Genomic DNA, 144,179 nt, shown 5'->3' with positions numbered 1-144,179 from the left:
TCACTTCTTGCATGTTTGGTTGTTAAACGTAGTTTGCGGACCAAACAGAGTTGTCTGTGATTCTTCCTATTGTAAAGTCATGCAATGGGTAACCTCCTGTCGCCCATCTATCATGTGATGTGCAAACAGCAGTGACTGAATGCTACCCCAGATAGTCGTGCAGTGTGAAAAGAACAGTGATCTGACGACTCTGAAAATAGCCAGGACTATGTACAAACATTTTTTTTCAGCACACAATACATTAACCAAATTGTTTTTTTTTGTATGTTTGTTTGTGTCACAAAAAGTTCTTTCATGACTATCAGTGTGAATGCTTTAACATGTGAGATGAATGCGTTTGACGTCAAACACATTTGCATAATTTCTAAAGACAAAGTCAAAATAGCAATGAATTATTTATGAAATAAAACTAAAATGAGACATTTAACAAAAAGTCATTTGCACTGGCACAAACACACGCCTTTAGTGACACGAGACCAAACCATACAAATTAATTGGTGTCACATATAAAACATACCCAGGCATTCTAAATGACATTGCTGTTCAGCACTAGTGGATTCATAGTAAACTAAATGCTCTCAAAAAAACATTTGCCTTCACAGCAACTAACAATATATATATATCAGTGCTTCCCACACATAGACTTTACTTGGGCGGGCCGCCCACGTATACTTGGGTGGGCGTTATTATATTCGGAGACACATTTTTGCTTTTATTATTTTTATCCTCTTATACTTTTATATCCGCGCAAGATAATGAAACCATCTGCGATTGATTAACTAGTCGTTTCGTACATGCTCGTTATATGTGCGTCAGAACATTTTACTCCGGCTAACATTCCCACAGGCGCTGAATTTTGCAAAGTCACAAGGCGGCGCTGCTGCATGTTATACAAGCTCAGGCAACAGCACTTCAGGCTGCTTCAAAGTGATTCTCAATCAATGAAAAGCGCAGATTTATGCCACGCGATTGCTAATGAACTCAAGTTGATGAATTATTACAATGTCTACTTTATGGCCTTTATATAAAATATTTTAGACGATTGTAAGAATCTGAAGGATCAGCCTGCAATAGTACAGACATTTCAAAATAAGAGTACCTGTGTATTTCGGGCTTGTTTATAATTAAAAGTCACACGCTAAGTTTTTTCTTTTTATTTTGGGCATTATTGGTATTTTGGTTACACAAATTGTATTTAGCTTGATTTCCATTTAATTCATAGTAAATTATGGTAGTCTCCCCCACAGGAAGACAAGACTAAGAACTTTACTTGACACATATATTATTCATTATATAAATTTTACTAGTAAAATCTGTGTCCCATTCACTGAGAGAGACACTATATGACAGCAAGGAAAACATAGAAAAAGGTGAACCATTTAAATGCTGTAATTTTGCATAATTTACAAAGCATAATAATGCATAATATTAGTATGTAATTAAATGTAATATGCTATGTAATTAAAATTAATTTCAATAGATAAAAATACTGTTAAAAATCACACATTATTTGTTTGTCACATGTAGTAGACCATTTTGTGCCGTGGGTAATAGGAGGATTTTTCACCCGGCTACCACCGCAAGTATATTTCAAACATGTGGGAAGCACTGATATATATATATATATATATATATATATAAACCCTTTTCCACTTCCTGTAACTATAGTTCTATATGGTTCTTCATCTCAGCAACAGAGAGAACAGGAGACTATGGGACTGGCAGGATCTCAGTAGAGGGAATAATCAAGGGCCATCAAATGCTCAGAGATGAAAGGCTGAGAAATGCGGGAGAGAGAAAGAAAAAAGTCCTTTGACAAGGAAAGCAAGGGAAATCATGTCTTGTTGCCCTGCCAGCGTAATGGCATGGGTGTGTAACTCATCAGTATCACTGGAATCCTCCAATGGAATTTTCTACAGTAGGAGGCAATCAATAAAGGCAATATGATATTTGATTTGTTTGGCATCCATCACTGTCCACAACTACAGTACATAAACCATGCAAATAATAAACTGGCGTCCATTTAAAAGGCAAGTACACTGCTGATAGGTTTGCAGGAGTTCAGAAGACAATGCAACACAAATGACTGGACAGAGATTAAACTTTGAAATTAACCTGAAAGAAAATGTATGCATGAACAGTATTGGTAACAAAAAATTTATAAAATGTAAAAAGTGGTAAAAACCACAAGGTTTTCCTTTGCTGTGAATAAAAGATTTTTTCAGTATTAGTCACACAGTCTTACCACACAGCAGGAGCTCATCATTTCAAAGTTCAGTTCTGTCCATATCTTCTGGAAATGTCACACCTCTGTTCTTGGCTCTAGAACGGACAAGATGAGCCTACATCAGTAATAGTCAACATCTCTTCTGAGGCATTTCTTAAAAGGGTCATCTATAAGACCTGCATGTAATGAAACAGACTCTAATAAAATAAGGCCTAGGCATAATTATCATGTCAAATGTTAACATTTAAGCACATCATATCTATATAAAACTTAACACAACACCTGCAGTTGTAAAGCAGAACAAATGCATGAATTTCATCACGCTTTCAGAAATGTGATGAAAATGTACAAACTTTTTAAGTTAGCAGCTAAAAGAAATAAAGATAACAATACTGCATTTTTTCAGCAACCCTTGTTTACAAATCAAAGGATGTGTGAAATAAACATTCAACTGAAAACAAAAATGATCATCAAGCAAAAGTAAAAAAGCAATAACACTACAATACAAATGTTTTTGTGAAGTAGGAGGGAGGGAGGGAGGGAGGGAGGGAGGCTGGGTGTGGGCCATGCAGTATTGATTCGGAGAGGAGGGGGTCCTTGGCGTGAAAAAGGTTGGGAACCACTGGCCTACACTGTTCCTGGGAGGAACTTTCCAGAAGTCTGAACCCCTTCTGTTGCGTTAACGAATGAAAGATGCTATGGTCAGTAATTTAATCGTTTATGGTTATGTGACCCAGGGTGGCAAGTCTTCGCGATTCATTTTAAATGTAGATATGGTGGGAGAGTTGGAGTTAACGTATAAACAGAATAATTCAATTTGTTTTGTTTTGTTGTGATATATTACACACATTTTTGTCATGCATTTCTTATTATAAGATTTAAAAAGTTTCATAGGTAAGTCGTGCCGTGGTAAGATTCCATGTTGAGTTAATGATGAAATTACATGGTCTTTCATTGCTCTCTTTGCCAAGTGCCTTCCAAACAGCTTCATAATGCTCACGCGATCTCACAAAAGGTTTGTTCGAAGATGCATCGGTGCTGTGCAGACCGATCGGCTTATGACATCAAAGTACCGCGAGAGCAATTCAAAACATAAGGAATCGTTTGCTCTCCGAACGCTCTCGTGGTATCTGCGCAGAGCCGATACATCTCAAACAAGCCTAAAAGTTTCTGGCTACTGGAGATGAAGGCAAATCCCTGTAATTCAATGAATTCTAAACAGAGATGATTATGTGCGTTCTCACTGCACGAATCGGTTCTTTGGAACAGTTCATTTAATTAATCGAATATTATTAGGCTTGTTCGATTAGATGCAGCGCTGCACAGACCGATTGGCGGCTGACTTGAAGCAGTGCATGCCGGTAAGAAATTTTGTCCAACTTGAAACAGCGCCGACGCCATGCGACTGTGACGTATGGCTTCAAAGTACCGCGAGAGCGATTCGAGATCAGCCACCTAAGTCAGCCAGCGCAGTTTCTCAAGAGGAGCTGCACGAGTTCTGATGACGACACAGCTGTTTCATGACTGGCCGGATTCACCGCATGACAACGTTCACGTGTGTTTCGTGTTTATTGTCATGCCTTTAGTTTCACTAATGCTCACAAATCTGTATTTTTATAAGAGTTAAAGGTGCTAAAGAGGATGTTTTGTTTTATACATTTTTGCAATATTACTTGAAACTGTCTTTACTAACTGATAAAAGACTATTTATTAGGTGCACTGAAAGGAATAATTTTAATATACATCATCTGTGCATGAGGTAGGGCCTTAAAAACATCAGCCAATCATTTACGCGATCATGACGTAAACGATTGGCCCTCTGGCTTGTCAATCACTGCCGTGACGTTCCTTGTGAGAGACGTGCGCAGCTGCGCGCTCCAGTAACTTTTCACACTCTACAGGCGCCGCATGCAATGTTTTTGTCAGGAGACAGGAGTAACAACTGCAGATTATGAGTAACCTGCGGTGAGTCCGACATAATGAATCCAATAACACGACACAGCGAATGCCGGTGGTAAACACTCGTGTTCCAATACTTGTGCACGAGCATCACTACGGGAATCAGAAAGTGTCCGACTTCACGTCTCCGTTTTCAGCTCCACCCCGCCTGCACGCGGCTACTCTCGTCGATTGGTTACATCCAGCCACAGTACATGTCGAACACAGCTATTTACATCATTACGTAACGCGGCATCACTTGGACCCTGTCATCCGTGGCATATATATGGCACTAAAATATTTTAAACGTCCCAAAAAAAAAAAAAGGCACTGCTGTTTATTTATTTTAACTAGTTGAGTGGATTATACACTCAAGAACAGCTCGGACCAATTCACTGAATTCAGTTTAACTGATGACAGAATTGGTTACACTGGTTTTGTGAACCGGTTCAACAGATTAAATAAAAGATCTGATAAGAACGTAGACTATTGCTTATAGTGGAATATTGGTGCATAATATTTAACATTAGCTATGGATGAATGTCACGTGATTGGGCCTACTTAAAGGGATGTTTATCTGCTTACCCCCAGCGCATCCAAGATGTAGGTGACTTTGTTTCTTCAGTAGAACACAAATGATGATTTTTAATTGCAACCGCTGCCGTCTGTCAGTCAGATAATGCTAGTGGATGGGAACTTCTACTATAAGAGTAAATAAAACTTGCATCGCAAATCCAAATTAAACCCTGCGGCTCGTGACGACACATTGATGTCCTAAGACACGAAACGATCGGTTTGTGCGAGAAACCGAACGGTATTTATATAATTTTTACCTCTAAAACACCACTATGTCCAACTGCGTTCAACATTCGGTTAGTGGTCTGATTGTGCTCTGACAACGGCAGTGATGTCTAGCACTCGTTGAAGTATCCATGGGTTTCAAAGACGTCACTTCAGCTATGCCCGCCGCCATATTTGTGTCCGGTCACAGCAGCGCGCTCTGTTTAAGTCTATGGTGACAGCAGCTACAACTACCAGAGAAAGGCCAACAAAACACTCTCAGAAGGTTCACAACAAATTTACAATATGTCTGGGATATGTGGTGCTGTTAGCCATTTCAACAGTCGTCAGAACTACAAATTTATTTGATCCCAAAGGAGTTAGATTGGCAGAATTATTGGCTTCATACAGAAAGGACCACACCACTGGCAGCCAAACAGCAACGCACAACATTAATAACTGCTGGGACTGTCATTTACATAACATTATAACGAGAAGACTATTGTAATAAAATGTTGTGAATTCTCTATGTTGTTGTTTCAGCATGTTGTTGTGGGAAGAGGGTGTCTACTTGAGTTAAACATTGATTAGCCTGCATAACTTGTTCAAACTTGTTCAGTTGTGCATTTGCGTCATTTTGTGCAGATAAAACTTGTAATATTAATTTTATGAAGTATAAATATCTGATTATTCTCATAAAGGATGTGTTTCGTTGAGGTAAATAACCCACAGAGCTGATGATCATATAGCTTCAGCGCGGGCGCTCAAAAAGTGAGGCAAAACATTAATATGATTGGGACTGTCTTCTTATAAATTATAGTATAATCGTATATACTTGTAACATGACGTTGTGAATTATTTGGGCTTATTTGCTGTGTTTCGGAGTTCCATGACGTTACTTCAAGTTCATATATGCGTGATTTTGTGCAAATACTAGTTGTAGTATTATTTTCATTTTGTATAAATATCTGAATTATTTTATATAGGATGTGTTCTGTTGAGTTAATTAACTTTCAGTCTATGAGTTTTTATTCTCTTCAACTTCAGCGTGCGCAGCTAAAACAGCAATGATTAAGTCATTAAAATGTTTACAGTAATATTAAAACGTTCATATTTTTTAAAAAAAATGAATGCATTATTTTTAATAACTAGCTCTTATATTGTTCTCGTATTATATTCAGCAACACATGTTTGATTAATAAGGATCACGAACAATAACAGATTTTTTTTCTCAAATCATCTCATTTTGATAACAGTATTATTTGAGCTGCATGCGCTGAATGAACACCCGTAAAATGAAGCACTTTGCTAGAAGGTTAATTAACTCAAAGGAACATCCTATATAGGGTAATTCATATATATTTATACAAGATAGACATAAAATTACAATATTTGCACAAAATCATGCACGCATGTACTTGAGCTAAGTAATGTAGTTAGCTTGTGTCGTGAATTTGTTCATCCTGTAATAACACGACGAAACACAGCAACTAGAATTCACAATATTTTAATACAATATTGTATACAATTATAATGTTATGTAAATGACAGTCCCAGCAGTTATTAATGTTGTGCATTGCTGTTTGGCTGCCAGTGGTGTGGTCCTTTCTGAAGGAAGCCAATAATTCCGCCGATCTAACTCCTTTGGGATCAAATAAATTTGTAGTTCTGACGACTGTTGAAATGGCTAACAGCACCACATATCCCAGACATATTGTAAATTTGTTGTGAACCTTCTGAGAGTGTTTTGTTGGCCTTCCTCTGGTAGTTGTAGCTACTTTCACCATAGACTTAAACAGAGCGTGCAGCTGTGACCAGACACAAATATGGCGGCGATAAAATACAGTGACGTCACATGAAACCCATGGATACGCACAAGACATCGCTGCCGTTGTCAGAGCGCGATCAGACCTCACTAAGCGAACGCAGTTGGACATAGTGGTGTTTTAGAGGTAAAAAATAATATAAATACTGTTAGGTTTCTCGCACAAGCCGACTGTTTCGTGTCTTAGGACATCATTGTGTCATCATGAGCCGCAGGGTTTAATTTAGATTTGTCTATGCAAGTTTTATCAAAGACTATAGAATAACACAAGACGTGTCACTCGTATTGTTTTGAATGAGATAAAGTGTAACGCGCAATATGGCGGAATAAGTCCCGCCTTCTAAATAAGAGCCAATCGCCGTCTGGTAAAGTCATCGCGTCACTCCAGCGGCCGTTAGAAGCACCGCTTTCTATAGAAACAGTCAGACGCGCGCCTCCGAAATGAGGCACAAGAGAAGCGCATTTAGATCTGCGCATGCGCATTAGCTTGATCCAGCATAAAAATACAGGTTTTTTTGTCATGATTCGAATATGAGACAGTTGTCAGATTTCATTGGTGATTTCAAATATGAAATTTAATCGAAAGCTTGGCAAACAGCTTTGGAGCTGCATGATGCCCAGGATGCCCGAGAGGCGTTTCAAAGATGGCCGCCGAGTGAAATGACTTGTCTTAGAGGGACTTTGGTTTTATTTACTCTTATAGTAGAAGTTTCCATCCACTAGCATTATTTGACTGACAGACGGCAACGGTTTGAGTTAAAAATCATAATTTCTGTTCTACTGAAGAAACAAAGTCAACTACATTTTGGATGCGCTGGGGGTAAGCAGGAACATCAAATTTTCATTTTTTTGTGTGAACTAACTGTTATCCCTTTAAGATACAAATTGTGCTTTCTATAAGCCCTATTCGGACGGGATAACTTTTACATGGAGAGGTGGTGGGGTAAAGTATTTAACAGAGCTTCTCAGTGATTTAGTCTCGTCGGAATGTGCCATCTCAGTAATGGTCTGGAAAAATTACCTCAGGTAATAGCTAATCCCGTCTGAATGTCTGTGGTGCTGATGTTTTATTATCCAAACGCTTCTCCTCGTGTGTTTTCGACCTACCTGAGCTACTGTTTGCACACCAATCTTCAGCATGCTTTCATTTATTTCAATATTGATGGTATCCGACGAAAAAATTAAATTATAAAATTTGAGCCAAATCGGCAATATATATTTATACAACAGTTCGACGGCACAAGTGTGTAAAGCGGAGGTCGGCAACCCGCGGCTCTTTAGCGCTCCCCTAGTGGCTCCCTGGAGCTTTTTCAAAAATGTATGAAAATGGAAAAATATTTTTTGTTTTCATATGGTTTCTGTAGGAGGACAAACATGACACATTCTTAACGTTCCCTTTCAGTCGGTCACGTTCGACGTACGTCAGTAGTGACCGACGAATTGGGATATCGCTTAGAGAGCCCTATCATCTTCGTGTAAACTAAAACAAGCCAATGGAATTGGCGTGCGATATTTGCATAATGCGCACCGCCCCCGACAGGTGTATATAAATAGGAAGCAGATGCAATCGCACTCTGTCTTTCGCTTCGGAGCCATTCACTGGTGTCCTATTTAGAAGACTCCTTTCTTCGTGTGTTTTTCTCACTAAAACACTGCCTCAGAAGAGGATCTGCAGCGAGCTTTGGTGCTGGTGAAGAGGGCACGTGCAGCGAGGTCGCGAGTGTCTGAGGAGCCGAGCTATAAGCTCTAAACTGCTGTTTTCACAGCAACACAAAAAAGAGTGTGTGTGAGGCAGCGATTTGGGCCGGTTCCTCGGTGTGTCAGGGAGTGGTGTACCTGACACATCGCGTCGCTCCCTGGGTGCTTCAGCACGAGTGAGTTGACTTCCCCTTCTAAAAGAGCTTTACAGACGAACCCTGACAGTATGTCATTTCGTCTGTGCGTTACTGGGTGCGGTCGTTCCCTGGTCCCTGCTGATGGGCACAATCGCTGCATCTCGTGTTTGGGCGTTCAGCACGCTGAAGCAGCGTTTGTGGATGGTTCATGTTCCCATTGCGGGAACATGACCATCGCGGTGCTGAGGTCGAGGCTCTCCCTTCCTGAAGTCTCAGGAAGCGGGAGTCCCCCTCTCCTATGCCGCGTACGACCGTTTTTTCCGGCCCCGGGAACCGGAATGACGGTACGGCGCTGTATAGGGAGGGCGACCTGAGGATAACGGTCAGGGCTCCCCCGTCGGCGGAAACGCTCCGCGGGCCCCCTGCCCCCTCATCAGCACCGCAACCCATCCTGCCGCCGTTGGTTTCCGCTGGGCCCTCTTCGGACTGTCCAGCCGTTACCTTTGGTGCGCCGGCGGAGGATCAGATGTCGATCGCTGCGTCGGAAGGCGAGTTTGAGTGTTCGGGGGAGGAAGATCCGGACGCGCTGCCACCCGTTGCCCGAATCGGATCCCGAACTCTCGGCTGTGCTCTCCCGGGCCGCCTTGTGTGTCGGGCTCGAGTGGAACCCTCCACCCTGTCCCGGCCCATCGCGGCTGGATGATTGGTATTTGGGGGCGGGTCGCGCTGGCCAGCCCCAGCGTCCCGCCCCAATGCCTTTCTTCCCGGAGGTGCACGATGAGGTGACCAGGTCTTGGCAGACACCGTATAGTGTTCGTTCGAGGCCTGGCCCCCCGTCCGCCTTCACCTCCCTGGACGGCGGGGCAGCCAGGGGGTACGCGAGGATCCCGCCAGTCGAGCGGTCTGTTGCGATGCAACTGTGTCCAACGGCCGCTGGCTGGCGTGGTGAGCCGCGTCTCCCGTCCCGGGCCTGTAAATTCTCAGCCGGTCTGACTGAGAAAGCTTACAGTTCCTGTGGGCAGGCTGCCTCTGCCCTGCATGCGATGGCGCTTTTGCAGGTCTACCAGGCAAGCGCTGTCGGAAATGCCCCAGGCAGGTCCTGACCAACAGCTGCTGGGGGAGCTGCGCGCTGCCACCGACCTCGCCCTCCGAGCGACGAAGGTGACAGCACGCGCTGTTGGTCATGCGATGTCTACCTTGGTAGTCCAGCAACGCCATCTCTGGCTGACCCTGGCGGACATGCGGGATGCCGACAAGCAGAGGTTCCTAAATTCCCCCGTGTCCCCGGTCGGCCTATTCGGCGACGCGGTGGAGAGCTTCGCCCATCAGTTCTCCGCTGCACAGAAGCAGGCTGAGGCTATCAGTCACGTTATGCCACGGCGGTCCGCTGCTGCCTCCACCCAGCCGCCCGTGGCTCAGCCTCAGCCCGCTCGTCGCCGAGGGCACCCGCCTGCATCGTCCTCCGCCCCTGCTAAGACGGCAAAGCAGCAGCCTACACCAGCCAGACAGCAGGGTGCCGGTCGCGGGCGTGGTGCCCAGCCCGTCTCCGCTAAGCCCGGTGGTAAGCGTAAGAGCAAAACACGGCACTGAGACGGGCAACCTGGAGGGGAAGGATCTTGCTCTTCGGGAGAGGTTTCCACCTTCTCTCCCACCCCGGAGGAGGGCCGGGGGGAATTTGTGTTTGTCTGTCTACCGCCGCTGGCTCTCCGGAGTCCAGCGGTACCCACTTTTTCACAAAAAGAGGCAGTTTCCTCAAACTCCAGGTCACAACAAGGGGTGTCTGTCAGTGTGCCAGGCTCCGCCTCGCCGCTGACAGCTCCCCCATTCGCCAGCAGGTGGCAGTGTGATGGTGCAGACCGCGTCCCGTGCGCGGTCTCCCATGCACACTGCTGCCTCGCAGAGTCTGACCCCACTCCGGGCCGCCCCCAAGCTGTCCGGGTCGGGTCCCTCTCTGCCTTGCTGCCCCACCCCCGGTGCGTCTGTGGTGCCTTTGGTCCTGCTGGCTCAGTGTCTGGAAGTGTGGAGCACGCTCCCCAGCCTGTCCAGTTGGCTCATTCGTACTATCAGACTCGGCTATGCGATTCAGTTCGCCCGGCGTCCCCCGGTCTTCAGGGCTGTCCACTTCACTCCGGTGTCGTTGGACAGTGCTCCTGTTCTCCGGGTGGAGATTGCTGTCCTCCTGGCGAAGGGTACAATCAAGCCGGTCCCTCCAGCCGATATGAAGTCGGGGTTTCACAGCCCCTACTTCATTGTACCATAAAAGGGCGGTGGGCTACGGCCAATCCTGGACCGTCCCCAGGATTGGTTTGCAGCAATAGACCTGAAGGACGCATACTTTCATGTCTCGATTCTGCCTCGACGCAGACCCTTCCTAGGTCGGTCTGCGTTCGAGGGTCGGGCATGTCAGTACAAAGTCCTACTCCGACATGGTTGTAGCTCCCAACCGGTTGGGTCTACAGGTCAACTGGGACAAGAGCAAACTCGCCCCCGGGTAGAGGATCTCTTGTTTCGGTCTCGAGCTAGACTCGGTCGCACGGACTGCGCGTCTCACCGAGTGCGCGTCCAGTCGGTGTTGAACTGCCTGAGCTCGCTCAAGTGCAGGACAGCGGCTCCACTGAAAGATTTTCAGAGGCTCCTGGGGCATATGGCATCTGCAGCCGCGGTAACGCCGCTCGGATTGCTTCATATGAGACCGCTTCAACACTGGCTCCGCGGCCGGGTCCCGAGATGGGCGTGGCAGTGCGGCACGCTCCGTGTCCCCGTGACACCGAGCTGCCGTCGCACCCTTATCCGGTGGTTGGACCCTTCGTTTCTGTGGGCCGGAGTACCCCTCGAACGAGTGTCCAGGCACGCTGTGGTCTCCACAGATGTCTCTGCCACGGGATGGGGGGCCACGTACAACGGGCATGCAGTGACAGGTCTTTGGACGGGGCCTCAGCTGCATTGGCATACCAATTGCCTCGAGTTGCTAGCGGTTCGTCTTGCGCTGGCCCGCTTCAAGGAGCTGTTGTCAGGCAAGCACGTTCTAGTCCGCTCACTAAGCATTGCGGCCGTTGCGTACACCTACCGTCAAGGTGGTCTACGCTTCCGTCGCATGTTGCAACTCGCCCGCCATCTCTTGTTGTGGAGTCAGAAGGATCTGAGGTCCCTTCGGGCCACTCGTGTCTCAGGTGTGCTCAACCGTGCAGCCGACGAGCTGTCACGGCAGCATCTACTTGCGGGCGAGTGGCGGCTCCACCCCAGGCGGTCCAGCTGATTTGGCAGCGGTTCGGCGAGGCCCAGGTAGTCCTGTTTGCCTCCCCGGAAACTGCCCTCCGCCAGTGGTTTTATTCCCTGACCGGCGGCACGCTCGGCACGGATGCCCTGGCACACAGCTGGCCCCCGGGTTTGCGCAAACATGCGCTTCCCCCAGTGAGCCTTCTCGCACTATTCATGTGCAAGGTCAGGGAGGACGGGGAGCAGGTTCTGTTAGTGGCTCCGTACTGGCCCACTCGGACCTGATTCTCAGACCTCATTCTCCTCGTGACAGCACCTCCCTGGCCGATTCCTCTGAGGAAGGACACCCTGACTCAGAGACGGGGCACCCTGTGGCACCCGCCTCCCGATCTGTGGAACCTCCACGTGTGGTCCCTGGACGGGATGCGGAGGTTCTGAGTGATCTCCCGCAAGCGGTCGTAGACACCATCACTTCCGCTAGAGCTCCTTCTACTAGGAATCTCTACGCGCTGAAGTGGAACCTGTTCGTCGAATGGTGCGCCTCTCGCCGAGAGGACCCCCGATCATGTTCGGTCGGATCCGTGCTTTCCTTTCTGCAAGATGGGTTGGAGCGAAGGCTGTCTCCCTCCACCCTCAAGGTGTATGTTGCCGCCATTGCCGCACATCACCATGCAGTTGAGGGTAAGTCCCTGGGGAAACACGATCTGATCGTCAGATTCCTGAGGGGGGCCAGGAGACTGAATCCTCCTCGCCCTTCCTCCGTACCCTCTTGGGATTTGACCCTGGTTCTCACAGCTCTCCGGGGTCATCCCTTCGAACCTTTGCAATCAGTCGACCTGAAACTAATGTCTCTTAAGACGGTTCTTCTGGTTGCATTGGCTTCCCTGAAGAGGGTAGGGGATCTGCATGCATTTTCGGTCGACGAAACGTGCCTAGAATTCGGGCCCGGTGCTTCTCACGTCATCCTGAGACCCCGGCCTGGATACGTGCCCAAGGTTCCTACCACTCCCTTCAGAGATCAGGTAGTGAACCTGCAAGCGCTGCCCTCGGAGGAGGCAGACCCAGCCCTAGCTTTGCTCTGTCCCGTCCGCGCTCTGCGCGTTTACGTGGACAGAACGCGAAGCTTTAGGACCTCAGATCAGCTCTTCATCTGTTACGGAGGCCAGCAGAAGGAAAGGCTGTCTCCAAGCAGAGGATGGCCCACTGGATAGTGGATGCCATCGCCTTGGCGTACGAATCCCAGGGCGTGCCTTGCCCGCTCGGGTTGAGAGCCCACTCCACCAGAGGGGTGGCCTCTTCCTGGGCGCTGGCTCATGGCGCCTCGCTGACAGATATCTGTAGAGCTGCGGGCTGGGCGACACCTAACACGTTCGCTAGGTTTTATAGCCTACGTGTAGAGCCGGTATCCTCGCGTGTACTCGCATCCACTAGTCGGTAGACGTGTTGTACCCACTCTAAGTGTCGGCTTGCAATGCCATTCCCGCCTCTGGCCGGATACGTGCATACTTTCACTCCAGTCGCGTTCCCCGCTTGGCGAACCCTGTCGAGTTCCTCCGCCTCCCCCTTCGGCTCGGACATTGCGGAGTGTCTGATGCCAGGCCTACATCCGTCGCTGACGCTGTCTGTTGGCTGGGGCCCATATGTCGTGACCCCTCTACGTGAGCGGTCCCATATGTGTATTTTCCACGGTTTAAAACTCCCTACGGGCCGAGTCCGTGTCTTTCCCTTAGCAGAGCCAGCTCTGCTGTCACCTGTCAGATGAGTCTCCCCCTAACCAGGTGGAGCCATCCCAGGGACTCCATATGCGTACTGCCCCGGGGCCAGTCCATATGTGTATTCCCACGTAAACTCCTCCCCCGTTGGGTAGGTAGTGGTCTCCGCAGCGTCCCTTCGGGTTCGCTTTCCCAGTGTGTCTAGTTTACTTAGTGGGTAGTGGTAGACAGCAGTAGACTCTCTCGGTGTAAGCTCGCCCCCTTCACCGCCAGCCGGTGCTATGGGCGGCTGAGCTTGCGCTGGGCACTGGAAGGGGTTTCGTAACTGTGGCGCTTTAGTTGGGATCCCAATTCGTCGGTCACTACTGACGTACGTCGAACGTGACCGACTGAAAGGGAACGTCTCGGTTACGTATGTAACCCTCGTTCCCTGAAGGAGGGAACGGAGACGTACGTCCCGTCGCCACAGTTTCTGTACCCTCGCTGTAGTGCGGACACCAGTTGTCTCCTCAGCGAAAAACAGAGTGCAATTGCATCTGCTTCCTATTTATATACACCTGTCGGGGGCGGTGCGCATTATGCAAATATCGCACGCCAATTCCATTGGCTTGTTTTAGTTTACACGAAGATGATAGGGCTCTCTAAGCGATATCCCAATTCGTCGGTCACTACTGACGTACGTCTCCGTTCCCTCCTTCAGGGAACGAGGGTTACATACGTAACCGAGACGTTTTCCAATGCTGTAAAAATGTGTATAATATTAAATTTCAACATTTCTGTTTTCAAGATTTGCGTCATAGCCTGCGACATGCGTTTCAGTGCGGCGCCGTGCGGCACGAGGGTATGCATCGACGTCACTTTCCCGCCGAAAGCGCGCTCCCTCAGCTGGACTGAGTGGCAGAAGAACTTGTTGCGTGACTGGATTTAATAGGGGAAACTGAGAAAACGCGAGTAAAACAAACTAATTACACTAAAGGTTGGACTCGAAAGTGTTTCTTACAACTTGTCAGATAAACCTAATCCATGGATATTGACATGCAGCCTGGAGTCGTGTTTCAAAATCCAACAATTTGACACAAAATGATAACTGCAAATCAATGTTTCTCTGCCTGGAGTCCAGCTGTTTCTGTGAATTGCAGTGATCCATTTGCTTCTTTTTTCTGTAGCTTTCAGCAGTTTTTAAATATATACCTCAGGAATACCTCATTATGTATTTGTAGTAGGGCTGTCAATCGATTAAAAATTTTAATCTAATTAATTACATACTCTGTGATTAATTAATCTAAATTAATCGCATACATATTTTTTGCTGTGAAAGTATTAAATATTTAAATTCAAATGAATCAATGCATGGTTTTTCCTGGGTCAAAAATGGTCTTCGGTGGTGACAGACATGGTCATCCACACAAACAGTAAAAAGTGCCCTACCCAGGTGATCTGCGAGCCTGATACCGACAATAAAGTACCCGTCACTCTCACTGTAATTCTTTCTTGCCCTCTTTGCAAAAAAAAAAAAATAATTAGATTTTATAGCTTTGTAAGAGAAGATGCTTTTTTGCTAAACCTGAAAAGTATTAAAAAGTAGCATTTAGAAGTTATATTAACTAATAATATAATTTTCTACCATATACAATTGAATGCACCTAGCTAACAACAACTTGCTTTGTTCTGGTTTCACCTCACTCCAGTCTAAACTAACTGATTTTATAGGTAGGCCTAATTTACTACACATTGACATTTAAATAACCTAAAAAAAATATAGTGGATTATTAAGGCTAATTTTATTACCCACTCTTGCTAAATGGGGTAAGCACACTTATGTTCTCATTTCAGAGTTGTTCGAGTAAATGATTCATTATAGACCGTGTGGACAGATCAGTTGTTGTCATGATTCATTAAAATGAATCTGTTCAAATGAGTCATTAGGTCGCGAATCGGACATTAGCGGACATTGACGCATTGCGTGCGAATCGCCACTGTTAGGACATCGCAAGAGATTTGTCAACACAGAAAACACTTCACCACTGGATAGGATTTTCTTTTTGTTTACTGAAAGTGTGGGTTATGTCAGCTGCATGTTCAGGGCGCCTGTCAGAGAAGATGAGGTGACGTTTGTTTGAGCACTATTATTCACACCCAGCGGTTATTCAGGAAAAACATTCTCCGAATGCGCCTCGTGAAACATGGATTCGGTCTTACGAACTTTAAGCATTGTATCAGTTGATTTAGATTATTATGTGTGAGGTAGAGAGCAAAGACAGTGCTTACAATGAAGACAAAGAGCTCGCGCGCACATGGCTCCAGGTTCAAAGGTCAATAAGGGATGGATTAATCTGCGTTATTTTTTTAACGCGTTATTTTTTATCAGATTAATTAATCGAAATTAACGTGTTATTTTGACAGCCCTAATTTGTAGCCTATTAAGTCATTTTGATAGTAGGCTAATATAGCTAATATACACTTACAGCCTGTGTTGCCTTCATATAAGGCTTTTAATTTTTGTGCGGCTACAGACAGATTTGTTTTTTGTTTGTTTTTTTGGTCTAATATGGCTCTTTGAACATTTTGGATTGCCGACCCCTGGTAAACAAATAAAAACAACAACTGGGTGTTTTTAAAACCCTCTTTTGTGCAGAACTACTTCCTTCCGCCGCGGATTCAAATCTCAAATTGACAGTCTGACCAAGCGATGTCCATAATATTATAGAGGGTATGCATCGACGTCACTTTCCCGCCGAAAACGCGCTCCCTCAGCTGGACTGAGTGGCAAAAGAACCTGCTGACCTGCTGCGTGACTGGATTTAATAGGGGAAACTGCGAAAACGCGAGTAAAACAAACGAATTACACTAAAGGTTGGAATTGAATGTGTTCCTTACAACTGTTCCCTGACACTTATGTGTGCCTGATTTGACGCCGTGAAATAACGTTACATAAAGCAAATCTGCCTGTGAATATTTTATATAACTACAATATAGGCAGGTTTAAATCCGCGTAATCACTTATATCAATGTTATATCGTCATGTTGTTCAGCCTTAAAACATATGAAGAGTTTGGTTCCAAAACGCGATAAACGCCATTTTCAAAAAAATTGAGTTTCCGCCAAAATCAGTATAGTATCTGGTCTGTATTGAAAAGTCATTTATCATTTTTGCGCAAAATGTGATATCCGTCATGTTATTCTGTCATGTTTTCTCCCTTTCTTTCCAAAACGCGACAAACGCCAGTCTCCTTTTTCTGCAGAACGTGATATATCCGCTCAACCAATCACAGCGCACCATTCCACCCACTGTAAACATTGAAGGCTTTTTTAAAAAGCCGTTTTAATACCAATGTACTCTGCAAATGTGTTTATTTAACCGTGCGGTGGCGCCAGATACTCGTTAATCGGTGATGACAAATAATTTATAACATTAACAAGATGATCCGTTGAATTCATTTTGGGAGCAACGGCTGAATGTATTTTTAGTAAAATGCCTGTATATAAAATAAATATTGGCAAAGTTTAGACTCTGTCATATATGTGAATTAACTTGCTTTGTTGTGTATTTTCAATCGGTCTTTGTCAGGTGACGTCACACTCGTGAAAACCGAAGTGCATTATGGGTGTCGCCGCCATTTGTGAGGTATCCAAACAATCTCTGTATCAGTGCAGAGTTGTTTCTTCTTTGGCTTCTTTTCATTGTAAAAATGGCACACTTTTGTTGTGTGAAAAGCTACAATAATATGTCCCACGATAGAAAATGTCAAAAACTTTACTACGAGATTAGATTTAGTCGGTTTCCTACTTGAAAAAAGGCTGTACGGAGAGTATGTAGAGGCAGTAACAGAGGCGCCGGATCGCATGGGTTGCCGCGGTGAGACGCAAAACATCACTTTCGTCAAGATATCTCCATTCACGTATGCTACATTTTCTACATTTTCACAAAGGTGAGTTAGAGATTTCTGTTTTCTAAAGTAGCAAACGTTATAGCAACGCATTGTTTTGGATTGTGCTATGAAACAATAGTCAATTTAAACTGAATCCCTTTACTTGAATATGTCTAGGCCTAAATTTTTTTTTTTATTCTTAATTTTGCTAAGGCATTTTTATTTTATATACTTAAGGTACGACATTTTTGCTCTGTATCCATATGCTGATTCTAATTTTCTGACTACTTTTTACAGCGGTGGTCTTATGTTATGTAGCTAAAAACCTTTTGATTTCATTGCAGATCAGCCTGCTTAAAGATTATGGAGACTGACCCAACTGGACACCATCCCTCCCTACATTAAGGCCACATCAGCATTAAACACAGGCTGTGTCTCAATCAGCTCCCTAGTTCAGTAGTTAGGGCACTGATCAGGAGAGCTCAGAGATGATTGAGATGCACACACAGACACTAAGTAATAGTTTCCAATAAATATGCAATAAATTAACGTTTAAGAATTTTAAGCAGCGACGATTGTCAACTTACAACATTTTTCACAGTCGATCAAAATAGGCAAGTATTGTTTGATGGCTGTGAATGTCCAATGTAGTGTGATTAACAAGGCTATTGAATACGGATGTCCGAATGTGCGAATATAAAACCAACTTTACCCAAGTCAGTCAGCTGACACTATGGTCCATCAGGCTGGAGAAAGTGATCATCTTCACACTGAGAAGATGCAGGAGGCTGGAGGAGATGGTGATCTGCATGTGCAGAAGTAAACCGACTTGATATGTGCAGGATGTCTGATGTTTGTTTTGGAGATGATGATGTTAATGTGCTATACGTGTCTGCCAAACCTGGGAACCTTTATGGCGTTATTACAAATTTTTTTTTTTTTTGGTGCCTCTGATTCCAGACGCAGCAAATACAAATTTCAAATGCTTCTGTGAACCTTAATGTACCTCAGATTTGATCTGCCTGCACAACACTTCTCATGTTTCCCCTGAGACAGTATACAGAACATTCAATGAAACTTTCATATCTATATGCAAACCTGAAGCTTTCAGCTGTATGGGCAGACAGAGATGATTTGCACAGAAATATGTCTCCTTTGTTTAAATACAGAGTAGCAGAGAATATTGACCGTTTTGAGATTTTCACAGAGAAACCATCCAATCTGACAGCGCATGTTTGAATCTTTTGTAGAATTGTAGTGTAAAAATGTACTTATGCTTTATCCAGTCTTGCATGAACAATAAAGCATGTATAATTACATTTTTCATGGTGATTTGAAGATTTATTTTATGAGTTCACAGGTATATGCACTTATAGTATTAACAGGATAATTAATAATATACACAATCTGTAAACCAGATATTTAACTTGCACGTCATATCTTTGTTTTTATTATTATGAAGGCCTTTGAAAAAAGAAAAAAAGACCCATAATGTCACAGAGGTAGATGGAGGACAATAATTTACAAATTATTTTGGCTCTAAAAGGTATACTATATCAGAATGTACTATAATAAAATACGATTAAATTCTACATACATCTCTGATGATGCCTTGTTTATTGGAACAATGTTTATCGTGTTAAATACTGGTTTATGTACTTAATGCAATAAAGAAAAAAAATGCATGAAAAAGGGGTAGTATTAGTTCAAAATTCTTCCTGATGACAACACTAAACCATCCTTAATCAGGCACTTATGATATACAGTTAACACGAGATCATCATCATTATCGTTTACTACTGTGTTATCGCAGTCCTTCCTTCAGAATATAAATAAATCCTGCACCCAGCCATTAGTGAAATGTTGTGGGTTTCGAGATATTTATAGTTTTTAAATTGTTCACGTATATGCGTTTATACCATAAACAAGATAGTTTACAATATTTAAGTATGATGATTTAGGTAGCAATGCGGGGTTAGCAGCAGTCCAACTTACTGCAGTCAGTTCGTACTGATCTGTTATGAATGGATGACGATTTCTCCAAATAACGGTCCCTGGCATCTTTGGTGAGTTTATCGCGATATGACATTTTAACATTTTTCTTGTGCTTCTTCATTTTTGCGAGTTATTTGCTTGTTATCTCAACTCGCGTAATCTCTTTCATTATCACAGTCAGCAGGGATACCACAAATATGGCGCCGCGGTGACGTCACACACAACAAAATCACGTGTCTGACAAAGACCGATTTGAAAAATAACTTTTATATTGATGGATTAATTGCATTTTGGAAAAAAAAATGTCATGGATTTATTGCATTTTGGGAAAAAAATAATACGTTTTTATAATAAACTTTTTAAAATAAAAATGTAGATTTGAATTTTTAATGTTTTTATAACCAAAAGATGCTATGTGAAAGTTTGAAACAGAAAATAGTGGTTTTCATCTTGCCACTTTCTTGGTAAAGAAAACACCTTTTTACTCAAATTAATCAAAATGGACTTATTGCGTTTTGGAACCAAACTCTTCATATATAGTTTTATAGTAACGTTATAGTTTTTGTCAGTGTTTATTTTAAAAGAAATAGTATATAAGATGCAGAATATAGGATGGAAAATTTTTAATTGATGAGTTGTAAACATAATGATTTTACCTCAAAATGATAACTGCAAATCCATGTTTCTCTGCTGGAGTCATTGTTTCTGTGAATTGCAGTGATCCATTTGCTTTTTTCTGCAGTTTTTTTTTTTTTTAATATATACCTCAGGTTTTGTGTCAAAGCTATTTGTTCAGTCAATCACAAAGCTCTTTCCCGTTTTGGATGTGTTTTGTGTTTTTCGCGGCATTCACGCTGACAACCAATGCTGCCGATCAGTCGTTTGCCACTTAGCAGGCCGCAGTCATAACGGTCGACGGAGGAAAACAACGTCCTTTGCAAAAGTTCCTTTCAATTTAAAAGTCTCTTGTGATTCACTGACTTATTCACCTGTAAAATATTGCTGCCATCTAATGGCGTATTAATGTAACTTTCACTCAATCCATATTACGCACTAATGGAAAATAAATAAAACACAATAAAATAAATGCTACTCCTCGTATCTCTATATTTTCAAAATTTTGTTTCATTTTATTAAAAAAAATAAAATAAAGTAAACAGCAACAATAATATAGGTCACCCTTTACGCCTGTATGTGGGTTTTACAAATATTTAACGAATGAAAAGGATTTTAAAGAGCTTGTCAAAACCTCTTAACTCCATTGAATCCTCAAACTGTCAGTCAAACCTCATGATCTAGTCTATGCAATGCAAAAGTAAATAAAGATGTTTTCTTTACTCAAAAATCACCATGTTTATAAAGTTTAATGTTTTATTGTATTTGAAGAGTGGAGAAGAGTCTTCGTCTGATTTGTCCTGTCTAGCTGTAGCCAATATGCTATGCTATATAAAGGATGTAAGTTAATTATTATCAAATTTAACATAGCACAATTCGACTTGCTCTGGAACAAGTAATAGATTAATAAGACCAACGATTGCCCGTTTTATGTACTCAAAATGAATTATGTCTCATGTTTAACCACTATAAAAGCCAGCGGCAAATCCCCGAAGCACTGGCCGAGATGTAGCTGTTCTCGGCAGTTACACAAGCACTGAACGGCCGCTGACGCCCTAGAGCTCGCATCTCAGAAAACGTCAAAACAAATTGTAAAATAGGCGCTATGATTAAATAAATTCATAAATTCAATTCAATTAAATAATTCACATATTTCAGGTCTGAATAACTACGTTCTTGTCTAAAAAACTATTAAAACTACAGTTTGTGGTACAACAAGTAGTACTCTCAAAAATCACGGTGGATTTCATCGGCCACCATGACGGTCACTTCAAGCGCGGAGTGATACAAACGGTGGAAATTTAGGAGTGCTGTTATCACTGAAATATCGCACGGCTATCAGCCAATCAGATTCGAGAACCAGACAGAACTGTTTTATATTTATATATATATATATATATATATATATATATATATATATATATATATATATATATATATATATATGTATCTGGTAAGAGTAAGATGCTTGTCTAGATTTCTCTGCTGACTTGTGCAAGTTTGTTATAAACAGCCACTTATATAAACTCGTGAAGTTTACTTAAATAAGGTTTTTATGATAAATGAATATTATACAAATAATAAATTAAAAGACGTATACGTCATACATGATGGACACAAGCATAGCACATGACCCTCTGCAATGCCCACGTCTACAAAACACACACTCCTACCTCTGTAATAAACACAGTCGGCGCTTCTCAATACTCAAATTGATGCTTCCTCATTTCCTTGCTCCCTCATTTCCTTGCTCCTACGTCCTCCAGCCTGTGACCCGGAAACCGATCAAAGTTAGCCATCTTGAAGGACATCTCAATTCTCTAATTGCATGCGAGGAATGAGTGAGGAAGTTTCCTGAGGAGCTGTTGCTGCTTCTCAATACTTAAATTGATGCTTCCTCATTTCCTCGCTCCTACATCCTCGAGTCTGTTACCCGAAAACCGATCGAACTCAGCCATCTTGAAGGACATCTTAATTCTCTAATTGCACCACGAGGAGGCAAGGAACAAGGAGTGAGGAAGCTTCCCGAGGAGTCATGAGTGAGGATACACAGGAAGTCTACCCTTTGCGGAAGTCTTTCTCATCAAGAAACCTGATGCACGTATACATTCTCCTCCCCATCACATCTGTCAACAATAATTTATATCTATGCTTTACTTTTGCAGTTTATATAAACTTTACATTTCACATATTTCAATGGGGCAAGGAAACAAGAATGCACCGATAAGAAATGAGAAGCACCCAGAGATGTTAGTCCCGTCCAAAATGAAATCACAATTGTCAAGTGATGAAAAAAAAACTAAAACAAAGTTTGGAAAACTAGTCCCGTCCGAATAGAGCTTATGAACTTGATTTATGTGTCAAATGATCTGCTGCTCCCTTAAGTAAAAATGTCTAATTCTAAAACTTTTAAATAAAATCAATATTAACTACTGTGTGATGTCCAAATCTTATCATTTTGTAGACACTTGCATTTATTTCTCAGAATGATTTCATCAGGATTCATCTATATAGGTAACTCACTCTTCAATCAGCTCATCATCAACCTCCAGAGGGCTCGGTGGAGATTGATTTAGGATATGTTTGCAAGGGGAGTTGGAGAGTGTCTCCTGCCACAGTTGATAATGACGGTATCTGTAGCCAATAGCGCCAGGCACAGTAATCTCTTATTCAGAACACAGAGAAAGCAATGTAGCCTCATGCTCTTGAAGACTGAGAAAGCTATTTACAGCTCAAGGTAGATAGTGTATCAGCTGGCACATAATAAATGACCTGCTCAGTGAATATGATCACATTAGAATATATTCCTGCCTCATAAACTGGTGACAGCGAATTGCTGAAAAACACAGGCGCAATTTAGGCAATACCTGTGTTCAGTGCAGCAATCGTTAGTGATTTAATTAGATGCAATAAGTGATGACTGAATGATAATGAACTAGCTGTCTGCTTCTTGGAAGAACAGGGGCACGTTCAAGCTCAAACCGGTGTGCAACGTTTTGCTACGGTTTCCGGGTTGAGCGACATGTGAGCGACGGTGTGCAACAGGGTTTGAGATACGTTTTCTCTTGTTTGGTGGGTGTGTCAAAAATGTCAGCCCAATATATATAAACCATGCTGTATTAAAGAGACAGCTCGAACAATGGGTATTAATGTAACATAAAAGTACTATACATATTTATATATTTAACTATTGTATTTTGGTGTGAAACTTTCATAAACTTTTCTACTCTCCTCTGATTATATAATGGTAAATATTACAATATCATAGCACAACAATAGTGATCATCAATAATGATAAGCCTAATACAATAAAAATAAAATAAATAAAACAATAAAAATAATAAGGTCATATAAATCATAACACAGTCTCGGAGGTAAGAAGTGGATCTGAAATGTTTGTCTTTTCATCCTGAAATGTGAGGCAAATGTTGGATCACAATAATTAGGAACCACAGTTTCCACAAATCCCTTCACTCACTTGGGATGTTCTCTTTTATTCTGGACGGCAGGGCAGTGACTGTAATATTGAGCATATTTTGCAGTGTTAAATACGTATTTATAACGATTTCATCAGGCTCCGAAAATTCTTCAAAAAGAACACAAAGAATGGCCTTCTCAGCTGCCATAGTTGCAACTCATCATCAGAAAGGGGTGTTCAACGCACACCTTTTCCGTTTTTCAACGTTTTGTCGGGGCTGGTGTTGTCATCTCATGGCACCACTGGTGATGGGGGGGGGCCTTATTGTACATATTTGTTTATTTTAAAGTGGCTCTATGTAAGAATGACAGTTAGTGGTTGAAATGGGTACTGCAGTTCAAATTCAAAATATTGTTCGCCCCGCCCCCTCCTCCTCAGGATCAACGCTCTTGCGGGTTGCCAGTTTGAAGACACGCAACAGGAGCGACATTGGAAGGCGAAGTGACTTACACACTGTAAGATAATTAGTTGATTTATTGATTTATGATGAGTTGATATCACGTTTTAATATGCTCCCGTTCATAGAGATTTTAGATGGATGCTGGGGCTTTTTAGGTCGGGTAGAATCTGCAATCTCTGACCCAGTTTGTTCGCTGGCTTTCATGGCTGCAATTCGCTGCATGTGTTTTCCACCAACTGGCAACCCAGGGTGGAGAAATACTATTAGCAACGTGCGGTCTTGCACAGATGGAAACAAAAACAGAAATTCTGACACAGAATGCAAATTTCAAAGTAAAATAACTGGCTGTAGCAATGGTTTTCAGAGAAACAAGTATGTGAATTAAAAATGTTTAATAAATATCTGCAAACATATTATGGTATTTTTATGCTTTGGTACAGCCAAAAACCTACATAGAGCTCCTTTAATTTATTTATTTTTAACTCTATGGGCCCAAAAACGTCTACTTTGACCCGCCTTCAAAAACTGTAGCTGTAGGTGAGGCTTGGAAGAGTTTAGTTCATATTGTTGACATATCAAGAAGATACAAGAAAATCCACTTTGCATACACTTACAGAGGACTCAGGATCGAATTGAAACAGTAAAACCGACGCCATTGTTACTGTTCTTTGCACTGACACAGCTCTTAGCACTGCTGAGGAAGCACCTGAGTTGAAATTAAGATGGGCATTTTGTTTTTTTGATGCACACTGCAAGCGGTAGACCAATCGGAGCAGAATAGGCTCTCAGAAGGGAGAGACTGAATCCTTTACGGAACCGTTTCAGACACTGTGAGAAAAGGTGATGCTATATTATGAGAAAATTATGTTTTTTGTTTGTTTGTTTTTTTACCTTAGATGCATGTAAACCTGTTGTAAGACCTCCAAAACAAAATTAGGAACCTTTAAAATAGCATTATATGGGCACTTTAACATTTTCAGGGGTAAAACAGGATATTCAATGAGACAAAATATAAGAGGAATGTATTGGGTCAGCCAAAAAGCAAAGTCATGCAGAGCACATTATTACATTTTGATAAAAGACAAAAAAATTAATTATTTTTCATAACATGCACTAGTGAATCGACCAGGAACATGCTATAGTATGTAAATTGGGTTAATTTTGATATCATGTTGTCTTTAACACTTCATATCCCATGTGTCAAGGAATTATTAGCAGGGTAATAAGATGATGTCCCTCAGAGTGTGGTATCACATGTCTTTATACATTAGTCAACATCTACCATGTACTTCTGAGTCTCTCCTTCTGCCAAATACTCTCCCGGTTTATGCTGAGATTGTGAATATGCACATCAATCAGCTTATAGTTTGAAGTCTATGCTCATCCCAAAGCTAGATCCACTGATTAAAATTAAAGACTGATAAATAAATAAGAAGCTGAAGAGAGTAATCCCCACTGTGCATCAGATGAGTAAACATCTTAAAGAAGGAACTTGGAAACACGTCATCTCACAGGAAGATCTTTGAATGTTTGTAAGATTGACATGAAATCTGTGCAGACAGATTCACTTTGAAGAACTAGTGAGAATTATTTGTTACTAACATGGACTGTGTATATGGAACAAGATACAAAAAAAAATACACAAAGAATACCCATATACATCGGCATTTTTTTTTTTACCTTTGCTGTTGTTGTTGTTTTGGGTTTTTTTTTTTCTAGAAAAACAGCAATCAAAACTCGTTTTCTGGCAATTACACTTCAGTCCACACTGCAATTACACAAAATGTATGAAAACAAAGGAATTATTATAATAATGTAATCTCCTCTAATGTTTTGTATAGATTAAACCTTTATATTGTCACTATGAAACTGTTGATATATCAAAACAAACACAGTTTGCCTTCCACACCAACAACACAGGTGACACAAGTCTTAAAGGGATAGTTCATCCAAAAATGAAAATTTGATGTTTATCTGCTTACCCCCAGTGCATCCAAGATGTAGGTGACTTTTTTTATTCAGTCAAACGCAAATTATGATTTTTAACTGCAACCGCTGCCGTCTGTCAGCAGTAGATGGGAACTTCAACTATAACATTAAATAAAACTTGCATAGACAAATCAAAATTAAAACCTGTGGCTCGTGACGGCACATTGATGTCCTAAGACACGAAACGATCGGTTTGTGCGAGAAACCTAACATTATTTATATAATTTTTACCTCTAATACACCACTATGTCCAACTTCGTTCAGCTTCCTGTTAGTGAGGTCAAAAAACGCGTTGTGATGACGGAAGTGATGTCTCGCCCATATACTTCAATGAGCGCGAGACATCACTTCCGTTGTCAGAGCGCGATCAGACCTTACTAGCCGGAAGCTGAACGCAGTTGGACATAGTGGTGTATTAGAGGTAAAAATGATATAAATACTGTTCGGTTTCTCGCACAAACCGATTGTTTCGTGTCTTAGGACATCAATGTGCCGTCACGAGCCACAGGGTTTAATTTGGATTTGTCTATGGAATTTTTTTTACTCTTATTGTTCAAGTTCCCAATCACTGCTATTATTTGACTGACAGACGGCAGCGGTTGCAGTTAAAAATCATAATTTGCGTTCGACTGAAGAAAAAAAGTAATCTACATCTTGGATGCCCTGGGGGTAAGCAGATAAACATCAAATTTTCATTTTTGGGTGAAGTATCCCTTTAAGTCTGACTGAAAAAAAACAAATTGTAGCTTCTAGTCATCAATTTGGAGGTGACACCACCTGCATTCCATTGGTTATTCATTTGCAATTTGATTTTTAACTCCAGACAGGCAAACAATACTATTTTCAACCACCCTGTTTTCCTGTATTTCAGTTTGCATCATTTTTATTTAGCCTTTGTGAAGACAGATTTCCAGTGTTCATGTCACAGAGCTCCAACTGTTCTCTATTGTTCTGGTCTGTTAATTAAACACATTTTAATTACACTATTTCAAAGCAATCATTTTTTAGAACAGCTGCCATGGCCAGTCAGTCAATCGCACAGTGCAGACAGATGAAGACTGGAGAGTTAAATACACGTCAGGCAATAAAGGTAGCACAGAGAGGCCTATTATCCCTGCTTCTCTTCACTCTCTCCACAAGAATCTTCAGGACAGCAAGGGTATCGCCCGCAGCGAATGCTGTCACATGCTCAAACAGCAGCTCCTTAACTTCCACTAATAACCAAAGTCAAGGGAAACACTTTGCTCTTCTTGTCTGGATTTTCATATGTGCTAATGTCTCTGTGAGAAAGGGAAGAAAGACTCGGCCAATGTGTTTGTAATTGATAAGAATATGATAAATCTAATATGACAGGCCAATAAGACAAAGGCATATTTTTCATTTGATTTTAATTCAGGAGAAGGGATAACATTAATCATATGTACCCATAATTCTGTTGGAGTATAGATTTTACATGTCAGTGTTAGTTTGATCATCCCCATGTTTTACATGTTTTTTCCCCCTTATGAGAGTAAGAAGATTTAATAAAATTAAATAAATAAATAAAAAAGCAAGCAATTCCTGTTTTAAGGCATTGGTGCTCCCTTCATGAGTTCAGACAAGCTGAAGGATCCTTCCAAAACTGTGGGTCTTTTTCTGACATCCCTGTAGGGGGAAAAAAGTATATTTATCCAAAGGTGCTGCACAGCCTGAATGGAGAGAGACTGTACAGTAGTTATACTTATTCAATTATTCCTTACCAGCTTGGATGTAAGTCTTTCCAATTATCTTAGAGCACGGGGAGGGTACAGGTCATTTCTCTACAGGGATCTGTATGGGTCAGAGCTAAGCTCTGAGACATGAATAGGGATGAAAGAGGATACAAATGAAGCTTTAATGAACTGAATGATACACAATAGACGGCTGACTGGATATCTCCCATTTATTTTCTATGATGGGGTATAACAAATGTCCCTTGCAGACAGTACATGTCAGCTACTCATTTGAGGTGAAATTAAAGTTTATAAGACAGGGGTATTAGGACAAGACATAAAATGTTTGGCTTCAGCTGGTTTTGGTCACACAGAATCTGAGAGTGACTTTCTCTGAATATGTATTGTGAGTTATTAGCCAATTAGCCAAGCACTAAAGGCATTAGCATTCAGGAGTCCTCACCACTGTCAGATTCACGAGCTCCCTCAGCCTCTCCTCACTGCCACACCACCCTGCTGTTCCGCGCCTCAAACCACAGCCTAAGGCCATTATTACCCATACCACCCTAAAGCAGCCACTGACAAGCCTGTTTGAGGTACTGCGATTTCAGTTCCCCCACAGTGCTCCATGTTGTCATTTCCAGGCTGCTCCATTCTGAATAGCAGGAGTTCTTCTCCTTCATCTCCATGAGAACTTGATGTCTTTTTCAGTGACCTCATCATTATTAATCATGCTTTTAATTGTTCTCCACTGATGCAACATAAAAAAAAAAATTGAGGTCAGTATACACTTAAAAAAAAAAAAAAAGTTTTTGAAAGAATTCTCACTAAGGCTACATTTATTTAATAAAAAATAGTAATAGTAATATTGTGAAATGGTGATGATACACGGGGCAACTTTTTGAGCAATATTGTCGAGCAATGTTGCTTGAGCACTTACCCATTGAGAATGAGCCTGAGAATCAGCCTGTCAGTGCTCCGACCATACGCCGCACACTGCATCAAATTGTACTGCATGCCTGAGGGTAAAGGTGATGGACTGGCCAAGCATGTCTCCAGACCTGAACCCTATTGAGCATATGTGGGGCATCCTCAATCAGAAGTTGGAGGAGCACAAGGTCTCTAACATCCACCAGCTCCATGATGTCATCATGGAGGAGTGGAAGAGGACTCCAGTGGCAACCTGTGAACCTTTGGACATTTTCACTTAGGGGTGTACTCACTTTTGTGGCCAGCGGTTTAGACCTTCATGGCTGTGTGTTGAGTTATTTTGAGGGGACAGCAAATTTACACTGTTATACATGCTGTACACTCACTACTTTACATTGTAGCAAAGTGTCATTTCTTCAGTGTTGTCACATAAAAAGATATAATAAAATATTTACAAAAATGTGAGGGGTGTACTCACTTCTGTGAGATAACTGTATATCTTTTTACTGTTAAGTTATCATATGTCAACCCAAAACAGGGAATTTACCTCATTTAATGCTTAAAATACCAACAGCTGTCCAATTTAATGTGCGTATAGGCTGTAATTTAGCCGTTGAATTGTTTCAGTTAAATACTAAAAAGACATGTGTTGTTTAAAGGATTAGTTCACTTTCGAATGAAAATTCCCCCAAGCTTTACTCACCCTCAGGCCATCCTAGGTGTAAATGACTTTCTTCTTTTTGATGAACACTGTCAGAAAAGTATTATTAAATATCCTGACGCATCCAATCTTTATAATGGCAGTGAACGGGATCAACGAGTATGAGTTGAAGATGCCTCCATCCACATCCATCCATCATAAACATTCTTCACACAGCTCCAGGGGGTTAATAAAGACCTTCTGAAGCGAAGCGATGCGTTTGAGTAAAAAAAATATACATATTTAACAAGTTATGCAAAATAGCTTCCGCCAGACCGCCTTCTGTACTCAAGTTACGAAGATTGAGTTCATCAGAAAGAAGAAAGTCATACACACCTAGGATAGCTAGAGGGTGAGTAAAGCTTGGGTTATTTTCACTTGAAAGTGAACTAATCCTTTAAACTCTGTAGTGGTGTAGGCTGTAGATGGTCTGTGAAAGTAGCTTTTGATGCGATCGACCTGGGTTCGAATACGCCTTTTGTCAAACTCACTCTTAGCCCTTTTCCTATCACAAATCAGATCGAAAGACATTTATATTTAATAAAAACAAATAAAATATTTGAAAAGTTGAAATAAAGTGCCTAACAAGTGTTTATAATGAAGTATTTATTGGGTTGGCAATAGATTTGCTCCTCTCTGATTGGTTGCTGCCAACTGTGCATTGCCCTAATTAGATGCCCTGTGTCTCACCAGGTTGCCAGTTGATGGCAACATTTCCCAGCAACATTGCTCAAAAAAGTTGCCCTGTGTATAATCACCTTAAGAATTTAAAATAACTGTTTTCTATTTTAATATATTTTAAAATGTAACACATTTATTTAAATGTAATTTATAAAAGTATCCATTACTCCAGTCTTCAGTGTCACATGATCCTTTAGAAATCATTCTAATATTCTGATTTGGTAATAAGACACATTTCTTATTATTAGGGAAACACTTTGCTTTTTCGAGTGACTCATTGAGTGAATAACTCAACCAACCAAAAATACAGGCAAAACAGCAGTTCTGAATGAATGAATGCAGATTTTGAATGAATCAGTGTTTTTGAAAGAAAGAAAGAATCAGTTGAGTGAATTATTCAAATGACTGACTCACCAGCACTGAATCCCCACCACTAATGCATATGTTGTCTGTATGGAACACACACAGACAACCAGAGTGATACAAACACTGAAAAGCTCCTGTGTGTTTGGACTGTATATCACCACATATAGATGTTTCTCATTAATGTGATAATCCTATCAGCAAATGTCTTCTTACCTGCTTCATACTTTTCACACTCACACTCTCTTTCCCAGTAAACAAACTTGGCACACATGGAGAAGATTGAACATTAAAGCTTATCTCTGATTTGTCTGAAATTGTGTCACAGGGAATGACTGAACTGTTGTTGGTGGGACAATTTCTTTCATGTAGGCCTATATGTTTATCAATAGACTGTCTGGTGGATCAAACAGGTACAAGGATGCATCACTAAGAAACTTACCAAACACAGCTTGGAATAAGCATATAATTTACATGGAATAAGAAGAGGTGTGATGTACATGCAACAGAAATACAATTTCACTGCTACCATTAATGGCACAGCTCATCAGTACGATCTACATTGGCATTCTAAAGTCTGTGAGTGAGATACGCTGAGACACGGTCTTACTCATGCAGGCTTGAAACAAACTCTGCAGTGTGCCTGTGCCAGCAGTCCCTATCCAGTGTGATCAAAGCAGGACCCTACTCTCATTCCCCATGGCCTCTTTAAAAGATTGTGCACAAAGACAATGGCAAGCACACTCCACAAGCAGAGTTATTTCCCCCACGCACCAAAACACACACACAGCCTCCAAGGCAGCTGAACAGATAATTACTTCAAAAACTATGACAGCCATCAAAATGCATTCCCAAACATAAAGTAACTTTAACCACATAGCATGGTTGAGTTTTGGTGAAGGAGTTACTTTATGTTACTTTATATTACCAACATGTAAAGCCACCACACCACCTTATAGACCCCTTTCACAGACTGTGATGATGTGTTTTAACGGTCATCAATATCGTAAATCCTGCAAAGTTTTTTATATTTTCATTTTTAAAAAACGTATGTACATTTATAACACTATACTTAGAATTATATTACCTGTTAGTTAATGCTGCTGTGAGGGTGTTTCTAATACAGCAGCTATGGGAGTGACAGTAAAAATTACATCTTTCTCTCTTCTGACTGCCGTTATCAATCGCTTTCTTTTTTTTCTTTTCTTTTTTTTTTTGAAAGTTGTGAAAACACTATTGTGGAGCAATGGTGCAAATGGAAACACAAAAAATATATTTAATGTATTCTCTCATTCACCGCTATAGAATTTTACCCAAATATGACGACTTCCGCTTCTGAGAAACCCAGAAATGTGAAAAGGTTCTATTGTTTTTCCCACACATTCTAATGAATCAATAAGGAAATCATCTGATTTTAATGAGAAAACATTATTTAAAGGTCCAATATGTACAATTTCCTGTCCGCTAGAGGTCGCTAGAGGCCTATTCAAAACAAAGGCATGGCTTGATGACGCCAAGTTTGAGCACAGAATCTTGGGACATGTGGTCTTCACCTCAACGGCCGGTGGAAAAGAATAGGGTAGGGACTCGGGAAGAAATCATGTTCATGGATGTGATTATTAATGTTACTGTATTATGAAGCAGAGCAGGGCTGAGTGTTGTGGGAGCTGAACGAGGCTGCTGGAGCGATTGCGCAACACATGCTGCGAGCAGCAGGACTTTTATTATGCCACAGTCACCGGGGCTGCTTCCGCTTTTCCGGTCATGAGTATGAGGTAACGCAGCTCTGTTTATCATATTAGATACATTTGAGTGTGTTGAAAATGACTTTATAACGTTACTCTGTGCGTTCGCTCGGCGGCTGCTGTGAGACACTGTTACACACTGCAGTAAGATAGATCGATATTAGAATATCATATTAAATGCTGGATGGCTTGTGTTGATAAATGGCATGCAATTAATTTTAAAACATATTGTATGATAGAGAAAATTCTGTATTACTGTTATTAAAAAATAAAGCTGCATCTGATTATCCTATGTTAGCTACTTCACAAAATAGTGTTTTTCTCTGAGGCATGGTAAAGCATGGTACTCGCAAAAAAATCAAGAAAATTAGATTTAAACAATAAGACCAAACGTGTTGAGCTATAAAACAACAATTAGTTTCCTGTCTATAAATATATCAAAACAGTTGTTCCCTTGTCTATTAAAACGTGTAATATATTAAAGCGTCTTTGGTGTTTCCATGGTTTCTACAAAATAAAACCGGAAACAGTGGGTAACACGGATATGACGCAATTGACAGGCGACTCCTCACATGTCCCAGAGCCTTGGTTAAAATTGTAATTTTCTCACGACTTACAAATAGTTGCAAACATTCGGGATATTGTAAGTACTCAAGTGAACAAAATATATTACACTGGCCTAGTGGTTTTTGGTTCCCTTTCGATACTTCACTCGTACTGCGTATGGGGAAAGGTCTCCCTTTTTCCCCGCTGCTGAAGCCTTTTTCAATAACGCAGTGTAACTGCACCGTCATTGGTTCACTCATAGACAAGTTGTTGAACCAATGACGGCGCGGCATAGCTGCGCGGCCTATGGCGACAAAGCGCGCGAATATTCCCGCCGAAATGGGCGGGGTTAAGGGCTATATAAGCAGGCGTTTCGCCATAGGATTTCAGTGTTTTCTCCTTCAGCGACGACCTCATCATCTCCTCGCTGATCTCCGCCTGAAGCCGAGAAGCTCGCCGCCTTCCTGACTGCTCTCGCCGCCGTCTGAAGAGGCTCCCGCAGCGGACTCGCCTGGACTCGCCGGACTGAGGACAGCGCCGGCGCCCTCTCCGACTGCAGCGTCAGCGCCGTCGCCGAGTCGCCGCCTCCCGCTTCCCGCTCCCGGCCGCTTCCTGTGTGTCCCCTGCCGCCATCCGGCGTGCCGTCTTGAGAGCTTCACCGCGGCTTAACGCCGCTCTAAAAGAGCATATTTCAGCGGTTTTCACCGCTTCTAGAGCTTCCGCGGCCCTCGCCGCTCTAAAAGAGCCACCCAAGTGCCGTTTTCACGGCAACGGCGTCTTCTCAGATGCCCCGCCACTCGTGTGGCACGTGCAGGGCCCCCCTGCACGACGGTGATGGTCACAGCGAGTGCGTCGCTTGCCTGGGCAAGCCCCATGCAGACGACGCGCTCGCTGGGGACTCATGCCCGCACTGCGAGTGCATGAGTCTCAGTTCCCTGCGCTCGCGGGTCGCCTTCTTCACAGAGGGTGTTCTCGCCGCTCGCGCCCTCCCGTCTCCTTCCTCCCGCGAGCCGGCTAGGAAGAGACAGCGGGGCAGAGCGACCCAGCGCCAGGAGATAGGCGAGCTCACGCCGGCCCAGCTCCCGCGTGCCTCGCCCTCTCCTCCGAGGGAACCCTCTCCCGTCCTGTTCTCTCGGCCTGAGCAGCGTCCCTCTGCGGAAGCGAGTGACCTCGTCTCATTCGGTGGAACAGACGACGAGCAGGACGACTCCATGTCTCTTGCGGCTTCCGAAGCAGAAGTGTGGGCTGGCGAATCGGACGATCCCGCCCCCCCGCCTACCTTGGAGCCCATTGAACATGGCCAGGGCATGGATGCCGAGCTTTTCCGCATCCTATCCAGAGCCGTAGAAGAGCTGGACCTCGACTGGGCCCCACCTGAGGAGCCGTCGCGCAGTCGCCTTGACGAGTGGTTCCTGCCTGGCCGCCGCCAAGCCCCTCGCCAGCGAGCAGCGCCCTTTTTTCCCGAGGTCCACGAGGAGCTGACGAAGTCGTGGCGCGCTCCGTACTCCGCCCGCCTTCATACCACGCACCGCTCCGCCCTCACTGCCGTCGACGGCGCCGAGGAAAAGGGATACGAGCACCTGCCACCCCTTGACGAAGCAGTGGCTGCTCACCTCTGCCCTCCCGCGGCTGTGGGATGGAAAGCTAAGAGGTCACTCCCTTCCAAGCCCTGCCGGACTACTTCCACCTTAGCTGGTCGAGCTTACACTTCGGCAGGACAGGCCGCTTCTGCGCTACACTCCATGGCCATATTCCAAGTCTTCCAGGCCAAACTCCTCCGCTCTGTGGACGAGTCTGGGATTGACGCGCCGGCTTTCAAGGACCTTCGCAGCGCTACTGACCTTGCCCTGCGAGCCACGAAGGCTACGGCTCAGGCCATCGGCCGTTCCATGGCCAGCCTGGTAGTGTTGGAGCGCCACCTGTGGCTTAACTTGACGGAGATCAAGGACAATGACAAGACGGCCTTCTTAGACGCCCCGGTCTCTCCCTCTGGTCTCTTCGGCCCTGCAGTGGATGGCTTCACTGAACGCTTCACAGCGGCACAGAAATCGTCTCAGGCCATGAGACATTTCCTGCCCAAGCGCTCCAGCTCTGCTTCCAGCCGCCCCAGGACTGCGTCGGCTCAGCAGCACAAGCCCGCTCCACCTGCAGCACCGCAGTCAGCGCCACCTAAGGAGCAACGCCAGCGCTCGCGCTCTGCCAAGCGCCATCCCTACCCGAGACGCCAGGGACCCCGGCCCAAGATTGTGCTGGACCCGGTGCCTCCGAAGTCATCCTGATCTGCCAGGAAGGAAGAGGATGGGGAATCGTCCCGTCGCGACCGGACCACCCCAAAAGCTCCCACGAACATTTTCCCCTCCGCCTCGTTTAAATCCGGGCGTGGGAAACATGTTTCAAGTGACAACTGGGCCCACAACTGTTGCGCCCACTCCAAACGCCGTTTTCACGGCGAACAAATTTTTATATCATCTAAAAGGGAGCAAATTTCCTCTTCCGCTACTCTCGGTGTACAACCCCCTCAGCGGCGGTCTGTCACACGATATCATTCAACCCCTTGCCACTCGGGCCGAGGCTTGGCAGGCCATCCCCGATGTGTCAGATTGGGTCATGGGGATCGTAACTCAGGGTTACTCGCTCCAGTTTGCACGCCGGCCCCCTCGCTTCGGCGGGGTGCTTCAAACTTTGGTCAATCCGGACGACGCCCATGTCCTCCGAGCCGAAGTCATGACGTTGCTAAGAAAAGGAGCTGTGGAAATAGTTCCCCCCGCGAAAAGCGAGTCAGGCTTCTACAGCCGCTATTTTCTGGTCCCCAAGAAAGATGGTGGTCTCAGACCCATCCTGGATCTCAGACTTTTGAATCATTCCCTCATGAGACGGAAGTTCAAAATGCTGACACTGAAACAGATCCTCGTGCACATCTGCCCCGAGGACTGGTTCTGCTCGCTGGACCTGAAGGATGCGTATTTTCACATCCAGATAGCCCCTCGTCACAGACGATTCTTGAGATTCGCATACGAGGGAGTGGCATACCAATATACGGTCCTGCCCTTCGGGCTGTCTCTGGCTCCTCGCACTTTCACCAAGTGCATGGATGTGGCACTTTCCCCTCTCAGACAGGCGGGAATCCGAGTCCTGAATTATCTCGACGACTGGCTCATTCTAGCCCGTTCGCGAGTCGAGCTGGAACACCACAGATCCGTGCTCCTCAGCCATTTACAATGCCTGGGTCTCAGGGTCAACGCAACCAAGAGCTTGCTGTGCCCCACTCAACGAATATCGTTTCTGGGAGCAGTTTTCGACTCAGTCCATATGACGGCAGTAGTCTCGCCAGAGCGCGCTCTGACGATTCAGCAGCTCACAGCCTCAGTCAAGAACAGAGCCTGCCTCCCTCTGAAGTTTTTTCAGAGGCTGCTAGGGCTAATGGCTTCCGCCTCTCCGGTACTACAGCTCGGCCTTCTTCGGATGCGGCCTCTTCAGTACTGGTTGAAGTTCCGGGTTCCTCCCAGCGCTTGGCGGCACGGCCGCCTTCGCCTCAAGGTCAATCAGGCCTGTCTTCTAGCCCTGAAACCTTGGACGAACCCTGTATGGTTCAAGCGCGGAGTGCCCTTACAGGCGGTCTCACGAAGGACGGTGCTAGCAACAGACGCCTCCAACTCGGGTTGGGGCGCTGTGTGCGACGGCAGACCGGCCTTCGGCTCATGGAGCCAAGAGGAAAGCCTTCTGCACATCAACTGTCTAGAGATGCTAGCAGTGATGAAGGCCCTTCAGTTCTTTCAGGCTCATTTGACAGGGCGTCACGTTCTAGTCCAATCGGACAGTATGACAGTGGTGTCATATTTAAACCACCAGGGCGGTCTCTCGTCCAGCCGCTTATGCGCTCTGGCGAAACGTCTACTGGAATGGGCTCTTCCGAGGCTTCAGTCGCTCAGAGCGACTCATGTTCCTGGCAGGAACAATCTGGGTGCAGATATGCTGTCACGGAGCAACGTCCCCTCCGACGAGTGGACGCTCCATCCCCAGGTTGTCCTCAGGATTTGGGAGCTCTTCGGGAAGGCAAAGATAGACCTCTTCGCCTCAGAAGACAACTCTCATTGCCCAACATTTTTCTCGAAGGAGGTCGACGCTCTGGCCCATTCATGGCCCAGCACGCTCCTTTACGCTTTTCCTCCGATCGCCCTGATCCCTCAGGTCATCAGGCGCATCAGAGAAGACCAACACAGAGTCCTTCTAGTGGCCCCACTCTGGAGGAACCAGATTTGGTCCTCGGAGCTGTTCAAGCTCTCTCTGAGAGCCCCGTGGCCGATCCCCCTGAGACGGGACCTCCTCTCTCAGGCGAACAGGGCAATCTGGCACCCACAGCCGAAGCTCTGGGCTCTGCACCTCTGGTCCCTCGATGGGAGCCTACTAACCTCCCCAGGGACGTCCTAAATACCATTTCTCAGGCTAGAGCGCCGTCCACAAGACGCCTCTACGACCAGAAATGGTCGGTCTTTGCTGACTGGTGTTCGTCACGCAACATAGACCCAATGGAGAGTGACGTATCTTCTATACTGTCTTTCCTCCAAGAACGCTTGGAAATGGGGCGCACCCCTTCCACGCTCAAGGTTTACGTAGCAGCCATTGCAGCGTTCCATGCTCCTATTGCTGGCCAATCAGTGGGACGAAACAGACTTGTCATCCGTTTCCTGAGGGGCGCTAGGCGATTGAATCCTCCTCGCCCCCTCACCGTTCCCTCCTGGGACCTGTCTTTGGTCCTCAGGGCCTTAAAAGGAGCCCCATTTGAACCAATGGGCTCAGTCGACCTCAGGCCATTGACGCTAAAAACCGCCTTGCTGTTAGCACTGGCCTCGGTTAAGCGTGTTGGCGATTTGCAGGCCCTCTCTGTGAGCCCTGCATGCCTCGAATTCGGGCCTGGAGACTCTAAGGTCGTTCTGAAACCCAGGCATGGCTACGTCCCTAAGGTGCTCTCAACGCCGTTTAGAGCTCAGGTCATCTCGCTCTCTGCTCTGCCCCCTTCGACGGAAGAGCAAGGGCTGGAGTTACTCTGCCCTGTCAGGGCATTGAGGACCTACATAGAGCGATCGCAGTCTTTCAGACAGTCAGATCAGCTCTTTGTCTGTTTTGGAGGCCGCACCAAAGGATCTCCGGTCTCAAAACAGCGCATTTCTCGTTGGATAGTGGACGCTATTACGCTGTGCTACTCCTCACTGGGAGCCAAATGCCCCATAGGAGTCAGAGCCCACTCCACTAGAGGGATGGCCTCCTCATGGGCTTGGTCCAACGGAGTTTCCATCCAAGACATCTGTGTGGCGGCCGGCTGGTCTTCGCCGTCCACCTTTGTCAGGTTTTACCATCTCGATGTCCCGACCTTACAGGCTCGAGTCCTTTCAGTGTGATTAGCGGCCTCAGATGAGCTCCGCCTCACGCTATCATGGAAATAAATTTCCTCTAAGTGTAACGCAAGGGTTCGGTAAGGGCTTGCCCTCTCGCTTGTCTTTTTGGCCCCCTCTCAGGTGTCCAAACTTCAAGCTATATCGTTCCCAGCCGTGGCACGGCGTGGTTGAATTCGTTCCCCATACGCAGTACGAGTGAAGTATCGAAAGGGAACGTACTCGGTTACTAACGTAACCTCGGTTCCCTGAGATACGGAACGAGTACTGCGATACTTGCCGTGCCACGAGGCTGCGGCTCAGGGTCGTCGCTTCAGTCGAATGACACTGAAATCCTATGGCGAAACGCCTGCTTATATAGCCCTTAACCCCGCCCATTTCGGCGGGAATATTCGTGTGCTTTGTCGCCATAGGCCGCGCAGCTATGCCGCGCCGTCATTGGTTCAACAACTTGTCTATGAGTGAACCAATGACGGTGCAGTTACACTGCGTTATTGAAAAAGGCTTCAGCAGCGGGGAAAAAGGGAGACCTTTCCCCATACGCAGTACTCGTTCCGTATCTCAGGGAACCGAGGTTACGTTAGTAACCGAGTACGTTATTTTACTGCAAAATTCTTACATATTGCACCTTTAACGAGTCTCACTGTACATTCTTACAACAATGCATGTACTGTAAATGGTTATTTGTTTTAAAGTTATTTAGTTAAGATATAAGTTAAATGTTGGTTAAATTACCACTTGATTCAACAATATATATAACTTAATTCCTATGCAAACTTTCATGCTAATAAAAAGCCATAAAATTTGCTCTGTTTAGCATTTAAACTGTCATTCTTTCAAAGATCTCCAAGAGTCTGAAATGGATGCTTCACAACTTATTAAGAGAAATAACGCTGACTGCGTATGGACTTTGAATTGTAATACAGTATAGTGCAGTATAACAACAGCCTCTTATATTGTAATATATATTGTATATTTAAATCAATTTCTGCTAAATAATAATCTCAGATAAATGTTCATGTTGATATATTTCCTGGATAATTATGTACATTTGTGTTAATTTCAACCTGATCTCACAGGAAACTGTAATTATGATTTCATATGAATTCGTCCTGCCTGACAAGACCATGAACATTACAGATAACTATTAATTTACATGCATATATCCTAAAAATTACTCCTGTATACACTTAACATCGGGTGATTTTATGTTTTGACTCAGTCAAGGATGCTCTCTGTCAGTTGGGAATAGCATTATGGTCGCTCGAACACTGCTTGTGCCTTTAGTAGTCTTGAACAATCCTGTCGTATGTATAGATCAGTGAGCTAGGCTATTTTTGATTGGCCATTGGGCTATTTTTGTAACACAGACCTGGAAACCCTGCACCCAGCTTACCTGCACACCAACACTTGCCAGTATCACACTCACTTCCTGTTAAGCCTTGGGGATTTCAGCTACTTTCGACTTGAATATCGCTGTAATGAGACAATCAGTTTCTAATTGAACTATTTGTGTCTCAGCAATTATTACACCAATTAGTCTACTTCCAAACACTTCCAGCAAATATCACTTCCACATCCATACCTACACCCCACTTTTAATTAAGACCTTGTTGGGTGCTATCAAGTTTCAGCACATTAATCTGCCTGCATTACCATGTTTAACAAGAGTTTCATGTCAGCAGATTACCTTGATTGGATAGAAGAAAAACAGCATCATGACTAAATTTGCTTTCCCCTAAAGCAATGTTCTGTGAGTTACATTTATTTGTTTATTTATTTTAATGAGGGGTAAATTGCACAAATTGTATTTTTTTTTTTAGGCAGTAGCGCTGTAATTTATCACAACAGACACTTAAATAATAAATCAATAAGAGGCAGTCTTATGTTTGCTTAGTCAGTATGTTCAAATGAGGAGGCAGAGGCTTTTCATTTTCTGTCTCTGCATTTCCGCTCTGTCTCTTTTTCCGTGTTGCTTTCCAATTGCATTCAATTGATGGTGGGTAATTGATTTCGACAGCACACTCATCTCTACTTTACACCTTGGTCTTTAACATATCAAAAGCTTTATTGGTGCATCTCAAAATCTTCTTCATTACTGCCATACAAAGTAAAAGCTATTTGTCTGTCCTTTTGTGTTTGCCAACCTTGGCCTCCTCGTTGGTGTTGTTGGATTGTCTTTATCAGGTCGGTATTGTAGAACTTTGTCATGCTGAAGGAATTAAGTCATTCAGGCGATGAATCATGTGCATCATTTCATAAGGTAAGAGTCAGACCCTGCTTGCCAGTTCAGTCTAGTCCCTGATCTCAGGTCAGCACGAAAAACCCAATAGATCTGTATTGTTTCAGCTTGGTTGCATCTGTACTGGCCGAATTACGACAGTAGCTCTTACAAGGTTCACTGGCATTCTCTTGTATTATCTGGCCCTGGGCGATGTGCACACACTCACATAGACACACATACACACACATGTACAAAGAGAAGTAAACAAATGTTGATTTGTGTTCAAAGGCAAACAGAGAGAAACAAAGATACGGCGCACAAACGCTCGACTTCACATATCGCATTTTGCAAGGCTTATGAAGACAATCCTCATGGGCACAAACAATGCACAGTGGTTTACCTCTTACAGACATGGACGCACACACACATATGACTCTCGCTCTCCCCCCCGACTCCTCTTCGCTGTCTCATTAGTAAGTACAGTGCCCCATGTGTTATCTTGTCGGGCTGGCAGGACTGGGTTCTTGTCATGTTATTCCTGCATAATCTGTGGCTGTAGACATTTGCAGTTCTGCACTGATTAAAGCTGGCCAGTAGGAAACCACTGCAATCCTCTTATGGCTCTCACATTTCAGCGGGGCAAATCAGGCACGCTCCAAGCCCAACAACTCAAACCAATTTCTGCACTTACTGGAAACCTTACTTCCCTACTCTACTTTTTCTCTGCCATTTGCCACATCTCACATTTTTAAAGTCAGTGTGAAAAACATAAGGCTTTGGGCTTGGAATAGAGAAGAAGAGGAGACCTTTGATATCAGACCTTTGATATGACATGGCAGATGTTTATTTATTAAAAAATACATTCAAAATGCAATTCATTCATACATATAATGACTTTTTATACAGCTTTTTTTTCATACTCTGTGATGAACGTTTTCAATTTTTGCATTTCTGCAATTCTTTTTTTTTTTTTCAAACATTTTGAAAAGCCAAAGGTGTCAGGTTACTAGCCTACAACTCCTAATATACACATAATAATAATAAAATAATGAAATTCTTTAAAAGACAACTTTAGCATAATAGTATATAATTTTATAAGATTATTAAAAAAAAATGAAAGAAAAGTCACATGGCCCAACCACTGATTTGATGGCGCAAAAAGTGGGTATGCGCTATATGCGGCGCATAGTGGCGCCGCACCATGGGGGCGCCAAAGCGATGGTTAATTTTTTTCTTTTTTTTTTTAAATAATAAAAGTTATATAAATGTATATAAAAGTTATATATAAAAAAAGTTATATAAATTTTAGAGGACTAACAGGCTAGAGTAGGCGCCGGTGCCCTCGTAATATCGCGAGTGGGCGGGGCGCAGCGCTGAGTGAGCAGCAGTAACGTTAGTGAGTTGTAATTGAAACTCGAAAACATGGATAAAGCAAAAAAGGAGATGACATGTCAAGGGATGCGACAGCAGCTAAATAAGTGGATGGTGAAAGGCAACAGGTAGGATTTAAAATGTGACGTCTATGCTTGGAGGCTTGCAAATACGTTATTCATGTTAACAGACTAGCTAGCATTTGCTAATACTGGGAATGTAGCAGACAGAATGTAGCTAGCTTAGAATATGCAAAACCGAGGTTGCTGAGCTGAAAACTGAAAAAATATAAGGTAGCATGTACAATAAATGACAAGAATCTGGAAAACAACTTTAATATCTCTGGTTTACCGTGGAATCATGCATATATTTGCTACCAAACTTGGAGGCTTGCAAATATTAATGTTGACTGACAATTGTTTACTAATTTACTGCAAAATAATGTTGCTGATATCTACATTTAGATTTTGGTTAAACCCTTTGGTACCAATCCCATTCATGACACATCTCAATTTTATTAAAGTAAAATGACAACCTGCAGGATTGGGTAAGTTACGCACAGAAACTCTGAAACTCCTCCTGTCCGCAAAACCCGATTAAATCAATCAGTGAGTTGGTGGAACGATCTAATGCTGTACAAATCGAGCGATCGACTGTCTCTTTCATGTTCCCCATTTAGAAAATCTGATGCATGTAACTGCACTCTGATGTGCTTGATGCTTCGTGAATTTTTTTTTTTTTTTTACGTTGTCTCTGAGCAGCTTTGTCCGAAAAGTGGTTATTGTTTTCAGAGAAACGAAGCGTCACATTCTTTCCAGTCAAGTGAATACTTTGCGTGTCAGAATGTTTGAATCCAGACCACCATGGAAGTTCAAATCCATTTACTAAACATTTTAAATATATAAACCTGTAGCCTATACTACATCATCATATGTTCTGTCATATAAACAGTATTTACAATAAAATAACAACAATTTACTTGCCTCAAACAACTCAGTAGGCTATGCATGCATTAGTATTATTATTATAAATATTGTTTTTTTTATCTATTTCATCTATTGCCAAATTTAATATGTGAATTATATTATTGAAATAAGCACATTTAGCGTCGTCAGGCTGTTTGTGCTTAATGGATAAAACAGCGGAATTGCGCATTCAAGTTTATGGGTGCTGTAAATTTTACCTGCCACAAGATGGCACTGTTTTCGACACTCTTGATGCTTTGAAACCATAAACCTTTCCCAAAACCTTTAGAGAAAAGCTTCATTTCTTCAACTCTGCTCAATAGTTTTAGGCCATTTTGCAAATGTTTCAGTCGAATTTAGCTGTTTTAGAGAGCCTTTGCTCATTTTGAGCCTGTTTTTAAACATTAACTATTTGTAACATCATTTTTTCATATGTGGAAAAAAACGAAACTAAACTAGCCAATCAGATTTCTTTTCACCCATATCCACCACGCCCACCTATAGATGCACATACACACGTTTGACTTTACAACACACAAACGCACACCTTTATGTATTCTCATTCTCTCTTTCTCTCTTAATATGTCGAGTGTACGCAGATAGATTTTAATAATCAATTTAAAAATTATGCAAAAAATAAAAACGGCATTAATTAGCGCCCTCTCAAGGTACGCACAGTGCGTACAGCCGTACAGCTGCAGGCGCAACTGGCATGCACAATAATAACTAGAAGCTGGAAAACTTACTTATGCAATAAGGCTGGTTTATCATGGAAAACAAATTGTTTTTTTTTTTTTATATATATATATATGTGTACATATATACCATATAATTATGGTAGGCTTACAGTGGCTGTCTTATATATTTAAAATAAACATTTATTATTTCAAACCCATACATGATGATGTCCGGCACACTTATTTATTTAGAAGTGGGGGTGGGGGGGCGCCAACATTTTTTGATGCATACCCCTCTAACACTGGATAGTTGCGCCCCTTTGATATCAATGATTTTGTCTGAGCTATGAATAAAAAATGTTAGGCTAGGCTAGTCTAAAATAATAGAATTAATATTTTCTCATTTTATTTATCGTATCTTATCATTTAAGTGTAGATTGAGTAAAGCTGTTAAAAGTTATTTATTTATTTTTTTTGGCTGATTCAATTTTAGGCTACTCCGCCTTAACGGCCTAACAATGCTCGTCAATGTAAAAATTATCAAGATGGCCAATCAAATCAAAGAAGGTGGGTCTTAATGTCATTTTTCTGTCAACTTGTTACAACGCAACGAGAGTTCGTGGAAAGATGCAAGCAGATGTAAGTAGGCCTATTATACAACTGTTTTATGATATAATTAGAAATGTTCAGCGACAGAGAATAATATACTCTCTACTATCTAGTGATGCAATGCAAACTCAAATGTTTATGAAATATCGCTGTTCTGAAATGAAAATGTGATCATAATTCATGTAAAAATGGGCCAATATAAAAAAATGAGATCAACACTGGTAATTTTAGCTGAAATCATTTTATTTTTAACAGTAAATTGACACTGTTGTCTTTAGTGTGCCACTATAAATTTATTTCATTAAATAGAAAGTTCAACAAATATTTAATTAAAAAATGCAATTAAAAATGAACTGATCATGTTGTATGTTGCACAGGTATGTGTTTCTGTGCATTGTCTTTTGTGTGCATGTATGTGTGTACGCTTGTCAAATATCTGTCAAACGTTAGAACATCTTTGACAAAATAAATAAATAAATAAATAAAAAATTACTTTAACATTTCCTGTAGCTATAAGTCTTAACATTGTACTGTACTGACATCTTCCTTTCTTTCCCTTTCTCTTCTCTCTTCTTATCTATCTGTTTCCTTCCTTTGCTTGTCCTCCTGCCAAACCATCTGGAATGCATTTATTTTTTTTAAAGACTTAAGATTTTGTATGGATACATCTAGGCCTAGAAACCTATTTTTACCCTCAATTTTTGTGTAAAAGTGTGTGAGTATATGCAGCCCATTTTAACTGAAAACTGTGGCCCATTTTAGCTTAACCAGCCATTTCAAACTAAAATGACATTTTTCACAAAAATTAAACTTTTTTTATTTGAAAGAGCATGCCAAAACATTGTTCATAAACATTTACTTTGTTGGTAAGCTTACTTATAATTGCTTTAGTACCCTTATTAGTGATAAATGAAATGTATATGTCACTTTCCTTAAAATTTCTCTGATAAGCTTCATGTAACACTCTGCCCTGCCCCCCTTAAAAAACTCAGACCAGTCATAACTATTGTTACATGTCAACAAGTGTTGAAGCAACAATACAAGATCAGTTATTGTGATTGGCTGTAAAAATTTAAAGAGATTACACTACAACCTTTGGTCCATTTTACCTGATAGCCCATTTTAGCTGACTTCACCCCTATTATTATTATCATTATCATTATTAATTAAATAATAAATCTCCCCCAAGCACAAAAGTGAAACTCCACCTATGACTCCACTCTTCCACCAAAGCTTTGGTGATTCTCGAACACATCTGGGGGAACATATGGTTACATGTGGTTTGCCATTGCAAGGACGATCAGCTGTCCTTCCTGTCTCCATGTAACACTTTCAATTCACACTGCACCGACAGATGCAATCCAACGGCGACAGTCACCAGATTACAGCATGCCACTTCTTAGACATTCTAATTCCAATTCAACATGTTCAATCAGCGAAAACGAGCTCCAACAAACACCAACAGACTCCAACAGGGGTAACACAGCGGCTCCGACAAAACCCAACAAAGGGTCTGTTGTTGTCTGTCAGCGTCTGTTTGTGCGGTGTGAATTGGCCTTTGAATTACGGACATTGCAGTTTATTGCTCTGGCCATATCTGCTGTCCACATGCCTCCCTGCTGCAGGACTAAGGCATGTTTAATTGGATTTTACAAAATTATCTTTAAAATACAGTATCCTGAAAAAGGGATTAAGATGTTCATCGACCCAGGAAAGTGTTTGGACTGAAACACTTCCCACAACCAGCCCTTCCTCATGGATCAGAATCATAACAGCACAATCCAGAAGGGCTGAATAGCATTGCATTTGGGAATCCAGCACTCATGCCTTACAGCATGTCTCAAAGTAGAGTATATAAATGAATGCTATTATAACTGGATGAATCATTTCTTCATCAGGAGTGTTCATTCAGCTTGGCAGTTGGAAGCCAAAACCTCAGTGGGAGTAAAGCATTACGAAAAATTTCTCTGAACCCTTTATATAAAACTAAGGATGGAATAAACTGCTCACAACAGCGACAAACATCATTGTAAAATGCAGCAGTTGTATATTCTTTGATGCCAGCTCTCCCTAAGTGTGAAATATTAAGCCTGTGAAGCATTCAGACATGTTATACACTGAGAGTATTTAGATTCACTGGAGAGGCGAACAAAACAGAGAGTCTTTTACTGCAGAGGGCCTGCAATTCACAAGCATCTAACAAGTGTGAAGAGTCATAGAGAATCAATGGAATATGGATCGCGAGCAGTGTATGAGGGCTACGGCGGTATATCGATATGAAGTGCTTCTTTCTCTTTATGGCTCAGGATAGACTTTTAAGAGATCTGCAACATCAAAGGAGGAAAACAAGCCATCACAAGTAATGTAGATCAACAGTCTTTGAAACAGCAAAACATCAAAATCTGTGAAAAGATGAAAGTACAAGCAAAAATTGTGGTAAACATGAGCAAATTGATGAGAAATATATATGGCAGCTTTCTTTTCCATTGTTCGGTGATCTCTTTCAGGGACTTGGAGAGGGGGCAATTTCACAGAAAAAAGCGTGCACTGTAAAAAAATTTGGAGTAGGATTTACTTGAAAAAAGCTTGGAAATTTTTTTCACTCAGAAAAGGCTAGTAAATTTACAAACAATTGCCAAGTAAAAGCCTAAACATGATTATTAGTAGCTTTAATTAGACAATTTTAAGTTAAGTTTACTTGGGAATTCCCAGTAAATTTTATTGACTCTTTGTTTGTAAATTTTACTTAAGTAATGCTTATAAATATATTAGGATTTATTGCATTTCTTTTACTTAAGAGTCCTAGTTATCTTTCTTAGTTATTCTGAGTAACCTTTACTTCAAATGTTATTTAAACATTACTTAATATAATTTGTGATGTATTACTACGGATGTTTTCAGTAAAAACAACACTAACAAACATTTTCCTTGAGTACTTTTATTTGAATTAAACTCTTCAAAAAACAGATTAAACAAAGGCAATGATAAAACAAATGGACAAAAATTAATGGACACATTCATTAAGATTAACTGCTGTTGGCCAAAAACATGGCCAAAGTGGTTCTGCATCTTTATCCTATCACAGATGTTTCAATGTGTTTAACAGAGCACAACAATTTAACGTGAGATGCTTAAATGTGATCTTACATACAACACTTACTTATACATTACACTGCATTACAATGTTTCTTTGAAACAGTACAGTATAGTACAAACTTAATTTAAAATAAACCTTTTTAGAGACTTGCTGAACAAATGAGCAAATACAAAAAGTGTAAGTGTCAAACAAAATGGCCAATTAGCAGACTTTTTGCAGATACTTTTGATGAAATCCAAGAGTTTCTGAACCACACATTAGCAGCAACGTCATTGAACTTTTCGACATCCAGAAAGGTAATTGAAAACATTGTTAAAATAGTCAATGTGACTGCAGTGGTTCAACCTCTATGTTATGAAGCAACGAGAGTACTTTTTGTGTGCAAAAACAAACAAATAACCACTTTATTCAACAATTTAAACCACAAAAAGTATTCTTATCACTTCATAACATTAAGATTGAACCACAGTAGCGACGTTGACTATTTTAAAAAATATTTAACTACCTTTCTGAACATCAAACAATGCAATGACATTTCTGCCAATGTGTGGATCAGATACCCTTAGATTTCATCAGAAATAATCTTCATTTGTGTTCCAAAGATAAACGAAGGTCTAGCGGGTGTGGAACGACATGAGGGTGAGTAATTAATGAGAGAAATTTCATTTTGGGGTGAACTAACCCTTTAAAGCACCCAGCCCAGCTTTGGGGGATAGTTTAAAGGGTAAGTTCACCCAAATATGAAATTTCTCTCATTAAGTACTCACCCTCATGTCATTCCACACCCATAAAACCTTGTTCATCTTCCGAGGATTTCTGAAGCACACATAGGCAGCAATGTCATTGCACCTTTTGGGGTCTGGAAAAAAAGTAAAAACATCGTAAAAATAGTCAACATGATTGCAGTGGTTCATCCTTCATGTTATGAAGCAACAAGAATACTTTTTGTACACAAAACAAAACAAAAATAAAGACTTAAATCAACAATTTGAACCATTGTCATAGGTAGTGACAATGCAGGCTTCCATGTTTACATCCATATGCCGACTCAGTATTGGCCGAAGCTGAGCAGCACAACACATGGGTTTGATGCTGACGCAGGAGGCGGCTAATAAAATGAGCCGGCATTCAGACGTAAACATGGAAACCTGCACTGAGTTCACTAGGTATGAAACGGTTCAAATTGTTGAATGAATATGTTTTGGTTTTGTGCACAAAAAGTATACCTCTCTTCAAAATATTACGGTTGAACCACTGTAGTCACAATGACTATTTTAACTATGTATTTACTATTTATCCAGACCTTAAAAGGTCCATTGACATTGCTGCCAATGTGTGGTTCAGAAAGCTTAAACAGCACCTTTAATCAGAGTAAAACAGCACCTTAGTTCCCACAATGACGATAACGATATCAGCTATGTTGGCATATTCCTCTCCTACAGTGCTGCCCAGTTCAATGATCTCCGTTACATGACTGGTGAAGCAATCTTTAATCATGTCTCTGCTGACATCCTGTCAAATACACAAATAAATGCAAAGTGTTTACAATACTGTACAGTTGAATGTTCTCTTTAATTTTATGTGATAAGTGCCACACACAGATTTCGTCTCATCATCATTAAATCTGTTATTACATGAAGAAAGAGGGAAAGAGGGACTATGACAGACTAAATCCAGAAGAACTGTATCTGCAAGTCGATTAAAAAATACCTGCAAAGCTACAGTACTGTAAAAGGTTTTAGGCACTTGTGTAAAAATTCTGTAAAGTGAGGATGCCTTTAAAATGCTTTCATAAATTGATTTTCATTTATCTTCTATTGATTAAATCAATATTTGGTGTGATCGCCCTTTGCACTTTAAACAGTTTTTGGCCCAGTACACTTGATATTGTTTTTCCGATAGCTTTGCATGTATTTTTTATTTTTATTTTATTTTTTTTACATTTTGCAGACATTGCCACAGTTTTTCTTAATTTTCGCATTTTATTCTCAACTTCATTTCTTTCTTCATGTTATAATAGACAGACTCAATAATGGTGAGACCAGATCTTCTGTGGAGCACCAACTGTTGTCAGACTGCCTGTGCATACAAAAATCTCACTGGATTATTAAAAATAATGGCAAAATTAATGTTTAGGAATGTAAACTGATATTTCATGACAAACTAGAGCACAAAGATATAAAAAGAAATAAACATTTTTGGGGATGAAAATACTAATGTGCCTTAGACTTCTGCAGTACTGTACATATGCTAAGTCAAAACGAAATTTGAATTCTCCTGTTAATGTACCTGGTAGGCTTCAATGAGCTCCTCAGATGATTCTTCCAGCGAATAACAGCATCTTGCTTATCTTCAACTTGCTGTTAAAAACAAAAGTAAAATGCAGCGAACATTAACAGTGTACACTTCCATCTACATACAACTATATACATGTCCTGGCAGAGTGCATACTGCAAGCTTAATCAGTGTTGCATAGGCTGTAAGAAGTATTGCCAACTTACCTTGCATGAGCTTTAACGGTGAGTGCAATCTGTGGAACATATGTTAGAAATGTTAATGTCAGAAATAGATTTCTTTTAATAAAATTTGAATAAATATACTTGTTTTAAAATTTGAACAGTTAATTTATTTTGGAACAACTGCATTCAAGTAAGTAGCCTATCAACAATAAATTTTCAATCATCTGGTAGAGTTAAAGGGATAGTTCACCCAAAAATGAAAATTCTTTCATCATTTACTCACCCTCAAGATGTTCCAAACCTGTATGAATTTCTTTCTTCTGCTAAACACATAAGATATTTTGAATATTTTTGATAACCAAACAGTTGATGGACCCCATTAACTTCTGTAGTATTTATTTTTTATTTTTTTCATACTATGGAAGTCAATGGAGACCAGCAACTGTTTGGTTAACGTTACCCATATTCTTCAAAATATCTTCTTTTTTGTTCAGCAGAAGAAAGACATGTATGCAGGTTTGGCACAACTTGAGGGTGAAGAAATTTTTATTTTTGGGTGAACTAACGTTATCCCTTTAAGGCTGCCTGAACACATACACTAGAAAATGTATCACTATTGTATAGCTTCAATAGGGAGTAAGTTATAATCTTTGTTTTACTTGATTAATATGCATCAAATGCTTACCGATTTTATAAATAAGACAAAGCAGTGTAGTTGATGTGGATTTATGGGGTATTAGTGGTTTTCTACATCGCGTTTAAAGTTAATGGGCACCCATCTCAGGGCTCGGGTATAATCCTAGGTTCGTAAATTTGACTTTCGATGCTGTACATGTCCAGTTTCTAATTAGAAAACTTGTATTTATAATTCAGATAGCACATGAGGGCACAATTATTTATTCACACAGATGAATAAACAGACGCCCTTCTATTGGCATATGTCGCGACGCATCGCACCGCTCTCGTCCGGCAAAGTTTATTTTAAACTTCACTGTAACGTTACATTAAACTTCTCCGTAGATTACATGTAAAATACAAGACAGATGCCGTTTGCTAATAACGGATATTTGTGCTAATCGGTTCTTTAGCAAACTCAACTCTGTCGACGACTATAACAGTTAATGCGTTAACTCTTTAACCACCAGAACTGCAGACAGCTTAATTGCAAAATACTTCTCTGGAAACATAACTAAATAAACAAATATTTTATAACTTACCGTGTAAAAATCAAATCGTCCTTCCAGGAAATTTTCCGTTGCTTTCCTCTTCCTCTGCGCGCCACTTCGGGGACCAAGAGCGCATGCGCACAGATTGCCTGGCTTCGTGGAGTAAGTTTTACTTGCTTTTGTCATTTTTTGCATTAGTTCATTATAGTTCATATACTAAGTAAATATTACTTGGGGGGTTCCATTTCAATTTACTTATGTATTTAAGCACAATAAAATAAAACTAAAACTTAAGTAGTTTATTGAATTAAACATGACATTCTGAAGTAAAAAGACAAAATAGGATTTGTTTGTAAAATATACTTAAATTATGTTATCTGTATTTACAAGTTCAAAAAATCATTTTTTACAGTGTGTTCATTTTTTTTTGCCGGAACAGATAAATGTGAATATGGTACGATTTTATGACGTTGTTTTTTTAAATGAATCACCGCAGTTCTGATTTGACATTTGCACTCCATTGACTCCAAAATAACGTACCACCAACATTACACCTAAACCTACCCGATAGTGTTAACAAAAGCAAATGTGACATAAAAAGCATCCGTAATCATACCGTTTTAGCTTGTTTAAATCTCTCTTTGAGCTATTTTACTGTGACTTGCTTTTCACGGGATTCGTACCAAAGGCTTCCTCGTCCTAAATACAACTCCGTATCAGCTGAGCTACCGAGAAAGCTTGTTATGTCAGGAAAGTGAAACATATAAGAGAGGCTGTGCTGAAAAATATAAGAGAGGCACGACGCAATGCAAAGCCTTTTTATGAAACGGTTACCACACAATACAAATATTAAAGCCAAAAAAATATGTATCAATGCAACTTTCATGAAGTAAAATCACTAAAAGCCTTCCTTCTGCTGGAAAAAAAATAGTCCCTAATCATGAACAGCAACAGAAGTTGCATTAATATGCCATTAGATGGCGGCAAAGACTGTCTTTATGAGTGTGTCAGTCAGTAGCGAAGACTTTTATATTGAAAAGACTGAATTGTTGTGAACACAGAACAAAACGCAACTGACAAATGCTTTGACTAGTGCTGTCAGTCATGGGAAAACCCCTTAACTGTTAAAAGGACAAGATATTGGACATTTAAACAGATTTTTTATTATGAACATAGGACTGACCTGAAGGAAAAAGCTAAATCTAAATGCAGGTAATAAACTCGCTCACTCAATCTTTTTCTCACAATACTCTTCTACATAATACAGTAAGCTTCAAGCGTCTGTTTACGTTGCTATGAGTGGTTGCCAAGTGTGTTGTGTAATGATACACAGAACCGTTAAGTGAAGCGGTCATAGCCGTGTTTTATCGTGAATAAAACGCAGCTATTGAAAAATCAGAATCAAGGACAGGAACTAACCGTTTTATAATAGTATATAAATAATATTAAAATTACACTTGTAAAGCTCAGCAGATTTTTTACACTGAGTGGAAAGTTGTCAGCCATATTATTCATTTTTAAACATATCGCAGGTTTATAGTTATCAGTATCAGAAAACATAAACAACCACATTAAACTAATAGTGGACAAAGGAACTAAATGAAACTCAGGGCTTAAATATGTCGGGAAAGTCATCAAGATGAACAGAAACAGATGTTTCTGGCAAGCAAAACAGGAACAGAACACAATGAAAACGAAACCAAAACAGACTATAAACTTTACAATTGAGGCAACCCATGCTTTTTTTTTCCCCATCTGTTGAACATCTTTGCTACTCTGAACTGTTTTATTCTGAGATGATATATGCTCCTCTAGCCTTTGAAAGCTGACACACTTCTTCGCTACAATGTCTATTGGTCAGACCGCTGGAGGACAGGAGCCCCCAGGGCAAAGAACATGGCGAATGGCTCTCATTATGATTGGAATCCAGATCTATAAAGTGGGGCTCCAGATGCCTCTCTGTTATTTTCAGGCCCTCTGGCAACAGCTTCCAAACGTTGGAACATATTCAATTATATTCATCACACAGTTGACAAATATAGAACAGATTTGTATTATTTAAATGCAACCTGGGAGAAGGCAAAAAAGACTGCGAGCGATAAAAATTACAGAGAAAATATGCAAATTGTGTAAGAAGATTAAGAAGATGAGCAGGGGCTGGTGAACGCAGAGCAGAGGGCTTATGACGAGAGCAGGGAGGGATGATGTAGGAGAAGATCAGAAAGACACGAGGAAAGAATGTGGGAGAAGAGAGAAACTTGGAAGAAGGCGAGATTGGATGGGAGCAGGACGCTGAAAGGGAAAAAATGAAAATGAACTGAATACAAACAGCAATGAATAAAGAAAACAAAAAGTGGAGAGAAAACGGTTCTGGGAAGACAAAGCCTTACAAAACTGCAGGCTGTTGTTTAAGGAGTCAGATGTTGCTACAAGGAAAAGAAAGAGAAGACTGGGTAAAAACAATGATTTCTTCAACTTGTCCAACTTGTACTTTTTAGTACAATCACAATATATCTGCCTATACATCTGACTTTTTGTTTAGGAAGAGGGTCTCTAAGCAGGGGATCCTCATATTTGGAGGTCCTGGCATCACAAAAAAATCCCAATAACTCCAAAACCTCTTCCCAATCAAATACAAGTTCTGCCATGAAACTCTAGATGTCGCAGGCTGATAGGTCCTTAACTCTGCTTGCAATCACCTTGGCCACATCCAAAATCACATGCTTTCTTGAGTAGGTCTTTTTTTTGAATAAGTAATTACTTCACGACTGCTAAAAAGTATGTTCTATGTAGTGTGAGTATGTGTAGTATGAATGCAATCTGGATGTACTACTTACATTCTCCATGCTGTCATGATCATGTGACCTATCAGCGTCAGTTACGTCGTTTCACTGCTGTTTCACAACTCCTCTCCCGTGGCCTCAAGGGATAGTAAAGTGTCCATCTTATGCACACTTCAGAATCTCGCCAGTAGTAGTATCCAGGTACTGTTTGCTTACTCTTTTATGAGTACTATGAATTCAGACATACTTCCTTTGTCACATACTGTTTTCCGCCTACTATATAATAGGGAAGTATGCAAATTCCGATGCAGCCAGTGTTCTCTAAAGAGCAGTGATGATTGGTTCCTGCTGTATCAGCAGCCGATGAGCTTGCTACTCAACTTTCAAATACTTGGTCAGCGTCTGCGTAGCAGTTTGCGGCGTGCTTTAAGAAACCCTCCACCTTCCCCAGGACCACTTCCACCAGATCTGCTATGGGTAATTCATGCTATTGTACAGAAGAAGCATGACTTGCTCACAGCAACGTGTCGTGTATGTATTGGTCCATACATGCTTTGCAGCAGCAGCAGAAATAATGAACTGCAATAGAAATAGCAGTAGCAGCAGCAGGTCTATTCCACCAAGACCAAACATATTAACATTGTCTTATCTGTTACCATCCATTTCTGCAGCTCTTTCAAAGTATATTTGTCATCCATTTTTTGCACTTTACTGTTTCAGCTTCATATCACATTTTATGAAACCATCTGTTTCTCCTATTGTTTGTGTTTGTGAAGAAATAAATAGCAGTTTGTAAGGCAATGTCTTACTGAAGCTGCTATCTTGTTGAAGCAAAGCATCTCATTCAGGCATAAAGTTTCATTACGGCTATGCCTCCAACATATCAGTGTAACAGATCAGATGAGATGATAACAGTTCAAAGAAGTGTGATATGGGGAAAACAGAAGAACAGAGGATAATCTGAAAGGCAAAGGCTGTGAAAAATAAATAAATATTCATCAAGGATCAGTACAACTAATTATCAAGTACAGTCTGAGATATTCCCATATATAGCTCTATTAAAAGTGATAGCTATTTTTAATACCTCACATAATATGTCCCTGCTACCTTACTGATAGATTATTGAAATAGTAGATGTCCACACAAATTACATCTGTCTAAATGTAGTTTTATGCTTTATAAAAAGAGTCAGGGAAATGGCCCAGGTTGCAATTGCTTACAGAAGCTTTAACTCAAACAGCCTAAAAAACTTGTCCAGGTTATATTTCACAAGAAAATCTAAAGGGGAAAAAAAAAGGAGAAAAAAAAATTGTATTACGCATTAAGTAATTGACTATTACTATTATGTGACATGAACTAACAATGAAAAATATTTCTAAACCATTTATTAATTGCAGTTAAGGGTTATCTTAACACTTACTAATACATGATTAAAATAAAAAGTTGTTAATGTTAGTTAATGCATTAACTAACAATGGAACCTTACTGTAAAGTGTTACCGTATGTTATAAACATTTATGTTTTACATTGTAATATTATGCCTATAACAATAAGGCAAATCCTAGCCTGATTCATATTACTGTAAAAAAATAAATAAATAAATAAAAATTGAAAATGTTTCACATCATGGTATTTGTTGTACTGCTTTTAATTTTTGCTAAATGAAAAAAAGAAAACGATTCCCATTACTGCATTATATAGTAATACTGTATTTCTTCTTTTTTCTTCTAATTTTGGGCTAAAAATGTGGTGTTATTTATCAACTGGTGTTAGGCTGTTTACCTCTTGGTGTTATTTACCCAGCCAAACCAAGGTGTTTGTGAAGTTTGTGTGGATAAAAAGCATCTTGTTCACCCCAGGTGAACGTCTTTCCCATGCAGCCTTGAATGAAGCGCCAGTCTGTGAGAATCAAGAAGAAAGAACCTTTGATTTCATGATGTGCACACCTTCATACTGTGTCTGAAATAACATTTTCTTCTACACTGCTCTGTTTGGTCTATCATTAAACCTGCAGTATTACTGTGACAGCATAGACTACGTTTTGTCTCTGCCACAGTATATCAAGCATGATGTAGATGTGGTGGCTCTTTAGTCAGAGTGTATTTAATATTCTTGCTATATTACTCTCCATGGTAATACATTATTGACTACAGCGTAAGGCTGCACACTACAGGTCATGGCCTGTAAGTTGATCAAAGCGAGATTTTCGGTCTCTGGAGTTTCACGAGTCACATTTTCTCTTTTTCAAATGTCCTCTTTGAATATAAATCAATTTAGTTTTTACTGCAAATAACAAATTCCAGCAGAAGAAACATTTTGTATACTCACAAAGAGTGATAGTGTGAAATACATAATTTTGGTTTTGTTCTTCTTGTAGGGTTTGCATGAGGGTGAAGCATATTCAAAGCAATTGTGTTTGTTTCTGAGGGTCAGAGTTTTGTTCGGCATAATGAATTCTCAATACTCAAAACAGATAAAGATGAAACGCTGCGGCCTGTAGGGAAAAAAAGCGTACAAAATATCAGCGTTTATTTAAAAGGCTATGAAGAACACACTGCCAGCCTGACGTGCCAGGTTACATTTTTCACAAGCTATTTCTAAATTTGCGTTGCTAAAATTCTAAATGGCTTATTGCTTGTATCTTATATTTCTTCTTTTCATTAATTACTACAACTTCTAAGCAAACATAAAAATGTGCAAAGCAAAGAACTAATTAACCAAGAGCCAAACTGAAAATGACTGCATTACCAAAATGTTCATCAGAGACCATCATAAATGTGTCTTTCAAAATCCAAATGCTTCAGCCTACTTTCAAAGAAGCAGTTTGTTTTTTGTCCTTTAATGATTCTGTCATTAATGTGAATATTCATGAAATAGTCCTTGAACTAGGAACAGGCAATTGAGTCAGTTTACCCTGTGGGCTTGTCTCTGTGTTTTGCCTTTTCAGAGGTCTTTCAAGTATTATTGCATTTGCAAACCAGTAAACACTTTGCAAATTTATCTCTTAAATCTGCAAAAGGAAACAACACATTTCTCACAGCTTGTTTTGGAGATTGAAAAGTGCACATAATTGCTGAACACACAATTAAAAAATAATTCCAATTAGCAACATTACCTCCTTCAAGAAGAAACTGTGTCCAAATAAATTGTTGTTAATTACACCCATGGAGAATATGTTTTGGTTAAAGAAGCTAATTAATTCTTCTTTTTGTCCTCATTCCTTCACCTTTAAAGTGTGCTGGAAAAATGCTGAATGAGACACCTTGCCAGATCCATCAAAAATGCCATCTATTAAAACATGACAGGGAGTCAGTCTTTCAAGATGGCTACTTAAAAAGCCCTGTGTTCACATGCCACCCTAAGCATGTTTAAAAGTGAGAGTGAGTCTTTGATGAATAAATACTATGATAAAGAAAAGGTCACGTCACACCTAAGCAGCCCTGCTGAGTGTCATGATACTTCTTGCCCTTGTTTTTCCCACTGCTAACCTGTTTCAACTGCTATCACATTCTCTTTTTTCTTTTTTTCCTCTTCAGTCATCTTCAATAACATACCATAGGAAGGTGAAAAAAGTTACTGATTCTATGTCATTCTGTTGAGTTTGGTCTCTGACAAGAATGAGGGAGAGGTGCATGTCAGAAATTATTGATTTCCGCCCTTCCATTCAGCTGTACATTTCAGAAATACAAGATTCCTTAAATTTTTATATCGGCTAAAACAAAGCATACAAAAATATTGCAAAAAAACAATCTAAAATGCTTATCAATAACATCTGCTCCAGCAAAAATGCAGCTGTTTCAAAATGGACCCTTTTCACATACTGTGATTTTAAACAAAATGTTCATTTGTAACTCTGCATACCAATAGACCAATAGCACAGATGCGTGTGTAATATTGGTTTTAAAATAAAATAATAATTCAACAGCAGAATTAACTCTTTTGCATTTCCGAGCAACACACAGTAATGGTGTGTCGTTCCTCAATGAAAGAATATTTTTAAAGAAATCGGATGAGTGAATGATTAAGTGACTCACTCATTAAGGCAGCTGTACTTGTTTTATTCTTGAATGGATCAGTGGTTTTAATTAATCAGTTGGGCAAATAATTTAATCACTCACTCATAAAGACAGTCACATTTTTCATTCCTGAATAAGTGTTTGTAAGCAAAACGGTTAAGTGAATCATTCAATGACTCACCCATAAAGCCAGGCACTTGTTCATTCCTGATTAGAGCAGTGTTTTGAACAAATTGGTTGAATTAATAGCTGTCTCATTTCAAAGGCTGCGTCCTCCAGAGGTCGCATTTGAAGGCTGCATCATCGAGGCGGTCTCATTTATGAAATGTAACCGCTAGATTGCAATGTAAGAAAGAAATTAATTTCAGTATTTTATACCTCACAAGAAATAAGTCAATTTTATTATGGTAACTTTTCTTAAATGAGGCCGCCTCAATGACGTACAGTATGCAGCCTTAAAACGCGACCTCCAGAGGACGCAGCCTCCGAAATGAGACGCAGCTAATGATTCTGTGACTCACTTATAAATGCAGCCAAGGCACCACCTACTGGTGTAACAATGTAACTTGCAAAAAATACACACTAAATACACAGACTGATTGTCTGGAACAAACACAGACAAGTGGAGTGATATAAACAGTGAAAAATCTCAGTGCTATTTGGACTGTATACCTATATACTAACTGTTGTATAATATACATAATCTCCACCTTACTATGAAGCAGTTGAAGTAAATAGGCAGTAAATTCCAGAACCACTTCCATTAAAAAAAAAAAAAACACATATTTGGCAATTCTCCTAAAAATGGCCAAATAAATGGCTCTGAGCTCCTTCTGAAAACAGTGTATCATTTTCAGCTGCGTAGTATTGATGGGAAATTCAACAATACAAAAACTATATTGATTTCCATTGCCCATTCAAAGAGAGAGAGAATAGGGTATAAAAACGCAGCCATGCACATTGTTTCTCCTGTCTGTGAGGCATGCTACAAAAGAATAGCAGACCAAATTAGTCTTATTAAAAAAAGAAAGGGAGAAAAACAGAGAAGCAGAGGTTGTTTTATGAGTTGAGCTTATTTAATTAATGGTGTTTTTGTGAGGTATCGGCCATATGCTTTTTCTTCTGCTAGAGATGAGTCTGTATCGTCCATGCTTGGATAGAACAGACAGGAAGGGAGTATTGATATGCTAATGTTGCTCCTCATTAGCTGCAATTAATTAGAGCTGGCCGAATGGGCACCGCTGTGTTAGTGTGCCGGCGAGTCGTGCTGTTTATCTGGAAATAAGAGGCACTGCACCGTGATGCTAAAAAGACTGACTGAATGACACAGAGGAGATGATGATGTGAAAGAAAGAAAGAAATACCAAGCACCAGACCTTGATGAGGAGTCACATCATGACACCATAAGAAACAGAATGGTGCTGCTCAATGGTTTTGTAAAAAGAGAAAGAGAAGGACAGGGAGGATGTTTTGACTTTTTCTGACAAGTCTATCTTTTTTGGTAAGTAAGTTTAGACCCCAGAAGACAATAAAATTATAACATCAGTATGTCTGAAGACACTTAGAATAACTTAAAGGGATAGTGACCTAAAAATGAAAATTCTGTCATCATTTACTCACCCTCGTGTTGTTCAAAACCTGTATGATTTTTATTTCTTCCATGGAACACAAAAGAGGCAATGTTTGAAAAATGTTGGGGTCAAAACAGTATTGGACCCCTTTTAATTTAATTGTATGGGAAAAAAAAAAGGAAAGTCATTCAGGTTTTCAAACTAAATGAAGGGGAGTAAACGATAACAGATTTTTAATTTTTGGACACATTGCCTTTCTGTTCCTCTTATTTTGTATATTCTTTTTTCTCTGTACCAAACAATTGGATCCTTGGCTCTGCAGAACACAACACAACATCATTTACCAAGCAAACAAAAGTTGACAATACAATGTAATTAGCCCAAAACATAACAGAATTAGTTCACAACCCAACAGAAGCAATTTACCCTGATGAAACAATAAAGAATTTGTAAATATTTAATGCAACAGCTGATATTTTATTGAAATCTTGCATTCATATGCATTTCTGGATTCCTGGTTTGCCCTTTCTCCACAATTTCATATCTATTGTTATTAATTTTGGTCATTTTCTGTACAGATATAAATGACTGAGAAAAGAGAGATGGCTGCCTGCAGGTGCTTGTGTATCACACCTGAATCTGGAATAACACTGATCTACTTGCACTGAGATGTGTATAGAGATGATTAGAGAGAATCTACAGTACTTACAGTACAGAGACCAAGAACAGGTGCAGCCAGTTTTGTTACACTGTTCTCTGAAATACTTGACTTTGATTGGTCAATTACGACATTCCGTGGTCAAATATTTCTCTGAAATCACTGTAAGCCTAATGGTCGTCATTTTGAAGTATTGTAACATTGCCTCAAAGGTCAAGCAAGAGTCTGGATCTAAATGTAAATAAAAAGGTGTTTAATGGCTCTAAACATGATAGGCTACATATCCATGACTTGACCGTGGAACACATGCAGTGGTGTGTAACGAAGTAATAATACTTCGTTACAGTATTTGAGTATTTTTTGGGAGAATCTGTACTAGAGTTTTTATATTTCTGTCAACTTTTACTTTTACTCTTACTCCACTACATTTCCTACATAAAATGTATACTTTTACTCCGATACATTTTCCCAAAGCATTTATGTTACTTACTGGACAATAAAATTGGAAGAACACCAACTGCAAGCAACCATGTGCAAACAAGTGCTCGCACAACCGCAGTTGATTTCATTTTCCGGATTGGGTCCGTTGCTGGAGCTGAGCTGAGAAGAGTGCACTGTCATTATACAGTGCGAGAGCAGCCTCTAGAGGCGAAATAGAAACTATCACTGATGCCTCGTAGAGTTTGTTTTGACACGTGATGTGAAGCTACATGCTGCACAGACATTATTTTAACATTCCCCTGTTATTTTAACACTCCCTTAATGTTATTCTAACATTCCCCTAATGTTATTCTAACGTTCCTATAAAGTAATTCTAATGTTCTCCTAACATTATTCTAACATTCCCCTAACATTATTCTAACGTTCCCCTAACGTTATTCTAACATTCCCCTAAAATTATTATAACGTTATTCTAACATTCCCCTAACGTTATTCTAATGTTATTCTAATGTTATTCTAATGTTCCCCAAACACTATTCTAACATTCCCCTAATGTTATTATAACGTTATTCTAACGTTCCCCTAACACTATTCTAACATTATTTTAACATTATTTTAACATTCCCCTGTTATTTTAACACTCCCTTAATGTTATTCTAACATTCCCCTAATGTTATTCTAACGTTCCTATAAAGTAATTCTAATGTTCTCCTAACATTATTCTAACATTCCCCTAACATTATTATAACGTTAGAATTATGTCATAGGAACGTTAAAATAACATTAGGGGAAGGTTAAAATAATGTTAAAATAATGTTAGAATAACGTCAGGGAAACATTAGGGGAATGTTAGAATAACGTTAAGGGAATGTTAAAATAACGTTAAAATAATGTTAGAATAACGTTAGGGGAACGTTAGAATAACGTTAGGAGAACATAAGCATTATGTTATAGGAATGTTAAAATAATTTTAGGGGAACATTAAATTATGTTCTACAAACCAAAACCTAACGTTCTATTTCATTTTAGAAAACTTTCATGGCTAACCAAAAACAAACCGTAAAAGAGAACATTATGGGAACCAGCTAACTAAAAACTTTAAAAAAGATAATTCTGGGAAACAAAAACTAATGTTCTGGCAACCAAGGCCCGAGCAAAAACAGAACATTCCCCTAACGTTAGTATTTGGTTTCCTTTATTATTTTTATAAAAACATTCTTTGCAGGATTTGAAAAACTCACGGTAAATACTGTCCAGTATTAAGCAAAGTAAGCACTCACAAAGATGTAGCAGTGTAGGTTTCGTTTGAAAAAAATGGCAAAAGAAGTGAGAGGTTTTACAAAAGAGTTCTGAGGGAAATTATATCAATTAAAGTATGACTGAATTCTATGAATGTATCTTTGAAGGGAACTGACTGCCTTGAGAAAAGTTTTAATGGCATTTTCTTTTCATCGTCCCTCTGTGTAAGGTGAAGTGTTTATAAGTGCAGCTCTGCTTTGTTTATGGGGTTACCAGGGAAACAGCTCTATTTCTGCTGTTACAAAAGCACCGCCTACTGACAGAAAATGGATTTACATTTTCATTCAGCCTGTCTGCGGTTTTTGTTTATGAAATTCAGACCACATTTTTATGCGCTGTTGTAAATTTAGAAGTTAAGTAAAGTTAATTGGAAATAAGCTAATGTGCATTCTAAAACAATTCTGATTCTAATTCAGATAATAAGGTATCTAGAATTATTAATTAAACTGATTAAATAATCATTTTGACTCATCCTGTTTCTTAAAAACGATTTAAAGGAATATTAGGTTTATCTTTTTTTTTTTTTTTTTTTAATGTTGGTCAATACTTGATTTGAACATGTAATACAAGTAATACTATGTTGCAAGTTAAATCTGGCCTTAGTTGTTAATGCTATTATTTTAATATTTGAGCTGTTAATGCTATTATTTTAATATTATTTTTTTATTTTTATTTTTTTTGAATGTTAAAATAGGGTTCTCCTGGAAAAAAGGTTGGGAACCACTGCTGTACACTACAGTACATGTTTTCATATCATTATAATGTAATTAGTTTGATGACTAGATGCTGCATTACTGGAGAACAGTAGTATGTTTTCCGTTGAGGCTGAGAGGATGCTAACATTAGTACCTCAAGCGGTTAAAACAATGTCACAAAAACATCAGCTCTTTGATGTCACGATTGTAACCATTCATTTGCATTAGTTTATATCCATTTATTTGCTGTTATGCATTCGTTATCCAGCGAAGTTGCATATTTAAACTGTCATCGTGCAGCGACATCAGAAATGTATTCGATTTCAGTTCTTTTTTTTTATCAGCACTGTAACACATTTTGATTAGATAATCATCAAGTTTTCTAAAATAGAGCCAAATAATGTGTGAAAGTGTAATAGACCTATTCTATGCCTTTGGGTGTAAATATGGCATTTTTTAAGCATGTCTGTTTGGGTGAAATGGTAACACTTTGCAATAAGAGTCCATTTGTACCATTAAATAAGAGAGGGTTGATGAAAAAGGCTTTGTATTTTGTAATCAAAATACTTTATTGTTTTGTATTTTTGTATAGTTTTAAAATACTGTAAAATACTTTGTAAGTCTACATGATGACATCATAAAAATGCGGGCTCTGATTGCTGCTTACTCAGTGGTTTGCACAGACTTGTTGAGATCAGAACAGATGTTAAGTTTAGGTGTTGGTTTAGTAGCTTCAGCTAAATAGTTTACCAATTTACATAATGTTCTTGAAAACTATTATAACGAGCAGCAGCCCCCTATATTATGATTAACAATCAAATTATTAATTTATTAGAAACTAGTTGCTATGGATACAGGTGCTATCAGTTGTCTTCTTATGAATGACTTGTTTGTCATTGAGTCAGTGTTGCTGAGGCAAAGTAGGTCCTTTGTTACCAAACACCAAATAACTAAATTAGGATATAATTTAGTTTCGCAAACATTATACTGTTGGTTACTTTAAAACTAACTTTAATCTGGGAGATCACAGGGATGTGTGAATATCTGATCTGTTAAAGCCACAATGTGTAAATTTCCTTGCTAGAGGTTGCTTATTCAGTCCCTTATCTTTGATTTTGTGGAATCATGGGAGGTGTTGTCTTCACGTCTACAGCCAGTAGAAAAGAATCAGGACGGGACTCATGTTCAGGAAATCATGTTCATGGATGAGATTGTTAACGTTACCGATTGATGTTGGAGCTGAAGGAGACTGCTGGAGTGAATGTTAATGACAGACGAGCGCAACACAAGCTTTGAGAGCAGCGGAACTTTTATTATGCCACAGTCGCTGCTTCCACTTTTTTTCAGTCTAGCGTATGTGGAGTAACACAGCGCTGTTGTCTGTTGATGAATGAATCCAAACAGTTCCTCATTTGTCTAATAAAACATATGTTTTATTTGACAGATGAGGAATAAAGCGTCTTTGATGTTTCCATGGTTTCTGTTGAGCTATATAACAATGATTAGTTTTCTGTCGAATGTATAAAAATAGTTGCTCACTTGTCTAATAAAACACATAATATACTAAGGCGTCTTTGATGTTTCCATGGTTTCGACAAAATAAAACCAGAAATCGAGGGAAATTATGCCATTGATAGGCGATGCACAGGCACATTCTGTGTCCTGTTTAAAATTGCTTATTTCTCTTGATTTAATAATTCTTGAAAACATTTGGGATAATGTAATTACATAAGACAACAAATTTATAACACTGTACTAGAGGTTTTTGAATATTTTAATCCAAAAATCCTTCTGTACATATTGTACCATTAACTGGTTGCATGTCAGATTTATTGCATGACTTGGGCGAGAAAAGCTGTTGCTATCAAACATTGTTTGTCAGTCAGTGTAATGGTGAAGGGATCGATCAAATAGGACAATTGATGGAAGGTTTGTGAAGAAATTTCACGCTCCCTTGTAAAAGTATTTTTTAGTATTTTCAAAATACAGTAGTTTATTTTGATACATGGTGTGGCTGCTGTATTTTGTAGTTTATTTTGATAAATTTAAAATTAAGGTATTAAGGTATATACACACTCTTCATACTTAAGTACCAAAAATATCACATACTTTAAAACTTTTACTAAAGTAATATTCTAAACAGTGACTTTAACTTCTACCAAAGTCATTTTTTGGTAAGATATCTATAATTTTACTCAAGTATGGTTTGTGAGTACTTTATCCACCACTGAACACTTGACTTGAAACAATGCTCTTGACCTTGACCAGTAACACCAGGAAAGGCACATACAAACAAACAATAATCCACACAGGACAAGACTGAGCACATGATTTTAACTGATAAAACAAAAACATGCAACACCTGAAGCTATTTAGCATGAACAAAAGAACTACAAAAGAACATGAATGGACTCATGAGAACTCATGAATGGCAAATTTAAAAATAAGAGACATGACAAAGTACACAATCCTGACAAGTATATACATGTCCATTTATTATTTATTTATTAATTCGAAAAGTGGCTGCTGTATATTAAGTTGGAAGTGTTTTTGGCATTAATGACCAAGTGTACATTATCGTTCAGGCTCAGCCTTTATTCAGAAAATGTTATATTCAGATTCTGTATCTGTGTTGAAGAGATTCTCTTATTTCTGAGATCATTTCACAAAGGATTAACGGTTCTATCTTATTTCTGGTTGTGTGTTACCTGTAGATTTCAATTTCTGTAGCCACTCTGCAATCCAAAGTCTTTTGCTTTTGACTACGGGTGAATCTCCAGTTGTCACTGATGATTGTCATTTGGACCTTTTTGGATTACAATCCTCCATCAAAATGATAAGTTTAATTATTCAAGCTGCTGTGAGAAAATATTGTAAATGATCCGCTACCAGCAGCATCCTCACATGCCATATAGCCTACTAGCTGGGACTCCTTCCTTTTTGTTTACAGATGTGACATAATGACGCAAAGACGAAAGGCTGCATGTTCAAATTTCCTGCAGAAACCCACCAGTATCGATAGTTCTGAGCACTGGCTGATTATAATTGCTCAATTTATTTTGCATAATTATTAACCAAAAATGTTATGGACTGCAGCTTTAATATAAAAGTTTTACTCCTAAATATACTTTTGGAATGTGTAAAAAAAACAAACAAAAAAAAAACACTTGGGAATGATCAGCATTTGATTTTATTTCATGTTTTTTCTCCTTTATTGCTTTTAAAATTTAAATGGGATTCATTACCATTTCTGAGCAGATCTTTGATGATGTTACATTGTTAATTGCAATGAGGCATGGCCATAATGTGCACACACTAAATTAAGTTTCAGTAGATGACTTTAAAATGACTGTGTTGTGTATTTTATCTTTATTGTAAAATAAAGGTAAATGTCACTACCTAAAATATTAAGGAATGCAAATATACATTGCAAAGTATTCAAATAAGAGTGTAAAAAAGTGGTCGGCAAGAATTTATTTATTTATTTTTTTTGTGAAAAAAGTATTGCTTTTATTCAACCAAAGACAAGACATTTTTAATGTTAAAAACAATTCTGTTTCAGTGCTGTTCTTTTTAACTTTCCATTAATTAAAGAATCCTGGCAAGCACCACATCTGTTTGATAACATTGTTGATAATGAGAAATGTTTCTTGAGCAGCAGATCAGCATATTAGAATGATTTTTGAAGGATCATGTGACACTGAAGACTGGAGTAATGATGCTGAAAATTCAGCTTTGTCATCACAGGAATAAAATACATTTTAAAATGTATTAAAATAGTTAAAAATAGAACCTGTAGTGTTCCTCAACTTTAAACCAGTGGATACAGTCTTGCAGAAAACAATCTGATTTCTTCTTCTAGTGTCATTTCACTAAAGTGGTGATTCCAAACCTGTCCCGAACAGATAAGAGGAAGCGCTGAGTCATAAGGCTGATCTCAGAGCAGAAGATGCAGGTGATGATGTCAGAGCAACAAATCCGATGACTCTAGACTGGCAGCCACACCCTAAGGGCTTCCTCTGCTGTCTGTCTCAAACTATGTCTTCTTCACACTGCTCTCACATTCTTGCCATTATTTTCTCTTCTCATTCTTCACACTGTCACACCTCTTTACAACGTTCCTTCACATTCTCTCCTCGTTGCCGTTTTCTTCCAATGGCACAAAGGATTGCTAGTTGCTTGGCATATTGATTTGGACATTCTGATGTGGAGACCCTCACAAAGGTTTCATCTCCATTTGTCACTGCACAAAACGTATACATTTATACATGTCATTCTGTCATCTCATTTGAGTATGTCAACCCTCAGCCTATCACAATGATAATCAGACCCTGCTGTCTGCGCTCCTACATCCCTGTAATTGGAATTCAGTGTTATCAGACCAAATTTTCAGTTGCGCATAATAATTCCAACTGTCTGAAAGGCTGCAAAATAACTTGTGTAGTAATAAAAGATGTCTGTTTACTTGTAACAGATGGCTGTTCTTTGTAAAGAGCATTGACATGCAGTTGAAGCACATACTGAAGAGCTTTACTTCTCTTCTTTTTTAATTCCATCACATCCTTACTGCACAGTATTCATTTGCTTTCTTATCTTCACACTCAGAGGGACATTCAGTGCGTTGGTTTTATCAAGAGCACATCTTAACCTCTTATCTAGTTTAATAACTTTGTAATGCCAGCAACGGGGTGAATTGCTTTGATGGAATAAATAATGCTGGCAAGGGTGCATTGTGATAGAGTAAGTTTATTTTTTAGATTAAAATTTATAGACAGATTTATAGAATATAGAATTTATAGACAGACATTTATAGATCTTAGTAGAATAAAAGGCCATGGAGGGTCATGCATCATTCCTGCTTATTTAACTGTAAAATGTAACTAGTTTTACTGTAATAAGGGAAATCACAGATTGTCCAATTTACAAAGTCTTATTATTTAGGATAAGCTACGTAATCTTGATTTCTATCTTTTCAATTCATGTAATTGTATAAAATGTGCAGTCTAGATTATGTAGGGCGAATGTGAACCAAATGAACACTCATTTTTTTGTAGTTCCCAGCATGTTTTGCAATGGGGAAAGTAAAAATGGTGACGTTAAGTGTTTTGTGTGTGTGTGTGAGTTTGAGCAGGTTGAACTTGAGAAAAGGAGGAGACTTGATAGTGTTTAAAGTGGACCTATTATGCTCCGTTTTACAAGATGTAAAATAAGTCTCCAATGTCCCTAGAGTGTGTGAAGTCTGAGCTCAAAATACCCCACATCATTTTTTTAAAATAACTTGCTAAAAGAGTAAATGCTAAAATTAAGTGTTATATAATGTTTTTTTTTTTTTTTTTTTTTTTTTTGCAAGATTAATGGCAAGGGAGATTTAGTAGTGATTAATGTTTTGTTATGCTAATTTAGAAGAGTTTCTGTTAATGTGGGTTTTTGGAGAGTTAGCGTCATGGTGACAAGTAGCGCATGTGGCTGCAGACAAGTTACATGTTTTTAAGTTGCTGTACTCATTCAGTAAGTGCTATACCATGCTATTGTTAACATATTAGCAAATTAGCAAGTTGACATTTTTTGTAATTTCTAAAGTTTTACAGTGAAATAAATAACTCATCTGATTTGCAAGAGCCCAAGTGAAAAAGTTAATTAACAAAATATTTTATGTTAAATGAGTTAGCTAACTCAGTACTTCAAGTTAGGAGAAATGAACATGAATGAGTACTACAAACTCAAAACTTGATAGTTCTGCTTACTTAAAATTGGGAACATTTACAGTGCTGCCAAATTCACGCGATTTCAGTAAATGAGGCTTTATCCCAGCCAACATGTCCATGTGGGCCCCACATGGGTTTTATCTGGGCTATATGGGCATCATCTGGGCATGGGTTCAGAGTGGGCACATTGATGGGCTGAATGTGGGCCCCATTTTGAATACATTTTGGGGCCCAGTTAGGTTGGCCACATTGCTAATTTGAGGGTCCCATATGGGCCACATTTGGGCTTTATTTAGAATTGTAAAATAGATTTTTACAGTTGTTTTTGTACAATTATGGGTAACAGCTTAACCCTAACAACTGGTTACATTTATTCAATTTTTAGTATTTCATGTTTTATAGCATATATATATATATATATATATAGATCCCTGCATGGGCAACCCAAGTGGGACCCATAGAATTTTGTCCATCGGCTCCACACAGGTCCCATGTGTGCTAGCCTATAGGGGCTCATGATGGGTCCATAGTGGGCTCTAAGTGGGGCTCATTTGTGTGTTCATTATAGGGGCCCACATTGGTCACATATGGGTTCTAATAAATGGGGCCCAGTTCTCACCCACCCACCATAGATGGGCCATTTGTGGGTCCAGTGTTATCACCCTTTTGGGACCCATAAGGGTTCTGTATGTGGCCCATATATGACTCATGTGGGCACCTATAATGAACACACAAATGAGCCCCACTTAGAGCCCACTACGAACCCATCATGTGCCCCTATGGGCTAACACACATAGGGCCTGTGTGGAGCCGATGGACACAATTCTATGGGCCTCACTTGGGTTGCCCATGCAGGGCCCAAGTGACAGCCCATCAAAAACCCACATGGGGCCCACATGGACATGTTGGCTGGGATGTCGTAACTGTTTCAAAATGTTTCGAAATTTCGATGGTTCACCGCTGGTGGGAGATGATCTCTGTAAACCTATAAATCATGCGGATTCACTGTGACCGCCCCCCAGCGGCAAACCACTGAACAAGTGTTTATGGGTTTTACCTGATCAGTTTTATACATTTGTACACATTTTAATTAGACATTAAATTAAAAGGAATAAAAGTAGTTAAAATCCAAGTGAACCTGAAGTTGCAAATGACTGTACTTCAGTGTTGAGACGTATGTAGTGGAACAAAATATTGAATAGAGGACAGGGTTTTATTTTAGCGTACCTCCTCCCCATCCCTTGCTCATAGCAAACTGACAGTTGGAGGCGAGTGGTTAAGGATATTCAACCCAAGCTGTCAAACTGATGTCATCAGAGAAGGAATGCCATTCCAGAGCGGATTACCACGGCAAACAATTTTTTGTGTGTGGGTGTGTATTAACTGTATTAACTGATTAATTGTTCACCATAAGACTAGTAATGTAGGCTAACAAAGTAAATAGGATCAATTTTGAATTCATTATGACTTTAATAGTCTTTTATTGACCTGTTTCGCTGAGCCATCCATGGAACAAACAAAACAAGCACACTGAAAATTGATAAAAGATACTATACATTTCTATACATTGAGACTACATATTAGACACTTGATATTTAATCTTATTAGAGGATTAGTTAATTGCATTTGATAGATTTTACTTTCAATAAAACATCTGTAATGGGTTTGTAAAAGATGTTCTCTTTCGAAAGGGAACTCAACACTGCATTTGACACACTTTGGGGAACGTTTCCTTGTGAACCGGTGTCTGAAAACAAGTATCAAATCACGACAATCCTATTGGCCGGCGACAGCCTATGATGTCATCATTGCATGACCCGGAAGTATATAAGGAGCGCCTAGAGAAGCAGTCAGTATCTTTTTTGTCTTCAGGGACAAAGTTTTGTTTGAAAGCAAGTGTTATCAAACCGGTGTTAAGGTAAGACTAATTATGTTTGACATACTTTTCAGGAACTATGTCCTCTAGTGTTGACATCTGATCACACGCATAACTTATAACGTCTTTTATGAGAACAAAAGAGCATGTGCAGGCAGTTCTTGTGGATCTGTCTGTTTTTATTGTGAGTGTAAAATGCTCCACTTTCTTCTGGTCTTCTCCTTGAGAGGAGAAGGACCGGCAGGTGCACCTAATGGTTCGGGTCTTACTCTTGCTGAGGCAGAGTAGAGACTAGATCAAGGGGTTTTCACCTGGAGCTTGTTGAAGAGTTGAAAGGGGTGAAATTCCTTGTGACCTTTGACGGCTGACAGGAGACTGCTGTGGGATTATAATGATGTGTTGTCTTTGACTTCATTCGATTCAGCAGCAATTGCTCTTCTTGTTCTAAGCCGAACAAGAAGGCAGGGGATGGCTGATTAGGATGAAGATGGTGAGCCTCCTGAATCCCCTAAGCCACCCTGCCCCCGCGTATATACAGCTGTGTGGGATTATGGAACGCGCCTCTGGCAGACTGCAGCTGCCATTGGAGCAGATTAATAAAGAAACCGCTCGCGGATTGTTCCTTGAATGGTTCCTTTTTTGCCATAATCCTCCAGCCACCGTAAGCTTTCCATTCCTTCTTGATCTTCATACTGAGATCGAGAAGACATGGTAGAACCTGTATTCAGCTCGCATTCATCAACATCAGCAGGTTAATTAGCTGATGTTGATGGAGTGAGTATGGGTACGCGTCAATGCCTCCTACTGATGAGATGGGTGCAACTGATAGTAGAAGCAAGCTGTTCTAGGTGTGTGGCCTTCAGAGGCCACCCTTTAAGCCCCTTTATTGAGACCAGGTCGGCCTCCCTGGTGGCATTCAGGGTTGACTTTGTTCCCCTGACAAGTGACTGGCTAGGGTTCCTTCGGGCCCCCTGGCCAAATTCCCTTAGAGGGGCCTCCCTTCTTCAAGAAAGTTTGTTACCAGAAGCCTTTGAGTGGCCTTGGTAGGCTTGGTAGGCTCTTTGAGGCTTATAGCTTGGGCTGTTGAGACGTTTTTATGCATGTTTGGCCTGAGTTTTTGTTGCATTTACACTTTTCTGACCAGAAGTTGTCACCAGGTTCAGTTCACTTGGTTCGGTTGATTCAAAGCTTTGAAAAGCTTTGTTTCTCCCATCACAATAGCTGCATCTCATTTCGGAGGCTGTGTCCTCCCGAGGTTGCATTTGAAGGCTGCATTCATCATCAAGGATGTCTTATTTAAGAAAAGTAACCGTAATAAAATTGACTTGTATTGCTTGTGAGGTGAAAAATACTGTAATTTCTTTCTTACTTTGCAATCTAACAGTTACTTTTCTTAAATGAGACCACCTCGATGACATATGCAGCCTTCAAATGTGACCTCCGGAGGACGCAGCCTTCGAAATGAGAAGACTATGTACAACTCCAGCTGCTACAGAAAGGATACAGAAATGGCAGACTCTGTGCTTCTCATTCAGGGCTGTGTCTATGCTAATAGGGCAGATCGTCACCGGCGGTGGGCGGGGCTTCTCCCTACGATTATGTCATCGTAGGGGGGAATCTAAATCAGCTCATTTGAAGAGACTGCTTTTGATTTATGGGAATTAAAAAAAAAAAATGAATGAGTGGATTTTTACCATGAGGCTGATTGCACTGTGGACACACATTGGTGTTCAACCACCTTATAAAAGTGAATTTTGGATAATAGGTCCCCTTTAATGTTCAATTAACCATTGTGTTGAAGAGTGGAGCTCTTGCTCAGGGTGAGGATGGGTACATAAAGGCTGCGTTTACACTGGCAAAAAAATTTACTCACATCATCCGACACAGATCGAAATGTGTTGCACATGTGTAAACACAAAAATCTGCACAAGATCTGATTTTATTGCATCTGTTCTGAGCCACTTCCAATTTTGGTTTTAAATCAGATACATATCCAATATATGGACATCTGACCTGTGTATAAACACATATATCCAATTCCAGTTGGAATACCAAGCCACCACAAGCTGAGGGCGACACATTTGCCCACAAAGATAATAGGCTTGTTTGACTTCATGCAGTGCTGCGCACACCGATCAGCCGCTGACTTGAAGCAGTGCCAGTTAGAAATGTCCGACAGACAGCACCAACGCCAGACCGCCTTCTGTATACAACTTAGGAAGAAAGCACAACACAGTTCAAAAAGCTTACGCTATATCCTACGCCGGCCATCCCTATTCAACTTATGGACAAAGCATTTTTTCGTAATTTGAGTATGAAGGCAGTCTGGCGGAAGCTAGATATTAATATATACTTGTTAAAAAACTTGTTAAATATGGATTTTTTTTTTTTACATAAATGCATCACTTCAGAAGTGTTTTATATGGATGGATGTGGATGGAAGCACTTTCTTCCGCTCATATTCGTTGGTCCAGTTCACTGTCATTATAGAGCTTGGATGTGTCAGGATATTTATTAATATATCTCTGATTGTGTTCATCAGAAAGAAGAAAGTCATATACACCTAGGATGGTTTGAGGGTGAGTAAAGCTTGGCCTAATTTTCATATGAAAGTGAACTAATCCTTTAAGCGGCTGCAGATTAAATTCTGACTCATTCAAGTCGTCTGGAATGTTCCTCATAATATCCTATTTTCAAAATAGGCAAAACCATCAAGAAATGCCTAACCTGTGACCACACTTGATGCAATTTATATATTCTCATTTAAGACGTGAACTTGCAATTAATTTAAATGAATGAAAACCTTGACTTAAATGTGCACTGTCTACTCAAAGCCTATAGGAATTTTGACTGAAAAAAATTGAAATAGTAATGAATGAAGAATAAGGCATTGAGAAATTAAAAGACAGAGAGAATTTTTTTTAATTTTTTTTTTTACTGAGGAAAATATAAAATATGTTCTAACTGTATAGATTTAGTATATTTTCAGCAAAGTCAGTAGTTTCAAAAACACGTTCTTTCTCTCCTTTCCTTCCCAACAGCTCTGGATTGTGTAGGTGGAACAGAGGCGTGAAGAATCCCCCCTTGAGTTCCGTGCCAGCTCTCTGTGTTTCCTTGATAAGTGGCAGGATAGTAAGGCACAGAGTGGACATGAATTTCATTTCACATTTTATTGAACACATCCACACATGTGGGAGAAGGGTGGAAGGCGATAGATATAAATGTATTAAGATGTGTATTGCAGATCCATTCTGCAATAAGAGCAGTCAGGGGGTGTGAGGGGCAGATTTGTGGCTCCTCTTGTCATGGTGGGAGAATGCTTACCTTTAAAAAGCCCTGTTATCTGAGGTAAGGGGGTCAAGCATGTAAGGACCCCTCTCATGTGATCCGCATCACCAGGTTTGCTATGAGGGATTCTCCAAATTAAGGAGATTTCAGTAATTCCAAAAGGAAAATTTGGGAACGGCAGTGCTGGTGAGTAACTAACTAAAATAGCGACATTACTTAACGCTATACTGTAACTAACAAGCAAGCAAGCTATTTTTTAAAATTAGTTAGCTAGCAGTCTGAGCTGTGGAAATAATCAAACACAATCACCTAAACAATCCTTGTGCTTTCTCTGTCTCTGTAGCATTGGACATTGGTTCATTTGGATGGTTCACATAAATGAACTAATTAAAACACCATTCACAGATTTGAGTCCCTGTGTGTGTGCCATTTTTGACTCGTTTAGGCCAAAGTTGGGTGTTTTTATTGTATTTAGTGTAGGCTATAAGTTTGATAATGTCATCCTAATTTAATTTTCATTTATTTTAAACTCCTCATTGTTTTTGTGCAAGTTCTCTTGTGTTGGTGTGTGTTTTTTCTGGTTCTGGTTTTCCCCACAAACTAAACAGACGCTAACCTGCCTGTGTGTGTGAGCAAGAGTGTGTAAATGTTTGTGTGTGTTAGCCATGTGATGAAATGGTTATCCATCCAGGGTGTTGCTATTTTCCTTGAATGTGCAAGACTTCTGATTCATTAATAGAAATCCAGGAACATGTTGCATTTGGTGAAATCAGGTTCTTAAATAATTATGTTCATATAAATCATTTATAATAAATACTGCAATATTCCATAAAAAAAAAAGAAAAAAAAAAAAGGAATTGTCAATTTTGATTTCATGGTTACTTTAAAAATATATGGACCAAGATGCTGGGCTAAATTCCAGGGCTGTGTCTGAAATCACATATTTTCTTGAGTAGGTAAACTTATTTTTTAGCAGTTGCGAAATAATTTCTTATTCAAAATATGTTCTATGAATGTGTGTATGAATGTAATCTGGAAATACTTAATACACCATATTGTCATTATCATGTGACCTGCCAACGACTGTTGCATCAATCCTCACCTGTTTCCATTAAGTGTTCATCGTATGCACACTCCAGAATCATGCTGGAAGTGGTCATCAGGGGAATTTTGCTTAATCTTTTATGAGTAGGGGAGACCGGGTATGGTTGTAACACTTTTTACTTAAGCATCTTTGACTCACTGAGTGCTTAAACAATGTACCCACATTTGTTTAGGCTATTATAAAGGCACCGATTCAAACCTCTTCAAAAAATATCACAGCCCTTATTAGTTGATGTCAAAAACATGGTGTGACTTGTTACAATCTGCCCCACTACTGGCTTAAGTTGTAACAATTAGACAAAAGAAGCAAAAACAGTAGTCACATCATGCAATATGCTTCAAAAACAGGGTTATTAAAATAATCCAAAAGAAAAAATACAAAACAATGTCTCTCTTTCTGTGACTGTCGCCTATAGCTACTGTGAATTCGGACATACTTATTTTGTCACATTTTGTAGGCTATTTCACTTACTAGGGAAGTAGCCTGATGTGATTTCGGGTGCAGCCCAGCATTACCACGACAGTAGAGGTTTGAAACATGAATGGATAGATTGACTGTTGACCTATGGTGATTCAAATGTTGCTAGACTACACTTTCAAATAGCTTCTCCAACACCCAACAATTTACTCAAATGAGATATCAAGATCATTCTCACTTGCAGGGTTCAGTAGACAGCTAAACGGTAGGCTATCCAGCATGGATATGATCGTGTAAATACGCCATGGTAAACTGAACGAGCTCGAGCACTCTTTTCTCGTTCTAAACTCTCTAATCCCTTTATTGTCCCGTTGAATATCATTGTTAAGATTTCTTAAATTAATCGTGGCCTACTTATTTTTAATTAAAGTTGCATTCGTGTGGTTTAAGCACACTCCAGAGAGATGACGAGCTCAGAAGACGTTCTAATTAAGTTGCGCAAGTGTTTTCTATAGATGAAGCGACTTGACTATCATTAAAGATACACACTTGAGCTCTGAGCAGTCCAATGTGCAGCTGGGACTGTCTTATACACCTTCAGGGGCTTTCTCAGCAAAAAACACAAAAGCTGAATTGCCAATCTCGGTCTTTCTCTCTACTGTTGGAAGTCGTTATTATAAGGCTGATAAGTACAAGATTGGCACTTAGAGACTGACTTGTGATTTTAATTACAGAGGTTTTGCAAGTTGTTTATTTTCAGTCTGAAAGACAAGATTCATGTGTTTCAACTTCAAATTCTACACATAATATTGAACAATTACAACAAACTTTCTGTTGATTCTTGAATTGCAGTCACAAATTTAGTCACAAACGCTTTGGCGCCCCCTGGCGCCTGAAATAAACCTTGCACACTCTAAATGGGAATGTTAATCAGATTGCCACATAAGAAAAATACCATGCTGTGGTAAATCATGATTAATCGAAGTTATTCTTAATTATTAATTGCCATAAAAGTCGGAATAATGAAAAAACGACATTAAAATTAAGATCTGACATAAAAGTCATTTTTGTGACACAATTTTGACCTTTTTTGTCATTATTTCGACTTTTTATTTAACAATTATGACTTTGTATCTCATAATTTCGACCTTTTAAAAAGAAAGATTTTTTTGTTGTTGTTTGTTTATGGGCTTCCATACACCATCCCAACCCTCCCAAATAGGAAATTGATTTTCTTTCTTTTATTTACCTAACAAAAAAAAATTTCACACTATGCAAATGAATATTCTTCACCTCACACAGTTTAAGTACAACTTTTATTAATACTGGAATCATCACAGTGTGTTTTGTTACATTAGCTGTGACTAAACTTAACAAAAATTAGAAGGATAAATATTACCAAAAAGGAAATGATGTTATCAGCAACAGTGGCAAATTAGCCTTAGGAAAACAGCACAATAAATTAAAGCAGAAGAGTAAGCGAGAAAGCAGAAATAAGAAAGACAGACACAACAGAACCTGTAGCGTTACTCAATTTCAGTCAAGAGGATGAAGGAGGGGATGGGGTCGGTCGAAAAAAATAAAATTAATGCACACGTCATATCTTTTGCACGAAAATGAATTTTAAAATATATAATCAAGTACACCGGCTGAGTGTTGAGCCGAAGAGCCTGCGGTTTGTGGTCTGTTGTGAGGCATGTGCGTGATGCTACTTGTATGCGAGTGGAAAAGAGACTCGCAGCTAATGGCGTAAGACACACGGCTCAGTTTCCATGACACCCGGTTGCCAAGCCCTCCCTCCACGAGGCACGAGCGCGCGGCGGAGATGACAGCGAGGGGAAATCGCAGCGTCGTGGCTGAACCGAGCGTAGGAGACGGGTGTCTTTCAGGGCATTTTCGAAGAACAGCGGGTGGATACGAATGATGGGGGCTGCATGTGTAGCGGGCTAAATGAGCATTTCATCCCTCTGTCACCCGCGCCACAAAATCATTTACTGTCAGTAGCCATTTTAGAGATGTGAAACACAACGCAAAAGGAAATGGCATGACAGAGGAAAGGCTGGACTGAATGAATATCAAAAAGGCATAAAGTTGCATAAGGCTAACATTATACTTATTGATTGTGCTAACTCTATAGGATTTGGTCAAATACTTAATGTAAATAAAAATGATAGCCAATTCAGTTCTCTTTTTTTGGCATTTGCTTGGCTTACCAACATATATGTAAAGGCAGAACTTAAGACACTTGTTTAGTTTAAAAAAATGTGTGTGTCCAATGTGCTACTTACTAATGGTTCTCCAGGCAAATGATAATCTGTAAGGGTTGCATTTATTTATTTCTGTTTAGATGAAAGTGGGAGACGGTTGAGATAACTCTTAAGAGCAAAGGAGGAAGTTGTGAGATGATGTTAGGATTAAAATAAAATATTGCCCTCAAAAATCACATTTACACATCATCAAAGCATATACTTCAAAACCGCTTCTTCCCTGATAATACCTGATAATAACCATGAAGGGGTGCTCCAGGAACAAACCATCCCGATCTCAAGTGAAAAAGTAACTATTTTACACTGTGGTGATGTCGTATTAAATGTATATTAAGTTTGTACAATGTGATTTGTACAGAAAAGTTTGATTTTTAGGAAAAAAAAAAAAAAAAAAACATAAACATGAAGGTCCGAGTCTAAAGCTAATCATCAGTGAGGCATAAGCCAGATTGTACGAATGAGACTGTATGAATTCATACTAATTATCCAAAATTAGCCAAAAAACATAAAATAGTTATGAATTTCCACAATAGTATATTGGACAAACTGAATTCTGAGCTTCACAAATTTCAGCTGTAAGATAACAGACCAAGGAAATCATATTTTCACAGCTAAATCGTGAGCCTGCCTTATAGTGAGCAATGATCATATTATGACATTCAGTGGGAGACAAATGAACATGATGTCAAACACTGTAAAACAAAGAGAAAATGTGTTTATATTCACCTGAGAACCAAACTAGTCTATCTGCTGAGTGAGTATGTGGGTATTGAGAAGCTGAAGGCTGAGCTCATAAGTGACAGTGACCGTTTTTCTCTCAGTTTCCTCCAGAGGTGCTTTTAACTGTCATCTTCCTTCGACCTCGGGAGCAGAAACCCACAGAGACTGACGTTACAATAAAGAGACAACAGTAAGCCAACTACCTGCAATCAAGCTTTTGTGTCTTTTCCTCCCTTTCACTTCTACGCTTCGCTTCCCACCTATTTCTTTCAGCAATTATTCTCTGCTGGCCTTGTCTTTCTCATGCTTACTCTTCTCATTCTTCTTTCTCTTTCACTTCTCATCCACTCTCTATCTTTCTTCCTGTCGTATTCTCCTGCCTTTACGTGTCTGTGTACTTGCTGCGAATTGAACCTCTGAGAGCTGTATGTTTGTCGTTTGCAGGCCGTGAAGCTTCACATGAAATATGTGGATATGTAACAGATATTTTTTTCTATCTTCGTCCAGCAAACTTCACTGTATTGCTGCCAAATCAATGCACTTATCTTTGATTCTTCACCCACCCCATTGCAAGACAACATTTATGTGGGACATTTGTTTTTAGTGAAGCAACTAGTACTGTTCACCGTCTTATACAGTATATGCATGTGTATATATATATATATATAAGTTCTGACCTGCTCTTTCATCGGATGGCAGTGTGGGCTTTGAATTGCCGTAACCCTGTTCTTTGATTCCAGCCTGCTCTCAATACGGCCTTTGAGTTCCAGAACGGCACTATTTTCGGTGAGAGATCGGCACACTCGTACATACTGTCACAAAGCAGACATACTTTTTCCTTTTGAACACGCTACAGGCATTCCTAAAACAGAGTGCTGCAAAATAAATAATTCAAAAATAACCCAAAAGTCAGAGAAAGGAGCAAGTGTCTGGCGCAACAGCACTATTTATGACTGCAGGGGTTATAGGGAGTCTTGGGAGAACAGAAAGTCACTCACAAACAGACACTACATGACTAAAACTATGTTTTGACCTCCTACATATCACTTCCACATCCAGTATCATCACAGAGCATTGTTTTTCTTCACGTCGGGTGAACCGGGGTAACCAGCGACCTTTCGTGTCATAGGTATTTACTCCTATATCATCTATAACAGGCAGTGGAATGCTTTTATCATAAACAACTGGATGAGTTTCTTCCCAGAGTTCATTCTCTCCACCTCCTTTATTCATCCCTTTCTTCCCTCTGCAGATCCAAAGTTCATTTTTATGTCCCAAAAAATGGCAGCCAGGTGTGTGCCTTCATCTTAGCTCGTTCTCTCCACCCCTCCAACAGATATATCAGGGGACTGTGGTTTGAAGCTTGACAAGTAAAAGAACATTCCTGAAAAACTCATATTTTTAGAAGCTCAAATTGGAAATTAAATATAATGCATAAACCAATTCCCTTTCAAGATCATTAGTCACACTTTATAATAAGGTTCAACTGGTAAACAGTTAATGCAATAGGTATCATAAGCTAACAGTGAACAACATGTATGTCTAGGTTAATGGAAGTTTATGAATAATATCATTGAAAAGTTTTTAAGATTTTTAAATGTTTTTGAAAGAAGTCTCTTATGCTCACCAAAGATGCATTTATTTGATCAAAAATGATATTGTGAAAAATGTGCAATATCATTACTAATCGAAATAACCGTTTTCTATTTTAATATATTTTAAAATATAATTTATTCCTGTGATGCAAAGCTGAATTTTCAGCAGCCATTGCTCCAGTCTTCAGTGTCACATGATCTATGATCAATCCTGATTAATTTTTTTGTGGAAAACATTTTTTTTTCCAGGATAATTTAATGTATAGAGAGTAAAATAAAAATCTTTTGATAAATTATAAAAGTCTTTACTGGCACTTTTGATCAAATTGTGTCCTTGAAGAATAAAATTGCTAATTTATACAGCTTGAAACATAAGTAGAAATTAACATTAACCTAGATTAATAAATGCTGTTCATTACTAGTTCATGATAGTTAATGCATTAACAAATAACATTAAGAAATTGAACCCTACTGTATTCCAAATCATTCTTCCTACCTCCTTCACATCCCATCACTCTCTTTTTCCTACATCATGACATTGCTACTCATATTTGTCTCCCTAAGTACCAGGGCATGTGACCGCGGCGTCTCACAGCATTCACCACACATAGTGTGGCCACAGTGACAACTAGTGGTCTAAACTACACCTTGAAAGTGCTCTGCAACCTTTCTATTTCTCATTTTCTTTTAAAATAAGCCATAATTAGACTCGACAAGAAGTCTTCGAAAGCATCTTCTTCTTCTCCGAAGACACCTGAACACCAAAAATGTACAGCTTTAGTAAAAGCTGATCTTTGAAACCTTCCCCCATCAAAGGAAAAAAAAGCATTATTGCTCCACATTATCATGATGGTTTTTAAACCCTAATTCTACAAAAATCCACATACCTGACATGAACGTTTCCTACTCATAGGAGCTAGGAGGCCATTACCTGCTCCTAAATAAAACAAGACCACGGAAGTGTACAAACAAAAGATAAATCCTGTCCCTCTATGTAACACGAGCTGACCTGCAGCAGAGCCCTGCTCACCTCCAGACTGCAGACCAACACACAACAGCGATACAACTAGACTTTCAGGATGTGATGTCAAATTTACTGGAGGTGAGGGTGGGGTTAGAGAGAGCGTTGTGGAGGGCAAAGATTTGCAAAGAGCCCCTGCGTACCCCATGAGCTTCTCCAGCACTGATTCCTGGGGTCCATAGTTTGAGGAGGGCCGTTATTCTAGGGGGACTATGCGAAGATCTGGAGTGGACCACAAAAATCCCCCAAACATCCTGGCCCCTTGTTCTTTCAGTAGTTAATTGTCTCACTACAGTTTAACTATCCCGCGGTGATGAGCGTGTTAATAAGACAAACATGCGTTCGGACACGCTAAGAGTTATAGTGGCCTGAGCCTGCTGTTACATATCATTTACTTTTTTTTCATTACTGTTATTCATTATTTCTATAATGACTTTAAACATTTAATTTTTTAATCCTCTTTTTCATAGCTCGCTTTCTAAAGAGAGTCATTGTGAAGTTTTTTTTTTTTTTTCTGGGTTACTTCGCTCTTATTCTCCCATTTCTCCAGGAGGCATCACAAAATCCGTGGCGCTGAGCGATCGTTGGAGACGGTTTTGCGCAGTCGCACCCCTCGACGAATAGACCTCAGCATGTCCTCACCCTCCTGGGGCACTGGCTCGGCCTCAGGGCCCGGCGGGGGCTGGTTCGGAAGTGAGGGGAAAGGAAACTGGCCCTCACCTAAGGCGTGAGCGCTGGCCACCAGCTCCCCGATCTTCTCCACCAGACTGTGGCGATTGGCAGCCAGCAGATGATCTTCCTCGCCCGGTTGGCCGTACACACTCATCTCTAAGCCACCCACGCCCCCTGAACCCCAGGCTGTGTTAGGCAGGCTCAGCCGCTTTGGAGAGGCCTTCACGTACTCCAGCGCTCCTGGGGAGGCGTCATCCGGCACATAAAAGACACATTCTTCGCTGCCCACTCGGGCGGGAGGGCCTGCGTTCCCACCAGGTGAGTCAGGCACAGTGGGGGTCTTGACTGGCACGATGGGTGGGCGTATAGGAATAGGGCCAGCGTTTGAGAGGGTGCGCCTCACCCCAGGCTTTGTAGATGGCGTTCGGCGGATGGTGGCTGTGCCGCCCCCTCCGCCTGGTGGTCCACCCAGAACGCCAGCTCCGCTGGGCAGGCCTGCTGTGCTAGCGGGACGCTTAGTCTGTATCATGCGGCGGTAGTTCTGGGCAATATTACTGTGGCGGGGAATTGTGGAGGATTTATCGAATTCAGCCTGACCGTCAGCCTCAGTGTCTCCATTCACTGAGTAACCATCGTAATCGGAGCCTGACGAAGAGAAAAAATTCCACTTAAAGAGGAAATTGCTGTGAATTACTGAGTAAATTTGGTTGTTTCGGACAGTGTATTACCCTGTGAGGGGATGGTATCTTCTGAGCAGGAGGGAGTGGTTGTTTGAGTGCTGTATCCACTAGAGTACTGAAGGGAGTCTCGGCTGCTCTTCTGCTGCTCCATGCTGAGGCCTCGTGTCAGCACCATAGCTAGGTCACTAGCAGCTGGAGAGACCTCCTCACCATGCTGCACCATAACACAATACATACATACAGTTACATCAAGTACAGACTACACAATTTTAGTTTACTGTGTGCGTGTATATATACCTAGACTCTGAATATTAAACTATAAAAAGTGAATTAATAAATGAAAAGAAAAAAAAAACCCATGAATAAATGAAATAGATTATGTAAATTTTATTGTGAGACACATGAATTATAATTGTCCCACAATTACGGAGTGAACAACAAATAAACAGTTTTTTCAAAGATTGGAGTACTTGTTTATCAAGGAGAAACCACTTAGTGCTGCACAATTATTAGAATTTCTAATCATGATTACAATTACGGATGCCACAATTACATAATCGTTCAAAGGCACATTTACAAAACAAAAAAGAAGAAAAAAGTCCATTACATTATTCTGCATGCTTAAGCTGTGTGTGTTTTCTTTTCTACAGGTTATCTTAAAGTTTTTTCCATTGTTTAAAATGTATAAGTTTTAGTATAACTTTATAATAACATTATATTACCATGCATATTTTTACTTTTTTATTTAAAGAAGAAACCAAAGCAATGTATAGTTGACATTTGAGGCTTAATTTTATTTTACTGCTAGAAAAGCAGTAAAAGTTTTTCAGGAAGAGTGTTTTCAGTTTGTTTATTTTCATATAAAATATGGCATGCAGTTATGGTATAAAGCTATTCAAAACATCATTCAATGTAAATTGTAATAATCGTAAACAATAATCGCAATTACAATTTCAAGAAAATAATTGACAATTATGATTTTTGTCATAATCGTGCAGCCCTAAAACCAGTGTCGGTAAAAAGCATGATTGATATGAAATATCAAAAAAAGAAAGAAAAAAAAAAAAAGGAAAATAATTAAAAAAAATATTTTTACTGTGTGCCATTTCCAATCAATAATGTAAAATCTGAGAAAGTAGAATTAAAATGTTTATTTATTATGCTAATTGTGAAGATGCTCTGAAAATTCAATTGAGATGCAGTGGAAATGACTCTGTGATTGAAAAGTTTATGATATTGCAAAAAATATAAAAATTAATTCTGATGAATCTATGTCCAATCTTGGACATGGTCAATGGATAAACTACAGTGATAGTTATTACAGTGGTTTATTGTGATGACTTTTTAAATGACTTTACTAGTTGTTTGTCATTACATGGTTTTTAAAATTATTTAAAACAATTTCTACCCTTGTATACTTTATTTTAGAGCTTTTTATAAGGCTTTTAATGATTTTATTTCATGAAAGTTTCATTGATACATATTTTTTTGTTTTAATATTTGTATTGTGTGGTAACAGTTTTATAAAAGCAATAAGCCCCGTGAAGCCGTGGTTTACAGTGAATTTATAACAGCTAGGGGCTTATTGCTTTAATATATCCAGGTCTACAAGATCATGAGAACTCTTAAAAATAGCAGTTGTTAAGGGAATAAATTCAAATAAATCTGATGTCAGTTTACATTTTGATTTTTAACTGTTTTAGCTTAAGTTGAAGTAATTTAAAAAATAACAATAATAATTATACAAATTTTAAGCAATCTTGCAACCCCCTTGGAAGTGTGCTGGTTAGGACCCACAGCCTTATTAAGTTCTCAAGGCCAGAACCATCCATATTTGAAAAAAACAGCCCTAAGCAATCAGGCACATTATGTCTTCGCCAAATAAAAAACGCTTGGCATTTTTTAAATTAAAATCTGCATGATGAATGTTTCATATGGTGAAAGTTACCTTGGCAGCTATAGTAGCCGGGGTCATCCTTGGCCTCTGGGGGTCTTCCGAATGCATCCCAGAATAGCCCTGTGACTGAGGAGAGGTTTCTGTCTCCCTCAGCCTATCAAGAGGCTCCTTCCTCCTCTGAAGCGTGCTGGCCAGCGGTTGCTCACTGGAACCTACCTTGGACCAGTCCTGAGGAAGTACGAGCGGTTAGTTCGAGGCAGTATAAAGCAACAAATGCAACGGTCTCAGGGGCGGGAGAGAAGACTGGCCCACGATCCAGCAGTTTGAGTGTCCTTTCAACAAAAAGAGTCTTATGTGCTTTAGAAATAGCCCAATCTCAGTGCTTGCTTGGTTAAACTAACATGTACCTTCCGTGGCCTGCTCGGTTTAGCAAATCTCACAGCCAGAGATTTGAAACCAGGATCAAACAGCCAACAGAACAGGTGCGTGTTAAAAAGCAAAATGAGGTAATGAATGAGGTTAAGCAGAATGAAACCAAAACAGAACACTGTCAAGAAGTGTTATTCAGGAGGCACATATTGAACACACACGTACGCACATAAATGAAGAGGAAATAAACAAAACTGCAATGAGAAGTGCCAATGAAGACAAACCTTCCAGCAAGGAACCTTGGATGTGGGAGAGGGTGTGTTGGATCCAGGGGAGCGGTTATAGGGTGGGGACGCAGGAAGTATGACAGAGAAAGGCCTGATGGAGCCAGTGTGAGAGAGAGCAGGGCGGAAGGTAGCGAAGGACGAGCCAAACTGCGGAATGGAGAGATAAGATCGAGACCGTCAGAGTAGCGAGAGACCCCCTTCCCTTTACACAGGGGTATGGGAGCCTTTGTGCGTGTGGCTTTGCAGATACATGCTGAAAGTGGCAGGGAAGATCAGATCTGATGACAACACAAAGCTGAAACCGGCAAGAAAGAAAGAGAAGACCCCAACCTGCCAGTCAGCATCAAAACCCTCACTGGTCAGATGGACAGTACAAAATATTACTGACAGTTTCAGCACATGTATGTCTGACGGACAGAGTGCTCCGTACTTACTGTGGTTGGAGAGCTACACTCACTAACTGACTGGCAGGTCTCAGACGCTTCTGAGGACGCTGAACTTGATGACTTCTGCAAGAGAGACAGTGAAAGGGTCTCTGTCAAAGTTTGAATTCTTTGGATATGTTGTGGTATACTGCTATGTGCACTTCATATATAAACAGATAAAAGACATTAGGGCTTCAAATCCTTCGGCTTGTCATATTTAGTGTTGCTATATGAATTACTATTGGAGAGGAAAAGAGTTTGGGGTCAGTACATTTTTTTTTTTTTTTTTAAAGAAATTAATACTTTTATTCATTAATCAATATGTTTATTCATTAGGGTGCACTAAATTGATTACACTGTTACAAAAAGAAAATTCTATTACAAATAAATTCATCAAAGTATCCTGAAAAAATTATCACATTTGCCACAAAAAGCAGAATCTAATGAGAAAGTTTCTTGAGGACCAAATCAGCATATAGGAGTGATTTCTGAAAGGTCACGTGACATTGCTGACAATTCAGCTCTCATAAAAAAAATTACAATTTAAATATAAAAGTTAAATATTACTGTTTTTAATTTTTTTTGTTTTTTAAATCAAATGCAGCCTTAAAGACATTTTTAAAATCTTACCCGCCCCAAACGTATAAATATTTGTAATAATTATAACATTTATAATACTTTATAAATTTTTTTTTCATGTATTTTAATTATTACATGAAGCAATTGATTTTCATGTAATCACCCAAAAATAATATTTCTGTCATTAATTACTCACCCTCATGTCGTTCCACACCCATAGGACATTCGTTCATCTTCAGAACACAAATTAAGATATTTTTTTGATGAAATCGAGAGCTATACGATGTCTTTAGTACCTTTCTGGAACTTAAAAGTGTCGGTTAAATTGAAGAGTCATATACCTCTCGGATTTCATCAAAAATATCTTAATTTGTGTTTCGAAGAAGAATGAAAGTCTTACTTGTGTGGAACGACATGAGGATTATTTATGAGTAATTAATGACAGAATTTTCATTTTAAATTGTACTAACCCTTTAAGTGCTACTTTTTTCAGAGCTTAGTGGAGCACATTGATTCTCTCTCTCTTTTGTTTAATGATTATGTTGCCATCTGCTGGTTGTTTTCATATATACCACATTTTAGAGTGTTTTTTTATTTTTTTTTTTTTAAATACTTTAACATCCTGGTTAGAGGCTTAAGTAATAAACCTCTGCAATTAATTCAGCTCAAAACTCTTGACTGCTTGACTAAAAAGAAATTAAAAAGATTCAGGGTTGTTTATTCATGTCCTTAAGCTACCATCTAAAAAATACATGTATGAATCATTGTGTGTTTCTGAATTTTCTATGCTAGGTTGACCCTCAATATGCTTTTTCTTCAGTGACACATCTCGGCCATGTATTTGATAGATTTACAGCCAGGAAAAATCCCCTTTTGATCCCATGGTAAGAGAGTAGCATGTAAGCTCTGAGACGAGTGAATTTCTCTTGCTTTACTGGAAGAAACCTGCTTAAGAAAGTACATAATCTGCATAAATAATGTAAAGCCTATGTTCCACATATGAAGCTTCACAAGCAAATTTCAAGCTCTTCCTATAACACTTTTTCCAGAGAATACAAAAAAATCTGCCTCACCCACATTCTGACCATTGGTCAAGAATTTTTTGAAATACAGTATGTATGAGTTTTGTCCACAAGAGGTCACTGTAATCTTTCAGATACAGACAGGGTATCTTGCTCCATGTTTAAAGTTGGGACACAGATGTGCGGTAACAATGTGGTTTCCTCAAGTGATTATGTGGGGCATCAATTTCAGTTAGTATTACCCCCACATTTCTGCAGAGTCATTGCAATGTCAGCGGCGAAAGTAGTTCACTCTTAAAATGTCAGTTAAAGACTTTTAATTCAGATTTAAAGGATTAGTTCACTTTTAAATAAACTTTTCCTGATAGTTTACTCACCCCCATGTCACCCAAGATGTTCATGTCTTTCTTTCTTCAGTTGAAAAGAATTTAAAGTTTTTGATGAAAACATTTCAGGATTTTTTTCCATATAGTGGAGGTCAAAATTAGTTTCACTGCAGCTTCAAATTGTTCTACACGATCCCAGATGAGAAATAAGGGTCTTATCTAGAGAAACCATCGCTCATTTCTTGAAAAAAATTGAAAATTATATAAGTTTTAGCCATAAATGCTCATCTTGAACTAGCTCTCTTCTTCTCCTCTATTAGAATTCCAGCAGTGTAGACACTGCTAAGTGTATTACTGCCCTCCACAGGTCAAAGTTTTGAACTAATTTTTATATGCAATATGCTAGTTCAATAGTATATAACAATTAGTTCAAACTTTGACCTGTGGAGGGCAGTAATACACTTAGCAGTGTCTACACTGCTGGAATTCAAATAGAGAAGAAGAAGAGAGCTAGTTCAAGATGAGCATTTATGGCTAAAACTTATATAATTTTCAATTTTTTTTCAGAAAATGAGCGATGGTTTCACTAGATATGACCCTTATTTCTCATCTGGGATCGTGTAGAACAATTTGAAGCTGCAGTAAAACTAATTTTGACCTTCAACTATTTGGTGCCCATTGAAGTCCACTATATGGAAAAAAAATCCTGAAATGTTTTCATCAAAAACTTTAAATTCTTTTCGACTGAAGAAAGAAAGACATGAACATCTTGGATGACATGGGGGAGAGTAAATTATCAGGAAAAGTTTATTTAAAAGTGGACTAATCTTTTAATTTAGGCTTTATTCACATATGATCATGAATTTAGGATCATGTGACAATGAAAGACTGGTGGAATGATGCTGAAAATTCAGCTTTACCATCACAGAAAAAAAAATTACATTTTAAAATATATTAAAATAGACAGTTATACATTTTAACATTTTTATATGTTAAACAGTTTAACATTTTAAATTGTAATAAAATTTCATAATTTTGTACTGTATTTTTTATCAAATGCAGCCTTGGTAAACATAAGAGACTTCCTTCAAAACATGAAAACATCTTACTGACCCCAAAACATTTGATAAGTAGTGTATATGATGAAAAGGAACCAAAAAATGGGAAATAAAACATTTTTGTGCGTCAAGACAACATTTTTTAAACATCTTACTGACCCCAAATGGTAGTGTATATAAATAAATATTTACCATCTATTACAACAATAAATATGGTTGCTCTATTGTTTTACATGGGTTAGTCTGACTGATATATCACTCAGTTAAATGTACTGTATAACTTCATATTACCAACATTCTTTAAGACAACAGGACACAACTTAAACACAAATAAACTAGAAATAAATACCTGACTGGTTATATCGGAGGGCATGGGTGATGGGGGTTTGGAGTAGACGTTGGCGTCCTGGGAGATGAAGCCAGAGTCGTGGGAGGAGACGCTGCTGAGGCGGTGTGCAGCGGTTGTTAGCGGTTGGGCCAGGCTGCGGTAGCGACAGGACGAACTGGGTGAGTGAGTCTGAGAGCCACCAGAGGATCGAGAGGCACTACTATGGGCGCTGTTTACACTGCTGCAGGGGCAAGGGAAAGTGCGACAGGGCAGAGGACCAGGGTACAAGGGTGGGGTACGGAGGGTCAAATATGGGCAGATTATATGCCGATAAGTGTGAACCACACCCACAAGATCAGAATGAGCATGAGAAGGTTTTACAGGATGACAGGAACATGATTGACAGATAAAGTCAAGCATTTTGTAAAGATTGATGTAAAGAAAAAATTACGTGGTAATGATATTTGAACAAATGAACAAATGTTTGAGAAAAAAAGTTGTTGTTGAAAAGGAAATGGAGGAACAAAGGTCTCAAGCAGGGGTTGATGGGTAAGGATGGAGGTCAGGGTGGGGGGCAGAGGGAGAACATATGTAAGACAAAGTTTGACAGGTGTGACACAGGGGGCCTAGTATGGAGATTGAAGGCTGTGTTCAGATGTGTCGGCGCTTTGCAGCCGACGCACTTGAATCAACCCCCGTGACTCCATGCAAGGCGGCACACACAAACACAAACAGGTACTAAATGATACTATTATAAAACGAAGCTGTAAATGGCCCAGGAGCCAAAGCAAAACACTAATGGTCTAATCAAAAACTCTAAAGGGACTGGTTATGTAAAAGTGATCTTGAAATGCTTTCACTTCTTCTTGAAATAATTGTTTCATCATATTCCGGGTTAAAACAGGAATATTAGACAGATTCTGCTAATGGGGTTTAAAATGTTTTTAACCTGGAATATTCATTTAAAAGAGCACTGAAGTTACGCTAGTCAATTAGAAAACTAGTAAAATCATGTCAAACAAGCTACTTTAGTCTAATTTTGTTAATTGTAATCACAAGGACTCAATGGATGAATAAAATGAATCAATAAGCATTAAATTATTGCCGTTGAAAGCAAGGCTTTTACGGGAATACAAAATAACATTCGAATGACCACAGTGCTCTGACTCTTGCAACTAAAATGCAGTCAGGGGGTTACATGTGATGTTAACATACAGGGAGACTGTGTAGCGCAGCAGCAGTAACACCAGCAACCCCCCCTCTTTCTTATAGTACACACACGCTTGCATTCAAAATATATACACACACTTCCACAAAATATAACCCTGTTGGAAAATTAAGTAATTAGCTAGTTACTAGCTAGTCATTTAGCTTATAGGCCTACAAGGTTATTGGCATTGGCATCCCCTTAAAGGGTTACTTCATCAAAAATGAAAATTGTCATCATTTACTCACCATCATGTGATTCCAAACCCTTAAAGACTTTTATTTGAAAAAAAAATTTTAGACATTTCAATGAAACCTGAGAGATTTCTTTCCCATTGAAGTTCAATTTAGCCAAAACTTTGATGCTTCAGTATAATTGAGATTCTGATGTGATGTGCTCAATGTATGTACGTTGATCAGTGTTTAAACGTGAATAAAAGCCTAATTTAAAAAGAAAAAGTGATTTAAAAAAGTGATTGAGTTTTTGTCTTAAAAAAATGGATTAAACAGCTCAATTAATATGGATTACTTTTATCATGTCTTTATGAACTTTTTGAAACGTCATAATGTTGGTGTAATGGGCTTTCAGTGAAGGGACGGAAATCTTTTAGGTTTCATTAAAAATATCTTCATTTGTGTTTTGAAATCTTGTAAAAGTAAGTAAATGATGACAGAATTTTTGTATTGTTGGGTGAACTATTCCTTTAAGATGGTATGACCAGCTGGTTTGTTGGTCCAAGATGGTCTACCACCTTGTTCCAAGGCGCACCAAAGCTTGATTTTCCAGCAGGGCAGTTGCAAGTATAAGCTTCCATATTTTGTGGTAAACTTTACTGTCATTTTGCAACAAACAGCAATTTTCAAAGCAATTACAACAATGAAAAGCCGAGCAACATAGTACACAGCACAAGCAACAAATCCATCCAGCAGAAAAAAAAAAGGCTAATAAGCATAAATAAAGATTTAATAAGTGTGCTAACATCACTGTCTCTTTTTATTTCTTTATCAATCTTGCTCTTACCTGCACATGCTGCTTTTCCTGGAGCCGGAGCTGCTGGGAGAGGAGGGGGGAGTCTGGTAGGACCAAGAGTAATCAGAACCCTTAAGGTCTTTTATTACCTGAAAGAACGAGACAGAGAGAGACACACGGTCATAATGTTAATAGTCTTACTATAGTTTGTTTCTGTAAAGCGCTGCACATGCAACATGATGACTGAAGTATATAAGGAGCATGTGCACCTGCTCGCTGGCTGGGGGCAGTTTGTGGGGGTCTGAGGTTAACACGGTGAGGTCATCAATAATGGCCTGGAGATGAGTGATCTCTCCCAACATGGCAATCTCTCCATTCTGACAATTACACAAGGGCAAAGAACCAGGTCATTTAGATGTTATCATTCTTAGATTACCTTTATTAAGTGCCTAATGCCATTCAAATGACAATAACACATTCTAAGAGCATATGTTTGTGTGTGTGTGTTTGAATATCTGCTTAAAGGGATAGTTCATCCAAAATTTAAAATTTTGTCATCATTTACTCACCTTCAATTTGTTCCATAGCTGTATGAGTTTCTTCTGGTGAACGCAAAAGAAGACATTTTGAAGAATATGGGTAACCAAATAGTTGATGGACCCCACTGACTTGACCCCAAGTCAATAGGGCCCCAACAACTGTTTGGTTACAAACATTCTTCAAAATATCTTCTTTTACAGCTTTGGAACAACTTGAGGGTGAGTAAATGATGACAGAATTTTCATTTTTGGATGAACTATCCCTTTAAGACTGGTTCTTCATTACCATTGTCATATACAATATAGCAAGCAAAATTTTTATGAAATGTTTATGCTTTACATTTCAAAACATACAAATCTTTTGATTTAATGTTTAAATAATTTTGAAGATAAATGTAATTATAAAAAAATAATGTTGTGTTTGTATGTATGAATTCCTTTACAACAATCTAAAATTATATATATTTATTACTAAGTAATTAGTTATTATGTCCAACATACACTACCGTTCAAAAACGTTCCGAATTATGAAAAAAGTGCCATGGTTTCCACAATATTAAGCAGCACAAACATTTTAAGAATAAAAAAGGTGTCTTGGGAGCAAAATCACCATATTAGAATAATTTATGAAGGATCATGTGACAGTGAAGACTGGAGTAATGACTGAATAAATTACATTGGCATTAAAAAATAAATTAAAAAATTAAGTTATTTTAAATTGTAATAATCTTTCATAACATTACTGTTTTACTGTATTTTGATCAAATAAATGCAGGTTCCTTGCTGAGCATAAGAGATGTCTTTCAAAAGCATTGAAACATCTTACCGACCCCAAACTTTTGAACGGTAGTGTACATGGGAACTCTGACAGCTGTTGAGGCTCTGTTAAATGGTACTGCATTTACAATTAAATATCCAAAAAGTAAACTTTTTTCCTTCTTAAAAAATGAGATTTCCTCAAAACAAGTTTTATTTCACCAAGTAAACTGAGGATGAAATTAAATGTGCTCTCAAATCTAAAATCTCAAGGTCTTTTAAAGGAATAGTTCACCCAAAAATGAAAATTTGATGTTTATCTGCTTACCCCCAGCGCATCCAATATGTAGGTGACATTTTTTCTTTAGTCAAACACAAATGATGATTTTTAGCTGCAACCGCTGCCGTCTGTCAGTCGTATAATGGCAGTAGATGGGAACTTCATCTATAAGAGTAAATAAAGCTTGCTTAGACAAATCCAAATTAAACCCTGCAGCTCGTGACGACACATTGATATCCTAAGACACGAAACGATCGGTTCGTGTGAGAAACCGAGCAGTATTTATATCATTTTTTACCTCTAAAACACCACTATGTCCAACTTTGTTCATGACTCCTTTAGTGATGTCTGATCGCGCTCTGACAGCGGCAGTGATGTCTGACACTCATTGAAGTATATGCGCGAGACATCACTGCCGTTGTCAGAGCGTGATCAGACATCACTAAAGGAGTCATGAACGGAGTTGGACATAGTGGTGTTTTAGAGGTAAAAAATGATATAAATACTGCTCGGTTTCTCACACAAACCGATCGTTTCGTGTCTTAGGACAGTAATGTGTCGTCACGAGCCGCAGGGTTTAATTTGGATTTGTCTAAGCAAGGTTTATTCACTCTTATAGATGAAGTTCCCATTCACTAGCATTATTTGACTGACAGACGGCAGCGGTTGCAGCTAAAAATCATCATTTGTGTTCGACTGAAGAAAAAATGTCACCTACATCTTGGATGCACTGGGGGTAAGCAGATAAACATCAAATTTTCATTTTTGGGTGAACTATCCCTTTAATGCAGCTGTACAGTTCATGTAAGTGACGTTGAGGTGGACTGTACCACTACAGGCTGCAGGAAGCTGATGAAGGTACAGAAGCGTCCTCTCTCCTCCACTAGAGCACGCCGCACCGCCTGCTTCTCTGTCTCCTCCATCAGCAGGTACATGTCATTCACATCCTGCATTGCGCTGTCCAGCTGAGGCTGAAGGTCCCCCCGGCCTAAAGGGGGCGTCAGAGAGCATAACAGAAAAGAAGGGAAGGAAGACAGGGAGAGAGATGAAAAAAGGTGGAGAATGGACAGATTGAAAAATGGCCAGTATCAGACAACATAGAAGGTCAAATGGAAAAATAAGAAGATTGTAAAGGACAATCAGAAGACAACAATGACACAAAAGGGAATACAGCATTAGAACATGAGGATCATTTCTCTTCCAGCCTCCAACAACACAGACGTAATGTGAACACAGAACAAAACGAACTACTCCGACTAGCACCTACACAACAGATGGAGACGGACGGTTCTGAACTCTGCGATCGAACATCTTCTACACTTAATGAAACACATGGAACCTCCCAGAAGAAGTTAAAAGGTTAACTCATGCAGTCTAGATTGTTAGAGATGGTCGTGACCTTTGCTAAGGAAGCAAAGTCAGTAATCCGCAGTAGAACTGCTTCCAGGAACACAAGCAGCATGCATGCTGGGATGGCATCAGCAAAATCATGCACAAAGCAAACCCTCAGGTGTTATCATGGGAGAAATCACTTGTAAGTTGTCAAGCCAAAATGTCATGTGGGGGTTAAATTCCGACAGCCACAGAACTGTCTGCAGACGTGAGTGGGTCTTTTTCGAGTTGAGGCCGGGTTAAAGGGCCATGCAGAGAAACGAGTGAGAAGAATCTAAGTGAGCTACAGCTTTGCGTGGAAAAACATACTTACCCTGTAGTTCTATAGAGGGAGAGTAGATGAAAAAGAGAGAGAACACAACACGGGGGGAATCCAAGAGAGGGTAAAGAACAGAGAGAAAGAGATACAGAGAAAGAGAGGAGGGAGAGCACTGTGTTAGGGTTAGTATTAGGAAGCAATTCAGCTCATTTCACGGCCAAATTGTTTCAGAAAAGCCAAACCACCACAGCAAATCGAATCAAAACAAAATTCAAAATACAGCCAAAAATGTAAAATTTAATGAGCAATGGATCCAAAAGGAATTCAAATAGGTAGTCTTATCATCAAACTGAATGGTCTTAGAAGGAATGAGATGCTGGACTTGTAACAAAATAATAAAAGGGAGCTTTTCCTTTAACACTGGACTCTTCCTAGTAACACACAGGATTGTCAGCCTATCTTCAAAAGCAGAAATTATTGGCTGCTGGGATATGAACACGAACTGCTTAGCAAATGAGGTGAGAGTTGCACTTCTGCATTTCAGCCAGCAGAGGAGGTTGCTTACATTACAGAGGATCGTTTGCCTGATTTAAAGGGATCGGTAATTTCACCAAGCGCATTCGCATTGTGCACTCTGAGCAGTCTATGCGGCTTTAAAAACAGCTCCGAGGTTCAACTGTCCATCATCAACCATTAGAGCCACTAAAAACACAGTGAACACTGATGGCATCCAAACAGCTGGTTGTTCTGAACGCCAAATAAAACAGATGGTTTTGACCTTGAGGTAATGTCCTTGAGTTATTCCCAACACATTTCTGCTTTGCAACAGGGCAGTGTTATGTAATATTGATCTGATCCATCAGATCTGGTATGCTAGTGTGTTGTTTGTTTGTGTGACAATATTTCAAAGAATCAGCTGACCAATTTTTTTGTCATGCTGTAAATTTCTTAGTGAAAAGAAGGTGTTACCTTTCTTGGCTTTTTTCTGTAATTTCATGGTGTCTGAAGATTTTTTCTTTATTTCATGACGAGACCGTTTGTACTCTGTGAAGACGGAAATGTGTGAAAATTTGTGTTGTCTACTTTTTTAAGAATTGACATATGGACAAAAAAAAGTGCTTAGTCACCTTTGGCATGGTCCTTGTCCAGTTGATTGGCTGTCTTCTTCCAGTCTTCAATGCGGTCCTGTAGAGGAGTGATCAGGCTCTCCATCAAAGCACTGAGAGCAATGGAGAGAGGATTATGTTCTCAACCGTTCATAGCTGAGTCAGAGGTTCTCATTCAATTAGAGAGGAATATGAACATTCTCAAGGAAACATCAGCAACCCTGTGGGCGGTTCAGACCATAAAAAAATCTAAGCTTTGGTTTACAGTGTGGCTCAGAGTCTGAGGCCACCATTCATTCAATTGTCTGCAGATGTCCACTTATAAAGTGTGAAAATGTGTATTTGTTTTCTCTTGCCATGCCAGTGTCATACTGGCATGTAGACTTTGAGAGTGAGTCTGTGATTACAGTGTGCAAAATAAAAGAAAATAAAACAATTAATGTTCGAAAAAAATTGACCACGAAATGCGATAATAAACCAATCAGAATTGAGTATTCCAGGTGACTTGTGATAATGCTGCATAATAGACACCATTGTTGTAGCTTCACATATGATTATATGAAATCTTTTGGCCCTTGTTCGTGCTCTAGTATGTTTTTGTGTTGTGTGTAATCATATGTATTAGTATATCTGTGTCTATATAGACTTAAAGTATAACACAGGAAGTTAGTTAATAGGAGTGTGGTCGTACTTAGTAAAATGGCGTAGTTTCGCCTCAATGCTGCGATGCCTCATACACATGCGGGTCAGCGCTGATCCGATATCCCTGGTGGCACCTACAGGATGCACAAGTGAAAGAAAACCTGTCAGAACAACATTAAAATTATTACACTGAATTTACTGCACCTTTATACGCTGCACTTTGATCACGACCATCGAGTGTACAACTTCATGTCATTAAAATATTTCATTCATGACAAATCTCCGAATAGTTTTAGCATGTTATTGAATATGGCAATGTTAATGTATATGGTATCTGCTTTGCTGCTGCTGCAGAGCAAGTATGGCCTTGGAGACATACATAAATGATCCTGTAACAGATCTAGACAGGTGGAACTGGGGGAGGAGGAGGTTTTCAGAGGAACTTTGAGAGTGCGTTGCAGGACTAGCTTACAGCAAACAATGAACCAGACTATTTAAATGTTGAACAAACAGTTTCATTGGCTGCAGGATCAGCAGAGGCCAATCAGCTTGTGCCATGCAGTAATGATGTGATTGCTTGTATTTAATTGACAGATCAGCCAGAGTTTCATGACTGAATTAGATGTATATCATAAACATGAACCACAGTCATTTATGCTCACTGCAGTCCAAATAGAGTGGTTTAATTTATCAGATTCCCCAAAGTGTGTGTGTAACCTGTAGCTACAGTATAAATTAGGCTATTTTTAGTAGCAGGAAAAAAATGCTTGGAAAATCCTGACCCCAGTATTTATAAGAGGCAGTGTGCTTTCTTCCAAAGAAGGTGGCCTGGACAGCTATTATTTTCCTAAAGTGTTTAAGATGTCAAACTGAATTGTTGAACTGAGAAGTCTGTAAGTGTTGCCTGGAACCACACCAGCCTTTTAGATTTAACTGTACCATGACCTTCAAAATAGGATACAAATTATTTGCAATATAAAAACACTGTATTTCATATGACTGTCACAACACAATATGAAAAATGAAAGAAAACTATTTTGAAGATGAAATGCCATGTCATTGTATCAAAAAACATTAAAGGCGTATGTTTCTCTGTTTCCAGGGAATGATTTACCCATCTTTTCTCCACATCAGTATTTTCAGCTCATTCTCAGGGTGATGAAAACCTACATTCCAGCATTAAATCCTGGTCTGTGCTGACCTCAGATCTCCAGTACCAGAAGTACCATGAGATTCATCCAGATTAGAGCAGTTCAGTAATCTAGGCCTTACAGGGTTAATCGAGGCCTGTCAAAGAGGCACAAACCCTAACAAATCAACTCTGACCCTCAAAAGCTAAAAGCTCTGCCTTGAACATTGGGTTGAAGAACAATCTATGTTTTACCATTTATGGAAAATTATATAGACTTATTTGTATATGTTACTGGTATTTATTATGTATTTAATAATTATTTCAGCCCATATTTATGTTAAGGCAACACATTCCAGGTGAATAGGGTAAAAAAAAAAATAGCCTAACTAATAGTTATCACCATACTTCCCCAGTGGACTGATTACAATGAGAATTGCAAACATTTTTTGTATTACAAGTTTTCTAAAATGTTATGTTTAAATATGCAAATGAGGCATTATTTACTTAAAAATGCACTCATTTGCATAAAATTCTAGTAGAAAAAATCTGAACATTGGGTGAAGTCAGGTTCAGTATTCTTGTTTATTTTTATTAATTTTTTTTTGACATATTAGAGTCAAAGGTTTTACAGAGGGGATTTTGGGTATCTCTTTTTATCACTCCATAATTAAGAAAATACTGTGAACAGTCAGAAAAAAAAAAATATTTTCACAGTTTTTCTTTGAAATAAAATGTTGTATATAATCTATAATTATATATGAACAAATCCCCCTGTAAAAACCTTCAGAATATAGATAGGAATAAAACTGTAAAGTTTGGTGTATGTAAGTGCTTCTGAAGTGGAGATATGGCTCAGTGTAGGAGAAAAAACTCATTTTGAGAAAAAGGCCTTTAAAAATATGTATTGTAATTGAAATCTAGAGTCACAAACAGATAAAGTGCCAAAAAAACATGCTTAAAACTGGATTTAGGATGTTTTCTTACCACTAGTCTGAAAAAACACTTTATTAAAAGCCCAAAAGCCCAAAAATCGAAAAAACAGTGTTTTAGCCTGTAGCGTCTCACTTTAAATAAATAACTGAAATTAATTAATACTGAAACGCCAGACTTTTATTGCAGAAGTTAGTCAAGAAAATAGAATTATGAGAATAATTTGAGACATTGTTGAGATCTTTTGACACTCTAGATGAGACATGTGAGATCACCTAAGCAAAAATCTGTTCTTCATATCCATTTAATCTCATTGCTGTCTATGAGAAACAAATTAGATTTAAGATATGTATATATCTATAGATGTTTTGGCAAAATCACAACAACCTAGTATTGACATGCCTTTGTCTCATATTGCCATTATCTTTTACCAACTATCAATTGCCATTTTGCGATAGCAGTAATGTGTTCACTAACACAGATTTTCTACATGGCTGCTCTGAGCGCATTAGGTTAAACATGCATGCATGCCGACACACACACACGCACAAACACACATACTTGTATATGTGGTTTACAGGGACTCTTACTAGATGTAATGTTTTTTATACTGTACAAACTGTATTTGTCCTCATAAGTCACCCTCTCCTTGTAATACCTATGTCATAACCATTTCATTATACAATTTGTGTCCTGATATGTCACAAAAATGCGCACACGCACACACAAACACACACTAACACTCTCTAAAGGGCACACATGCATACAAAACACAGTGTTTCTCCAATGAGAGCCTCCAGTAAGCCACGAGAGAAGCTCCATTCATAATTAACACATTCCTGCCTCATGCCTCCTGTTCTACCCAGCAACCATTCATTAATCCATCCCACAAACACACACAGCAGAGTGAGATGATACAGTGTCTAATGTCAAAGTGTCACCATACCTTAAGATAGTGAGACAACATTACGAAAGACAAAAACCAGGAATGAGAAAGCGTGAGAACGGAAAGAGCAAGTGAGGTTGCACATTTTAACTGCTTCTAAATTAATTTGTGTCTGTTGGCAGCAGCGAAATCTGTTTGTTTTTACCTTCCACTACATCCAAAAACAAACAACCAAAAAAAGTTGGCATTAAATTAAATTTCTAAATTAATGTTATTATTATTATTTTTTTTTTTTGTGACTGATTCATCCTTGCATGTTACATTTTTTCTATCTTCCAGTGAAAACATTAGACTTCTCTCTGGTGATGTATGTCCAACTTCTCCGATCATTTAGTCAGCTTAAACCCTGCACCGATCATCTGCAAGCTCACATTCACATCATTCTCCTTCCTATCAACAACCGATGGATAAACCCAAGTCCTCGCTCTACATTTTTTCTTTTTTGATAATCCGTTCACTTGGATGTACATCAAAATACGGAAGAAAAGATCTGATGCTTCTGTTTCATTGCGACTTTAACGTAGACAGCTAACATCTGGCTAATGCTACAAGTTCTCCCTGCGCATGATCGGCTCTCCCAGTGAGTGTCTGTCGTGAGCCTTTTCAGAGAAAATATCAGACTAAAATGTCTCTGATGGTCATTTGAGAATGTCCGGCTCAGCGTATGCTCTGAAGTAGTGTACTGTAGTTACCGCAGTAATCTGTACAGAGTGGCAGAACTCACACAGTGCTGTCGCCTCCATCTGTTACAGCAGCCTGTGTTTACTGTTGGCCTCATCGCTAAGACCCACACTGCCACACTAGCCCCCACATATTGATTTTTCTCATGACATTTAGTCACCACAATGTGAAAATGACCATCCTGGGGAAAGATGAGTGGAAAGCATTGACAAACAGGTGGACTGTTGTAAAAGAGTGGATGAATTCATCAAACATTCCCTTACCAAGTCTAAAATTTTCACAAAGGCATTATCAATACAATGAATAAATCAATACAAATTTAATGTCTCATAAAAACTCAAGGCATGAAAGGCATAAAATACGGGCACTATTTTTTATTCATCAAAGAGTTCTGAAAAAACATATATCAAGATTTTCACAAAAATATAAACACTGATAATAATTAGAAATGTTTCTTGACTGGCAAATCAGCATATTATAATGATTTCTGAAGGATCATGTGACACTGAAGAAAATTCAGTTTGCATCACAAGAATAAATTAAATTTGAAAATATATTCAAAAATAAAAACGTTATTTTGGTCACTTTTTATATTAGGGTCCAATTCTCACTATTAACTACGAATTTTGCCTCAATCAAGTATTAATTGCTGCTTACTAATAGTTAGTAATGTAGTTGTTAAGTTTAGGTATGGGGTAGGATTAATGGATGTAGAATATGGTCATGCAGAATAAGGCATTAATATATGTTATATAAGTACTAATAAACAGCCAATATCATAGTAATATGCATGCTAATAAGCAGTTAACAGTGAGAATTGGACCCTAAACTAAAGTGTTACCATTATTTTAAATATTTCAAATTATTATTTTACAATATTACTTATTAATTTTGGATCAAATAAATGCAGCCATGGTTAACATAAGAGTGGAAAATGAAAAATACTAATACTTTACAAAAATTCTGGATGATACCAGTTCAGCCCTACCATCATACTGGTGCATCATAACCCAAACTTCCCACCAAAATCACTCTTCTGGTTGTGTTCTCCATATACACCAAAAGTTATTCACAACAGAATATTTGCCTACTCGCCAACACCTGTTAATAACCATTTGTGTGTTTATGTGTCAACGTGTGCTGTATGATCATCTTCCATCATTTTACATCTGAGACAAAAATGGATGAGATCTGCCTTTTGGGAATTCCTTCTGTGGCTTCTGAACTTAATTGAATAGAGTAACTGGATAAACAAGGCCATTTACTTGGCTGACGACCAGCAGAAAGGCATACTGAGCACTTACGAGAGAGAGAGAGAGAGAGAGAGAGAGAGAAAGACAGTGGCAGGTCTATACTGTTTCAGAAAAAGCTGACGTACAGGTGCATTTACTCAATACCATCATCGTTAATCTTGACTTGCCATCTCACTACAAACAAAGCAAATCTAAAAACTGATGACAGTCAGTCTATTCAGCCTATGTCACTCATAATAGTAATTTTATGTGTCATTTTATTTGTACAGTAAACAATATTGGCACAGCACTGGTTCACTACTTGTTGTCCAATGCAAAATCTAGGTCATCAAAAGGAGTTGTGCACCAGTGCCATTGAATAGGCAATAAAAAGTAGATGTACTGAGCCATATACAGTAAATGAATGAAAACAGAAACATGTAACAGCTCTGCTAATATTCAAGTATTGTGGGGAGTTTCTACTGTCCAGTCTCTCTGCTATTTCCAGGGCAACAGATGGTGAGTGAGACATGTAGAGCAGTGCAGGTCTCAGGACAGACAGGCCAGTGAGTGCTGCAAAAATCAGTCAGTCTGTGCAGAATGATGGGACAGATGCCGCCATGACAAGGCACTGTGCTCCTCTCCAGGAATCATCTATTGCTGCAGAAGCCTTCTTCTTTTAAATTATGTTGAAATCATTTGACATTTTGAAAGTTTTGACCATTTTGCAATGTTCTCTAGATATAATTACTATATATATAAACAATAATTAACAAAAGAGCCAACACTCTCTTATGGCAATTCGCAAGTATTTTTTTATGTTTTAGCGAATTTGTATGAATTCATACAATCTCATTTGTACATTTTCATACAATCTAGTTACTAAGGGTTCACTTTAGGGTAGGCATGTGACGGTATACGGTATTATCACGGTATTAAAATAAGTTGCAAAACCATTTTTGTCATAGTTTAACAGGTTTAAGAACTCTTTTTGTAATAAAACAAAAACAACTCTGACTGAAATTTTCACACAGATTAAAATGCAAAAGAATTAGGCTATTAAATGCATTAACTAAGATTGAGCAACAGCTACATTTGTTACAGAAAGTGTTATTTTTTGTTAATTCTAGTTTAGAAACACAACTGATCATTGTTAGTTTTATCTCAGGTCCATTAAATAAGTTATTTTGATTTTAGTAACGTTATTAAATAGTAACTAATAAATTAACATTAATGAATGATAATTAATACTTTATAAGTATTTTTATTGTCAGTTTAGTGATAATGAATTAACATGTTAACTAATGAAGCTGTATGTTTTCAAAGTTTTACTGAAAAATAACAAATAATCAGAACATTTCTAATCATTGGGGCATGTTGTAGTCCAGATTTAAATATAAAAATGTTTAGGTTTGAAAATAAATGTCCTTTTAAGTCTTTTTTAAGTATTCAGTATTTGGTGCTGTGATGAACAACACTGAGATTACAAAAAAATGAATGGCTGTTTGAAGCATTTTAAAAACTTCACTAGCGCAGTTACTTTGTTTGCACGGTTTCCGTGGTAACCGCTGCACGCTGCTGTTCCATCAGCGCCCTCTGCTGTCGGAGAGTGAACGCGCACTTTCATTCAGCTCATCTCCTTCACTGGTTCCGCCATGTGCTTCTCGTGCACGTTGGGATTGTTTACATCTGAGCGCGTGTCCTTTTGACGCAGAATACAGCGGTGTTGTGCATTTTATACGATTGATGGGTAAAGTATTCTTAATTGCCTTCTAAAAAAAAAAAAAATTGGTAATAAATTATTATTTACGGTATTCTGAAGTGCCGACGATTACAATATCGTGCATATTCATTATCGCGATTTATCGCATTACCGAATATCGGCACAAGTCTACTTTAGGGTGGACCTTCATGCTTCATCATGACTTCATACAAATTTATTGAAATTTGCCACCAATAATGAGTTCAGGTTCATGGCTGATACAGATAAACTGATAAATATTTTCATGTTATGGTCAATAACAAATAAATGCTATACATTGCATATATGTTAGAATATGCATTAAAATGCATTAAAAGTGATTTTATCACATCTTTCTTCACCTGTATATTTCTTTCTTTCCTCTCCCTCCTTTCAATGTCATCACTACTAACCCAACCCCACACCTCCCCTTTCCTAGAAGTAATTCAGACATCCCTTTTTTCTCCGTCACGAGACCTGATGATGTGTGGCGCATGTTGCCTCATGACTCCCTGTTGAGCTACTGAACATGAAAGTCTGTCAGAGAGACTTCAGCCTGCTGGGCCTTAAACCCCTACACAGTCCAGCCTTCACCTCTCCAGAACATTCCTGCCCTCATTTAACCAGACCTAACCTTTGACATACAATATTTTTTCTGCTAATAATTACTAATAACACAAGTGCTTTAATATGTACCTAAATCAAAACAACAGATAGTTACACACTCAGCAGGGATTCTTACAGACATTATACAGTAATAATCATGAACAGGACTCTACTATAAATCAAGTTCACTTCATACTGACACTTTACTAGAATAGCATTTCAGCTAATCTACATCATAATCCACCTCTCAGGCTCTTTTATTGGTAGTTCTCTGAACTGAAGGAGACATTAGAGTTACCCTAAGCTACAATAATCGTATGAGATCAAGCATTGCACCTAATGCTGGCAGAGAGCTCTTGAGTGATGTCCACATCCATACACATGTATAAACACAGAACAGAACTGACAGAAAAGGTCAACATTCAGTGAGAAGAAAGAGGTAGTTGTTTTTCTTATATATGAATAAACTCTCACACCCTAAAAAAACAACAACAACAAAAAAATGACAACAACAACAACAACAAACACAATTGCAGTAGTACTTTAATGCACACACATTTTTTTTTAATTCCAGTGCTTAAATACACACATGCAAGGTAACAAATGACCTTTATTTTACATTAATATTATTATTAGACCGTCAAATCAATTCAATCATTCACTGAGGGAGAACTGAGATTATAAGTCACAAAAAGCTAATTTTTTCATGAATCATTAACCTCAATGAGGCAATGGTGCTATCATCATTTCCACTTTCTCTCTGAGTCATACACAAGTGTTTCCTTTGCCTTGCTCCTATGGCTTTATGCCCTTCATGCTTTGCCATAGCAACAGGAGACATGAAATCCACTGAAGGATTTGTGCCCGCCAATTTTCTTCTCTCTGCACCATTCATATAATAGCCATGCTCTCACACAAACACACAAACAGGTCAAGGTTTCATTGTTATACAACTGCATGAACATACTTCATGCTTTTTTAAAGTAATTTACCCTGAGCACAGACAATGATCAGAAGTGATCATTTGCAGATTATAAGTATGATTTCTGTTTGTTTGTGGAAGAAAGAAAGAAATTCTTGAGGACAGTATGAGTTCATGTAGAGACACCAGTGCTGACTCAAATACAGGCCACATTAAGAATTATAGATCATGAAGAACTGGTTCCCAAGGGTTAGATAGGGTATAGTGGGGGCTTGTTTGTTTGTATGGATGTAATACAGTAAGCCCAGCAGTGCAAACTACACAAGCTGGCCTAGTTCTCAGGCCAGTCTGTGTCTCTTTGCATCAGACATTCGTGGACAGAGAGCCCTGATTACACAAAATCTAACAGAAAATACAATAACAAAAATAAAACACAGAAACAATATTTATGGAATAGTTATGATCCAACTATTACCTGTTAATCACTTTTTGAGCATAGGCCTGAAAATGAAATTTCTAACGTAAATCTTGTTTGAAGCACAGACTTAAGTTTGGTCTCTTTTTTAGAAGTGGTAGAAGTTTAAGTTTATTATTCTGAAAAATGCATAAAAATACTATTTTTTTAATTTTATTTTTTATGAAATATGTATTTTCCAAAACATGTTTCTTTAAAACTGTGAGAAATTCAAAGCCATAAATCTAAACAAGTTGTGTTCCAAATTTGAGGTTGATATCACAAATAATGAGCTTTCAGTAAGATTTTGTTTGGGCACAGTACCAAATGTTTCCACTAGATGAAATTCACATCCCATTTGTTTCCAATGTGGTCAGGACCATTTAACATTTTCGAATCATGTCCATGATTTGTGTGTGTGTGTGTGTGTGTGTGTGTGTGTTTGTTTTAGTGTGTGTGTGTGTGTGTGTGTGTGTGTGTGTGTGTGTGTGTGTGTGTGTGTGTGTGTGTGTGTGTGTGTGTGTGTGTGTGTGTGTGTGTGTGTGTGTGTGTGTGTGTGTGCTTTTGTTTATATTACATTGTGGGGACCAAATGTCCCCATGATGTAATATAAACCTGAGTTCACCTACATCGTGGGGACCAGCCAGCGGTCCCCACAATGTAAATGGGTTTATAAATCATATAGAATGAGTTTTTGTGAAAAAGTAAAAGTTTGCACAGTTTCCTGTGAGGGTTAGGTTTAGGGGTAGGGGCAGGGTAGGGGGATAGAATGTACAGTTTGTTCAGTGTAAAATGCATTGAAGTCTATGGAAAGTCCCCACAATTCACAAAAACAAACATGTGTGTGTGTGTGTGTGTGTGTGTGTGTGTGTTCAAATAGCAAGTGCCAAAACCTTAACCAAGTTTTGTACCATTCTGATTAAGTAAAAAAAAACAAAAAAACTTAAAATTATTTGGTTAAAAATAACAGAACAGCACCGGGTTAAGTAAACATGATATAACATAACTGACATGTAGAGATCTTAAGCGTTTGATGCCTGTGTGCAGGTCATTCCATAGATCAGAGTCGAGGGCTGAATTTTACACACTATGCTAACAAAGTGTCAACCAAATTTCATATTATAAGCCACTTGTTATTTTGTTTTGTATCCCATAACCAAGGCAAATTCATTTCCTTAGGCAGTACTGCCAAAATCAGTCTGAGAACAAAAGATTCATTTCAGGCAATCTAGTGTGCCAGGGTTGGGGGTGTTAACATTATTGCGAGACATCCAAGTGAGACTGAAGACAGGATAAAACACTGAAGCATGATAAAATCATAATTTTCATCTTGTTTTCTTGTAAAAAAAAGGAAAAAAAGTATCTTGATATCCTTAAAGAAAGACAATATAATATAATATGAGAAGCAAAAGATTATTAAAGATAATAATTCTTATCATAAAAATTTCTAGAATAATTAGGTTTATTTTAGGTTCACTCGTGCGCTTATTGTAAAAGAGGCATGGATACACTATATACAATTAAACAACAGTACTGTGCTGGGTGCATTGCTGAACCAAAGAAAAGCCAACACGAAGAAAAAGACAACAAACGATGACTGCAGCAGCACATGAAACAGCATAATTCATGCAAGCGATTCCCCTCTCAGTATGTGTCTGTACCTCAGAGCTTCTGCCCCAAAAAACTGCTTCTGATTAGACTGAGACGCTCAGAAAGCACAGCACAGAGAATCACTGACAATTACTGACAAAATCTGCGTCAAACCTGACAGCACATGAATTTCATCAACTAAAGAAAAGGGGGATTACATGCATAAAACATGAAATGAAAAGACTGTTGAGAGAGTTGGGTAAGGAATCGGGGATGATTTGACCCAATTTGCATTGATAATCATTCATAATCAGTAACCTAACAGTGCTGGAATGGGAATGTGGACGTGAAAGAGCAGGCAAGTAAAGAAATTAAGAAATAAATTATGTAATTTTACTGTACAGTAAAATAATTAAAGGTGCCCTAGAACCCCTTTTCAAAAGATGTAATATAAGTCTAAGTTGTCCCCTGAACGTGTCTGTGAAGTTTCAGCTCAGAATACCCCATTTATTTTTTTTTATACATTTTTTAAATCTCCCGCTGCCCCGCCCCCGCGAGCTCTTAACTGCCTTAAACAGCAAACACAAAGTTCACACAGCTAATATAACCCTCAAAATGGATCTTTACAAAGTGTTCATCATGCATACATCGATTCCTGTGAGTATGGTATTTATTTGGATGTTTGCATTTGATTCTGAATGAGTTTGAGGCTGGGCTCCGTGGCTAAAGGCTAATTCTACACTGTTGGAGAGATTTATAAAGAATGAAGTTGTGTTTATGAATTATACAGACTGCCAGTGTTTAAAAATGAAAATAGTGACGTCTCTCTTGTCTCCGTGAATACAGTAATAAACGATGGTAACTTTAACCACATTTAACAGTACATTAGCAACATGCTAACAAAACATTTAGAAAGACAATTTACAAATATCACTAAAAATATCATGGATCATGTCAGTTATTATCGCTCCATCTGCCATTTTTCACTATTGTTCTTGCTTGCTTACCTAGTCTGTTGATTCAGCTGTGCACATCCAGACGTCCTCCCCTTGTCTAATGCTTTGAACATGGCTGGCATATGCAAATATTGGGGGCGTACATATTAATGATCCCGACTGTTACGTAACAATCGGTGTTATTTTGAGATTCGCCTGTTCTTCGGAGGTCGTTTAAACAAATGAGATTTATATAAGAAGGAGGAAACAATGGAGTTTGAGACTCACTGTATGTCATTTCCATGTACTGAACTCTTGTTATTTAACTATGCCGAGGTAAATTCAATTTTCAATTCGATGGCACCTTTAAATATCCAGGAACCCTAATACTAATAATTAGCATGGAAGTCAGTGACATGCTATAAATTTTTATATTTTGCTCTTGCACATACAAAAACAAACAAAAACAAAAACATGCTTACATATGTAGTGTGGCAGTGCAGGGGCCACTGGCTGAGCTAATTTTCTGGAGAGTGACACGTAAGGTCAGGTGAGATTCTGCGCTGAGTCAGAGTGTGTGTGTCACTTTGCATTACAGTAACTGGCTACAGTGGTGAACCGTACCTCACATCATAGTCCACACCAGGTCACGCTCACTCAGATCTCATCACAAGTCATTGTGGGATTTATGTATGAAAACTTTTACACAAGCATCTCAGAGTGAGATCTGGATAATCTAAAACCGATCTTAATTCTAAACTTCCCTGAAATATTGTATTAGAAGTACATTTTGTATTGACTGACATATTAATACAAGCAGACAGTGGGCTGACATGCTGGATAGATAGGCTGTTGTCTCTCTGAATAATACTGTCCTCATATTTTATTGGCAGTGAGGCAGAACATCTGGAAGAGTTCACACTTATCCTCAGTGAACACTCATACAGTCCAGTGTAGGGTTGCACTCTTACTTAAACTGATGCATTAAGTTTACATTATGGGAATAGTAACTATTTAAGTTGAAACTAACTCTGTTAGCGTTGAGTTTGGGATGCATTAAATTGAATAAAAGTGACAATAAAGATATTTATAATGGTACAAAATATTTATTTTTCTAATAAATGCTCTTTTTTTTTTTTACTTGAAAGAATCCTGTAAAGAAATGTATCACGATGGCCACAAAAATATTAAGCTGCACAACTGTTTTCAACATTGATAATTATAATAAATATTTCTTGAGCACCAAATCAGCATATCAGAATTATTTCTGAAGGATCATAAGACATTAAAGACGGGCGTAATGGCTGCTGAAAAAAACAGTAAATTACAATTATTCAATAAATGACATTTTAAAATATATTAAGTAGTTGTATTGAACGTTGAACATAAAATTTAATTACAGTGTATATCAAAAATGATTAGAAGGCCAAAAAAAATACAAACTACAAAAAAAGTCATTAATAAATGTTCTCTCTCTTAGTATTAACAAGTGCAAATGTCAATGTCTAAAAGATTAAAGTTTGTGAGGTAAAACATGAGCTCACTTTTTTAGTTTTAACTGTTTTTTTCCTGGTTGGGTGCTTACACACATTAAAGTCATTATGAAATCAAAATGGACAATTCTCTTCTTAATAATGTGTGCAGTGATGTGACCTGTCACTCACATGGGATCACAGCAATATCTGTGCACAGCAACAATCTAATCTATTTCCTATGAACAAAACCAAGTCCTGCCAAGTCCTGTTTTCTCATTTGAGAAGCTGTTTTTCTCATCACTATAGGGAAGAAAAGATGATTACAACTTCCGTTTCATACCGATTTAAGTTTTTAAGGTTACGTTTCAACAGTTTAATGGTACAATGCTAAAACATTTAGAAGTGTATGTTTTTTTAGTTCTCATTTATGCTACAGTTAATCTAAGTAACTTATGCACAGCTAGGTTAACAGGCCCCTGAACACAAATATCCACAAAGCTCCTTTCTATTTACATAACGTATGTGCATTTAATGCACAGTTCTCAATCATCTTACTGCGGTTTGCATAGATATACTCTGTTGAGAATTCAAAATTTGAGTGAGATTCCAAAAATATCAACAATCCATATTCTTTCAGGCCCAGGAGGAAATCTGTGACTAAATAGCAAGGTCAGTTCATATCTGAGAAGAGCCAAGTGTTTCCAATCTTCTATCAAGCCATACTGTCCATTAACACACATCAGCAGTTAAAAAAAAAAGTCTAATTATGAGGGAAAGAAAGTAGGTCTGCAGGCCTCAATGTCCCTCTGATTGAGGCCAACCAACCCTCAGAGACATTAAAGCACCAATCATGTGCCATCTAATCGAGACATGAAACTTTCCATCACCAAAGTTAGAAGCATAGATCCAGATCAGCCAGGCCCTCTGGTCATTCATTACCACACAACACTAGGTCAGTGTGCTCCTCTCGCAACCTTCTGATCTCCCTGACCAGGCCTCTTTTTAGACATGAAGAAGCCTCATTCAGCATCTGTCACGGAATCCCTTTCTATCGCAGCAGCTAAATGCAAATCGCCACCGTCATCCCAGGCCCCCCAAAAATCCCTAATTGACCGCTGTCAAAAACTCAACCTGGATATTCATTGACCTGAAAGATGAACAAAACCAAACAAGACTCCTCAATTACTCAGTTGAGTATTGTGAGATTAAATCAGTAACTCTGAAGTGCACATTGTTCGTTTTAACACTCCATGGTGAACTCACATTAACACATTAACCTTCCAGTCACGTCTTATCAACAGTCTTCAGTGTCAGAAAGAATTTTCAACTCTAAACTATCATAAGGCTGTTGGTTTCCAGATGGAAACTCAATGCAAAGAACAAAGCATCCATGAACATAGTTAGCGATAGTTTAAAGGCATTATTTGATTGGTTTTAAGGTGAATTCTGGGTGAACCTTTTCATTAGCTGGTCTAGCAGCATTATGAGCTATGCTGTAATGCAGATAATCGGGAATGTTGGCTTAGCCTATGGCTGGCACTTCAAAGCTTCTGATCACCTGCTTTAACGTGAACTGAAACAGACGATTGGCCCCGATGCGCAAGACAAAAGCCAGTGGGCCAATCAGCGCAGCTGTTAACTATGGTGGTGTAATGGAGGATGATTGGAATCAGCCGGGCTTCGGGCCATGACAGGGTCTGGGTTTGATTAGCAAGAGCTTACCCAGCCCTCCTGAGGCTGAAGGGAGAATGAAACAGACAGAGGGCAAGAAATATTTACTCTAAAAGGAAGTTCTTGGCAAAGGGACACTGCTGTGGCTAAAAATACTCCAACGCCACTGCCGACACCAGATGTCCTTTTCATTAAAAATAAAAAGTATGGGGGAAAATGAGGGGGAAAAATCTAGACAAGAAGTTTTAGCCAAATAAGAATTGCATAGCACAGCCTCACCCCTGCCTATTTCTTGGCTTCGTCTTAACCCTTCCACAGTTGAACTTTTCTTTAATATGCTCTTGGATCAATCCACCCCAACTTGCTCACTCTTTCTTTTTTCGTCCTGGCTCTTGTGGATATTTGCCAAAGTATTTCAGGAAACACAATGACCTCATGGCTGACGGATCCATGTACAGTAGGCGGTAAAAACAGCAATCGGAGGACATGAGCTCACCAGCACTAAACAATACACTCATTTGAGCTGTTGCCATGATGCACAGTCCAAACTTTCTATTTTCTTCACCCCTTCCCACAGTCTTTGTACATATGGAGGAATAATGTTTCATCAATATGGATAGTGTGAAATGCTGAACTTCTTGAGAGGAAGATCAGCGTTTCCCTTTGAACATTACATTTTTACTAGGGCACGAAGCCAGTGAAATACCAGTATGCCCCAGTAAAATATTTCTGATCAATTTTTGCCAGTAGATGAAAATTACTGAATAAAGACTTGAGAATCATTTCCCCTAATAATATTTCAGCAATAATGTGTGTTTCCGTCAGCTGTTTAGGATCAGAACTATCAATGCCAGATTCGTGAATGATTCACTATTGATCTAATCGAGTCTGAAATTGTTTGTGATTGATTCAATTTGATTCATTTCAGACAGATCACTCATACAGTGAATCAGACGTTTGCAGTGGTTTCTAACTTGATACATATGAGACAAACATTCTAGGAAACAAAACTTTAAAACATCTATCTTAGTCAGTGATTAAATAACTCTTTATTGTATGTGCAGCTTAAGTTATGACTGAACGTTTAGGCAATTTATATCCATATATCCATAACAGTATATAAAAAAAGAGTATCAAAATATGGGCATGCTTTTTTTTCTTTCTTTTTGATGGGCCTGTGCCCCAGTAATGATAAAAGGCTAAATGACATCTCTGACTGGTTGTTATTATGTATGAATGGAAATTATTATGTAAAATTACTTCAGACTCTGATGTGACTCTGCTATGAATATGAATATGCTATGGAAATAACATAGCCACATTCTAGAGCTTCTAATTTCAATGAATAATAAAAAAAAATTAAATAGCAATATTTTCAATGTACCATACACTCTCCTATAACTATGCAAAATAAACAAGTTTTGTTTGTGCAAAAAATTGTCATGTAGATCGTCTGTCTGTTGGTCAAACATTTATCTTTGCTATATGATTAACAGGCCACAGTTCACCAAACCTAAACTTTGGTATTCAGTAAAAATGAAACTTTTTTGCATCTCCTTGCACTCCTGCAGACTGTAAAGTGAACTCACCATTATAATAATGTACTCTAGGGTTACACCACCTGAAACATCAACAGCAATGAATGCACTCTGGAATGTGCTGTAGTTTCTTATTTTGTTGTCTTGATTGCATTCCAGAAATTACAACATTCCCGATACAACTGTGCATGATTATAAGTATGTAAAGCACTCTGGAGATAAAGAATTTGGTGGAAATCTCACCCAATCTCTAGGGACAGAAAATGACTAGTTAAAAGGATGTGACCCTCTGATGTTTCATGTCAAGCTTCCTGATGCACAGATAATGACTGAGGAATGGTGTTGAGATGAGATCGAGAAAGACTTGTGCATGTTGTATGCATGGGAATGAGAGAAGAGGAAGTGTGTTTCTGCATCTATCAGGACAGGAGAAGTGCTGACGGGATGGAAAGAGGAAGGCTCACAGACACTCTCCAGGGCAAGAGAGGCCAAACCAGGGGTCAAGGTTTGGATGGTCATCTCTTGCAGTCAGTCTTGGCTGTTGATGCTGAAACTACACCATTATGTGTAGGTTATAATCTTGTTTTACCATTAACGGTCCTTCAAATGAACCCGTGTACTTATGCTGATTTAAAATAAAAATAGTAATAATAATAATTCCAAAATAAGTTATAAAATTCAGTATATTACAGTAAATATTTCACGAGTAATGTTTTTAATGGAGGGCTTTTTACAGTATGAAATGGACTGTTTTTCAGCTTCGCAGTAATGTTGAAAAATGACATCAATTTCAGAATGATCATTCAAATGGCATTTACGGCTCAGCTGACAGCCTCAAAAAAGTGTTTCCAAAAGAGACTTCCAATTCACATACTTTTGGGGCTGAAGATGCCAGCCAAGCAACTGCCATTGAGATGAATGGGATGCTAATGGATAGCTTTTCCCAAATATATTAGAACTCCCTGGACAGAAGCCTCCAGACTACACATATGGAGAGCAGCTCTGAGAAGGAAGAAAAACAAGCCAAAAACTGTTTTACTCTTCCTTTAACTTTTCTTCCTTTCATATTGAACAGACAGATAAAGGGCAGGCAGTGGGGTTATTACATGAAGCATTCAAATATTTTTGAAGATAATGCTAATAAGTTTTAGTTCATATAGGTTATTATTATTATTATTCATTACAAAAAAAAAAAAACATATTCTGTGTGCTATGAAACAGTAATGAAGCCCTAATGATGAGGAATTTGCCGGCTAACAGGGAACCTTCTCAAAACTTTGGATAACCTTCTAGGTTCTCTCAAAGTTATGAACAAACATTATTCCAGTAATGTTAACAGAATGTTTGTTCAAAGTTATCTGGTCTTTAATAATGTTCTTAAAGGTCACGTTTTTTTGTGTTTTTTTGAAGCTTGGATTGTGTTTATAGTGTGCAATATAACATGTGTTCATGTTTCGCGTGTAAAAAAACAGTATTTTTCACATAATTTACTTATCTGTATACCACTGTTTCCACTTTCATAAAAACGGGCTGATGACTTCCTTGTTCTATGAAGTCCCTCCTTCAGAAATACGTAACGAGTTCTGATTGTGCCAGCGGTTCCTGTGTTGTGATTCGACAGCAGCTTAGCGCACCCAGAGCCATAGAGAGCGCACCTTGCCCGGAAAGGTCACGCCTCTTACCATAACGTGTGCTGCACATAGTTTTACATGTGGATTATTGTGGTGTTGTGCCAAATGAACACAAAAGACAATAATTCCCGAGAGACTGAACTCTTTAATCTCCACAAGCAGCGACAGAAAATGTACAACGTTAGCACTCACTCAGAAGAGTACCACATACGGAAAACAGCCATATACATAAACATAGTCCCCTCTTGTGGCCATTATGTGCACTGCAGTCCAACATTAACTATTGCAGTAAGGATACCACAATTATAATTTTCGGGAACCGAGTTAAACATAAATTGTAACCATTGATCTCTAAGTACAGCGTCCCTGGGAAGGTCAAACAAAGGTGATTGGACTGCGGGATGAAAAAACAGCGTTTCAACGACATGCCGACAAACACACTCTACAAACGCAACTATTGCTCTTCTCCGTGGGAGCGCAACAAGACCACACCCCCTTTTTTGTGTATTCCTGTGGGCGGAGGTTAGTCAAAAAACTGTTTTAGTGACGTCATTAAAGAAGGAAGTAGAGGGATGTAGTCCAAACTGGCCGTTCGATGTAGGCGACTTCTGTTAAATAAAATATCTCGCTTGGCATTGAACTTTGAGCTTTAAAATTTTACAGATTTTATTTATACTCTAACAACAACATTACACACTAACTAAAGTTTGAAACATGGGATCACGAAGAACGGGACCTTTAAAACGTTAGCATAAAAACATTAATTATATTCATGGACATTTTATTTATATTCTTTATCTAACGTTTATCTAATGTTTTTTAAATGTTACTACTTGTTTCAGAATTTTAAAAACAATAAAAAGTAATTTTGCAAATATAAATAAGTTTGCAAAAAGATAAAATGGAATGTTTCTTTAACGTTCATAAAAAGAAGTTTTAAAACATTGAAAATATATTTTGAATGGTCAGAAAACTTTCAGAAATAACGTTTTCATAACTTAATGGGAACGTTAGCAAAATGTTTTAAGAATATATTTTTGTTAGCATGGTCAGACGAGAGAAGATTATTTACTGTGCAGAACAATCAAATAATCTACAAAAGACATTATATAAATCTATATAACACTACAAAGCACAGCATGATCAGTGAAGAATTGTATATGTGAGCATGTATATAAATGCACATGGATATGCATGCCTCTTTCACATGTCACACATGTGCTACTTCTAAACCTGATGGATGCAATGATTACACACCATCTGCTGAGCTTTTCCCCATACACACATAAGTAGAGGCATGCCAGGTCTCATAAAAACTCGGTCTGTGTGCCACAGTGACAAAGAGGATTACATATACGACCACAGACATAGTACAGTACACACACACAAACACACACACATGCAATAGTGCTGTAATATCCACTAACTACTAGTCCTGCTATAATCCCACTGTAACTGACTGTGCTGATCTAACCACTAACCCTGTGGCATTTTAAACACACAAACAACAATCTGACACATGCTGCTCTAGCATCTTTATGAAAAATTAATTTCATTCAGAAAATTCCCACGATAGCGTAACTATAAATATACCAATCAATAAACCGTCTCATATTCTCCCTCACAAACAAGCATTTACTACATTTCAACCTATAGAATATAATAAACAATTTTGTTTAACAACTCAGTAAAAGAGCCCGTCCTTATAAAAATCATTTACTCATAAGATTAAAAATTGGGCAGAACAAAAATATATGTTTTCACATACAGCTGTAAAATCTGTATTAGAATTGAATAGAATAGAAGGGACTATCTATGTTCTTAAACTTCATGCACCGTCAGATCCTTTACTTTTGCCTCAGATATGAAGATTCTGGGAATTTGATTGTTTGTTCTGAAGGATGAAATCAAATCCTTTTAGGGTCATTAAAGCAATTCTGTTAAATAACATATACACTGAACTACTAAAGTAAACAAAAAGTTGCTGTCAGCAAGCTCATTACAGGGAGCAGAACAGAATTCTGGGTATTTCAGGCATTCCAAACACTCCACAGTGTTAATGGGATTCTTGCAACTCCTTAAATTTTTGGGAAATCCTTGACGTCTGCAAAGCATGTACTGTAGCAATCTTTGCAACGGTGTTACAAGCACAAGAGTTGAGGATCTAATAACAAGGGGTAAATCTTCTGCCTGCTTCATATCAAAAGAAAAAAAATGGTTGGTGACAATGAATTCAATAAGAAACTGAAGAATACGGTTGAGAGATTTTATGTAAAAGAAGAGGGAGCAGTTGATAAATAAGTAGAGGAAGACAAAAAAAGATAAATTTGTTATGGGAAAATAGTGAGATGCCAACATGTTGCCAAATACTGCCATTTTGTGTAAATTTAGCATCATTGCAGCATGGATTTTAAACACTTTCCTCTCTGTCATGGGTCCAGATTTCCCTCTTGCGCTAGGCAGAGGGGCTCTCTGAGAATGGCCTTGCTAACAGCAATCCCATCTGGCTGAGCTCCAGCCCTCCTTTTTCTACAGGCTGTGGGAAAAAGCGTCCGGCACCGCAGAGCTCTGTAATCATTTCACCAGGACTGAAAACCCAGAGCCCTTACTGACCTTTTCCGTGTCCAGCGTTTCAAACATGACAAGACAATGGTAACAAACCAGACAAACACACCAATGGCCAAGAAGGCCATTCACGGGAAAACTTAAGGGACACAGAATCTGTACTCTAGCGCGCTCCATGTACCTCCACTGGAGAGATTCTCCACAAAACCTGCAGAGTGAAAAGAGCTGCCAAACCCCAACCTCTCCCACTCTCTTTGGGCCTAATCGGTATGCTTTCATGTATGTTGGTTTTCCATGTTTTATGGGGACATTACATTGACATAATGATTTTTATACTGAACAAACTGTATATTGTATGAACTGTATATGTGAATGAACAAAAATGAAATGATCCCGGAACAAATCCCAGAACACATTATCGTGGTATTTTCTGTAATCTGTGTGTGAAAGGAGCAAAAGCAAAAGTAAATACTAAAAGTAAAATCCGAAATTTGTTATGCTGATATTATAATATGTAATGACAATGATCTGTAATTATAATTTGTATTAAATTAGGGGGGGAAGCTTTTTCTGTCTCAGACGTTTGGTGCCCACTGTATACACATTATACTTAAAGCTTCAAGTAGGCCAGTAGTGTCTGTGTGCTAGAGATGTCTATTTCTAGACATGAACGCATGCAGCAAAAAGAAGCAAAGTAAAACAAAGAAATGAGAACAACACAAGGGCATATAAAAACAACAAAGCCCAAATCAGGATTACGAATTGCAGAGGCGACTGACATGCCAACACACCCAAAGTGCCAACAGAAATAGAAGTGAAATATAGAGAGATACAAGTAAAATCAGAGAGAAACAACAGGAAAAAGTAAAAATAACAACAGACATATTAAAAAGAGAGAGGAGTTGCCCAAAGACGAAGAAAGAAGCATTATAAATGTGCTCCTTCCACTGGGAACAAGAGAAAGAGGACAGGAAAGAGATTAAAATAGTAAAAGATGAGGAAGGTTAGAGATTGAGAAAGCAGAACACGGAATTACAGTACAGCCAATTCACATATCAATCAATAAACCTGTCAGTATCTATTCATTTTGTCTCAATTCATGCTCTAATAATCTCATCATTCAGATCTATATTCATTATCTCTGTCCAGACAGGGTCATCTCTCAATCCCACTGTGTACACAGCTAATGTGGTGTGTAGACTTCATGACTTCAACAATTTTATAGCTTTTCAAGACAATATCAGGCACTGTTAGAAAAGCACATGACCATTCAAGACATTCTGTGACTGTCTAGGGAGCAGGGGTAGGGCGTAGAAATATATGACACACTTATTATGCTGGATTGACATGTACATGTAAGTGAGGAGAACACAAAGGGCGCAGTGCAGACAAAGCAGAGGTAGATCAAAAGCTCCATGACTGACATATTCAGATTGTGGATGGCACAGCAGAGAAGGAGACATAAAGACAAGACAGAGAGAGAGAATGCCAGTGTAGGGTTAATGAAATGTGTGATGATAGTACCAGCTGAGCCAGCAGTAGAGCCTGTAGAGGTAGATCACGCCTGAATGCTGATTCTTAATAGCAGGGATTATGCTCAGTCCAGACTGGGCTCACCCACTGATCACCCTCCAGCACTCACGCTCCACATACGCACAGATTAAAACACATACATTATAAACACAACTCATATCATCTGCAGTCATCTGTCATTATCAGTGGACTCATACAGTGTAGACATTTGTATATTTGGTTGTTCTAGGCCGTTTGATCCTGTAAGTTCCATGGCAACGTTACACAAATTCCACTGGCACTAAAAAATGATGGAAAATTAAATGTAAGAAGTTGCTGTGGAATATACACATACAGTACTCTGAGGACTAAAGAGAAACAGCACCTCGTCAAAAACCTCTAGATGAGAAAATACAACAAATAAAACAAAACAAAGGTTACAAAACACAATGTGAAATTCTTCCAGATGGAGGCAGCGTCTCTTTTGCTTCCTTAGAACTCAATGTATTCTCAAGGCGTGTTCATAACACAAATGTCTGGAATGAAAATTCGGACAGATTTTAGCATGCATTTGTTTGCATACAGGCATGTGACCAAAAAAAAAATCTTACTTTTTAAATCAGTCACATTGCTGCATGCAAATGTTTGTGTCAGTCTGAACAGACACATTAACAGCTATTCAAATTAAAATGTTTATTGCACTCAATATTTACATCTGTACATGAACATTTGTATTGGTGTGAACAGGCCTTCATAAAGGTCAAAAAGTGTGAATGTGAAGGATTGGCTAATTACCCTATCAATGCAATTTTGGTTGCCTATTATGTTCACAAACATTCACACATGGGCCTGAATCGATCAAAATGGCAGAAATGGATTGAAATGTTGAAAATATATCTTTACTTTCCATGCTGCCAGATCTGAAAATACAGAGAGCAAACATCCCTGACAGCAACACAGTGTCGGGCCAGTTTCTCTTGTTTAGTCAAATCCCAGACAGCAACATAGTGTGGCCCCAGATCCGGCCCACATCTGGTACATGTGATTTACATGCAGGCCAGATGTGGGCCGGATCTGGAGCCACACTATGTTGCTGTCTGGGATTTGACTAAACAAGAGAAAATGGCCTTTTCTATATGACTCGGCAACATTTAATTCGAAAAAAAAGGACACAAAACAACAACGAAGTCATTGGTTCATTGGGACTGCCTGACGTGGAATGTATATCGAACCAAAATCTAGAACTGGGTGTGACTATGTCTCTGGTTGATGTGGAAATGAGTTCATCTGTCTTGACCACGTGAGAACTGTGCTTGTGCAGCTTCATTTCATTTAATGCTGTTTTTAGGCTGGAATTGTGTAGCTCTGAAAGTTACAGTATATTTCACAGTGCAATGAACTCTTTTATCTCAAAAGATCAAAGAAATCTCCTTATGATCTGACCCATTTAAATTATTTTAAATGGAAATGAAGTCTGATACAATGTTTGCAATACATCTTTCTTCTCACACTGGTTAAAGTTAAAAGGATGTCATTCCAAACTTCTGTGGAACACAAAAGAAGATATTTTGAGATACAGGGGTTGGACAATGAAACTGAAACACCTGGTTTTAGACCACAATAATTTACAGTATGGGGCCTCCTTTTGCAGCCAATACAGCATCAATTCATCTTGGGAATGACAGATACAAGTCATGCACAGGAGCCAGAGGGATTTTGAGCCATTCCTCTTCCAGAACAGTGGCCAGGTCACTACGTGATGCTGGTGGAGAAAACATTCTCTGACTTGCTCCTTCAAAATACCTCAAAGTGGCTGAAAAATATTTAGATGGTGACTGTGCAGGCCATGTTCAACTTTGCTTTCATGTTCATCAAACCATTCTGTCACAAATCTTGGTGTGTGTATTTGGTGCATTATCATGCTGATACACGGCACCACCTTCAGGGTATAATGTTTGAAACATTAGGTGCACATAGACCTCCAGAATAGTTTGGTAGTCCTTGGCAGTGATGAGGCCATCATGCACAGTAGGGATGCCATGATATTGCAGGCCAAACCATCACTGATCCACCCCCCCACCGTGCTTCACTTTAGGCAGCATCAGTCCGTGTGTTAAGCCTGTTTGGGCTTCTCCACACCATAACTCCCACGGATTTGGAAAAGACAGTGAAGGTGGACTCTTCAAAGAACAATACATGTTTCATAATGTCCACAGCCCACAATTCGCACCGTTGGCATCAATGAAAACAACATTTGGTATTGGTACGAGTGACCAAAATTTTGGCTATAGCAGCCCGACCGTGAATTTTGAATCTGTGGTGCTCCTGACGAACAGTTTTGGTGGAAACAGAAGACTTCGGCAGATGTGGTTTTATGTTTTTTGGATACAATCCGGGTAGTACCTGGACATCCCTTTTAGAGGAAGTCCACAGTTAATGGTTACCGTGGCAACTGGATACCATGGCTACCGATACACCACAAAGACTTGCTGTCCTGACCACAGATGAGCCAGCGAGATGCGCACCAACAATTTGTCCTCTTTTGAACTCTGATATGTCTCCCATTATGTTGTGTGGATTGCAATATTTTATGTACAGCTGTGTTATTGCTCTTCTAATCCAACCTTAACACTCTGCTCTTACTAACAGAATGTTAAATCAGTGAAGATTTGCCACCAGGCCACACATATATAGGCGTGAAATCTCAAACAATATACTGTTTCAGTTTCATTGTACAACCCCTGTGTGTTTCAGGGTTTTTTGTCCATACAATGTAAGCCATTGGTTGGTCACCAAAACCGACTAAGGACCAACATAAACCAGCTCAAACCAGCTGCCATGCTTCAAAACTTAACCAGCATATGCTATTTTTTCAATACTGTATACACATACAGATGCAAGCACACTCTCAAGTCTCTCAAGTAAATGCTTTTCATCTAAACCCCATCTCATCTGAACTCTCTTAAAAGCTGAGAGTTTCTCTTGAGTGGGAAACTAGGCCACCTCCACCTCTCTGAGTCAGCCATTTGTTTTTGAGAATGTGCTACAAAAACAACATTATTGTCTTTAATTAAGCTGCGTTCACAATGCTCATCTATTTGCTTCTCTTCCTCCCTCTGCATCCCTCTCTCTCTTTAGCCGCTCTGTGAGGACACTTCCTTGTGTCACAGGCTTTCTTTGTGCCTGCAGCCAGCAGCATGTACGTGGGAAGCAGCAGAAACTAGACTCCGCTGCCAAGGCAAGTCTCCCGTCTTCTTAATGAGAGCTGTGGGTATGTGCGTGTGAGCGCATGGGAGTATCTATGTGCAAGACAGAGATTCTGTTACTAATGACAAGAGACACATCCTCTGCACAGTTCACCCACAGTGTAAATCCTGATTCTGATTCACCTTCAGTCTTCACCTACAGCTTCAAGGTTTGAGCTTGTATCCTCCGATGAACCCTTGCATTCATTCAACGCTGTAAAAACATTGAAACAGCTTGTGACAACAAGCAGCTCTGCTTGTAGCCTACCATGTTACTCTTTGCCACTCTGCTAACACTGTAAATGACTGCAACATTTTTTCCCAGTTTCTTAGCAACACTATAAGCAACAGGGGCACCTCTGTCTCTGTTGCTAGGCAACAATGCAGCGATCACCCTCCCCTTGCGATGAGCTGGCTGGCAGTGGGCTATAGAGTGTACCTGTGTGTCATGTGCCGCTGCACCGCATCCAGTGTTTCAGATTAGCTTGAGGAAAAACAGTCCACATCCTGTAGTAAATGGAAAGAGCACCAAGAAACCCACACACCCCGCATGGATTAGTCTATTATTATGAGGGTCTGGTCATATTGAGCTGTCAGAACCAATCAGAAGATAGGAATTAAGAAAAGACAGAAAAAGATGATACAGTTACATGAGGGAGAGCAGAAAATATCTCTATAAATGCTATAATTCACACCAGAAATCAGTCTTTGTATAAAAATGAGGGTCTTTCAATCAGGTTTTGAGATCTCTTTCAGCTTCTGAACAGCTTTGTGGATCCTCTCATGGGGACAGAGCTGTAGGGTCTACACAGGATGCTATCTTAATTAGGTCTATAACTCAAACCACTGTTAATATTTAATTGCCATTAAGGCAAAATCGAGCCTCATAATTTCCATATAGTACATGCTGTTTCAAAGCATGTTCATGTACGAATGCAAATGTACTGTCATGCCCGGAACTAAAAAAAACACAGGAGAGCTGGATCCAAATGCAGATTCTTTAATAAAATAATAACCAAAGTTCGGTACAAAAAACATGAGAACAGAGAAACAAGGAAACCAAAACTAAACACATGTAAGAGTAAGGAAAAACCCCAACAATGAACACAGGAAACACTAATATACACACGGGTAATTAGACTAACAAGACTCAGGGCAAATTCTAATATGAAGTGAGCATCCCTACGCCCTATTCACTCTGAAGGGCAGAGCCCTTGAAGTGGGGACTTTGGAGGTAGCTGGGCACTTGTGTGTCATAATGAAGCTGTTTGGACTGCACTTGGCAAAGGGAGCCATGAAAGACCACGTAATTTCCTCATTAGCTTCACATGGAATATAACCACGACAAAGCTAGGCAGCAAAAACAGTTAATATGATATATACAGATAAATGTACATTTATAATGAAGTTTTTATGCTCTTAACTTTATAAGTTAATCTTTAAACAAAGCTTTAAACACATTTTTTTTACCTATGAACCTTAATATGAAATGCATGATGAAAATGTGTGTAATATATCACAACAAAACAAAACAACTTGAATTATTCTGTTTATACGTTAACAGCTTGTGAGGATTCGCTACCCTGAGTCACATGACCATAAATGATTACATTTCCTTGAAGTGACCATCGTATGTTCCCTTCGCTAATGGACTTGTGCAAGGGTCCTTCATGAAAGCATTCAATTGTTCACTTTCATTTGAAACTCCCCTACAAATGGCGTGCCCTTCCCAAAGTGCCCTTCAAGGGTGCCAAAATGCTGTTTGGAATTTGCTCAGAGGTAAAACAATCAGGGGGAACATGAATCAGGAATTAAACTAAAAGACTACAAAAAAAAAAAAAAAGTACACTGTAAACCAGTGGTTCTCAAATATTTTGGGTCACGACCCCCATGTAAACTTTCCAAACCCCACCCCACTTCGGACTCTCAAATAATTTCACTAAAATGTATAAGTAACAACCTGTCACTCACAGCAATAGCAAACGACAAACAATCCTGCATGTCTCTGTGTAAATGAATGGTGAGGTTTCGTCTCATATTCTTGAAATATGTGTACATGTTAAATTATTGACATTAATGTTATCTGCATATGTTGGTTCTGTTGTGTTTACCCTAAGGGGGGTTATTGCTGCTCTCCCTGCTCTTATCCATGCTAGGCTGCATGGATGCGCAGGGAGTTCTTACCCATAATACCGCCAATAAAAACTCTATGGAGTTATCAATCATATTTGACGATAGTGGTCCTGACAGAAATGAAAACATGAAGACATGAACTTCATCTCCAGAGCTGCTTTGAAAAATCTAGTCGTGGCCTAATGGTAAGAGAGTCAAAGTGATAACCTGAAGGTTGTGGGTTCAATTCTCAATACCGGCAAGAAATGATCGAGGTCCCCATAAACGAGGCACTTACTCCCCAATTGCTCCCTGGCTGCCCACTGCTCTGGGTGTGTGTCAACAGTTTGCAGTGTGTGTGCACTAACTGGATGGATTAAATGCAGAGGACAAATTCCATACTTAGCCTTCACATATCACTTTCACACTGAAACTGAAACCACGACTGAAAGATCTTCGCAACAAACCATCAAAATAAAAGTTTGGTTTAACTTCAAGAAATTATGACAGAAATATATCACTACTGATATATTTTTTCAGGTCTTGCATTTCAGGTTTTGCAGTCTCTACTAATGAGCTCATGAGTTGAATCAGGTGTAATAGATGAGGGAGACATACAAAATGTGCAGGGCTGATGGTACTCACTGGCCTATGACACCTAGCAACATGTTTTGTTCCTGAATGTATCAGTATTTTTTTTTAATGAATCGGTTCAATGAGTAAATGATTCAATGACTCAGTCATAAAGACAAGTCACTTGTCGCCACCTACTGGCGTAACGATGTAACCTGGAGAAAGACCATGTTTACCTACACACTGACTGTATGTCTGGAAAACAAAAACAATGGGAATAATAAGCTACATTACTTGTCCAGTCAAATTCTAGGTCCGGAGCTAACTGTTCAAGCAGCTATTGAAATACTGTAGGATGGAGTGAGGAATGAAGGATATTGCAGCCAACAGCTCAAAATAAAATCGACAAAAGAACATCTGCTGAAGTTAAGAATCTAAACTTATAGTGCTTGTAAATTACCTACAGTAAAACAGCAAAGCTGACAAAGAAAAAGTGGGTCCATGTGAACAAATGTCTGTTTCTCTTCAAATAACCTGTTCATGGAAATCTTTGCTTCAGGCTTTTCGATGAGGGGCTAATTTCAAGCATCCTGTCTTTTGTTAATAGTGTTTCTTGATTATAAGGTTTTAATGATAGTGTAGTTTGGGAGGGTGCTGAGTGCTGAGCTGTACAAGTCTCTCAGTGTGAACAGGTGTTCCCTAGAGGAGGTCAGGAGTGTGTGTGTGTGTGTGTATGTGTGTGTCTATCTCTCTCTCTCTCTCTCTCTCTCTCTCTCTGTGTATTTGGGGAGGTATACAGGGAAAGCTGAGTCAGGCTCACCATGTTGGCGGGAGGTCCTGCACCATCAAACCACCCTGTAGAATTAAAGAGCAGCAGTAATTTTCCTGTAATAAGAGAGTGTTGATGGGGAGCACAAAGCCAGTGATGGTTTGTAAGAAGAGATTCTATCTTGCCTTTTTTAATACTTTTTCTGGCAGCTGTTGCTCTCAAACATATATCACAAGGCTGTGTTGTGTATTGTATCTTTTCACTTTTCTTTTCCAATCACACAAACCCTCTTATTATGTCCTTAAGCTGCATTATATTAATAAACAGAGCCTGCATTTTCAAAATATTCAAAACACTCTGTTTAACACTCAGTTAATGCATCCTTTTCATGAGAAAAGAATACACAGTTGTAGAAGGAGAAGCCATGATAGTGTCCGGCTGTACTGTACTGAAACGGGATCATTCAAGGTCATTGGCTGTTAAACGTTTGGCTATGGAGATACAGACTGACAGACACAGATGGACTTCACTTGATCCTAAGTCATTTAAATGCAGCATCAGATTATACTTCTTTGTGACAAATGAATGTAAAGCACTTAGAGTTACTACAATTATAAAAGTAGTTACTTTACAGATTGGACAGTAATGAATTATGGTGAATTAAAAACTGTACATTTAGCATTCAGAATGGCACCTGCTCCCTTTTATTTGGTTGACACACACATGCTTGACGTTCATGAAGCAAAACAGATGAGAGAAATGAAGAACGCTAATTAAATTTAGAGATGGCGAAATATAGTTGATGTTTAGAAAGAGTGGACATAGCGTATTTACATTCATAATATAAAGACTGCATAAAAATAGGACTATAGGAATGTATCACAAAATGGATAATGTTCATAATGTTCCATTTTTCATTTGGTAAAGATCAATATGGAGTCTGGACATTTTTAGAAATACAAAAGTAATGTAATGTGAGTAAGAAAATTAGTTTTTAGAAAGAATAGGCTATAATTATTCAAGTAATTCCACTGCAGTTTTACTAACTGATCATTTATTATTTTATTTTTATTATTTCGGAAGTAACATCCCCAACACTGTTCATGTGTTCAGCACAACTGATCATACCTTGGCATTTTGTTCTTGTACTAAATTGACAGCTAAGGTGCTCCTGTTGTGCAAGTTTTCATAAGTATTATTAATGCTATATACATTTGTGTACCACTCCAAGCAGAATTTACTATCTCATATTGATATTACAGAGTATGCAATGGAAATCTACACTAGACCCTATCAGAAATAGACATGTTTAGGCGACTAAGAATGTTCCTCTCAGACTGTTTGGCTGGTGTTTGCTTACATGGCCGTGTGAATGGTAACACCCTGCTGCCTACAACAGTCTACTTCAAACATCTGGGGAAATACTAACCCCCATCACACACACACAAACACACTCAGACACACAAACTGATCCTCCAAATAGCTTGCTGGTTGCTGAGCTGGCAGACGATTTTTTTTTCATGTTCTCTTTGACTATGAGGGGCAGCCATTTTGCCCCCTGGTGTATGAATCAGATTTATGATGTTCATAATGGTTGCTACTATTCCGCTCATGCAGGCAGGGCAGTAAAACACCCCTATGAAGTGCCGGACGAGCCTTCCGCACCGTGCACACATCTGCAGACAGTTTTTTTTTTTTTTTATGAGCTCCCGTGCCAGGCTTCCAGGACAGACTGTGATCTATCAGCATTTATTCCCACCACAGCCAAGAACAGAGTGGGAAAGAGAGTCTCTGTGTGAGAGACTGAGCTCGAGGAGAAAGAGAGAGTGAGAGGAAGATCGAGAGGACAAGCCAAAGCACTTTTTGTTTTGATTTTGGCTCATGAATTAGGGTTTTCACACACACAGCCAGACTCCCTCCACTGAATCCGTCCATACAGAACAAGATTATTATCTAGGCCTCCCGATGCTGTGTTCTTTCGCCCTGCCACTTATTGTACACATGCGAAAAAGCCAAAAACTTGGCTAAAAGCCCTGATTTCGCTTAAAGGAGACAGTGTGAGACCATAATCTTAGAGGGTTAGTTCACCCAAAAATGAAAATTCTGTCATTAATTGACCCTTCACCGGGAGTTTGATTGACAAGTGATCTAACTTTAATCAGAACACTGAATCCGCCATTTTGTCTGACAAAGCAATCAGGAGTTAGAAGATTAACCTTGGTGGACTTAAACTTGAAAAATGGTGTGTATTGACGTCTTAAACATGTTTGAAACAACAATCCTTCTCATGTTCATTCAAGTTTATTTGATGCTATAAATGAACTAGTAGGAAGATATGATCGGTTTACAAGCCTCTTGAGGTGAGGCGCTACAGCAATCTGTCACAACCATGGTCACGACACATTAAAGAGCCACAAAACGGTTTTTATTGTTTGAATTTCTTAAAAGAACTACAGTTCTTAAAAGAACTTTGTTTAATATCATAAGTAACCTGCTATGTCTTGTCTGTCGACGTGTTGTCAGTATCCTCTTTGCTCCGCGATGTATTTTTCACTGCGTGTGGCATGACAGCGCCACGGCTTGTCGGACAAAGCAACAGTAAATAAGGGGGGCGGGTCTTTGCAAAAGGTCAATTACTCACCCTCATGTCATTCCACACCCATAAGACCTTCATTCATCTTCGGAACACAAATTAAAATATTTTTGTTGAAATCCAAGAGGTATATGACTCGTCCATAGACAGCAATATAATCAACACTTTCAAGGTCCAGAAAGGTAAAGCTGATCACGTGAGCAGCACGACACATGTGTGTGATGCTGACGCAGGAGCCGACCAATAATGAGTCGCCGTTTCTGGCGTAGAACCTGGAAGAGCTGGACGTAAACAACCAGAGAATGACACAGAAGAGAAGATAATGTTGAATAAAGTTATTATTTTTGTTTTGTTTTTGTGGTCTTATGGATGTGGAATGACATGAGGGTGAGTAATTAACAAGAATTTGCATTTTTGGGTGAACTAACCCTTTAAGTTAAAGGGGTCCAATACAACACTGACTGGACCCCAGTGGCTTTCACTGAATGCAAAAAAATATATATATACATTTTTTAAACACTTTTTTTGGTTCCTCAGAAAGCTTTAGAATGACATGAGGGTGAGTAAATGATGACAGAATTTTCATTTCAGGGTGAACTATCCCTTTAAGTAATTCTACAGCCAATGTGAGAACACAAGAAAAAGAATTGGTGACGAAGAGAGTTAGCTAGACTCAATCTCGGAAGGAGAAGAGGAGGAGGATGAGCTGAATGTAGAAGAACAGTAAAGAAAGTAAATGAGAAGCAGATTATAGGCAGTTACTGGCAGGAAGCATCAGTTTCCTCCCTCACTATGGCGGACCCCCATTGAGAGGATGAAGGCCTGGAGTGTGTGTGTGTGTGTGTGTGTGTGTGTGTGTGTGTGCGTGCGGTTGTGTTTGTGTGTTTGCTTCCGTTTCGTTGTGGTTCACTGCCATCCCCTCCTCATTGCTTCGTGGCAGTCTGTGGTGCTGTGATGGGGAGGGGGTGAAACTTGTCCCGAACATAAACCTTAACAGCTAAACATGAATATGCAACCCAGGCTCATTGGAAAAATGTGCCTGTGGCAATATTTCTGCAAAATGATATTACATTGCTTTTTAGCACATTTGACACTTACAAAGTAAAATGTCTAGTGAGTGGCACTAAAAGCTCAGTCAGTTTTATCTGAAACAGAAGAATGTGAATCTGGCAACATTTTATTACATTGGCTGGCTGTTGTATTGTGGCAGTTTAGAAATGAAGTGTCTAGTGAGTGGCATTAAAAGGTTAATGCTCTATTGTGTTTGAAAATATTGTACACTTTTATGCAATTAAAAGTCTTTGAGATAATATATCATGACTTGTGTTTCACCAGACTCGTACTATACTTGAGCGCACCGCGTGCTGTACCAGGTGAACTACTGAGCAAGTTTACTACTGTACGTCAGCAAAGCCAGACATATGAAGCTGATTGTTTGATGCATCAAAATGTATTAAGTGTTTTGAGGTCATAACATATAGTATTGTAGACGGACCATGTAAAATTTCAGCTGGAAACTGCACGGAATTACATGTATGATTTTTGGTTTTACATTTTTTCAGAGTCAGATTTGATAATGGATATTTTAAAGTAATCGTTAAATAATAAGGGCCCCAATAAGGACCTTTGTGGGTCCTTTCACCCACAACATTTCAGGTTGTTCAATGGCAGCCCTGCTTGAATGGAACCTTTCAAAAATGTATGTGATGCATATATTATAATACATCATCCTATCAGAGATCACTTGACATTTATCCTGTTACACGATACCCCAACCGTGCCCCAACTCATATTCTCTCCTTTTGTTTCTCTCTCTGTCTTAAAATATCTCGCAGCAGCCCTGTGGTCAACACACTGTTTGATCCATAGACTATGTCTGCTTGCCTCGCGCTCTCTCTCTCTCTCTCTCTTTGAAGTTGTTTCAGGGCACGTCTGTGAGGTGTGTCGGACCTTGGTGGCCGTCCTCCTTTTGGCATTCAACAAATTCACATCAATCAGGTCACAAGATCATTGAGTTGTATGTGACCCCTTCTTTCCATAGAGAGACATATGTTTAAGAGCACTCACCTGTGCCATGAGTATTCAACTCCCTGGTTATCTAGCCCATTTCTATAAACCCCACATCATCTGAATCCACTTTTATTGGCTAATGAAATATAAAATGGTGTTCATATCATTCTGAAATGTAAATCTGTGAAAGCTGTTGTCATCCTTTCAACTACAGTCATTCTCAGTCTATTGTGAGCCAAAGGCTAGATGTGGGCTGATGCATGTCTATACCACAACTGAGGAAATTTCACTCAAAAGCTTGATTATCAGATCACTAAAATAGTGTTAAAGAAGAAATGAGTGTTGCAAAACTGCATCTGACCTATCCAGGACACTAGCTCTGTGCTACATAACTATACTGTTATCTGTAAGTTATACAGTCTATAATTTACTGGCATGTGTCCTTCTCATTCTGGTAAGAGCAGTGAGTTACTTAACAGTGAACATGAGAATTGGCCAGACATAAGACATAAAATACTATTTACTGAGGTTTATGCTCAAAACAAGTGAAAAAATGTGTTAATGGAAAAACAACAAAATCCATTCAAGACTCCTTATTTGAGAAGTTAAAGAGTTAGTTCACCCAAAAATGAAAATAATGTCATTTATTACTCACCCTCATGTCGTTCCACACCTGTAAGTCCTTCATTCATCTTCAGAACACAAATTAAGATATTGTTGATGAACTTAAAACATTTTTAAATCAGTTCATGTGATTTCAGTGTTCTATCTTAATATTATAAAGCGACAAGAATATTTTTGGTGCATCAAAAAAACTCAAAAATGACTTTTTAACAATATAGTATATATAGTGATGACCGATTCCAAAACACTGCTTCAGAGCGTTATGAATCTTTTGAGTCAAATCAGTGATTCGGATCAAGTATCAAACAGCCAAACTGCTGAAATCACGTGATTTTGGTGCTCAGATCCACTGATTTGATTCATAAAGCTCCGAAGCTTCAAGAAGCAGTGATCACTAGATATTGTTAAAAAGTCATTATTTTGTTTTTTTTTGGTGCACAAAAAATATTCTCATCGCTTTATAATGTTAAGGTAGAACCAATATGCTCACATGAACTGATTTAAATATGTTTTTAGTACCTTTATGGATCTTGAGAGAGGATCATCCACTGCTCTCTATGGAGGCCTCACTGAGCCTTTGGATTTCAACTAAAAATATCTTAATTTGTGTTCTGAAGATTAACAAAGGTCTTACGAGTGTGGAACGACATGAGGGTGAGTAATTAACGACACTATTTTCATTTTTGGGTGAACTAACCCTTTAATATTATTGGAACATAATACACTGATTGATTGAATACATTTTGGAGTGTATGAATTTAATTCACACTGAGAGAATATGAAAGTTTAAGAAAAATGCAAATTTTTGAACACTGCATGAGGCAAAAAGACATTTATCTGCCCAAATGTTTGTAATAAAATATCCTGCCTTACTTTCTTTTAGCCTTGTTCCTCTGACTATGTAATGCTCCTTTCGTTTATTGTTCTCACTTTCCTTTTGCTTTTTGCGCCCCAACAGCCTCCATCTGAAGCTTGTGTCACAAGTGGGATTGGATGCGATCCTTGTTGCCTTTATAAGGCAAGCAGGAAGGCCCCCAGCTCCATCAGCTCATTAAAACACAACATGCCCACACACACCCATCATGACGCAGATCATCATACTCCTTCAAACACAGTCTTTACTTCAGGCAAGCCACAAGACAAGATGAAAAAAAAAAATCAAATCCCAGACCAAGAGAAAAAAAGCACAAAACAGTAATATAATCATAATGAGGCTGGTGGTTTATTTCATCAGTTGATTCCCCTTGAAGATCTTGACTCTGTCAAATCATTACTAAAGCACCATGCCATAAATAACCAAAACACCCAGCAAGCCTCTCTACAGCTATGAGCCATGTCTTTGTTCCCTCTCATTTATCCATTATTGTCAAGGATTTATAACATCCGTTTCTTTGTGCCATGAGAACATTCTGTTCAAAACTCAACAGAGATAAAGATGAATAATGCAGTTATGTTTAATTATTTGCTGATAAATCTAATACAGCCACAAAAATAAGTTAAGCTTTGTCTTATATGCACACAAATACATCCTCACACACTTTGTTAGCCAAATGAGAGCATTAAATCTAGAGGGTCTGGCTCTGTCCCTTCTATAATCCTTTGTTTTGGACACTCAGCATCTACAGTATCTCTCTCTCTCCAGTAGTGTTTTCTGCTATGCATAACCCTCATAATGGGATATACATACTGCATGTTGGACAGAAAGAGCACACACAAACCCACACACATGCTCTCACACATCCCTAATCATGCCTACCTCTTGTGTTGGTTGCCATGTCCGCCACCTTCTGAAAGGCATCCAGAAAGGCCACTGCTGCTAGCACGGTGGTTCTGGAAAGCACACAACCAATGGGATAAACTGATGCCGTTGTCTTTTCTCAGCATTCAATAAAACCTTCCTCACATGACAGGTGCGGATGTGAGCCGGAGACTGAACTTACCGGAGTTGAGAGTGCAGCTTGGTGGCCTTGGCACTGAAGTCTTCCCAGACAGGATATGAACACTGCAAAAGAATAAAGATACAAGGTGAGTTATGAGTCTGTTACTTTGTGTAAATGTGTGTTCAATGTACAAGGCAGTAAATGTGTCTTTTTTTTTAAAGTTCAGTACATTGTTCATACAGGAACGTTCAAAAGTTTGGGGCTGGCAGGAATTGTTCATGTTTTTTGAAAGAAATATATTATGCTCATCAAGGCTGCAGTTATTTAAACAAAAATACAGTAAGACATAATATTATGAAATATATATAGATATATATTTTAAAACGCAATTCATTCCTGGGATGGCAAAGCTGAATTTTCACTATCATTACTCCAGTCTTCAGTGTCACATAATCCTTTAGCAATCATTTTAATAAATATGTTGATCTAGTGTTTAAGAAACATTTATTGTTATTATCAATTGTGAAAACAATTGTGCTGCTTAATATTTTTGTGAAAACTGTGTTAAGTTTTTTTTCAGGATTCTTTGACTAAAATAACAGCATTTATTTGAAATAGAAATCTTTTGTAACTTTATAAATGTCTTTATTGTTACTTTTGATCAATTTAATGCACCCTTGAAGAATAAAAGTATTGAAAAAAATATATACAATATATACAACATATATATATACAGTCAAACCAAAATGTATTCAGACACCTTGAACATTTTATTCATTAATACAGTTTATTCACTATAGTTTAAAAAATGGTAATAAAATATGACAAGATAGCAGAGTTAAACTGTGTCAGAAAAAAATATTCTTAATTATGTCAGAAAACACTTAAGCAAAACATGGTCAGGTCAAAGTGTCTGAATAATTTTGGTTCCAAATTTTTATCAATTTTACTGGTAATCCACTGTATGAAGAATGTTTGGGTATGTCAGTTTACTTTATTTTGCTATCCTCACTTACATAAATGAACTATAGTGTCCTGCACTTACAAGTAAAAATATATCAAAAAACATAAAAAATGTCTGAATAATTTTTGGTTTGACTGTATGTATATATACATACATATATATATATATAAATATATATATATATATATATATATATATATATATATATATATATATATATATATATATATATATATATATATATATATATATATATTTGTGGCATCCATAATACTAATAAATAGCATATGTATGGGGAAAAAGTGCCATCAGTAAGAATAAAAATAAAGGTCAATGTGAATATATTTAATTGAGTCTGTGTAGTAATTGCACCAGGGTGTTGGTTATAGATAAAACACTGTAGTCATGAGGGCCTTTACATATATAATGTGTATGTATCTATATGGATTTGATCATTTGCAGGGATGTGGTTTGTCCTGGGGCAGGAACAGGAGTGTCGCCTGACGATAAGGGGACGAGCCATGTACATCTCTGCCTAGTTGCCACGGAAACGCAGCAGACGAAATATTCTGTGTGAAGTCTGCTTTACAACAGGCCACGGGCTAAATGCAATATCACAGTAACCGAGCAGAAACTAACAAGCATGATGATAAGTACACACAATCTTGTGACTGTCATCCTGAGCTGTAATGGTGTTTTTCTCTCTATAATGCTTCAAAGATGTTCAAAATACTAGAACAGTAATATATTATGAAACTCTAAGATTCTAACTGATATTATTAAAATTTAATTCCTGAACTGTTCAGTTTAAGACTGAAATTAATAGACATTTTGTTAATTTTTGCAACACATCACAATAACAAAACATGGTGTGTTATAATTACTTGAAAAAAAAAATGTGGTGACTTAAAATATGCTACATGTGGTAACATTTAAATTAATTGTAATAAAATGTAAAAGTGTTATGCAGCATTACTGAATCAACCTAAATATGGTATGGTTAAACCAACAAAACTAAATTTAGCAGAAAGACCTGGTAGAAATAGTTCTTCAAAGTTAACAACTGCAGGTTACTGTTTACAGTGTGGTAGTAGCATGGTATTTTTTACATGACTTAGACTACGGTGTGTACACCAACTATCAAATATAAGCATGTGAAAATTAATTAGCATTTCATTAATTTTTTAATATCTTGGTGTGTTTCATGGAGGACATGTTATGAAGATGATATTGTAATCAGCTTTCAAAATATTAGCAAAAGTCATGAAGTATCACCTTGCTACTTCAATGTTAAGTATGTTTTTGAGATATTACACCCAATAATCTTCTACTATTATCAATCAGCATTCTCAGTGATCTCACTATCATTGTTTCCTCTCCACTTCCAGTTCTTTTAACAGTATCTCCATGAAGAAGCTCCTGGCCACAGCTGTCTTTGTTAGCATCTTAAGACCGCTGAGCTCAGTTGGGCTTTGAGCAGGGCAGATTCAGACCGCTGCGTGTCAAGGGGTGAAATTAGCCGCACTTCAGAGCATAGCTGGAGGTCAATACTGTGCTTAGCAACTGGAAGAAGGCCCCTCCCCTTCCTCATACACCCACACATTACCCAAATAGTCTCACCTTGCCCCACAGTCAAAAAAAGCAAGAACGATTTTGAGATGAAGAGAAAAGAGACTGACACATGGGGGACTGAAGCAAAATAGCCTAGAGCGCTGTTCGGATGGGATTTGTTTCATACATGACGTCTGGCTTTCTATTTTTAATTCAGGACGTCTGTGATTTCATATACCGAATCGGACAGAATCGGGATGTCTAATTTTTACTACGGTTTTACTCATTTTTAAGTATTAATTAATTATGAGGTTATGGATGATCCATTGAAATAAACAATCAGTCTCTCTTTATTCATTTTATTTACCATATTATGCTTTTTTTGGATATTACCTTTCATGTAGTGTGTTATATTAACATTTGTGGATGTAAAAGGTCCACAAATTTTCAAACATCAAAGTTCTTGTCTCTCAAAAGAAAGAACCGATTCTGAACTGCCTGAAATGAGTCGTCAGTAATTTCAGTCTTACTTCCTTCACAAACCTACGTAGGTTTGTAACAAATTTGCATAGTGCCCACCTATGGTCTTCATTGGCTGTCTGCGAACAACAGCTACTTTGACCCACCCTCAAACAATGTAGTTGTAGGAAGAGTTTAATTGTGTTGTCGACATGTCAAGAAGATGCTGTTTTCTGTGCTGGGAAAGCAAATCTACTTTCCATGCAATTCCAAAGGATGAGGAATTGATACAGTAAAACCAACATTACTGTTCATATCACTGTGTATACAAGTAATGAGGAGACTCCAGAGCTGAAATTCAGATAATAGGTAATAGGAATTTCAGTTCTGACATGTACTGTTAGCGGTAGACCTTTTTCTTTAGTTTATGGTAGGCTATGTGATGTTTAGTTTAGAAGGGAATCAAAATAAAAAGTATGTATCTGTCAAACAAGAGAAAGGAAAGGAAAGGAAAGGAAAGGAAAGGAAAGGAAAGGAAAGGAAAGGAAAGGAAAGGAAAGGAAAGGAAAGGAAAGGAAAGGAAAGGAAAGGAAAGGAAAGGATGAAGAACAGTACAGCACAGAGGACAGTGGATGAGCATAGATGGGCCCAGTCACTGGTGACATTACAAAAGCTGCTGGTACGCTGACAAAGATTGTGAGCGTCTCTCCTTTGATCCAGCATCTCATCCTACTTGCTTGATGTTTGCTAATTTGCTCTGAAATCTGAACACGTTACTCCAGAGGGGACCCTTGCAGTGTTTGAAGTGCTCTAATCTGCAGCACAGGACAGAGGTTCATCATCTTCGGGGGCTTGTGGGAGAGTGATAAGGCACAGGACCGACCCCCCTCATCCATCCCCGGACATTAGCATATTCACTAGGCTAATCCAATAGCAATGTTTCCAATTATGCAAATACTGTTAGCTGGCTCATTTTTACTAAAGTTATTTCCCATCTTTCTATCCCTGTCTTTATTCAGTCTCTTTCTTGACTTGCCAAGTGATCCACAAACAATTGGGTAAGTACCTCTCCCCAGCATTTTAGATAAAACATGCTCAGATGGGCCCTGTAAAGGAAGCAGGCTATTTTCTGTTTTGCCAAACCAAGTGGAAAAACAGCAATAAAGGTGCATTTTAATAAGGCCAAAAACAGCCAGAATCCTGGCAGATGATTAAAGCTAAAGCCATTTCATTCATTCCATATGCAACAGCACAATATAGTGATGCTACAAAATCTGCAAACATTACCACAGCCGGCAGCTGCTGAATTTGGGTCAATGACAATTAAGAGAAAAAATCTATAAATAAATAAATAAATAATCCGAAATGCCAAGTACCTAACTGTATAAAAATATCTAAATGAATTTAAATTGAGGAATTAACATTTCTGTCAAATAAGAGTAGTATGAAGTGTATTTGTGCATAGACCAAAGATGCATTTCCTAAAAGCATCGTAAGCCTAAGTAGATTGTAGCACCATTGCCACCAATAGTCTCTACAATCAACTTAGCTCCCGATGCTTATAAGAAATGCAGCCACGGTCCAGAGATACTTTAATTCCATCAACATTATTAAAAATCTTGGAGAATTACATTGTTCATATTAGGTGTATCAATTGCAGATGCAGAGCAGGGTGAACACGTGTATTGATAAGCCACTGCATTGTTTGCTCTCATTGGCCTTAAAGGGTTAGTTCAGCCAAAAATGAAAATTCTGTCATTTATTACTCACCCTCATGCCGTTCCACACCCGTAAGATCTTCGTTCATCTTCGGAACACAAATTAAGATATTTTAGTTGAAATCTGATGGCTCCGTGAGGCCTACATAGGGAGCAATGACACTTCCTCTCTTAAGATCCATAAAGGTACTAAAAACATTTTTAAATCGGTTCATGTGAGTACAGTGGTTCAATATTAATATTATAAAGTGACGAGAATATTTTTGGAGCACCAAAAAAACAAAATAACGACTTATCAAAGTGATGGCCGATTTCAAAACACTGCTTCAGGAAGCATCGAAGCATTGTGAATCAGTGTGTCGAAACTGCTGTTCAGAGCGCCAAAGTCATGTGATGTCAGCAGTTCGCCCTGAGTTTGCCGGTTTGACACGCGATCCGAATCATGATTCGATTTGCTGATTCATAACGCTCCGATGCTTCATGGATCTTGAGAGAGGAAATGTCATTGCTCCCTATGCAGGCCTCACTGAGCCATTGGATTTCATCATAAATATCTTAATTTGTGTTCCGAAGATGAACGAAGGTCTTACGGGTGTGGAACAGCATGAGGGTGAGTAATAAATGACAGAATTTTCATTTTTGGGTGGACTAATCCTTTAAATACGTTCTGTCAGCCATTATCCCAGGTTCTGTTATAGAGGTACAGGGCAAACAAACCCTGTACCTTGATAATGTGAGGAGGATTACATTCAATTGATTATAATGATGTGCTTGTAAAGGTCAGCACAACATGTTCAGGAATACTTCTTCCTCAATTTGAGCTCCATCATTGTCAGTGATCCTTATATAAATGATTCCTAAACTTCAGAACTAAAGTAAATGTGTCTGCTATGTAATTCCTCTAAACCAGACTATAAAAGTAACACATGCAACTAAAAGAGGAAGTCTAGCTCCAAAGATGTCTATGCAATCACCAGAGAAGACTGGTTTTGCTGCTATTGATCTGGCTTAACAAAGGAAGCCCTCTCTGGCATCATTCTTGCTAATGGAATCCCATGAGGAGCCACTGCCTCAGATCTTAAAGACACATTCTGTCAAAGTTCAAATGACTCATTTTCATTTATGCTCCTAAAATGAATAGCTCACTGCTGCCTTAATTTATCTTTTCTCCCCCACTGCTTTCACTGGTGATTGCGGAAGACAAAAGCAGAGCTGCATTAGACTAATTCCATTTCTACAACTGAATCCATTCAAATGCTCAAACAAAGGCTTGAGCCATTAAACAATAATTGATTTTTTATATCATAATTCATATATTTATCCAGAGTATCACTTTTGCAGCTGAACTCTGTTGTCAGCCTTTTCTTACTCTCAATGTCCAAGTTGAAGTATTCAGTATAGTTGTACTGTATAGCCACTTTTCCAGCATCCGGCCAAACCTTTCTCTTTTCTTAAAAGGTTCTATTCCGTGCCAATTTGGCCCAGCCAGTACGGATATGGTTTTATTTTCCACTGTGGTACTGATAACAGAGCTCTTAGGAATGTAATACAAATGTGTCAGTCGTTGCATTGGTAATGCAAGAGTTTATAGACAATATATGATGTAAAAAGCGACCGCGTTATGGAGGATGATCAGATTTTCTTTTAATTTTATTATTAACTTGTGTTTTCGTCGCTCAAATAATGCGCTTCAGAGAAACTGGTAGGCAGGCAACAGACAAGTGACCAATCCATGAATTCAGACATCACTAAACGCACTCTCCCAGCGTGGTTAACCAATGGTGATGAGAATTGTGGGCCAAGAACGGTTTGTAATTGTGCCGTGCCGAACCAAGCTCAAGTGAAAATACAACTTGAACCATTCCTTATTGTTCTTAGAACAGATCGACCCAATAGTGCAAAAGCGATTGCACTATTTTTTTGGAGCTTAATATGTTCTTAATATGTTCTACATGACTGTAGAGCAGTAGTTAGCTTCTTTGCAACAATAGCCATGTTTCCAACTATTTGTATGGAATTTTGGGATATTGCCTAAAAAATGCTGAAAGGAAATGCCAAAATGTGCATACATTCTAAAAATGCGCTCAATTGAGGCGGATACACTTTTAAACCATGATGGAAACACATTTACCTAATAAGTCCCTGTGCAAAAAACAAACCAAAAAAAAGAAACCCTCATGTATCTCATGCCTCAACATAGGATGTGATTGGGAAACTGAACTAACCAATGGATCAGTTTCGTTGCACAGCATATCAAATGTTGATTTAGTTATTCTGAAATGCCTGAATCTGTCATCAGAATGTTTTGGCATTGGTATGACCTCCCACAACTGTCTCAAAAGATTGTATTCACAAACATTAGGCATCCGAACGCAATATAACATGACAGCATTTTTGTTCTCTTGAACACATGGAATGAAAATGATGCTTTATTCATGAATGTTGTATGCTATATTTCAATTTTGCGCATAAGTTCAATTTGAAACTTTGGATGGAAAAATAGGTAATGGCATCTTACAACAGTGGGAAAACTAAAGACTTTTGTTGAGGGCTGCAGAGTCTGAGAGATTAACTGTCAGTGTCCAGTGGAGGGACACTTGGCGCTCTTTTTTATTGCCTTTTCCCTATCACATATTTTAGTAATCATCATAAATTATGTATAATTCAAAATCTTAAACACTCAAAATTCATCTTGTGTTTTGGACATTATGTTAACATGGAAAGTGTACTCTAAATCTTTTTTATGGGCTCAATTTTTTTAAAACTGGAACACAAATTGGTTAGACACATGGCTTTGATTTTTTTTTATATAAAATATACATTTTGTATAAAATAAAAAAGTGTTAAGTTCAGTACATTTGCTTTACAGTAAACTTAAATTTTCATTTTTTAAGTGCTTTCACTTCTCCAATATTCTGCTGACTATCTTATAGAAAGGCTTTAGATCTGTATTCCAAAGCATTCACAAATTACAAACATTTAAATTCAGATCTATGCTCAGAAAGGGGAAGACAAAATTAAATCAGAGTTCATACTTGGAAGGCTCATATGACTGTAACAAGTGATCCATGAGGACTGTTCCCTGATCAGCAGCTCATTAAGAAGTTCTTAAGAGGAACTCTGATATCATTGTTAATGTTTTCATTTGTACTATGTGAGTTGAGAAGCTTAAATGTAGGCGATAAATATTTAATTGTTCTATATTTATGTATTAGCTGGCCATCTATAATACTGTTCCCCAATATCAGTGTTAACATTGTGCTTTTAAAATGATCTCACTGATACAAATTAATCTACAGATTAATGTTAACACTGCAAAATCTGTATTAATAAAAATGTTTATGGGGTTAAATTTTGCACAAAATAAAATGATATTGCTAACAGATTGTGCATCATGTTTCTTGAAGACTATGGAAAATCACCAAACTTGAATTACAGTGGCAGACAAGCAGTAAATTGTTTTCAGATTAAACAGTGAGATTGCATGCTTCATAATTTATGACCAAGCTAGTTTACTTATTCTAACATTCTAATACAAACAAATTATAACACTTGGATGCTTTTTAGATAAAGGGGTCTAAAAAGAAGATTTGCTCCATTTGATTTTTTCCCCCCTCAGCTATAACTAATGAAGGGTCTATGATAGAACCTCTGAGACCTTGATATGCTCTTGATAAGACAATCTCTTCTCCTCTGTCACCTCCTCCACCTCTACAACGAGCAGATAAAAGGATGAATGGGTAAATGGAGGAATGCACGTATTTGGAGAACAGACATCAAGGGGCTAGTGGAAGCCGTGAAACGTGATTGGGTGTTCTGCTTCCGCTGGGCTCCTTTGAAGCGGCACTGATTGGCTTTGTGCCTTTGTGGGCAGAGGACAGAAGCTGCCAGTGTGTTCAAAGCTGTCAGGCCCTCAGTACAGTACACACAAGTCTTTGGTGCGAACGAACGAACGAATGAATGAACGAAAGATGGAAGCAAATCATTTCTATTTCTGACATTTACCACAGCAGTCTGAAGTCATGCCCTAATGAATAATGGAAATCACTTAACATGAGCGCTATGCGAGCTCCCCTTTTCTCTCCTCGTCTCTCTTTCTCTTTTTCTCATCTCTAATATAAATGTGTCTTTCCTTGAACTGCACATTTTCATTTCCCTTTCCTTCCAGTTTGAATCCTTCTCTAATATGTAACCATCAGTAATTTCTATTGTTTTGCTGATAATAACAAAAACATACCGACATAAGGATGAGAGCAGTTAGGTACAGACATAGACTGATTTGAGTGTATATAAACATATTTCTCTCTTTCTAACACACCCAACTCAAATCTGTTCTTGTTTTCCTGCCTCAAGTTCAATAAGGGTACTTAGTCTGATTGAAAGCTATACGACAGAAACCACTCAGATATACTAGATGTATATCCTTATGGTGTATGTAATTTAAAAGGAAAGGAGGTTACTGTGATTGACTATGAGTCAGAGAAATGGTGCAACTTTAATGACAGGGTTGTCATCAAGCTGAAAGAACAGGTGCCCTTGAGTGCAACAATATCTGTCTACAGCTCTGGCTAGAGCTATAGTGAGAAACAAGTATGTCTAGACTTGCAACGAACAAAAGACACTTTCACACAAATTCACTAACTTTCCTTTAAAACTTTGGTTTTTAAACACCAAGAACCAACATATATGATGATCCTCTTGTAAAACATAAAAGAAACTATAGCTAATTATTATTTAAAATATAATTTCAGACATATATGTCAGTGTCAGATGATCCTTCAAAAAATCATTATAATATGTTGAATTATAATAATAAAATGTTTCTTGATTATTCACATTCACAGACCTCCAAGGACCATTGCTGATCTCTGGGGTCTAGAGAGCAATCAGGGTATATATGCCTCTCCTGTCCCTTAATTGCCACTGCATTTAAAGCTCTCTGTTAACAGCCCTGATCCATTGCCATTAGGCTGCACCATGTGTGAAAGATAAAGCTCCAAAATGAAATGCAGTTTAGATTGATACATATTCAGCTGCAGGATCAGCTGAGCTTATAAGGCAACCCAGATGGGGCTCAAACCCACAATCCTCAGCTCTAAAATCTGATGCCCTACCAAGAGGCCACTGGGCTCATATAACAGTATTCCCAACAGCAAAGATCCCCGCTTTGAACCTGTGCCGTAAAATGTTAATTTGACACATATTTCAGTGCTTACCCATAACCATCACTCTTTGGAAGATTTTCCTCACGTCAGCAGACATAAGAGATGAGATGAGTTTGACAGTCCAAACAAAGACGCACTGAGTATTCCTGGAACATTGCCAAGAAAACTCGTCCATCCAAAACAAGTTGATTCATCTTTAACAAGCTTAACAAGGGGCCGGTGAAAACACATGCTCATTTAGATACCTCAAACCTGTTGTTCCCAAATTAAGAAATAAATAATGAGTGGACATGAGTTGAGTGGTCACAAGGATTCTCAGCCTAATTTCTTGAACAAAGCAGTAAAGGTCAGAATGATAACTATAATTTGTTTATCAGTAAGCCACATTTTCAGCTGTTTCTTCAACTATGGGCACTTCTGGCTATGTGGATGCCCTCTCATTTGTTTTATTTGTCCACTGATTATGTCCAACAGTGGAAATACATGCATCACAGGAGCATTGTGTTTATTTTTTCTCATTTATTTGTGAAAGTAAATAATGAAAATTCCCACTGCAGAGCCATTTCTGCCACATCTTGCACAATTTGACAAAATAACTTGACTGGAAATGAAGCCCCAAAAAAACAAATTTACCTTTATATTTTTTAATCACAAATCACATGTCACATTTCATCTCAAGTATTTTCCTTACACACTGCAAAAAAAAAAAATGTTTTTCTTACTGAGTATTTTTTGTCTTTGTCTCAAGTACAAATATCTAAAAATCCTTAAATCAAGATAGATTTTATATACAAGAAAATTACATAAGAAATTTAGTCTTGTTTTCTTGAAGGGAAAAAAATCTAAATTAACAATAACAATAATTTTACTAGTTTTAAGCAAAATGCACTTAATTTAGATTTTGTCCGCCAGCAAAACGAGACTAAATAGCTTGTCTCATTTTTTTTTTATTTTTTTTTTTTATAGAAAATGCATCTTGATTTAAGAATTTTTAGATATTTTGACTGGAAACATGACAAAAAATACCAAGTAAAAATTTTTTTGCAGTGCAGACACTTAATACAAAATGATCATTCTTATTTTTATAATGGGTTTTCATATTTTAAGACTGAAAGATTTTCTCTGGGACAACAGTAATGATGATCACCTAACAAAAAGAAAAGTAAATTTAGCTTAGTTTTATTTACATTTAAATTTAGTTTAACTAAAAATCAACCCCTGGAATATAAATATAATAAACACCCCTATGACCTCAGGTCCATTTCCAGGCAAACATTCAAAGGATTACTAAAGGCATAGTTCAGATTCAGTAGCCAGGCGGATTGAGATCTAGACCAAGTGCGTGAGTCTATGTGAGCGTCTCTACTCTAGGCTGGTATGCACGACTCAGTGTGAGGCATGCGAATGTAAACAGCAGTGATATACAACAGGTCCAGCTGGCAAACAGACAACTGTGTGCTTGTGTCATCATCACGTCTAATGCTGGTGTCCCTCTCGCTTGCTTAGGGCCCTTTCACCTAAAGAAGGGGGGTAAGAATGTGGGCCTAAATATGACAGGCCACTCCACTCCTCAACCCCTTCCGTCTCATTTCTCCATCCCCCTCCCTTCAAATCCGATCATCCTCCCCCCATGATCCAGAGCCATACTCATAACAACCCTTTTACAACAATGTCCTCCCAAGAACCAGACACAAAAACACACACGTACAGCTCTGCATCAAAATCAATTTGATGCTGATTTTGACATTTTTTCACATTCCCAAAAGAGCCTTGTATGGTGAGCTATTCCTTCCTGTTCCTATTTGACAGTAATCACTAACACTCAGTTACATTTTTCTCACAGGCTAGTTCCCAAACAGCACCCTGCAGATCTGTTGGGTGAAGAAGAGTGCTAGTTCAGTGAGCTGAATCTATACTTCATTGATTCAGGTGGGGAATTAGGGCCTCTTATTTATTCCAGTACTGTTAGGATCTCAGAGATGAAACAAAGAAGATCCAGCTGACATTCTGGTGATGAGACACATATGACAAGTGAGCTGTCATAGCCACAGGCTGCCCACAACCCACAAACAAAGACACGCAAAAGCAGATGCAGAGAGAAGACAGTGGTAGATTTTCAGATCTTGGCTCTTGAACAATAACTTCATTTTTGTTTCATTACTCAATGAAATGCCTGCACTTTCTTTGAGTAACCATCATAACATTGCTGAACTTTACTCTACACTACAGTCATCTGCTACAGTACTTTTCTGCTTTTCTCATCTCAATATAGCAACATGAGAGGCTGGAGAGGGCAAGCCGCATGTCTGCATTGGATCCACGCGACAACGGGTTCCAATCACAGAGCGAGCCTCAGCGAAAACCAGGAACAGTGCAGCATCTGAATCAACATACACCTTAAAGGTGAAGCCTGCATCTGTATCGCTTTAAGTCATTCACTACTGTGCCAGACACTGAAATGAGAAGCTCTGAGGCAGACAACCAACTGTGCCAATGCCACTGTCTGCTCAATAGACAGACATATAGGCAGGCAAGCATGATAGCTGACCCATATTTGCAATCCCTCATTTAATAGCAAGGAAGCAAATGGGACCATGAGCATGCTGGAGAAGTAAGAGTTAAATTATGAATGAGAAGAGAATATCTGTGTAAGCAGAGCAGAGATCAGATGCAGATGGGGTGGGTGTGCTGTTTAAAGATGTTAGATCTGAAGACAATCACGTCTGTTGGTCAATACAGTAAAACAGCAGCTTGAAAGCTTCTCAAGAGAGAAGTCATGTGGTCGCTATTCGGTCTCACTGGATGAACCTGCATGAAAACGAGTCCCAAAACCCGGTCAGCAGACATTCACAACGATTGTGTGCCCTTTTCACGGTGCGGTTAAAATATGAAACCCGACTGAAGATCGATACGGTGTTTTCACGCGAGCGCGGCCGCTCTTTTACGCTCATAGACCTAATGATATGACGGCACGCTGCGATCCGTCAGACAGACGCAACAAATATCACGGTGTGTGACACGGAATGGCGCGCGGCTGCATCTGCTTAATCAGCAGCAGTTCAGTCCGTTTCCCCTTGTGGGAGTGAAACCCCCTCCATTTCCACTCTACATTCCCGTGTGGATACAGTGTATTCAGCCGCACCGGCAATGTATCGAGCTGGACGATACACAACATGCCTTCATAATATAACGAAGCCATAGGCCTGTATACGTATGTAGACATTGGTGGATGTGTGTATCTTTGTATTTATGAATATCTATCTATCTATCTATCTATCTATCTATCTATCTATCTATCTATCTATCTATCTATCTATCTATCTATCTATCTATCTATCTATCTATCTATCTGTAAGAATAGTGAATGTCATACAGCGGTAGTTCCCCTGTCATTTAGGTCTTAACGTAAATAGGCGATTGTATATTGCATTATGTTTATTTGCTCAAAGCCACTTTAGTGATAAAGGGTTTCAGATTTTCACCATCTGCATGCTGGTCACGCTCTTTAAGAATATATACGGTCTCAAGTGTTTAAAGCGTCGTGTCAAACCTCTCACCTTCATATCATTGACAATCGCCTGGAATAATCCACCAAGCGCCCCGCACTCCTTCTCCACAGACTCCACGTTTATATTATCCATCTTCAGCGAATACAGAGCAAAAAAAAATCCTTGTGTTAAATTACTTCCACAATATCCCGAAGAGAGAGCTAAAAGCAGGAGAGTGTTTGTGGGCGAGAGCTAAATTTCAGCAAAAATCGCTGTCGGTTTGCTGCCCAGAGGATTGAGGCAGATGATGGGAGAGACGAGAGAGAGGTGGGTTACTCTCTCTCTCTCCTCGGCTCCGAATCTACTCTCCGCGGTTGGAGGAGGTTAGGCTCGTGGATGGCCCCGCAATAGTCACGGTCATCTTCGGACAACGAGGCGGAATCGAGCTGAATGGAAGTGAGAAGCGGAGAGTGTGTGTGGAGCGGTGCGTCGTTGCGCCACCCGCCCGGCAGAGACTGGTGATTGAGTGAACTGAGCAGCAGCAGCAGCGCAGCGCGAAGGGGCTAGTAACTCGATCTATGCGAATCGTATTGGGCAGAACTGTTTCTCTTGTCACATGGAGGCCGGAGGGAGGAGAGATAGGACACAAACACACAACACACAGACCAAAGCGTGTCATTCGGTCTGTACAGTCTGAATGTGAAACTCTGAAAGACATTTTCAT

At 39.1% G+C, this 144,179-nt stretch overlaps 1 protein-coding gene and 1 long non-coding RNA gene across 5 annotated transcripts; both read right to left on the bottom strand.

Annotated features, from left to right (window-relative positions):
• Positions 1–48,150: 48,150 nt before the first annotated feature.
• On the bottom strand, positions 48,151–49,618 carry LOC137029990 (uncharacterized). The gene is made up of 3 exons (XR_010896365.1): positions 49,370–49,618; positions 49,158–49,228; positions 48,151–48,380 (listed from the first exon to the last, which is right to left on the bottom strand). It is a non-coding gene; the product is annotated as an uncharacterized lncRNA (long non-coding RNA).
• A 26,069-nt stretch (positions 49,619–75,687) lies between these two features.
• mtss1lb (MTSS I-BAR domain containing 2b) lies at positions 75,688–143,960 on the bottom strand. 4 transcript variants are annotated; one of them, XM_067402034.1, is made up of 14 exons: positions 143,525–143,960; positions 130,171–130,232; positions 129,987–130,060; positions 94,793–94,877; positions 94,123–94,214; positions 93,965–94,039; positions 92,175–92,332; positions 90,039–90,146; positions 89,821–89,918; positions 87,615–87,834; positions 84,290–84,364; positions 83,251–83,427; positions 81,351–81,516; positions 75,688–81,267 (listed from the first exon to the last, which is right to left on the bottom strand). In XM_067402034.1, the coding sequence occupies exons 1-14, from the start codon at positions 143,606–143,608 to the stop codon at positions 80,507–80,509; spliced, it is 2,235 nt and encodes a 744-aa protein (XP_067258135.1). In that variant the 5' UTR covers positions 143,609–143,960; the 3' UTR covers positions 75,688–80,506. The 4 variants fall into 4 exon arrangements, with proteins under 4 accessions (XP_067258135.1, XP_067258138.1, XP_067258137.1 ...); XM_067402037.1 differs by having other exon boundaries at positions 87,615–87,747; XM_067402036.1 differs by lacking the exon at positions 143,525–143,960 and adding an exon at positions 134,855–134,895.
• Positions 143,961–144,179: the final 219 nt, after the last annotated feature.

The sequence above is a fragment of the Chanodichthys erythropterus genome, chromosome 11 (assembly GCF_024489055.1).
Source record: "Chanodichthys erythropterus isolate Z2021 chromosome 11, ASM2448905v1, whole genome shotgun sequence".
NCBI classification, from domain to species: Eukaryota; Metazoa; Chordata; class Actinopteri; order Cypriniformes; family Xenocyprididae; genus Chanodichthys; species Chanodichthys erythropterus.
This window is presented reverse-complemented; position numbering and strand designations above follow the sequence as displayed.

Coding starts and splice junctions, on each gene's coding strand:
- mtss1lb (XM_067402034.1), bottom strand. CDS start 143,608: ATGGATAATATAAACGTGGAGTCTGTGGAGAAGGAGTGCGGGGCGCTT. Junction 130,233..143,524: donor CGATTGTCAATGATATGAAG/GTGAGAGGTTTG, acceptor ATTCTTTTGCAG/TGTTCATATCCTGTCTGGGA. Junction 83,428..84,289: donor AGTGTAGCTCTCCAACCACA/GTAAGTACGGAG, acceptor GTACTTCCTCAG/GACTGGTCCAAGGTAGGTTC.